Source organism: Varanus komodoensis, unplaced genomic scaffold (assembly GCF_004798865.1).
Source record: "Varanus komodoensis strain SLA01 unplaced genomic scaffold, ASM479886v1 scaffold20_1, whole genome shotgun sequence".
NCBI lineage: Eukaryota > Metazoa > Chordata > Lepidosauria > Squamata > Varanidae > Varanus > Varanus komodoensis.
The window spans coordinates 13278580-13388395 of record NW_025335587.1 but is presented as its reverse complement, the minus strand read 5'-3'; the positions used below and the strand labels follow the sequence as shown (position 1 = coordinate 13388395).

Here is a 109816-nt window from a genome sequence, read left to right as displayed (position 1 = left end):
GCTGGACATGCACATGGTGGGCATGTCGAGCCTATCCTTGAACACCCGCACCGATGGGGCCTCAACGACCTCCCAGGGAAGCCCATTCCACACCCTCGGGGTCCTGACTGTCAGAAAGTGCTTCCTGGCATCCAAATGGAACCTTGGCTCCCTGAGCTTTGCTCCGTTGCAGCGCGTCCTGCCTTCCTCTGCAGGGGAGAACAGGTCTCTGCCCACCTCCACGTGACATCTCCTCACATACCTGTATGTCGCCAACATATCCCCTCTGAGTCTCCTCTTCTCCAGGCTGAAGAGACCCAGTTCCCTCAGTCTCGCCTCATATGGCATCCCCTGCAAACCAGCCACCAACCTTGTGGCCCTGCGCTGCACTGACTCCAACCTGGCTATATCCTTCCTGTAATGGGGGCCCAAAACTGAGCACAATACTCCAGTTGCGGGCGCACCAGAGTCGTACAGAGTGGAAGTAACACCTCTCTCAATCTGGAAGCCACACTTCTGGCTATGGAACCAAGGGTGGCGTTTGCCCTCTCGGCCACCGCATCACACGGCTGACTCATGTTCAGCCTGCAGTCAACCAGCACCCCGAGGTCCCTTTCACAAGTGCTGCTCTCCAGCCACTTGTCACCTAACCTGTACTTATGACAGCTATTCCTATGTCCCAAGTGCAAGACCTGGCACTTATCCACATTGAACGCCATCCTGTTGTCTCCTGCCCACTTCCATAGTCTGTCCAGATCCTTTTGGATCTGGAGTACCTGCTCCTCAGTTGTGGCCACTGCTCCAGTTTTAGTGTCGTCTGCAAATTTGATCAGCCGACTGTTCACCCCTTCTTCCATGTCATTTATGAAAAGATTAAACAGGATCGGCCCCAGGACAGAGCAAAGCGATAAACCCCAGCTATTTTCATGGAATCATGTTCCATTCGTTTTTTGAAACCCTGACACTGCACAGAAATTCCTATGATGCTGTATTTTTGGAAATGTCACTTCACAGTGTGTCCTTGTAGGCTAGAGAAGTTTCACCTGAGTGTCCTGCTAGCTTTTTCCAGGCTTGGCTCCCTAATTTTATTTTTTTTTTACGTTTTTATTATTTTCTACCAATAATACAATAGTCATTCTAAAGACATAGGACTTATTGGGTTATTATCTTATTCTCTTTACAATCGATGTATATTTCAGCCCTAAGTATACTTCTACCTCTCTAGCCATTGATAGAAAAAGTCCCAGATTTGATAATAGTATGTGTCTTCAGAGACAAATTCAGTCTGTCTATTTCTGCACAGTCCAGCATCTTCTTTAAAATCAATTCTTCAGTCGATATTTCTTCGTTCCTCCAGTGATGTGCAAAGACAGTCCTCGCCTCTGTGATTACGTGTATTTCAAATATATGCTTTGTTTCTCAAAGTCATCAGGGAGAATGCTTAACAAAAATACTTAAATATTATATGTCTTTGCAACAAGACATCTATGTATTTTAACCCAGTGTTGTTGTTTTTTTCTTATCACAAGTCCACCACATATGATAGAAAGCACCAGGCTTTTGTTTACATTGCCAAAATCTATTTGACATATTTGAGAACATTTCTGTTAATCTATTTGGCGACAAATACCATCTATAGAACATTTTATACAGATTTTCTTTATATGAAGTTGCCAAGGTTATCTTAATATTTCTTTCCCATAGCTTTTGCCATTTCTGCAGTTCGATATTATATCCAAAATTTTGTGCCCATGATGTCATAGTTTCCTTTACTCGGTCATCTTCCATTTGGCTCCCTAAGTGTGGATGGACCCGCTCTTCCCCTTGGTATACACCTGAATTGTGGGCGATGAAGCAGGTTGGGAGACGTCTAGAGCGTAGGTGGAGGAAATCACGGGATGACTCTGACCAAACCCACTAGAGAGCTCATTATTGAGCCTATGCTGTGGCAGTGAGGGTGGTGAAAAAGAAATTCTTCCCCGCTTCCATTGCCTCCTCACAATGCCATCCGGCGGAGCTTTTTCGGGTGGTACAAGGGCTGGTTCATCCTGGCCCCAAGAAAGATCCAGTACCGCCCTCGACGGCCCACTGTGATGACTTTTCCAAGCATTTTAAGGAGAAAATCACTCAGATTCATCACGAGCTGGACTCCACTAGTGACTCAGAGCCTTCAGGGGAGGAACCAATATTGCCGTCTTGTCCTAATTTATTGGATGAGTTTCAGTTGTTGTGGCCTGATGATGTGGACAAGGTGCTTGGACAAGTACGTCCCACCACCTGCTTACTGGACCCTTGCCCATCTTGGCTACTCAAGAAAGCCAAGGATGCGATTGGGACCTGGATCCTGGAGGTTGTCAACACCTCTCTGAGTTATGGCCGGGTACCTGCCCCTTTAAAGGAGGCGGTAGTCCAACCAGTCCTAAAGAAGGCATCCCTGGATCCAGAGATGGCCACCAATTATAGACTGGTGGCCAACATCCCGTTCTTGGGCAAAGTGTTGGAGCGGGTGGTAGTGGGACAACTTCAAGCTCTCTTGGATGAAGTTGATTATCTGGACCCATTTCAGTCCGGCTTCAGACCCGAGTATGGTACTAAATCTGCCTTGGTCGCCCTGTATGATGACCTGTGCAGGGAGAGAGACAGAGGGAGTGTGTCCCTGTTGGTCCTCCTTGACCTCTCAGCAGCTTTCGATACCATCGACCATGGACTGGCTAGTGGGATTGGGAGTAGGGGACACTGCTTTGCAGTGGTTCTGCTCCTATCTCAATGGCCGATTCCAGAAGGTGGTGCTGGGGGACTTTGGCTCTGCGCCGTGGCAGCTATGCCACGGAGTTCCTCAAGGGTCCATTTTGTCCCCCTTGCTATTCAACATCTACATGAAACCGCTGGGAGAGATCATTAGGAGGTGCGGGCTGCGGAATCATCAGTACGCTGATGATACCCAGCTCTACTTCTCGTTTTCTACCAATCCAGGTGAGGCAGTGGCTGTACTGAACCGGTGCCTGGCCGAGGTAATGGGCTGGATGAGGGCCAATAAACTGAAGCTCAATCCAGACAAGATGGAGATCTTGTTGGTAGGCGGCTGGGGCTTTGGGGAAGGGGACCTTGATCTTGTCCTGAATGGGGTTGCGCTCCCTCTTAGGGACAGGGTCCGCAGCTTGGGAGTGCTCCTCAATCCAGAGCTTTCACTGGAAGCTCAGGTAACAGCAGTGGCGAGGAGCGCTTTCCTTCAGCTTTGGCTGATTTACCAGCTGTGTCCCTACCTGGAGAACAACATCTGGAGAACGATTAGACTTCTGTAATGCGCTCTATGTGGGACTGCCCTTGAAGACGGTCCAGATACTTCAATTGGTGCAAAACAGAGCTGCCAGGTTGCTGATGGGAACTGGGCATTGTTCTCACATAACTCCAGTCCTCCGTCAGCTTCACTGGCTCACCATTGAAGTCCGGGCCCAATTCAAGGTGTTGGTTTTCACCTATAAAGCCTTTAACGGCTTGGGTCCTGATTACCTAAAGTAGCGCTTATGTCCATACGTGCCCTCCCGCCCCTTGAGTTCGGCGGCAGAGGCCCTTCTCCGGGAACCCTCCATGAAGGACATTAGGAGCATGAGCACCCAGAGGAGGGCTTTCTCTGCGGTGGCGCCCAATCTATGGAACGCGCTCCCCAGAGAGGTCCGCCTGGCACCGTCGTTATTTGCTTTTTGGTGCCAGGCCAAGACCTTTTTATTTAAACATCATTTTAATTGTTGATTTTATTTATTGATTTTAACAACTTTGGCCACGATGTCTCCAACTGTATTTTATTGTATTAATGATATTTATTTATTTGTAAGCCAGCCCGAGGCTTAGGCGAATGGGGTGGCATATAAGTCTGCTAAATAAGTTAAATAAATAAATAATTGAATACATCATTTAATAAAAAAAATTTAAATATTAAAAAGATTAGCTAAGTAGTCCCCCAAGCACAGCCCACACTGGGTGCAGCCTCACTGGAGTATGATAGGAACCCTGTAAACTCCATATTTACCACGTTCTGCTCTGCTCTGCTTTTTCAGAGTAAAATTGTCAGAGGCATTATGGGTAATGAGGAGAAGGGAAGGACCTACAAGGCAATAGCAGGACGCTGCCTATGCGGAGATTTCTCCAGCCTAAATTATCCTAGGACACCCCTTTAACAAGGCAAGGCAGCCCCCGAAATCTTAGCCCTGTGTGTACTGCTGGTTTGGGCTGGTTTTTAATTCCCGGATTAAGCACGGGTGCTGCAGCTTTAATTTCTACATGCATTGCAAAATGGAGCTACATCGCAACAGGATCCAAGAGAAGCGATGGTGGAGGAGTCCAGCGGGATTCTGAACGGCCCATCACCCCATCTTTCCCCCAGTGCAAGACCGAGCTGCAGATTTGCAGAAAGCTCCAAAGTATTTAGATGTAATCTGCGGACTAACGGGAAATTAGTTCGTCACCGAAGGCTTAGCATGGATGTTGGCAGAAAGAAAAAAGTTTCCAGAAACACATGGTCTTCAGAACAACAAAACAAGCCGCGTTTTGCAGAAATGGGATGCCTTTGCTCGCATGCGGAACCTTCTTCGTGCAGTTGGAGTCACGGGGTACTGCAGACTAAGGCCAGGGTGAACTCTTGGCTTGCTGTTGGACTGGGCCCTTCGGCTGCAGAAAGCTGGTTCCAGACAGCGAGGCAAGGCAAGCTGTGGACTTTAGACCGCTCCCGAAGAGCCCCTGTTGCAGGACAGCGTTTTAGTCCAGCTGGAAGTTTGCATGCCCCCAGCCAAAGAAGCAAAACCTTTAGAAAGGCGTCTGAGTTCTGCTAGACACAGCATTGCCTGGAAAGTAGAGAGCCATTTTATTATTATTATTATTATTATTATTATTATTATTATTATTATTATTACATTTCTATGCTGCCCCTTGCCGAAGCCTTTTGGCTAAAGGGACAGGATAGAATTCTAATAAATAAATAAATGCATGTAGAACTGGACTGGCAAAACACTGGGTGAGAATTTAGCTCACTTCTTCTTTGATAAGAACATTTTGCTCGTTTTTTTCATACCCGAGATCAAAAGAACTTGAGAATTGAAGAACTGGAATGTTTTCCGCCTTGTCCTCTACTTTCGATCATTGCATTACTACAGCTAGACTTTACTTTGGCTTTTATTTCTGCTTTCTACTGTAATTTAAAACTTTGGATTTTTTTCTGGTGTTTTATGCTTTATTTGATGGCTTCAATTGTTGTGAGCTGCCCAGAGTACTCCAGCGACTGGAAAGAAAGGATGGAACTGTGAGACCAAGTCCATCAAGGCAAACGCTTCACTTTTAAAAGTCCAGTTTTGAATCTGTGTATTCAGCCATGCTTATAAAGCTGAGTTGGATTAGCCATAACTCTCTCTCCCTCTCTCCTGAATTGCCCTCCATTTTAACAGCTACATAGCAAACTGATTCTTTGCGGACCTGTCCATCGGGACCAGTGCCGCTCCGTTTACTGAATCTGCCCGATTCAGGGGAATAGGAACTTCCACTGGTTCCCTTTTGAGAAGAATGTAACACAATCTGCAAAGTTACTCACGAACGGGGTGTGGGAAAATGGAGATCTAAAGCATCTGAATCTGGGAAAAACCCTAACGGGCAGAATTATTCATGCCTCCAACTTGATTTCCTCTGGCATTAATGGCAGCGGATTCCGTGCTGCTTTTATTTGCTTTCTTTACCCATTCTGTGGTGCTTCCTTGCCAGCGCACTGCAGATGCTTGCACTTCAAAACAATAGCATGCCATTGAGTGGGCACAATACAAAAGATGTGAGGGGATTAAGGAGGAAGGAGGCAGAAAACAAGAAAATGTAGGCACGCTGGCCGTAAAACAGCCCGTTGGCACCTTTTCCCTTCAGAGGTGGCCTGGTGGAACCGTGAAGGTGTCCTCCAGTGTGGTGTCATGGGTGAGGGGGACTCAGGTTCTACTCCCAGGTTCTAGTCTAGCCAGCTATGGAGCCAACTGGGTGACTTTGGGCCAGCCACAGACTCTCAGCCCAGCCTACCTCACAGGGTTGTTGTTGTGGGGATATGAGTAGGAGGGGGAGGGGGAGGAGAATGATGTAAGCTGCTCTGAGTTCTTTCAAAAAGAAAACGCTGGGCTATAAATCTAATAAATAAATTATTTTTATACCTCCTTGGCCTTGGATCTTAGGATTCTGGAAATTAACTAATGGGAATTGGAGTCCTATTAAATTATTCCTCGCAGGAGGTGGTGGTTGTAGCTTGGAAAAGCTCCAATATCTTCTGTGTCACGGTAGTGAGAGGACCAGGCATCGGTGACTTTCCAAGGCTCTGCCTCGTTGATTCTGAAGGGGGCACTGGGGAAGAGGGGCTGGGGGGCAGGAGGACCAAGGGGGCAGGAGCCTTCAAAGCCCCATCAGGGTCTCTGCCCGCAGTTTCCCAGGCCGAGCGTGAGAGCAGGTCCATCTGCTTCCAGGACCTGCCTTTCCACACCTCGGCTCCTGCGCTAAGCCCCCTGCGGAGCATCCCTGGCCGGGACAAGGCGGGAAGTGCAGGGCTCCCTTCTCTGCAAACACGGGCAGGGTTGTGACCCTAAGAAGAGGCCCCGTCCGTGTCCGGGTGGCCATTTTCTAGACCATCTGGGGTCTGCACCGCCTCCAAGGGCAGCCCCGCACCAAGCGCTTTGCAGCAATCAATCTGGGTTCGCTGACACCGCCCAGGGAGGTGGCAGAGATTGTGAGGATGCAAACCCCCAGAGTGAAGAGACCCATTGCAGGGCACTCCCCCCCCCCCCCACTTCTAAAGGTCATCAGATGCTGAGGAGGAGGAGGCGATGGGAGGGCAGGGGGACCAAGGGGGCAGGAGCCTTTGAGGCCCCATCAGGCCCTCTCCCAGGCCGAACGTGAGAGCCGGCCTGCTTTGGCAGAGGCGGAGGGGCTGGGGGGGGGGGTGGAGCCGCTGCCCTGCCCGGTCCCTGGCCCACGACGAGGTATCGGGGGAGCCAGCCGCCCAGGTAGGGCCTTGCGTGGGTCCCGCCGGCGGGCTGAGGGTGGAGCCTGCAGCGTGACTCAAAGGGAAGGACCGGGGAGAAGGTCCCAGTTTGGGCTCAGCGTTCTTTCCATGAGCAGAGGCTTTTCATTCAGTTTGCTAGAAGGCTCTTAGACCTGCATTGTCCTGTGAGCTGCAATATGCTACTAAAAATCTGGATGGCAAAGGACCATGTGGTGTTTTGGGGCCTGGGACAAGAAGAGAAGAGTCAGGATCAGCACAGTGGTCAGGTGATCGGTTATCAGAAATGCTTCTTTGGCATCAGAAGTTTAATAAGAGACCTTCCCTTTCTAAAAGCTGTTTTTATCCTTTTTTAAAAAAATCTCCTTCAGCTTAGTAAACATGATTATGTATTATTTTCTTGAAAGAAATTATCATAAGCACATCTCCTCCCTTTTCTCTTTCCAGCAGATCTAAACAGAAGGAAAACGGCCCTCTAATTTGAGCTAGACGTGGTTCCGGTGATGCAAGATGCTTCATAAAGAACATTTTCCTCAAGACACATCCATCAGAGTCAAGTTCCCTCCAGCTTGTGGGAGCAGCTCCGGCCCACATGAAGAGGTGGTTTCAAACTGAGGCCCCTCGCCTCTCGTCCTTTCCCAAAAGGGTCTGGATCCACCCTCAGAGAGGTTTGTGGGCCAGATAGAAGGAGCACTGGACATTTCTTAATTGGGATGTTCACTGGGCTAATTAATCTACTGCCCTCTTAATCTCCCCACAAACAGGCTGACCAAACTGATCCCTCAGCCTTGACATTCCAACCCATCTCTGTCTCTGTCTAGTTCACATTCCAAGGCTGAGCTTTCTAGCTAGGAAAGCTGTGTTTGGAGAGAGGTGAGCCCATCTCTACAGGAACACTGCTCAATCTGTGCAGAGTAACAGTTCTAATGACACACAAGTTTGTGTAGCATAATTGAAATGACAAAGAACTGAGTTCATTACAACAAATAATATCTTTCCATTGCTCAGGGCGTCAGACTTGGTCTGGATATGGAGTGGAATGCAGTTGTGGTAAATATATATATAAATCATGGATGTCAATCCAAAATGTACATGGTATCTAATTTTAAATGGAAGCTGCTGTCATGTGCTGCTATAGAAGGATCTGGAACATAAGTAGGGCTTTCCAAACATTCTGCTCACCATGCACATCTTGGGTGATACGCCATAAATCAACATATCATTCGCTTGACCCAGCCAAGGGATCCACTTGAGATCTGAGGATACTTCGGAAGAAATGAAACCAGCTCTATCAAAGATGATACAGGCATTCCCTGAGTTACGAACGTCCAAGTTAAGAACAACCCGTAGTTACGAACAAACTGCCATAAAGCTATTAATGTTTTTAAAAATTACTGTGGAAAATTGCCATCACAATAGAGAGAAAGTGAAAGGAGAGGGAGGGAGGCCTCCAAAGCATTACCATAGAGAGACAGAGCACGAAGGGGGAGAGAGGGAGGCCTCCAAAGCATGCCGTCCTGCCCTGCCCATCCAGAGAGAAATCTCTCCAGCATTTCCTTCTTGCAAAGAGGGGGCACTGGTGAAATTGGGCAGGGTGAGCTAGAGATATTTGGGGGTTTTCCAAATGCTTTCACAGGGGTCCTGTGCCCCTGAGAATGTGGAGGGCCAACTACATGTGATGTGATTTGGATACAGATTTGACCTATATGAGATGAATTTGGCATCCTGGGCTTTGGACTCTGAAAAAGTTCACTACACTACCCGTTCTTCCAGGAGAGCCCTCAAGTAAAATCAAAAAGCATCTCGGATGTGGCCTTCCCGTCACCTTGACATCAATACTGCTGAAAAGAAGAAAGCCTGGGGAAACCAGTGGTGGATTTGTGTCTGGACAAACTAAGTACGGGACAGTATAGAAAAAATTTAAATAAACAAACAAACAATGAGCTCCATTCTGTTCTGGTACTCAGAACCCACCTCAGCATCTTTTAATTTATGGTGTTGACTTTTGCACCAAGCAACAGTTGTTACTCTTGGGAATCCACACAAAAGACAACGTAGACCCCACAAGACTGAAATCTGCCCACTCCGGCTACAGACATCAGCCAGATCTTCAACAAAAAAGAAGGGATCAATTGTTGTACGGCTGTTAGCATTGTTCTTTTATACGGCACCATCAATATATCAATGTCATCATATTTATTTGCATCAGCTGCAGGCCATAGAAATTAATACACCACACATAAAAAAATGTATCACGCAAAAAACTGTAAAGATGCTTGCATGGTCATAAAATACGTCAGATGTAAAATACTCCCAAGCACATAAAACTGCCGCACTAAAACCCCAGAGGACGAATCAGGAAGGGGTCTTTTAAACTGTGGGGCCCAACTCAGTGCAGGAACCCAGTCCAAAGCATCCAGAACGGACGGCTGCCTGGCCCATGCCCGAAGGAAGGTTTTCTTGGTGCTCAGCCAAAATCTGCATTCCTGCCATTTAAGCCTTATTTCATGCCCTCCATTCTTGGATGATGAAAACAAAAGCATGTAGCCATCCCGCTTCTGTAGGACAACCCAGTTTAGGACCTGAATCACATCCGGCGCCACCATTTGTCATCTCAAGACTAAGTCGATCAGGCGCCTTCCATCTTTCCTTGCAGGACTCCATTTCTAGCCCCAGGATCATCTCCGAACTCATTCCAATTTATCTGGATCATTCTTACAGTGAGGTGCCAAAAACTGGACCTGGTAGTCCAGCTGTGATCTGTCCAGCTGAGAGTAGAACCCGATTATCCCGTTCCATGATCCTGAAACTTCACTTTTACTGACAGATCCTAATCGTGCACTTACCTTTTCTTGTAGACATGAATTGATTCACTAGAACCCCAAGAGACATTTTACACCCTCCTCTTATTCCTCTGAGAGCTATTTTTTCTTAAGAACTCTGCACTTGTCTGCAATGAATTCCATTCTTTTACCCTGTCCCCAGTCTTCTAGGTCTAGGAGATCAAGTTCATTCTGTTTTCTAAGGTGTTTGCTATGATTATTTGCTATGATATTTGGACATGCACGTGGTGGGCATGTCGCGAGCGGAGCCGGCTAGAGCCGGGGGTCAGACTAGATGGCCCGGGAGACCCCTTCTGCCTCGCTCTGTTTCTGTGTTTCTATATAGCACTGAATGTAGAAACATAGAAACACAGAAAACAGCGCGAGTCAGAAGGAGCCTCCTGGGAGTCAGAAGGGTTGGCTTGGTGTCCCAACTCGGCCTGTTTTTTCCCAGCTGTGAGTCTGAACTCCTGCCAAATGTGCCCAGCCTGATTGTGGAATCAAGTGCAAGACAAATTCTTGTCCCTCTTCGGTGTCATATGCAGCAGGCTTTCATTTTTATTTTTATTATTTTTATTTCTTGTGCTGTTGCATGTGACATGAACAAAGATTGCTGGCTGAGTGGGTTTCATTCCATGGGTGTTTGCAGGCTTTTACTTAGCTTGTGCTCAGTGTTCTGAATTTATTAAAATCAGCTTCCTTGAAATCCAAGGAGCTTTATGAAGACATAAATCATGTGCTTCAAGGGCCACATGATTTCTTGGTCGATTCACAAGTGATGTTGAAAAGAGAATCCTTTTGCATTTCTTGCAAGCGCCTTCCAGTGCAATCAGAAAGTTTTGACACAGCCGCAAGCTCCAAATTCTTCTGCTGCAGAGACGGTGTCAAAGGTTTAGGATATCCCAGTACTTTTCTCGTTATTTCATTAAGAAAGGGGAAGGAGAGGCTATTGAATTGATTGAGCAATCAAATGGCTCAGGATTAAATGAGTAAAAAGATCGCACAGATTGTTTTGAGTATGGAAAGAAGGAGTGTTTCATCCAAATGTATAACCATAACTGAATCCAAGTGTCCAATCCAACCAGCACGTGTGTTCAGGAGCTCTCCTTGAGATCTTGAGCAATCTTCCTCTTCTTTAAAAAAAAAATATAGATGTACACATGTTTGGGTAAGACATAACTGTCCTCCGCCTCGGCTCTAGACACCTGCAGTTCACATGGAAATTCTGCTTAGATGCAGATGCCCCTCACATCCCAAAAGAGGATGCTATCATCCTTACATGAGCCTTAAAATCTGAGAAACTCCCTTCCCTGAGAGATCTACTCCACATCCCCTTAAAGAGCTTCCACCATCTTGGATAACTCCTTTGCTTCAGCAGTACTTTCTAAATTTAGCTAGCTGGTTTGTTCTTCTATTTCGCCACCTCTGTCAGCTTTTGCTTGCTTTGTTGCAATTTTAATCTCGTGATGTGATTTAGAGTCATCTTTGTGAACAGCCTGGAGCATCACTGGATGGAAAGGCAGGAAACAAAACCATGAAAAAAGCAGAAAATAAGAGAGGCTGTGCTGGGAGATTGGTGAGGACCATCACACAAATAGTGCAGAAAAGAGAGTTGAACCTAGACTTTTTTCACACTGTGTGCATCTGAACATGTGCAGAGTTCTGCCATGGCTTACTAAATGTCCTTGCCTACCAATATGAGAACTATCAAATGCAGAAGCTCAGCAGGGGGCAGAGTATCATGTGCAACAAGTTTTCAAACTCTTCTTGGGGCAAATAAGAAAGCAGTGACTTTTGACCTGACGTAACTCACAGACTGCTTGGAGAAAGAAATATTCACATAATAATTATGCAGTATTAGACACTGCATATGCTAGGATCAAATATTATCATCTGATAATATCATGCCATTGTCATTTTCTTTAAGCATTCAGAGTATGTACAGCAACATTCAGTTTTGCAGATGAGAAATTTCAAAGGGTGCTTTTTGCTGTTGTTTTGTCTGAGTGGAGATCGGAGAGGGAATTCACTGCATTGCAATTTTTTTAAAAGTACCAATCCACCGTGCCACACATTTGACACATTCACCGCTTTGAAAAACCAAAACTCCCACCGTGCAACCTGCAATTGTTCTAATAAACTTGTGTGTGACAAATTAGCCAGATACACACATCCCGTGTTTTTGTAAAGGACTTTTGTGTACAAAGATCTTTCTGAGTCTTTTAGCCAGCCAAGCGAAGGACAAACACAAAGCTTTGTTCAAAAAGGCCGGGGACAATGAAGTGGGCGGGCTGCAGAGTAATTTGGTGAAAGCATTTTTGGCCCTGGGTTGCTGCCAGGCGCTCCAGCTTGCTCTGGAAATTTCATCTGTGCTGAGATAGACACGTTCCTCAAACGCCTCATGTTGGAAGGGAAAGATCCTTCCACAGTCAACATCACAAATATTCCTGTAACAGAGAAAGCGGTGAAGTTGGCCAGCATCTCTGCTAGGTTTAAGATCAGGGAAAACTTCTGGAGGCCTTTAGGCACCAACCAGGATACCGGCACCTCCTTCCCTATGTGCCGGCGTGCCCCTGATATCGGAGGCAGAGGTCCTTCTCCAGGAGCCCTCCTTGAAGGAAATTAGGAAGGTAGCTACCCAGAGAAGGGCCTTTTCGGCGGTGGTGCCCCGACTGCGGAGCACGCTCCCCCGGGAGGTTTCCCTGGCGCTGGCTGTTTCTTCTTTTCGGCGTCAGGCAGAGAGCCTTTTATTTTAACAGTTGATTAATTTTATCTTTGATTTTATCATCATTTATCAGATGCATTTTGCGCTGTTTGTTGTAGGTGGTTGTTTTGTTTTTTGTAAGCCATTCAGAGACTTTAGTATTGGACAGCATACACAAACTTCAAATAACTCAGTAAATAAAGCCAGCCACTGAATGGGGTGTGATGGGTACTGTAGTGGAAGTTTTAAAAAAGCACAGGCCGTTGGTTGTGGCTAACGTGGCTAATACAAAACAGGGCATGTCCCACTGCCGGACACGACCGGACTAGCCTGGAGCCCCCTGATCAGGTTTCGGGGCATTTCCTCGCCTCCCCTCCTACTCCAGACAAAGTGAAACAAAAGGAGAACCACAGCACTATGCTTCATTGATCGACTGACTGATTGATTGATTGATTGATTGATTGATAGATATAAAAGCCATGCATTTGCATCAGCATGGAGAAGTGGGGGTGGGGTCGTGCCCTGACTCCCCTCCCCGGCCGACGGGAATCCTGAGAGCCGATTCTGGGCCAGCAGCAGACGCGGCAGATGTTCTGTGCCATCCAGCCATCCAACTTCCGGCAACCTGATGAATCAGAGCCCTCCAAAGCTATCTGGTCTGACAGCCCTGCTCAGCTCTTGCCCGCGCGACTGCAGCTTCCTTGATGCAGCCGATCCGTCTCCCGGGGGCCTTCCTGGTCTTCTGCTTTCAGCTGCCCTTGCATTATTGTCTTCGCCCATGAGTGCCAGGTTTGCTTTCTGCTACATGCTACTGGCTCCTCATCTCTCATTTCTGTGCCTCAGAAACATCCCGCTCTTCAGCTTTTGTGAAAGCAGGCCGTGCCTCGTGTGACGAGACAGCCGCTCTCCCTGCGGTCCTCCTCTTCTGCTCTGGCCTTCCCTGGCATGGCTGCCTTCTCCAGGGCATCTGGTCTTCTCATGATGTGTCCAAAGTGGGACAGTCTCCGTTTTGCCATTTCGGCGTCTAGGGAATCTTCTGGTTTGATTTCCCCTGGGATCCCCTTGCCCATCTTTCTGCCCACCGAGGGCTTTGCAAAGCCCCCCTCCAGCGCCGTGTTTTGGATGCATCCCGTTTCTTCCAGCAGCTTCCTTCATGACCCAGCTGCAGTTCACCCTCCACACCTCAGCTTTGGCTGGTGGGAGTTGTCCTTCAGACGTCCGTCCGGCACACCAGAAGAGGCCCAGATGTGGCACCAGCAACCGAGACTCCTGCTTGTGTGAGCCGCCTACACTGCCGTCCTTTACACACTTACTTGGGAGTAAATCCCATGGAACACCGAGGAGGATGGATGGCTTCTCCACAAGAATTGTCCCATAACCACTCTGTCAGGAGGATTCTGCAGCTCTTGCGCTTTTGACAAACCGCTGGCATGGAAAATACATCTAAAGCATTGCAAAAACAAAATTCCAGTAAAGTATTTTTCTAAAACTCCAGAAACCCCCTTGCGAGCCCTACGTCAGGGAAGGGAACCCTTCCCAGTCCTGCAGAAATCCTGCAAAATCCAGCCTCTCTCTCTCTCTCTCTCTCCTGTCCTCCGCTTCTGCAAATCGCTTGGAGCCCTTGTGGCCCCCCTCCTTCAGCTCAAGGAGCCCCTCCGGCCGCCCCGCCCCCTGGACTACATCTCCCAGGACGCCCTGCTCCCGCGCGCAGGCCCAGGGTAGCTCGCTTTGAGTGGCAAGTTGTTTGTTCGCTTGTGGAACAGTAGCAGCTCCTCTGCCAACTCTCCTCTCTGCTTCTGCCCCTTCGCTGCTGCGCCGCCCCCGCCCCCCCGGCTTCCCCTGCACTTCGCCCCGTCCTCGCCCCCCTCTGCCTTGCGCCCTCTCCCTCCCCGCCCCCCAGCCCATCTTTCAGCCCCTTCCCAAAGTCATTTCTTTCCCGCCCCCCCCCCTCCCCTGCCTGCGCTGGAGACGTAAAAGGAAGAGGGTGGAAAAATACCCCGTTGACAAAGAAGACGGACACACAACAAACCAGAGAATACAAACAGATGCGCTCCAGATGACAAAAAGGAAAAAATGGAATTGCACATTTTAGAGCACCGGTTGAAAGTAGCCAGTGTGTCCAGAGAGCGGATCCAGCACTTCACCTACGGACTCATCAAATTGGCGTTCCTCTCCTCCAAGACCAGGTAGGGGGCCCTTGGCAGCCACAACAATGAGAACGGCGATGTGTTGCAAAGGGATGGGGGGGGGGCAGAAGTGGAGGGGCTGTGGCGCCCCCCACACGCGCGCGCGCGCACGCTCACTTTTCCCGGTTTGCTCACCTAGTCCTTAAGGGATTGCACCGCCCCGGTGGGGTCTTCAATGGGGGTCGATCGCGCTACCTATATATAGCCAGAAAGATAGAAAGAGAGCTTGAGTTTTTGCACAAACACGCCCCCTTCTTCCCCTCCCCCGTCTAGTCATCTTATTTGCTTTAAAAGATGTACATGGATGAAAAGGGCTGCGAGGAGCTTCTCCCCCTCCCGCCCCCACCCTGGTGCATTGCTAAGTTTAGCTTTTCAGAGGAATGGGAAGGGTTAAGTTGCCGGGGGGGGGGGTTCAAAAAGAGAACTAGGAAAGCATCCGTTCAGGACAACAAAGAGAATCGGCAAGGCAGGGAGGGGGGCGCAGGAGGGCTCTGTGTGTGTGTGTGCGTGTGTGTGTGTTGCACATATTTGTGTCCCCGGCCCTTAAATTCATGCAGCGCTTCTTTGCAAGGTATGTTGATTGCTCAAGAGGCTGGAGGGGATCCCTCCCGCCCCGGCAGCGTCCTCGGCTTTCTCCTCGGTTCCTCTGGATACGGTCTGGAAAAGCCTTCTTTGCAGGACGAGCCGATGCGATCCAACATTTTGGTGAGCTCCCGGGCTTTTCACATCCACAACAACAACAACAGGGCAACAACGCAATTGGTCCGTGGAGTGAAATGAATGGACCCCCCCCCACCCCCTTTTGACCATGGCCTCTGAGCTGAAAATAATTTGACTTTTGTACGCATAGTAAATACGGACTGCCTGCTCTGCACCCAAGTAGAAAAACTCCGGTTTATTTCATGCAGTCAGAGCAGGAGGAGAGATGGAGAAAAACATCGTTTTCTCTCTCTTTGTGTTGGCTTAACCTTCATAATCAAGTCTGGTTGCAGTGCTGCTTCCAAAAGGACCATTTTGAGGCCCCGGGCACCCCAGCCGGCCCTGAGCGGGGCTTGCTTGGGTATTGTGCGCACGTTTCCAAACTGGGTGGCAGGTTGGCAGGGCAAGGTGAGGTTCAGGGTGCTTTCTGCCTGGATCCGAGGACGGAATGAATGGGCCCCCAGTCGAGAGCTAAACTTCGGTGCCATTGAAATGCCTCTCTTCTTCCCAGCCTGGCAGCTGACCCCGTCTGATACACTTTGCTCTGCTACCTTGTTTACAGCCTGTCTTGAATAACTCAACAGGGTGTTCCGCCTAAAATACAACGCGATTATTTTTTAAACATGCAGTTCCTTTCCAATGGTGGACAGTGACCGTTTCCCTTCCTTGCGTTCCTTCATCTCCCACTTTTGGGGAAGGGCTGGGGAATGCCAACAGCTTTTAAAAAATCACCAGTTGCTTCTAAAGTCTTCTTGGCCTAAAATCCAGGCTTCGGGGATGCCACACACTGTTTTGGTGAACCCCAGTTGTGGAAATCATGAATATCTAAGCACTTTCCCGTAAGGGGCCCAGCAAAAGTTTTAACAGGTCCCCTCCTAGAAGCAGTTTGCTAGTATCTCTCACTTTCTGCAAAATGGTTGTGTAAGAAACCCGCTTTGCAGGGTCCTTCTGAAGGAATGGCAATTGTTAGTCCACACACCACTGTGGCAATCTTGGAATGGCCAGGAAATACAACAAGCAAACTGAAATGGAAAACCGATCCTAGGATTATGTCGCTTCCGAGAAACGCTTCATGTTTATATGTTCCCAGATGAAGATGCCCATAGAAAAGCAGAATGCCTGGAGGAGATGAGACTGGACATTCTTCCTTCGGTGTGAACACATTTCTGCCACTGAAGCACAGGCTCTCAGTCTGTCCTACCTCATAGGGTTGTTGTTGTGAGAATAAAAGGTAGGACTGTCAAAAGGTGCTTTGTTCCAGCAGAGCTGTGCGCAAGCAATGTTCCTCTGAGGGGGTCCCCCTGCCTCTCTGCCTCCCCTCCTGCTTTCTGACCCCTGGCTTATCTCAGGTGGCTTCCTGTGAGCCTTTTGGGCTGACACCAGGCCGCCTTCCCCCTGCCGCCTTCCCTCCATTTGTATGGCCAGCTCGGAGGGGTGCTGCATCCGCCACTCACCTTTGTTCTCTGGGGGGGGGGGTCACACCCCCAAGACTGCGGGGGTTAATCCCTGGAATATGCTGGGGGGACAGCCTTGGTATCTAGAAGAAGCATTTTTGAAACTTCTACACAGTTATCACAGCTTAAACCCTTGAGAAGCAAACAAAGACACGAGTGACAAGGAAATTCTGTACTTTTGTGGTGTGGGTAGGTGAGATGCTGGAGTGTTGGGTGGAAAGAACTCTGTGCGTGTTTTGGGCCACTGGAGTGGAGAAGAGCCCTGGCATCAAAGACACCCCCCAGAGTCTGGATCCCTTCCCTTACGGATGGACTGCACTGGAAGATCCTGTCAGAGTCACAAACTCTTGGCCAGGCCTACCTCACAGGGTTGTTGTGGAGTGGAGAAGGATGCAACTGTCTTGCATTCCTTGATAGGAAGAAAGGTGGGATACAAATAGAATGAATAAATAACTAGGGAGGCAAGAAACTTTCTCACCTTTAACAGGAGCTTGCTGGCAATGTGCCACCCCCAGGATCAGAGGCAGGAGGCCCATGTTCCTCAGCTTCTGGGGAACATGGGCAGGAGCATGTTGCTCCACGTCGGCCCTGTTCGGTTCCCGTCAAGAGCTGGCTTTCCACTGCAGCGTGCCAGTCCCGGGGTTATTCTCCCGTTCTCTGGGGAGGCCACAGCTTTGACCTGAGCAAAGGGCCCTGTGCCCAGTTCCCTTCCTAGGTCTGTGTCCCGGTGGCCATCAGGAGAGTGTGCTTCTTATTCTCAGCATGGTGGGTTTATTTATGATTCGCAAGCGGCATGGCACGTAGCCACGGGGAGGCCTGGCCCTCTCGCGCCCATCGGGCTAGTCCAAGCCATCGGCCACTGCTCATTCCTTTGTCTGCTTTTCAAAACCCTCCCGACAGCCAATGCTCACCGGGCCGATCACGGCCAGCTGAAAGGCTAAAATGCCACATTAAGAGCTGAAAAACTAAAATGCAGTGCAGATGTTTAAAACAGCTGGGAGATGACCGTCCTGCGATCGTTTTTCTCGTGGAAGAGTCCTTGCTGTGCCCCTTGGCAAGGAGACCCATAAACGGATACTTTTTGGGACAGAGTGGTACTTCCTCTTTGGTTTGTTCTGCCAGTCGAAGGGGTGACTCGTGACCCCGTTTTCCTTCGGCACACCAGCTCGTGAACTCAGAGGTTCCAGGTGCTTTCCCGGTTGCTCATTTCCTATATTTTTATCCCACAGCTGGCACTGCAGCCTTCCCAGAATGCTTTGCCTTGCCCTGCCTTACAAACGAAAAGGCAAAACATGCGAGGGGAGGGGGCAGTTTGGCCTTGGTTCCACCCGAGTGAATGGTCTTTCCATGGGGCAGCTGCTTCTCTGGGCGATGGATGGGGTCGTGCCAGTTGTGCATCGGCCTTGCCATTATTCCTGGGGTGGGGCCAGGAGGCGGCCCCCAGTGGCCTCCGATCCCCTGGTTGTTGGCAAAAGGCAAAATACATTGCCTTTCCTGCCGGCAACATCTCTGGATCCTGCCCCCCATCCTCAGTGACTTTTAAGCCACGGGGGCGGAGCTTCAGGCCCCTTCCCTGATTCCACTGCACACAAAGGCAGATCCACACATGACGTAAGAAACCTCCTCCATCCCAGGGACAGGCGGATCGTGTCCCAGGTCGTCTTTATTGCCTTGCATTGACTCTTTTCCCAGCCCTCTTGCCCACGGTTCTAACTTGTACGCCCAAGAGATGACTTTGGAAATGTGAGCAGCACTGCATCCCATAATTTCACCCCAGGGACAACTGAAGACATGACGTAAGCCTGAAGGACTCCCCTGCACAAGAGCGCAAGGGCTTTCTCCCTGATGCTCCCGAGCACCGGACTAGATTTGAAGGATTTAAGTTGCAGGACGAGAGTTTTTGCTCAGCCTCTTGAGGGCGAGCGGAATGGACCCGGCAGCCCCCCAGTGGAGCATGGGACCTGGAGGCCTTCCTGCAGTTGCCGGACATCCACCTGTTGCCAAAGTTCAGGCTCTGCTGGAGCCCAGCAGGGGTGGCTATAAAGTACCCCAAAAGTCTCCCCTCCACACCCAACGTGTCCTCCTCTTGCTTTTTTCGGAGTCACCTGCTTCAGGGCAGCAGGACCTCGTTCTCCTTGAGGTACACCCTTTGCAGGATGTGCCGCTGTGTTTGGGAGCCCGCGAGAGACTGTCCCTCCACAGAGGCAAGCGAACTGTTCCATCCCGCAGGAAGCCAATGCATCAGAAAGAAAATGTCTCCTTGAGGAGGTTTTGTGATGTGCTGTCATGCCATCTCCAGCTGGTGGTGACCCCACGAGCCCTCCAGAGGGTCCTGTCCACGGCAGCCCTGCTCATCTCTTGTCAGTCCAAGGCCACAGCTTCCTAGATGGCGTCTGTCCAGCTCACCTTTGGCGTCTTTCCCGCTTCTCTTACGGTCTCACAGATACAACCCATGCAGTACTTTCTGCGCCATCTTGAAGGGCTCCACGCTTGGACCTCATCTCCAAGCTTGGGTCTGAACGAGGAAGAGCCCTGCAGCCTCTCTGATGCCGCCATAAGATTGGCGTGCAGAGGACTTCCTCCTTTGTCACGTGCCTTCAGGTCTTCTTGGACTTATGGTGGCCCTATGAGCTGAAAGCCCCCCAAATTGTCCTGCCTTTAACGACCCTGCTCAGGCCTTCTAAATCAAGTCCGCAGCTTCCTTGATGGTGTCCAACCATCTTCTGTTTGGTCTTCCTTTTCTTCTTCTGCCTTTGACTTTCCCTGCAATTATCTTGTCCGGGGAGCACTACCTTCTCCTCTGTGCAGGAAATCTTGTGGTGAGGAGATGCTGTCAGTACAAAGAAACCACACATCATGCGCTATCTCTATGTAACTGAAGAATCCAACCCACTTGTGTCCCACAGACTGCCGCGCACGTTGCCAACTTAAGTCAAGAGATGTGCCAAACCCTAATGCTGCCCCTGCCCATCTTCCTGGGTATGGCTCCAGCCCAGGGCTGAGCTAAAAGCAGAACTCCCGATGCCTCGAACTTCAACTCCCAGCATTCCTGACCATTGGTCCTGTTGGCAAGAGCTTCTGGGAGATGGAGTCGAACACTTCTAGGGACCTACCTTCTGCCCAACTCCACAGCTTGGGAAGTGAGACTTGCATCATCCGCTGCCCCTTCCAAAACTCCTTGCCCTTCTGAGCTTAGCTGCAGCAAAGAGGAAGGTAGGAAAAAAAACACACACACACATACACCTTCCAAGGAACAAGGCTTAACTGGCTTAAGTTCACAGTTAAACTCAGGAAAATATTTGACTCAGTACCCGGATCTCCCAGCCCAGCATCCCCAAAAGCAAGGCAGGAAGTCTTGCCTTCATTGTGTGCATCTCGGGTTTCCACTTGCCAAAGCTGCTTTTATACAACCACCTTGATCGCATGGGTGAAGGCAGTCCTCCAGATCGTGGACGGGCGACAAGAAAGTCCCCCAAAGTTTTGGACTTCAGCTGCCAGCATTTCTGGCCATCAACTGCGCCAACCAACGCACTTAGCTCCTTCAAACCATGGCCGATGTCACGGAGAAAAGGAAAGTAGAGGAAAGGACAACCAGGCGTCTTCTGCCACCTTAACAGGGTCGTTGTGGTCTACGCTTGTATGGACGAGAGTCTAAGGTATCCCAGGGGTTCTTTCCTTCCTGGTAAGACAACAGTGCAACTTGCAAATTATGCATTTTTCAAATTATGCAATTTAAAGTCTTCTGAACTTCAGCCCTTGGTGGCTAATGAGCTGGCTGCCGCATGGGGATGCACGGGTGGTGGGCCTGATGGAATATCAGAATATTCCGAAATGGACACATCACCCTAGTGTGGTTAAGTGAAGACGACTGCATCAAGGCCTTTAAAGAAATAGGAAGAGAGATGAAGATATGAAAACTGAGACCTGCTTTATACAGAAGCTGCGCTTGCCCCACAACTCAGCTCATTTTTGGCTCTGAAGTTGGCAAGGAGTTATTTCCTACCACAGTCGTCTGTTCTCTGGGATGTACTTGGCAACGGAAGTTTTCCCAAAATTCTGCATTTGAAAAATTTCCAGTCCAGCTAACACAGGGTCCTTCACATAGGAGAAATCCCCACTTACACCAGGTCACCTCTAGATACTGCCAAGAGATCTAATTTTGAAAACAACAGCTAAACACACTGCCTGGTGTTGATTGTTTGGCCCTGTACATCAAAGTACTCAACTTGCAACATTTCGAGGGGGAAGTTGTGATTTCAGTGAAATTCTGTGTTGAATTTTTGTTGCAACACTTCACTGCTACTTGTAAAACAATGGTAAGACAACACTGAGTATTTCCCTTACATTGTTTAAATTGCAGAAAAATAAAAACACTGAAAATGATTCACACTAAGTATCAGTTGCATCTCATTTAGTATTATCAAGACAGATGTATAAAGGATATATGAAAGATATCGTCCTATTTCAGTGATTTCTCTGTATTCTTTCACATACTTTGCTAAGGAGACACATTCTGAAACTCTGACGCTCTGAGAAGGAACAGCAGGGGAGATGCATTCATTTTGACAGACGAACGTAGGAAAGTTTTCTGCTGGAAAATAAAGCACCAGACCATTTTCTGCTCCAGAACTTTGTGTGGACAGACCTTTGCATGTGCCCTGGGGATAGATACAACTCCACAGGTGTAAGACATGCACCATGGGACGTGAAACTGCATGGGGGCATGGATCAGGGCCTGAAGAAGGGCTGGGTTGGTTCAGCAGTAAATGTGTTCCCCCGGGACCATGGAAGAACCTGGGCTGAAATCTGTCCTTGGTGACCTTGGGCATTTATTCCCTCTTGGCCTAGCCTACCTCACAGGGTTGTTGTGCCAGGAGTGAAACAATGCACCACTTTGAGACCCTTGGACAAAAGGCAGGATGTGATTCCACAAGCAAGAGAAAATACGCCAATGCAGCAACAGGTCTTCAGTGTCTCAGGCACAAGGATATTTGTCAAGGCAATGCTCGGGATCCACCGGGGAGAAGGTGCTGCGGACTGAATCCTGGGCAAAGCAAGGAAGGGCTCTTGGAAACCGACCGGGGGCTTGCAGCCATTCGACAGTCCAGGAAATCTCACCATAAACCTGCCAAACCTGGCCATGCCGTCTCGTAAAATCAAAGTTTCCTACCAATCAGTTTTTCCACTGGAGAAAACAGCTTGGTGCCACTGAACAAGGTGCTTTTGCTGCTTGAAAGTCCAGCACCGTATGTTTCTCTGGCTCAAGTCACCTAGTCAAAGAAATCAGCCAAGTAGGATTGTGATTTTATGCTTTAGGTGTTGATGGAGGTGAGCCAAGCAAGGCCGAGGAGTTACGAGAGAGCAGGCTGCATCTTCTCAACACTTAAAAACCATAAAAATGTATGAAAATTGACATAAATTGGATTTGTGTCCTGCGCAGTCACTAGCAAAGCTTGGTTTGACCTGTCTTTATTTATTTATTTAAAACTTTTTCATACCGTCTACTATCAAATCATCTTGGGACAGCATGCGAGATTTTAATTTTGTTTGCTGCTTTGTCATTTGTGCAGGAAAGGGTTAACCAAGGCAGAATGAGACAGAAAGGTGCCACACTGGAAGGTAGCACCGAAACCAGATTGCCCATCGATGCCTCTTCCTGTATCTTCCTGATACAGCTGCAATCCTGGGCATAAATCCCATTGAACTCAATGGAAATTAGTTTGGAGTTCATTTACATAGGGTCATGCCGTCGGCCTCCAACTCTAAAGGGGTGAGAAAGACTGTATGGAAATGTTCTAACGTCGCTCCTTCATTGGGTTGTCACGGAAAACACACAAACTATATAGAGCCAGTGTAGTGAGAGCTTGGGACTGGGACACGGGCTCAGTCCCAACCCAGCCATGAACTCGCTGGGTGACCTCGGGCCGGTCACAGACTCTCAGCCCAACCTACCTGACAGGGTTGTTGTGCAGGTGACATGGAGAACCTTGCAAGCTGTCTTGGGTTCCTTGCAAGAGGAAGAAAGACAGATCATAAATGCAATGCAATGGTAACAACAGAAAAGCAAAACCTGTTTGTAAGGATGAAAACACCCAGCTATTATACAACTCTGTTATCAAGTCATATGGCTTTGGGGTCAGATTGCATCGTTCTCCAGGCAGCATGCAGCAAATGTTCAGTGGGAAACCCTTTCAACCAGTGATTGAGATGGGCTCGATTTAAAGCGATCCACCCTTTCGGAGTCCCACCCTGACTTAAAGCCCAAATTTCCTTTTAAGACTTGCAGTGATTTTAATAAGTTTGGCAACTAGCTCAGGCAAAACCAGTTAATAGTGCTGTGTGTGTGTTCTGCCAAGCATAGCCGTTGCCACAACTGGAGAGTTTGCGGTTACGGGTCCCCCTTTCCCCCTCTTTTAAGCCGGGAACTCTAGATGCTTCTGCGTTCACTGGCATCCCATCACACCTTGTGGAGCGCGGCATATGCTTCAGTTGTATCTTGTATTGTTTGGGTCCTTTCGGGCTGGGGGAGTACATCTACCAGTGATCCGTGGCACAAGCCCGCTATTTACCTCCTTCCAAGGAACGTGCTTCCCGGTCCCCTGTCCACAGGCAGCTGTACAGAGGCAGAGCAACCTCGGATGCCCCACCCGGACCATTTTGGCTGTTGGCAGCTCCTCTCTTGGGATCCTTCTCCATGGAGGTGCCAGAGATGGAGTCTGAAGCCGTCTGCACACAAAGCAAGCCCCCCGTCCCCCGCCCATTGAATGCCGGATTTCCTTCTTGCCCAGAGTCCCCTGGAACCAATTTTCCCCCACTGTGTCACCTGATCTTTGCTTCAGGGAGGGGTACTAGCCAGAAACCTGCCCGTTCCAAAGATTGGAACCGTGGAAGAATCTTGGAGAACCTGGCCTCCTCTCACAACTGAGTGAGAATCGCAGAGCAGGGAACCGCAGAGTGCAGCCGAATGCCAGAACGAGCCCCCCGCCTCTCCAGGCCGCTGGTTCCACTGCCTGCGTATGGCTCTGATAGTTAGGAAGCTTCTCCTGATGTCCAGCCTGAATCTGGGTTGTCGCAACTTGAATGGATCATTCCGTGTCCTGCACTCCGGCATCAGCAAGAAGAGATCTTGACCTTCCTCTTTGCGACAGCCTTCGAGGTACTTCTAGAGTGATACCATGTCCCAACTCAGCCTTCTCTTCTCAAGCCTGATCATGCCCAGTTCTCCCAGTCTCTCCTCCCAGGGCAGTGTTTCCAAACCCTGGAAGACCTACGCTGTCTTCTGTCACTTGCCACTTTCTGCCTCCGTACAGTGTACTCTGCACAGGTATTCTATTATTCCCCTAAGGTGTGAGATCTTAGGAAAGAGGTCAGACAAAGGGTCTTTGTTGGAAAAGCCATTAAATAAATCAAATGGATCCTCCAGAGTCATTTGCACGATGTTTTTGATACAAAACTGGGAGGCGTTACGTGTTCCGTTGTTGGAATTCCGCACAGCAGGTCTGATTAGGAGAAATGAGTGCCGAGAGAGGGATTTTGGGGTGTCTGTGGTCAGCCAGCCCTTAATAGGATGCTCCAGTGGCTCGGTTCTCATTGGCTCGCTTTTGACCTTTTCTGGCTTCCCTGTTTGTGCACACACACACACACACTGCCTAGGATTTCCGCATAGCAGAAAAGCTGGCAAATATGGGTTGTGTTGGGTGGAGCAGCCTGTCCCAGGAATCCCAGCGGGGTCTGCATCTCCTGCCAGCAGTCACAGCTTTCCGTCTCGCAACGCCTTGGCATGGAGCTTGGGCACGGCAGCTTCCCTCCAGGATACAAAGCCCAGAAAGCAAAGTGTGTTTTCGACCACCTCAGCACTCTCTGTGTGTCCCCACACTTCCACCCCATGTCACAGTCACTCTCTCGCATCCCCCTTACCTGTCCCTGAGCACTCCGTTCGCCCAAGCCGTCATACATATTGACCTCAGACACGGTGCCATAAATAAGTTTATTCTGGACTCGTAGGCAAAAGAAGAGACAAATACCATATTGCACAGCCTGTTTGTCGCTTCCTGCTGGGAAAACAAAGCGATTAAGAAAGAGGCAAAGGGTCAGGCCTTTGACTGGAATGCGGGGTGGGTTTGTGCAGAGGGGGTATCCAATGTCTGGATCAGCACCAAACTGGGTAGGAATGGAATGGGCAAAGAAACTTGCCAGTACTACGTGTGCCATTTAAAAGAAGTCAGGATGCTGTTTAAAAACATATTTGGTGAAATGTGGGCAGCTGTTTGACTGGATGCTAGGAGAGGTCATCCCCAGCGTCTGCTCCCACTGGTGTGACTGGTGTTTCCCGAAAAGGCAAACGAAGTAAGACATGCTGGAAGTGTGCAAGATTGTGCATGGTGTGGAGGAGATGAATGACGAGAAGCTTCTGTCTCCTTGGCTCCACATGCAAGAACCAACGGCCTAATCTAGCAGGGCTTCTCCCGTGTTTGTATGCTCATGCAGTTATGCTAAGCATGGACCCATTCTCAAGATCACTAGCTGGAAAATAGGGAAGGATTCTTCTGAGATCAGCGTTGAGAGTCTTCCCGTGTGAATCGCTTGCCAGTTTTCCTGGGCATGTTTCTAAGAAGTGCAGAAGTGGTCAGGTTTGGGGCTGAGGCTCTCCTCGCTGTGGTCCCCCACACACAAAGCCTTCTAAGCTCAGAAGGGCAAGAGTTCTGGAAGGGGCAGCGGATGATGCAAGTCTCACTTCCCAAGCTGTGGAGTTGGGCAGGAGGTAGGTCCCTAGAAGTGTTCGACTCCATCTCCCAGAAGCTCTTGCCAACAGGACCAATGGTCAGGAATGCTGGGAGTGAAGTTCGAGGCATCGGGAGTTCTGCTTTCGGCTCAGCCCTGGGCTGGAGCCATACCCAGGAAGATGGGCAGGGGTAGCATTGGGGTTTGGCACAGCCTCTGGAATTATCTGCACAAGAAGCATGGGAAGAGGATTCCTCTGGGTCGTACATCTGGAGAAGTGAAAGATGTGCCAGCACATTTCTAACCTCGAGTCTGTGCCCTACAAGCATTGAGCTTCAGCTTGGTTATTGGGTTCCGGCCCAGCAGTCTCATAAAGGCACTGCATTCTGGGAAGAAAGCCTCTGCTCTTGGACAATGTAAACATGAAACAAGTAAGACAAGCCAGAGAGATCCCATGTGCCCGAGCATCTGGATTCGGGAGGATTCTGGAAGGCAGAGCAGGTTGAGAAATCCAGACGGCTGGCTGGCTGGCTTCCCCTGCAAGTTGCCATGCAGGGCGTGAGCAGAACCACAGGTCCAGCTGCGCCAAGGCAGAGCACTGGAGCGGCACTGGTCGCACACGTGCGCCTCTGCGCCTGCCAGGCCAGCTTTCTGGTGCCCCGAGGAACTTTGAGGAATGCTGGAAAGGCAAGCTGACGAAAGACACTGTGCAGCGCCCACCAAGAGGTTTCAGAATTTCTTGCTGGCTGGGAGTACCATTATTCTGTACCTCTCATTTTCATTCCTTTCTTTTGCTATAAAAGTACCTCTCCAAAGCAATTCGCAGCCGTTCAGGCACGCAACTGCAGAACTATTGAAATGCACAAAATCACACACGTTCCAGTTGCACCAAGCTTCACACAGAAAGCAGAGCGGAAGCAAAAGACTCCTGTTCAAAGTCTTGCCTCTTGTCTTCCTTGATGACTTTCCGGGGCAGCATAGGGCTGAAGTGTTAACAGAAGGATGACTTCCAAATCACGAGGAGGAGGCGTTCCCCTATACTCCTCACTAGTCAGACCTCACCTGGAGTTCCATGTCCAGTTCTGGGCACCAAGATTTAAGAAAGATGCAGGCAAATTAGAAAGGGTCCAGCAGAGGGCAACAAAAATGATCCAGGGTTTGGAAACACTGCCCTGCGAGGAGAGACTGAGAGGACTGGGCATGTTCAGCCTTGAGAAGAGAAGATGAGGAAGGACATGGTATCTCTCTATAAGTACCTGAGAGGCTGTCACAAAGAGGAAGGCCAAGATCTCTTCTTGCTGATGCCAGAGTGCGGGACACGGAATAATCAAGTCAAGTTGCAGCAACCCAGATTCAGGCTGGACATCAGGAGAAGCTTCCTCGCTGTCAGAGCAATAGGACAGTGGAACCAGCTGCCTGGAGAGGTGGGCGGCTCTCCCACACTGGAGGCATTCAGGGTGAAAACGGACAGCCTTCTGAGTGGGATGGTGTAAACTGGTGTCCTGCAACAGCAGGGGGCTGGACTCGATGGCCTTCTTGGCCCCTTCCAGCTCTTCTAACCTGTGATTCTGTGATTGTGGGTGTCCACTGCCTAGTTTTTCTTTCTTGAAGATCTGGGTTGTGCTTGGCTTGCAAGGTGGCTAATAAGATTATGTGAGTGGAACCACAACACGATGTGGCAGCAGCCGGTCTTCATGGGCAGGATAACCTCCAGTTTGCTGTGCCCTCTTCCTGGATACTCCATTACATTCCTTCTCCCTGCTGCTTAATCAGCGCCCTCCCACACAGCTGCACCATAATTGATCACGGGGATGTTTTGGGGAGGGGGGATCCCTTTACAGCTTTTTCCAGAGAGCCCCACCCACCCGTGCAAACCTGCATGTCCTCCGAAGTCGGCCAGTTCTCCCTTTTTGGCGTGGCTGGTACCATTTTAGCTGCATAACCTGGAGAGTAAGTTTGCAATTTGTATTTTACATGTTCGCCCTTGTAAGGGGAAATCACCTTGCTTATTCTCCTGCTAATTTTAATGTTTTTTAAATGCTCCAAGTGTTTCATTCTCATTTATTCTCTGATTGTCTGCTACTCACTTTCTTATTCTGATCATAGAGTTAGGAGGTGCCTCCAACTATTATCCTTATATATTTATTTTTTAAATTTATAAACCACACCAGTAGTCCTACACAGGACTCTCGGGGTAGTGAGCAAGTAATAAATATTTATAAAATAAAATAAAAAACAACAAAAATAATATAATGTTGACCACTGTATAGATGATTATTTTAAGCAAGTATAGTAGACTAAAACCGTCAATAAAATGCATGCAAAATTTAAAATCAATTCAACACTATTTAATTACTAAAGTGTCTGGAAAATAGAACTGTCTAGTTCTAAAATAGGAAGTAATCTTGCCTTCCCCCTCCTGTCGCCTTGAATCCAGGAAATCTAATCTCTGCCTAGAACCTTCTAGCCAACAATTTAAGTCATTTTTCTTTGCTCAAGCCACCTGGATCTGTTTGGATAAGATGCAATTGATACAGATGTACAAAAGAAATGTTAAGTCACCGAAGGCCAGAGGGTCTTCAGCAGAGACTGCCCCCCACCTCCCGGTTGCAGCCCAACCCATCTCCAAAACAAGAGCACGGGGCATTGTGTGTCCAAGGACCATCTTCAATTCCAACCCTGTCTTACTGTGGAAGAAGGCAGCCACTCAAGTATCTAGTCCTCAGGGTGTTTACCAGCCCCTTGAATTGTGCTCAGAGAAACACGTCCCTCCGAAGAGAGGCGAAGAGACTGGCAATCCATCCCACTTTGCAGAAGGGGTTCGAAGAGTCCTCTCTGTGAAGTGACTTCCAAAATAAAAGGAATTGGTGCAGGGGCTGGGAAGAGGGGCAGCACGACAGAGCCCCCAGACTGAGCACCGAGCACACGGGGGTCTGACCACAGGATTCCCCGGTGCACCTCACCTTGCATTTGCATTTCAGTTGCACTCATCATTTCTGCATTTCTGTGTTCTACATGCACATTTTTGCTCATTGCATGTTACATTTGTGTCCCCGTCTGTCCTGTACTGGTGATGTATTTTTCTTTGGGGTGCTGCAGCGTTCGGGCCCCACATTTCATGTGGGGTAGCTTCCATGTAGCCTGAAGTGCCTGATCCTGCCTAATCTTGGAAGCTAAGCAGGGTCAGGCCTGGACACAAGTGGGATGGGTGACTTGAGTGTATGATTCTATGATTATTGCTGTCAACTGCCCAGAGAGCTTTGGCTATGGGCAGTATAAAATGTAGTAGTAGTAGTAATAATAATAATAATAATAACAACAACAACAACAACAACAACAACAACAACAACTTCTTGGACCCTGCCTGTTGCATGATGTCTTGACACAGCAACTCTTTTTGCCCTTGGTTTAAAAGGGTCTGATGTTGTTTGCTGTTGAGGTTAAAGATATATTGGAAAAGATCGTGGGTCTGAAGGGATCCGCAGTTCAGAAGGGGTTTCAGTGGCTGCAAGGTGTGAAACAGCAGGCTATAGAGTGCTCTTCCAGACTGTGGCTGCACCGTTCAGCTCCCGGGCTGCATGAGAGGCAGTGTGGAGTAGTGGTTAGAGTGTTGGACAGGGACTTGGGAGATCTGGGTTCTAGGGCCCACTCAGCTCCCTGGATGATTTTGAGCCAGCTATTGAACCACAGCCTAGCCTCCCTCACAGGGTTGTCGTTGTGAGATAAAATGGAGAAGGGGAAGGCCTTCTAAGCAGCTTGGGTTCCTTGCAAGAGGGAGAAAGATGGCACATAAACATAATGCAATGATGATAATAAGAGGAATGCTTCACTGGTGCAGCTGGAGCAACGTCTTCCATGGAGGGGCAAGCCCTCCGTGCGGATGGCGACCAGCCTCGACAGCTTGCCGAGATTAGACCAATGCAAGGAAGACGCTTACTTGGTCAATGGCGTTGAACAGGGAGGGCTAAATTCTGGCCCTTCATCCAGAGACAGCCTTGCTCTTGCCCCACACAGCTCCTTCAGGTTCATGAGCAGGACTTGACGTGTCACGTGCTCCCACTCGGAGATTTAGCATCAACCCTTGGAGCAGACTGCAATTCCAGCAGCGCATGCCAGCAACAGGATCAGAAGGGGCTCCTCAGAAGGAAGCCTAGAGGTGGTGATTTACCCAAGGAAGTTATCAGGAAAATAACCGCTACTCCCAGTTAGACCTATGGGCTGTCAAAACCTCCTCTTCAGACAGTTTTAAAATCTGGTATGCCCGTCCACACTCCACAGTGCATCTGCCCCAAAGACCTCCTCTGATGGGACAACTGACATCTTCAGGAGCCAGGGTTAGGTGGAGTACATACCCGAGCACTGCTTTGCTTGAATTCCCAGGTCTCCACATCACAACAACCCAGAGTATGGGTTCTTCTGGAATTGTGGGTTATTGTTATATGTGAACCCTGCACTGTGGTTTAATCATGGCTTGCTAACTCAGAAAGAGAAGCCATGGATTGTTGCTGGGTTGTGAAACCTGGGTTGTTTCAACATAGTTTAGGGTTCGCATGTAACACCCACCCACAATTCAACAACAAGCCATGGCCTGGTTTGTCATTATATGAAAACGAGCATATTTACAGGAGTGGGAAAGAAAGAAATTAAAGACTAAAGAAATTAAAAACAGCATCAAAACGCTTTTTCTGCCTGCTTGGTTATTCGCTGATTGTATTTTTCTCAGTTGTCTCCCGCCAGATAGTCGAGGGATAAGAAAAGGCTCATTAAAGATAATTCTGAAATGCTCATTAAACAAACTGTCCAAAGAGAAGCATCACTGCTAGAACTAAGGGTTTGATCTGCAAAGTCTTAGAAAGGATTAGCCCGTAAGAAGGCAGAGACTGGAAACAGGAGCCCGAGTGGCCCCGAGTAACAGCAATTTGGCTGGATATTGGAACGTGGACTGGGACGCTTCCCTGCATGCAGCCCGCAGATGCTCTGTTGTTCCATGGCATTGTGGGTAAGTGAAGCACCTTAATACATAGCAACCTTCACAGAGAGTTTTTCTCGTCTGTGTGTGTTTGCGGACAACAGAACTGCAAATGCAACTCACCAAGGTTGTACTGTCCTTCGACGAATCCATGGTGTGGCCACACCTCGAGTCCTATGGGATGTTCTGGTCACTGCAGCTAAGAAAGGATATGGTGGAGTTGGGAAAGCGATGACGAAGGCATTGGAGCAGATCCCCTGTGAGGCAAGGTTGTGGCAGCTCAGGAAAACAACGCACAGGGAGTTACATGATCCAATGTACAAAATCAAGTCTGGTGTGAAGAAAGTGGATAGCGAGACGTTCCCCCCCCCCCGCCCCTTCTCTCTCTCGTAGCATTGGATTGTCAAATCATGGAATTCACTTCCACATGTAGTCCTGGCCACCAATTTGGGTTCTGTCCTGAAAAGGATTGGGCAGAATCGTAGAGGAGAAATTGAACAATAGTTACTAGTCCTCATGACCACAGGCCATCTTTCCATATCAGAGGCAGGGTGCTTCTGTTTACCGGTTGCTGGGGAACACGGGCAGGTCCTGTTTCCAAGATCCTGGGGAAAACTGGTTGAGCACTGGGTGAGCAGAAAGGTGGGCCGGCTGTACCCTGGGGCTGATCCGGAGAGGCTCTTTGATGGGTGCAGTTCCCTTCCTGCCCCAGTGGGGGTGTTCACGGGGCCATCTGGTGGACCTAGGTTGAAAGCTTGTTGCTGTGTTGCCTGTTCTTGTCTAAGGTGATAAAACCATGGATGGGAAGATCTCTTAGTAGAACTTCAAGTAACATTTCAGCAGATCCGCAAGGATCTCTGACCACAGCAATTTAAACTTCTTTTAAAAATAACAACAGTGCAATATTTCTGTCTGTATTTTATTGCAATTTTATTTTTAACATGTGAATTGGTTTGTACTGTTTTTATCTTGTAATTGTGAGCATGCAAAGTTTTAAATAGATAAATATTCCCTCAAATTACAGTGCTGAATTAAAGAAAGCTGAATTGGAAGTCCACAAGCAGTGGGTTTTTGTGTGGAAGGGCTCGCTCTCAAAGCAAGTTCCTGGACATAAAATCCTTAATTTTAAGCAAACGTCTTTTGCACCTGACTCCAAGCGGTAGCTGTTGGGAATTCCAGTGAAGAAACATGAGGTCTTCAGACCTCTAGTCTGCTGGTTCATGGTAGTTTTCCAGAAGGTCCAATTTTTCAAAATGGTTCTGTGCACTGTCTCCCATGCTCTTCGTGGCATGTAAAATTCATTGCGTGTAACCTTGATTGATCTGGTTGCTACATTCGCTCTCTCAGCTGAGCAGCTCAAAGCTTTGATATGAAATATTTCACTGCCAGCCTTCTTGTGGAGCTGAGCAAAGGGGCTGGATGGAGACCCTTCTCCGTTAAGCACCTTTTAAAACTGCAAACGATCTTTTTGAAGGCAAGGCGTGATCTGCACTGATCCCACAAGAGAGAAATGCTCCTGGATAGTGCAGGAATGAGGCATTTCTTGGAATCCTGTATCGAAAAAGAAATTTCTGTAAAACGCTCCCTCTGGGGGCATGCTTTTCCATCGAAAACCACCCCGTAAGCCAGAATCTGTGTTTCAAAGCAGGTTGCAAACCAGGGTTTAGTGTGCCATCTGGATCGAGCACTGGGGCCAGGGTTGTGGCTTCCCACCCCGGCGTTTGGGCAGGTCACACACTGTGATTGGAGGTTCAGGTCTCCCACCAAATTCTAGCTGAGCTTCTTAGAAGCGCAGTGGCACCCTGATCCAGGGGCTGGACCCAGGAACGTGGCCACCCTTTTGAGACCATGGCCCAAGTCACAGTTTGGGGCTCAACGGTGGTGGACTGCTCTTCTCGAAGCAACTCAGCTGGGGTCTTGGATAGTTTCTCCGTGGTCAGCAAATTCCTGTTTTTCCAAATAACTCTTAGCACTCCAGTTTATCTGTGCTGCCGTCTGCTCTTTGCATCTTTTTTTATCTGCAAGCCACCTTGAAATGTGTATGTGTGTCATTTATCTAGGTTACTCAAGGGTAGCATAGATACTATTAAAAGAAAAGAATTGGGGGGGGGGGTTGGTTTCCTTGCATTCCCCACCCCCGTGATGTTGCAATGGCATGGAGCAAGACCAGGTCTGCTTCCTTTGGCCCAGTCCCTTCGTCTGCCTCTCCTACACACACAAACACACACACACACACAATCTAGGCATGGTCCGGAATGTTCATTAAATGGACCCTGTTCTGTGTACGCAGCCTGTTCTGGTCACAATGAGGACTAGCGTCCCTATGAATGCTTCCCTGAGAATGTAAGCAGCAGGAGATGCAATAGCATGGGTTGGATCAGTGATCGATTGATCGATCGATCGATCGACAATATTCCTCATTCCACATCCAAACAGATTCCAGAGCGGTGAGCTGGGTGAAGCTCAATCGAATAAAATAACAAAAGCGATGCACTGAAAACGTTTTAAAACAAAGTAACGTGAAGACCGTCTCTGGCCAGCTAGAAAAGGCTTCCTGAAATAATGTCTTCCTTGGCAGCACACGGTTGGGCCCCACCTGGCCTACCGAAGTGCAGGAATGGGGCCACCACATCGAAGGCCCTTCCCCTGGAGGACCCCGGTCAGGCCGTGGGTTTGGGTGGAACCACTGGCAGCCACCCGGGTCCCAATCCCAAGGACGCTCGCAAGGGGGCCCGCCCCACCGGCAGCAGCTCCCTGCGTTGGCCTTCTGACAGAGCAGCTTCAGGAGCTTGGTGTTCAGCCAGGAGCTGAGGTCTTTTTCCTTCCTCCTTGTTTCCAGGTGCAAGTTCTTCAGCCTGACGGAAACCCCCGAGGACTACACCATCATCGTGGACGAAGAAGGCTTCCTAGGTGAGCAAGTGCGGCATCGCGCCCCCGTTTCACAATCACCTCAAAGGCTGTAAAGCCATTTGTCTCCTTCCGCTTCCCTCCACTGCTGCCCTGCAGCTGCCTTGAACTACAAGCCCCATCAGTCTGGCCAGGGTAGCCTGTGATTAGAGATGGTGGGGATGGTAGTCCAAATCCCCTGGTGGGCACGCAGGAAAGGGTCTTGAGGCCTTCCTTTATGGTGGAAAATTAAAATTGCTGAGAACAGGGAAATAGAATTGCAACAAAGAGGACCGAGAGACAGATTAGCATGTGTTAATGTATGTGGATATCTGTGGATTTGTCAAAAAACCAGAATGGAAGCACAGTGCTTCACACTAGAATGGAAGAAACCCGGGTCCCCTGAGGGCCAGATCCATCTGCTGCCCAGGACCCGTCTATGGACAGACAACTTTGAGGCTGCCTCCCTGTGTACAGTTCTTGATCTTTTACGTTGGACTTAGGCAGCCCTTCCAGTGAGGACTGTCCTGCATAAAGTAGGACACCTACCCACCCCAGAGGTCTTTCAAAGCTTATAGGGGAGAATAGTTTTCCTGCTTTGCCTTTCAACAAATTCAGGTCTTGGGAAAAGTCCCAAAAGGATGGTAAGCAGGAAGCCTCAGGAAAGGGGACCTTGAGCAGAGGAAGATCAGAAGACACTTTTGTCCAACATGGACAAAAATCAATTCTTCAGCAATGAGGGCTAGAAACTTGATCTTCTGCACACACAGAGAACAAGCTCCTCCAGCTTTCTCTTCTTACAGTGGCCAGCTGTGAGTTTGGGTATCAACCTCTGGAGCTCTGGAGTTGGAACCACTGCAGTTAGAAAAACAGCCAAGGTGTATGTTGATATTTTTAAAAAGCCCTTCCACTTATAAATGTCAGGGATAAATCGTGTGGAAAATTCTGTAAACTAATGGTCTGAGAAATATCCTGCAAAAGCTATTTTCTACCCTCTGTTCTAATTGCATCTTAAACATTAATAGCCTCGGCAACCAGAGAATCACACACACACGAATGTCACAGTTCACCTGGAGCAATTTGTTTCATAAGATGATGAACTATATCAGGAGAAGTTGCGGGTGGGAGGGAGGGGCAGGTGGAGATCACCCCACTCTCTCGGACGAAGGTGGTCAACCGCGGCTGGCATGGGGGTTTAGAAAAGATGCTCGCCTCCAGCTTCAGATTTGGGTTTTCAGAACCACACCTGCGTGCTCGCCCCGCATCCCGGTTGTCCGGCCTTTTTCAGGAGCATCCACTGTGTTTATAATGCTGGCCTAAAGTCTCTGTGCCTGAGTGCAAAAGCTGGACAGTGCAGAAAACGAATGTTCCAGCCTGGTGCCGGAGGAGCTTTGCACCCCCCGGACCAACAGAAGGACCACCAGGGGTCCTGGATTGAATCCAGGCAGGACTTTCCCCAGGAGCAAGAACGGCAACAGTGAGCCGGTCCTACTTTGGCTAAGAAGGCTTGAATCGCTGGAGAAGACCGTCATGCTGGGAAAGGTCGAAGGCAGACGAAGAGGAGGGCCGCACATGGGATGGATGGAGCCTGAGACTTCCGAGAGACGAGCACAGCTGTCTTGAATAGTACATTCTGGATGGCTTCCGTTCATCGGCCGGAGAGGACTGACGGCCCGTAACGATGACGTTCTCAAACGAGGCTCTTCAGCCACATTGAAAGAGGGCACGATCCAGACAAGATATGCACCAGAGCCCTCTCCTTTTGCTGTCTGGAGACGAGGGCCGCACATCGGTGCTTCCGTGGATCTCGTTTCAACAAGCACCCACTTAGCTTTTCTAGCAAAACCCAAGAGGCGGCCACGCTGAGGTGGAGCACCACGGCCAACTGGGGGAAAAAGCCCTTGCAGCTTCGCGTTGTTCCTGAGATTTCTCGGCAAACACAAGTGGCCACCAAGCCACCATTTCGTTTTGCAGCTTCAGCCTGAGAGTAGCCACCCCCTTGGGAGGAGTTCCCATGCAGCGAGGGCCCCCTCCCCTTTTCCCATCATGTCAGCACATCATCAAAGCGGAGGACCAAGGTGCAGTTGCAACGAATTTGCGTACAATACTTTGAAAGCGGAGATGTGGGAAAACTGCACCTCTCTGCCTTTGCGTGGAGGAGTAGCTGCTCCCACACAGAACGCTGCTTTTGAGCTTCTAAGGGTAACCCCGGAACAGAGCAGAAGGCTCATTTCCACAGAAGCCATTCTAAGGCGAGGTGTGAGCTCTACTCACCTGTGGACTGAAGCGCTTTTTCTGATTTCGGGTTGTTTTTAGAAGCACAAGAGCTTCTCGGTGGCTCCAGGAGCTCCCACAGAATACAGTTCTGCCCAGTTGTTGTTATTCACACAGAAATGCGTTACGTCTAAAGATGTGGTTGATGCCCATTGTTTTTATGCCCATTGCTGATGATCAACTGCTAAGGCAGCCTGGTAGTCACCCACCTTCTGCTCTTTCATCTTTCCTTAAGTCTTCAAACAGAGGACTGTCAACTAGGAAACATGGCCACCCTACCAAAGAGGCTATCATCCCGGACCTGGCCAGACCACATGCCGGGAACGGCGTTCTCTGATATTTCCACATAGGCCACCAAAAGTATAAAATTCCCTTGCCTCCATGGCTGGAAATCCATGCACAGTCAAACTCTGTCGGGACAATTTTGGGAGACCGGGAGGGACGGTTGGTGCCATCTTTAAAAATGCGTTTTCTTCCCTCTCACCGGGAGCCGGTAGTTAATCATTCAGAAATTCCATGGCTCTTGAAATGCCCGGTTGATTAATCACATGACTTTTTGGTTCTGGGACCTGCAAGTATGATCTTTTTTTACTTTTTTAAAGTGTGTTTTCTCATCAAATGCCTATTTTAACTAGTGTGACACCATGAAATTCTGCTAAGAAATGCACCCAGAGCGATGAAATTGGACCAGGAGTCCTTCATCTGTAACAGCCCCACAGTATTTACACATTCCAGTATGGAAAACAAAACTAATGGAGAGAAGCAAAGCGATTGGCCCAAGTCCTCAGGGTTTTGACGTGGTGACCTCAAAATATCTACATACAGGGGTACCTTGGCTCACAGACTTAATCCTTTCCACGACTCTGGTCAAGACCCAAATTGGTTGTGAGCCAAGTCAAATTTCCCCATAAGGTTCAATGTAAATAAGGTTAATCTGTTCTGTAACTATTTTTTTAATCACAAAAATTTGAAGCAAAGTGACAAAGAACAACAAAGATCGCAGCCCTCTCCCCCACCCGATGCGGAGCGCGATCGTCACCCGATGTGGAGTTCGTGACCGAAGGTGAAATTTTTCTGAAATCTCTGTTCACGACCCAATTTGGTCATGAACAGAGGCATTCGTGAGCCGAGGTGCCACCATATTTTGAACTGTGACCCCTTTGAAATGGTGCAACGGAGCCCTGATTTGACTTTCAGCCAGCCCAGGGGTCTCAAACTCGCGGCCCGTGGGCCAATGGCCGGGACGGACGGGACACGGGGGGGGGGGCCTGCGGCCTTCAAAGCGCCGGCAGCGCCCGGGCCGGCCATGGGATGAGCGGCCCCCCACCACCGCAGTGGGGGAATCCTTGCTGCGGCCCAGCCTCGCCCCGACTCTACTTCCAGCGGCCCCCAGGGAAGTTGAGTTGGAGACCCCTGAGCCAGCCACTGACTCTCCAGCTAGCCTACCTCACAGGGCTGTGGTTGCATCACAGTCATCCAAGTCCAGCAGCATCTCGTTCAGTCCCTTGGAGAATGTGATGCAAGGGCTGCACATGTTCAGCCGAGAGAATCCGAGCACAAGAGAAACATCTCGCTTCCTCCCCCCCCACCCTTGTTTCTCTTCTCCGGCTGCTATTCAGGGCTGGTGACCTTCAAGTTTCCCCTGATGTCAAGAAATTACATTTGGCATGGATTCTATTTATTTCTCTCTCTTGCTTTCTCTCTCTCATTTGGTCTTCTCTTTAAATCGACCCCTCCGTCCCCAGGGAACTGGCCTGGGGTGGGTGAAACCAAGCCCCTTCCCACACCTCGCAGGGTTTATCTGCAGAAAAACTTGTTTGCTTTACTGGTAGTTGCAGAGAGAAGCATTGCCTCTGTCTCGTATTTTTATTTTGGTCGATGGCAAAAGCAGCGGTTCAGCTGTTGGCCTCTGAAATGACTCACGGCGTTCTGCACTGGCCGCACTGATCCTGGGGATGGGGTGCCTGCCGCTCCGGTCGGCCGGAAGCGTTTGGGGCTCTTCTGCAATCAGAGGGTATTCGTTAGCTTCTTTAATTAAGTACAGGCAGGCCAGACCATCTCACAGCACCCTTAAAATACCGGCTCGTGGCTAAGTCTGACTGTTAGGACCACGCTGTCAAACCAATTCCAGTTCAAGCCACAAGGAAGGATAAGAGGCTTGTTCAGCCTTTCAGCTCGGTCTCTCCATGACTCCAAAAGCCCTTCTGGAGGTGAATTTATGATTGGTTTATTCGTAGCCCACGTTTTTCTGTTCAAGAACTCAAAGGAGCGTCCATCATTCTCATCCATCTTGTCCCCGCAACAACAGCCCTGCAAGGTAGGCTGGGCTGAGAGGCTGTGCCTGGCCCAAAGTCACCCGGCTGGGCTCCATGGCCGAGCGGGGACTTGAACCCAGATCATCAGGCCCAGCCTCACACTCTTCACGAGCACCCCACACGGTCTGCAGTGTGGAACTGGAAGCAGGCGATCCTTGGAGAGCCTCCTCTGGACTGGCTGGATTTCCAAACCGCATGGTCCTCCTCCCCCTCTTTGCGATCGCCATGCAGAGAAGGAAGGAAGGGGGGGGGTCATGTGCTGCTGGCGCTTGTGGGAGATGGCAGGGGGCTTTTTTGGGAGGGGGGGAGGGAGGGCTGTCTCTTCAGGAGAGAGAAGGCCTTGTGCACGGGCAGCCAAGAGACTCCTCCTTCCCCCTGCCTTCCCGGCTTCTCGCTTGCAAACGGCACCTGGGTCAGAAATAGAACCGACCCACAAAAAAAAGACAAGACTCTGTACTTGGCTGTGAAGGTGGCATAACAAACACTTATCAGCAGCCACGGTGGTGCGACGCGGGATGCCGTCAGCAAGTCCTGAAGTGGGGGAATAAATTTATTTCTTTTTAAAAGCTGTACCCACAGCCAGATTCCAATGTGGAGAAGGGTGAAAGCTCAGTGGCCTGTTCTTTGTCTGCAGATGTGTCTGTGTTCAATCCCAGACATCTGGATAGATCAAAGGCCTGGCATGGTAGAAGGCTGCTTTCTGTTTCCCTGTGTTAGCCCTTTGTTCAGGACCATGAGGACTAGAATCTCGCGTGATATGGAGAGGAAGGGCTGCTGTGGAGTCGCAGAGCCAATGCTCTGTGTGCAAAAGACCCCAGGGTCCATCTTCCCGGTCTTACCCCAAAATTGCCGATCACTGCAGGCCATACTGAGCTGGGCTGGCCAGTTCTCTCTGTCCCTTGGTCCATGTTCCTGGCCACATCTGGAGCTGCTTTGGTGAAGGGCCAAGCGGAAGTCCTTCCTGGGGTAGGAAACGAAACCAACTTTTATTCTGCTGCCAGTCCTCGAGACCCCCGAGAAGTGCCGGAGACGCCACCTGGAAGCGGAGCGTTCCCAGCGTTCCAGCCCGCCCAGGCCTCCAAGCACCTCCTCACCATTTGGGGCAGCACCTGGCTTAGTTTCTGGGGACAAGAAGTAGCAGGTTCGGGCCTGGTGTCAGCTAGCCCAGCCTCAGGATTACCCAGTCCTGGTGGATGGCCGTCTGAATTCCCCAGCAGCCCTCCTGGGATACAGAGGGAAATTAAAATGGAGCCAACAGCAAGGAGACCCCCCGTTAGGAGAGAGCCCGCTGAAGAGGCTTCCCAAGAACCTGCTATACCCTGCAGTAATCTCCATATCTCTAGCCACATTTCTCTGCTACCTGCCGGATGCAGCAGTGTCTGTGTCGTTTATTCACTGCCATTTTCCCCTTCCAAGGAACTTCAAGGTGTCTTCCACAATTCTCCTCTCAATCTTATCCTCACAGCAAGAGCCCTGTGAGGTACGCACGTTGGGCCAAGATTTGGGACTGACCGGCAGCTACTCACTGTATTTCATGAGGACTAGAAACCAGAACCCCGCATCCCCATTCTAGCTTTCTCACTAGCACACACGAGCTGCTTTTCCTCAGTTGCCAGACCTGCTTTAACATTCTGTGTTAAGATTTACCATCAGAGAGCCAGCGTGGTGTAGCGATTAAGAGCGTGGGACTGGGACTCAGGTGACCCGGGTTCGAGTCCCCACGTGGCCATGGAGCCAGCTGGGTGACTCTGGGCTGGTCACAGGCTCTCGGCCCAGCCTGCCTCACAGGGTTGTCGTTGTGGGCATAAGATTGAGAGCAGGAGGAGAATAGTGTAAGCTGCTTTGAGTTCATAAGAAAAAAGCAGGATATACATCTAATGAAGCATAATACACTTTCTTCATTCAGCCACTCGGGCGGCTGTTCACAGGCTCTCAGTTTCACCTGCCTGGCAGGACTGTTGTAAGGAGGGCGTGGTACAGTCAGCCAAGAAAGGTGCTTCCTTCTTCTGGGAGAGAAGTCCAGCATCCTGCAATCAAGAACATCTTTGCCCAAATGTTCTAGCCATCCCCAGAGTCATAGCCTGTTCACTCAAGTCCTTCTAGAGCATTACCTGCCTAAAAGCAGTCTCAAAAGCAGACGATACAGAGCCGAACAATAAATAAACTGCATTTTTAAAGAAGGATTTCTGGGCCAATTTACCCCAAATTTTTAAAAAGCCCTCCTGCCTCAGACCTGGGCAGACACTGCCAGCCAGAGCCTGATGCAATGGGTTGGATGGATCGCAGGTCTGGCTAGTGCTTCCAGTCGCGTGGGGCGGAGAGACCTGACTCCTTTAAACAAATCAGGCCCTGCCAGAATTTCTATTCCTGGCCTGGCTTAATTCCCTTTTTCTAGGGGGGAAATAAGGTTGTGAGTAGCGCGCACACACACACACGCACACACACAATTTGGTCATCTGAGAAAGATTTCCCCATTTTATTGGGCTGAGTATGATTCTGTCTAACATGCCACAAGTAGATAATCAGATATTCCCTTTTTCAAAAAAAGGCTTTCCAGAGAGAGATTCTGTGGCTGCAATGCTCTAAGTGAACCAAACAAAATGCCTGTAATTCTAGGGTTTGTTATATAATGGGGCTTACATAATCCAGTGGCGACTAAAAATATACGCTGGTTTAACTTCTAATGCAGTGAAGCAGGAATTAATGATTCTGCTTTGAAAGTGAAGGGGCATCTCTTGCTCTCTGCTGGTCTTTGTGGATCTAGGGGCACAATCCATGGCTAACGAAGGCTTGCTTATTACTGCATGCCCCGAACCCAGGGTCAGGGCTGCCAGGTTTCGGGACATGAGGAGCCCTTCCAAGATTTTGGGTGGAGATATTTGCTCAGACGCATGTCTGTCTTTCTGTCTGCACCACTCCATCAATAAGGCTTTCTACGCGGAGTGGAGAGAACTGATTTCCCTTTCCCACTCATTGTGCTGCCCCAAGGCATTCTGGGAAATTTAAATGGTACCCCGGTTCTCATGGCTTTGATTCAGCATAGAAGCACTACAGTGGTACGGAATAAAACAGAATAAATAAAAACTAAGTTGAAAAGTTAAGTTGTTGAAATATTGGGGGAATAAAACGGTCATCACTGATGCTGGAAAAGACCCGGAGCACCTCTTTGGGGAGCTCATTCCAAAATGGGGGTGCCACTCTGGTAGCTGCCCGTCTCACTTCCTTTGGAGGGGCTCCCAGAGAAGGATCCCCAAAATGACTTGGGTGTCTAGGTAGGTACATGCGGGACAAGGAATTCTTTCGGAGAACCCTGTCCCAGGGTATTTAAGGGCCCGAACATTAGTCCGAACGCTTCGAATCAGCCTAGACTTCAACCAGCGGCCGGGGCAGCTGGAAGCGGGGCTGGCAAGAGGCGTTCTCGTGAGCCAGTCCCCATTAACGGTCTTGCCATCCCCTCTTGCATCCGCCGACGTTTCCAGACCATCTTCAAAGGGATCCATGCGAGAGGTTGCCAGAAAACGGAGAACCGTAGCCAGACTCTCTCTGTCCAGGTAGGGCTGTGGTTGGTCCCTCACCTTGAGCTTACAGGAATGTGTAAATACTGCAGGGCTGTTACAGATGAAGGACTCCTGGTCCAATTTCATAGAATCACAGAATCATGGAATAGCAGAGTTGGAAGGGGCCATGAAGGCCATCGGGTCCAGCCCCCTGCTGTTGCAGGACACCAGTTTACACCATCCCACTCAGGTGGCTGCCCAGTTCCTTTTTGGATGCCTCCAGTGCAGGAGACCCCCCACCACTCCAGGTAGCTGGTTCCACTGTCATATTGCTCTGACCGTGAGGAAGCTTCTCCTGATGTCCAGCCAAAATCTGGGTGTGTTTCCTAGTAGAATTTCATGGTGTTGCACTAGTTAAAATAGGCATTTGATGAGAGAACACGCTTAAAAGAATGTGCTTGCAGGTCCCAGACTCACTTGATGCTCTCTGGGTCCCCAGCGGCCAATTTCCCTCATCCCACCAGGTTCTGCCGATCTGGCCCTCCTGTCCTGTCGCTGACCTCCTGCCCTTTTGGCTGAGGCCAATGTTCAAAAGTACCACTTGGCCAGCAAGGCTACTAGCCCCTGGGAGCATCCTGTGCCACGACTCAGTCCAGTCCCTTTGTAAAACTGCCGGACTGGTTGCCATCTCCACTTCCTGTGGGAGCAGATTCCACTGTCTGCCCGGCACTGTGTGCAGAAGGGCATCCTTGTGGTTAAACTCGGCTCTGGAGGGGAATCGGGCAAGAAGGGGGCTGAAAACAAAACCGAGGAAGAGTGGAGAAAACGGATCCAGTGTGTATTCACAGCCGGGCGACAGCATCTCTCTTCCCTAATCGTTGGCTGCAAGGCTGAACCACCCAAGGCAAGGGTCTGGTGCAGCCCCCCCAGGTTCTCTCTCATTCAGCATCTTTGCAGATGTCCCCATTTAGTGGCCCAGAGGGACAGATCCTGTAGTCATTCGCTGGCACACTCCAAAATGCTCCACCAGCAGACGCATCTGATCTGCAAATACAGATATTTCCTATGCATGTCCCTCTGTGCCTGTTTGAAATGCATGAACGGAGCATTTGATGGTATAGCCTGCCTAGACAGGAAGCTTTTTAAAAATCTGTGCCCCCCCCCCCCGTGTCTTATTAGTGCGTTAAATTGGCCGCAGTGCCTAAGGGCCAAAGCTGCAAACATAGAGGACTAATAAGCTGAAATCTGGATGCAAGAGTCAAGATGAGTCAGACAGTCTTTAATATTCTGGGTCCTTTTGTTTCTTGTTCTTACTTTGCATTTATATCTTGCCTTTTTTCTCATGTGAGAAATACATGGAGGCTTATGTGGCTCCATTTTTTCCTCACAACAACAACCCTGTGAGGTAGGCTAGGCTGGGAGGAGGTGACTCTCCCAGTCACCAGAGAGCTTCATGGCCGAGTGGGGACTGGAACATGGATTGCCAAGTCCCCAGTCCAACACTCAAACTATCACACCGGCTCTCAGCTACAAGTTCTTTTCACTAGCTGGTACATTACACAGTACCCAAAATTTATGGAATCCACATCACAAAGATGTGCTTATATAGCCAAATATCAGGCTGCAAATGCATGTTTCCTGAGCATTCTGGGGGATTTTTGGAAATGCATATTCCTCTCTTTCCTCAATGCAATTAGGTCTTGCTGACGTCATGATCTCATGAAGCTTCTAGACGAAGATAACTTAAATTGGAACCCTTTTTTCCTGAGCTCTTCATCCAAACGTGTGTCATTCCTTCAATATCAGATTATGCAAACATCTGTTTATTACATTTTGCCGTTCCTTTCCTGCTTTCTGTGTATTTGCTCCTTCGTTAATAGCTCCCCAGAGGATGTTTCCCCCTGAAACACAGCGGGCCTGGAATAAATTTCTTTGCTAACAGAGTGGTTTCCTTCTCTTTTCGCACCCCTCCATGTCCACGCTCTGCCCACCCAGTCCTTATTGTTCGGCCACACAGGTCCCCGGGGACCCCATCCGATTAGCAAGGCTTCAAAACGCAAGGGAATTTTGCGCTTGGCTCATGTCCGACTGACCGAGCGGCTTCTGAATTTGATGTAAACACATTCCTGAAGAGAGGGATGTCAACACAGGCCGGAGACGAGATGTCTCTTGTCCTAATTATAGAAACGCTCCAACCTGCTGAGCGGGTTTGTGTTTTGTGGTTGCTTCATCCTGACATATTTTGGGCATCCTGTCCTAAGACGTGCTCAAGGAATTCTGGCTCCCACCCTGGCCTGAGCCTTCTGTGACCTCCAGTGCCAAACGCGAGTCGCCACTTACCACACATTCGAAGCACGTCCGGCCTTTCTCCTGGTCTCCAAAGTGAAGGCAACTGAAAAATGGGTCTCGTCGTCAGGATGGCCAAGTGGAGCAGACCTGGTTTACCTGCTCTGCAGATCAGTCTCTAGAAGAAGCTGAAACCACTCAGTGTCACGACCGCCCTCCAAGAATGCTGGGATGGGTAGTTGTGGTGAGGTTCCCAAGGCCCCCCTTCACCGTACCTGGCACTCCCGCCTGGCTTTGCCAAATGGAGAGCATCTTGCAATAAGCAGCTCTTCTGGTGGACACAAGAGTTGTCCAACACGCTTGAAAGTCACCGGTTTGGAGAAGCCTGCTAGGATGTGGTAGCTGTCCGTGCCCTCCCAGGAAAGCTTGGCAGATTCAGTGTTATGGCTTGTGACCCGTCACGCCATCCCTGGGGTTGCTAAAACATCGTCCATGCAACAGGTCTTGCCAGCAACTTACGACACATTTTCTGCCCAAGCATTTTCTAAGCACTAGCATTGTCAGCTCCCGCTAATTATTTTAATTAGATTTTATTGATTGGTTTCGTGCTATTTTATCGCGTTTTTAATCTTGTGGATCGCTTTGGGATTTGGTTAAAATTAAAAGTAGTAAAAAAAAATATCTGAAACAAATAGAAGGGTTTTCACTGCATTGGCTTCATTTCCTAAATATAACAATTTAAGGGAAGTTCATGTTGCTAACTTAAATTTTTTATTAGTATTTCAATAAAATCTATGTAATACAGCATTTAAATTGCTCTGTATTACACTTAAATTATGCTTAATTTTCCCTTTTCAGTCATACCAGCTTGAAAAACTGGTGTACTCGGACATGAAAATAAAATGGGATAGATTTTTATCTTCGTTTATTGACTGCAAGTAAAGTAAAAATGATATTCAATCACGCTCTGAGGCATCAGCTGATTTTCTAATACCAGCTGAATTGTTTCTGGAGCAATCTGCAAATTAGAACATTTTCATTTTCTGGAAATCCACAGCAGTGATCACTCCTCTTTGATCAGATTTTTTATTTTATTCCCCCACAGTGGATCTGCAAATCATGAGAGTTTAGGCAGGTTGCTTAATCAACTTTCCCCTTCCACAAAACTAGGCACTTAATTCATATTCCAGAGGCATTTTCGCCAAGTTTCGAGCCCCTACTTCAGAACACAAACACCTGCTTTAGAATGAATCGAAAGACAAATTTGTGGACATTCACAAGATCTCCTCCTGTTGTTCTTGCCACGAAACTAGCTTCAACTGTTACCTTCTTAAAGGTTTTTCTTTAACGCTATTTATTCTCAGCCACAAAGACTTCAGGGCTGCTCCCCGGAAGCTTGAAAAGAGGGGGAAAGAAGTGGCAGTTGCTGGCATTTTTCCGTTGATGGCGTCTTCTACCTGTGCATGCCAGTTTTTAGGATGAGAACAGGCAGCAGTGTCCCAGTAGTAGTCGCCAACGCATTACAGAATTTGGCCTTGACTTCGGCTCTTGATGGGAAGCAGTGCCCGATAGCTTTTTCCGGGACATTTTCGTGGAACGTCCTTGCCCAAGGGAACAGTCAAGTGTTGGCAGCTCAAAAAACGACCAAGGTTTTTTTTAATCATCAGAAATTCCCTGAGTCCCCCTAGAGAACTTTCCCTTTGGAGGGAAGACCCTGGACTGTAAGTGGAGCACCTCCAAGGGGCTGGAAGAGTGCAGACTCACATCGTCCACATCTGTTTCATGCGTGGACGGAAGCCCCCCTGTCGCAGAGCTTGGAGCGGGTTGTTCGGGCCACCATTGAGCCCAGTGTCCGGCTCAGTGGGGGAATCCAGTTCCCAGCATCCCCCGCAGAATCACATGCTTTGCACAAACACAGAAACAGCGAGTCAGAAGGGGTCTCCCGGGCCATCTAGTCTGACCCCTGGCTCCAGCGGCTCTGCTCATGACATGCCCACCATGTGCATGTCCAGCCTGTCCTTGAACACCCGCACCGATGGGGCCTCAACCACCTCCCGTGGAAGCCCATTCCACACCCTCGGGGTCCTAACCATCAGGAAGCGCTTCCAGGCATCCAAATTGAGCCTTCGTTCCCTGAGCTTTGCTCCATTGGAATGCATTTCCCCCTCCATCGCAGGGGGGAAAAGGTCATGACCCACCTCTGCAAAGAAGACACACATGTTCCCAAGCATTCATGGACTTACTCTCCATTCAGCTTGCCTCCTGGCCAGGGCTAAACATGGGAAGAAAGTCTGGTGGGTGGAAGAGAGGCAAATTCCTGCCAGATTGCCACACCCTTCGCTAGCACATGGCCAGATCAAGCAGCTGCTTCAAAGCGGGGAGACACCAGGTGTTCGTGCCGTGCACATGTGTAAGGAGATGTCGCAGGAAGGCCGCAGAGCACACATCCAGAACTTCCCAGTTCGGGTCCCTTCCAGGTGATAGGGAAGACCCACCTGAGAAGTCCCACAGCCAGCGTAGACAATGAAGCTGCGTGGACTAAAGGCCTCGCGTAATCTCCTTGATCTCCATTTCCTGCGAGCTGGCATTTAGGTTGTTGCAGGAAAATTCCAGCAGTGATTCAGTTTCCTAGCTCATTTTTGCAATTCCAGGATTCTTTGTACGTTTCACAGCTCCCTGGGCTAGGGAACTGTCTCGCACGTCTATTTAGGATGAGTTTTCTTAATCACTTCTTGCCCCTTCCGAACTTGTGTTTCATTACAAGCCTGCCTCGTGTTTTCCCATCTATCTGCCTCCCAGGAATGGAGTCCAGGAGTTGCAGTTTAGTTCCTTTCCAAAAACAGTTGCTTCTTCTCGTAATGCAGTTGACTTATTTTTGAAAGTCAGGTTGCTCAAGCGAACAAGATGACGACACGGGATTTTGGAGACTTTGTCTGCTGACCCAGTGAAGCAGACACAAACGCACACCTGCAAAGGCACGTTTGGGCACATGTATGTGAAATACCGTTACTGCAGTTACCGGTTCAGATGAGGGCACTGGGCTGCTTTTGGACTGAGGGGAAACGTTGATTGCATGCAGAAGGAAACAAATAAGTCTAACTTCCCACAAACTTTTGGTCGAGTATTACTTTGGTTTCGCGTGTTAGCTGCGATACTTAGAAAACCGTATCACACATATCCGTGCAAGCTAATGACAGATAAAAAAAGATGCTAGTGGCAAAGTTTAACCAGGCATAAAAATAATGTTTTGCATGTATTTATTTACTAGCCAGCTGCATTTATATATTTCCTTGATGCAGGTGAAAAAGCTGTTGACGTTTTTCCCTAATTGCAGGCATTTCTCTGTTCCAGCAGTGAGCAGACTTCAGGCTTGTGGGAGGTGCTTTGGGTTTTGTGGTTGTTGATGGTTTTGGTGTCGTTTCTCCTGCTGCCTTCCCTCGTTTTGCACCACAGAGCCTCCAAATTCACTAAGCCCAAGCCTGCCGAAAAATGCGTATTTAAAGAATATGTCCTGAGTTCCAGAACTGAAGGAAGCACACAGTTCCTTTGCAGAAGAAACTGCTTTTAGTTGCTCTTCCCATCCTTTCTTCAGCTTTTGAAATTTTATTTAAAATTTCATGGCAACCTTAGGCAACCAAGAATTCCATGCAAGCCAGTGAGTTTCCTTGGATTTTGTGCTAGCTGCAGAGGCAGAATTATTTTTCTGCAATCAGCACAGAGTTGGGGCTTCTGAACTTTGGGGAACCCTCTTTGACAAATTTTGACTCAAGCTGACCTGATGATCTTTTCATTGCAGGTTTCCTACCTCTGGGGTAAGTCAAATCTACCTGTGACAAGGGCTCTAGAGCACAAGCGGAATATGAGCCAGCAATGTGAGGTGGCTGCAAAGAGGGCAAATGCTATTTTGGGCTGCATTATAAAAGAATCACTTCCACATTCTGTGAAGTCCTAGAGAAGTCCTTCACTCAGTCCTAGTTCCCCTTCCCTGGTTAGGCCACATCTCAAGTACTCTGTCCAGGTCTGGGCAGCACAGTTTAAGAAAGGTGCAGACCAGCTGGAAAGGGGCAGAGGAGGGCAGCGAGGATGATCCAGGGATGGGAGACAAGGCCCACTTGAGGAGAGATCAAAAGAACTGGTCATGTTGAGCCTTGAGAAGAGAAGACTGAGAGGAGATAGAATAGCACTCGGAAGGCCAGGACCTCTTCTCCATCATCCCAGAGTGCAGGACACGGAATTACAAGTTCCAGGAAGCCAGATCCCAGCTAGAGATCAGGAAAAGATCCTGACCGTTAGAGCAGTTTGACAATAAAACCCAAGCCCTAGGGAGGTGGGGGGCTCTCCCACCTGGAGGCATTCAAGATGCAGCTGGATAGCCATCTCAGAGAGAAGGTTCAACTTGGAGTCCTGCCCTGAGCAGGGGGTTGGAGCCGATGGCCCTCTGGTCCCTTCCAACTTTATGATTCTATGATACCAAAGTTTCTGCCCCAATAAATTCATTAGACGTGTAGCATCTTAAAGACCAACAATGATATTCCTTATTGATGGCTTCGCTTTGCACCCAGTCTTGCTCCCAAGCAATGGGACTCAAGGAAACTCCCAGGCACAATTAAAATTGATTAAAAGGGGGAAATGCAGTAAAAGCATAACAGAATAAAAAATAAAGCCACCCCAGTCCAACAGAGCCACTAACAAGCCAAAGGTTTTCGTGAACAAAGAGGCTCTTGTCTGAGGCTTTGTGGACTGCATCAAATCTGGCTGGCAGATTATTCGCATTTATCTTGTGTTGTTCGCTGCAAGCCACTGACCTGTGACTTCCACCCTGTGGAAGGTGCTGTTATCACATCTCGCCCTGCAAACCGGATGCTAAGACAAGCTGCTGCTTGTGGGGTAGGCGGACGCCACCGCGCACTCCGGCCTGAGCAGTCTCTTGGTCGTGCTCATTGATTCGCCTCCAGAACTACTGCTCGGCTCTTGACAGGACGCAGGGCATTCGCCCGATCGGCGCTGCTAACCGCTGTGTTTCCCCTTTGGTCTCAGAGCTCCCCTCGTCTGAACACTTCAGCGTGGCCGACGCAACATGGCTGGCCCTCAACGTGGTGTCCGGAGGGGGCAGTTTCTCTAGTTCCCAGCCCATTGGCGTGACCAAGATCGCCAAGTCTGTGATAGCCCCGCTGGCCGAACAGAACATCTCCGTGTTCATGCTGTCCACCTATCAAACAGACTTCATCCTGGTAAGGAAACACTGTGCCAGCCAGCCGTGCAAAGGGCCCTGTTCCCTCTTTTCCAGCCATTTCAACCATTTAGAAGAGGGGGAAATGGCACAAAAGCTGGGAAACTACAGAATGGTGGGTGTTTGGGGGCTAGGAAGGGGAAACCCTGGCAGGCCAGATTTGTCTTCTGGGCTGAGACTGCACCCGAAATTTTAGCAAATGTGGCTGCCCCCATGAGCCACCAGAAACTAATAAACTAACAAAAATAGCCTGATGTACCTGGTGCTGCCTAATCTTGGAAGCTAAGCAGGGTCTGGCTGGGCTGAAACCTGGATGGGTGACTTGAGTCCTGTACTGACCAGGTGGTTGGACCCAATCGCCTGGTAGGGCCCTTCCAACTGCACGCTTCTATGAGAGTATTTTTTTCTCACGAGTAGGGCTTTCCCCCTCCATACTCAGGTACGTGAGCGAGACCTGCCCTTCGTGATGCATACTTTGGCTTCCGAGTTCACCATCCTGCGGGTCGTGAATGGGGAGACGGTGGCAGCCGACAGCCTGGGGATCGCCAACGGGTTTATGAAACCAAAACTGGGTAGGCCTGGCCCAATTTTACCCATATCTGAGCTCCTTTTCTGGTTCCCGCACATAAAGAATTGTTGTCCCTACTCCAGGGGTCTCAAACTTGCGGCCCACGGGCCAATGGTCGGGACGGGGGGGCACGGGGGAGGGCCCTGCAGCCTTCAAAGCGCCGGGGATGAGCGGCCCCCCACCACCGCGGTGGGAGAATCCTTGATGCGGCCCAGCCTCACCCAGACTCTACTTCCAGCGGGCCCCAGGGAAGTTGAGTTGGAGACCCCTGCCCTACTCTGTCTCAGCTTGGAGTTGAAAATCTGACCGGTGGGAGGACAGCTGTGTCCGTGTGCCGGGAGTTATCCCCTGGCGGCTACGTCCCCTCTGAGCAGGGAATGGATCCAACCCGCATGTAGCGCAATTGGTGCTAACAGTGTGTTCCTTTGGGAGGGGAAATTATGCAGGAATTCCAGGACTCCACCAGCCTGGGAGCATCTCAAGGGAACGGGAGGGCTTTCCGGCACTCCCTTCCCCACTCTGGCCCCAACAGCCCTCTGCCCCCAGACGCCTCCTCTCTGCCGTCCCCGCCACTGGGGGCCCGTTCACATGCCTGAACACCAAAGCGCAGAGAAGGCCGTCCGTGGGACCACGCCGTGGCCCTTGATGAGAGGAAAGCCATTTTGCCTGTGCACGGAAGTGCCTCCTCTTTCCCTGTGCAATGCTGGAGGCGAGTTCTCTTTCGCTCCCAGCCTTGGCTGGCGCATCACCAGGCAACCCTCCTCGGGCCCTCTTGATTCCGTTGCAAGTTTAGCACAACCAGAGGTCCACTGCCATCCTGTGGAGTCGGACAGCGAGGCTCCGTGCAGGCCAAGCCCTTGTCCGTGGGTAAACGGCCTCGGGCGGTGCCAGCAGGGCAAAGGTTTTGCAGCTCCCTGCACACGGAACACTAGCCCTTCAGGGAAAAGGGTTCCAAGAAACCTTCTCCCTGACATGCTACCTTTCCATGTGGAGGAGATGTTTTAGTTTGGGGTTGAATGGAGACACATTCAGCCATGTGAAGTGGAGCAGCCCAGCTGCCAATCTCAGCATGTCAGGAAAAGCAAAGCCTCACTCTTCTCTCTCTGTGTCTCTCCCCCTCTTTCAGTTCAGAGGCCGGTCATCCATCCTCTTTCTAGTCCAAGCAACATGTTCTGCGTCACCAGCTTGGACCCCGATACCCTTCCCTCCGTTGCTACACTCCTTATGGACGTCATGTTTTACTCCAATGGGTATGTTCAGACAGGGGAAGTGTAAAAGGAAATACCTTGGTCTACTCGCACTGTTAACCCACATCCCCTCACAAGGTTTGGCCTTCCTTCTGATCGTTTTAAGCTCCGCTTTTCAGCAGGACTCTGACATCGTCCTTGCTGCGCCTGAAGCCGGTCCTTGATACGCTTCCTTCCAAAACGCTTCCTGTTTTAATATCTCTGCATGCATCCATTAGATCCTTTGAAAAGCATTTTCGATCTCTCACATTTCTAAAGCGAGGGAATTGTCCTGAAAGATTCAATTTGCAAATGGTAAACTGTATGAACCGGATGCGGACCGTTTGCAGGCCTGCTCTTTGGAAACCCCACTCTGACCGTGGGGCATGAGGACGGTCCGTTCCTGGCGACCCGTGGCATCAATCCCAGCTCAGAGGGCGTCAGGATTTTGAGACGGTGGCTTGGTTCCCTCTGTGCAGCCAAGCCAGAGAGGAGGACGGATCCAGAGTGCAGAGGGGCTGCTGGAGGACCCGGAGCATGCGCAGGGCCGTCTCCTGGCTGGTTTGAGGCGCCCTCCGCAAAGGGGCTTCCAGCAGCCCTTCTGTGCATCCGTGCGCACTTGCATCCTGCAGGAGCCACCACTGAAATGTGCGAGAATTCAGCCAAGCTGGTCTCATGCCCAGGATGCACTGAGGAATTCAAACAGTCGCCTGCGGGCGCAGCTGCACTGCCTGAGCACCGGGTTGGGGGGGGGGCCTTTAAGGGGAGCCCAGACAGATTCTGAATGGAATTTTTGGGTCTGGTGCAAGAAATACAGAGGGCTTCTGCAGGGGGTGTCCATCTTTTGCTTGAAGTTGTCCAGGTGTATTCATCCCTCCATGAGAACTAGTGTGTTACATTAAGGTTTTAAAAAACCTGAGCGTCAAGCAAGACAACCAGGAGACAAATCTTTGCCAGGAATTCATCCGCTGGTGTGAGGCGTGGATTGCCATCTCAGCCTCCCCCATCTCTAAGGGAGTATATAACCTGGGACTACCTTATAGGGTTGTTGTAAAGCTTGCATGTTAATACAGGCAGTCATTTCAGCATGCTGCAGGCACGATCTAAATGCCCATTAGCAAGCCTGACGATAATACGTGCTATTCCTCTGCAAAGAGGAAGAGGCAGCGATGCCCATGGGGTGTGGGACGAGGCATTCCAGGTGGGGAAGTGTGCTTGTCTCTCGCATTTCCTGAGAACAAAGTCTTCGTAATGCCAGCAGCTCCACCTTTGCTCCTGAGACCGCCAAAGTGACACTGCCATGTGCCTTTCCTGACTGTTCTTTTATTTCTTAAGATGTTTGTTTCGCCAAAAAAGCCAGTGGGTTTTGCTGGAGAAGCTGAGGGCTGCAGAAAATCCATCTTTATTTGGATTCCAAAGCCTGTTTGTGCATTGCAGAACAGATTCTGGCAAAGCTATTAGGCAAAATTGCATGTTTCTTAGGAGAAATGAGCTTGCATTTTGGGTGGGCTTTAAAAATAAAAACACTTTTTAAAAAACCCGGTGGAGGAACAGGACAGAGCAAACTTCAGACAGGAAAAAGGAGAAACCAAAATAGAGATTTTCACCTATAAGTGCTGCTTGTTTATAAACATGCATACAAAGCATATTTCCACAAGAGTTTATGTAGCAATAAAATAAGCTCAAAGACAAGCCGATCTCTTTCAAAGAGCAGCAGAAATGGCTTTCCTCTATTTGGAAGGAGGCTGCGCAAAACCTTATTTATACCTCTGACCTTGCCTGGCACAGTGCTGGGATTGCCCGAATCGCTTCCGCAGCGCTAACCACTCTGGCCCTCTCTCGTCCCCAGAGTAAAAGAACCAGCGGCCGGCCATGAAAGCGCCGGGCACATTCACTTCTTCTCCTTTTCTCTCATCGAGGGTTATATTTCCTTAGTGATGGATGTTCAGACACAGAAAAGGTGAGGTCCCGCTCCGGCTTGATAAATGTCATGCAGTTGTGTGCATTCAGTGAGCAAGTCGATCAAAGGTTGGCGTCCCAGAAGCTTTAAGGCTTCTCATGTCCTCCTCAGAACAACCCGACAGCTTGTTCCTTTGTACTATCAAGGCGTCCCCAGCTTAGGCAGAACCTGCTCCAGATTCTCCTATCCATGACAGCCCTGGTCAGCTCTGGCAAATTCACGACTGTGGATGGGTGGATTGGGGCCCATCCACCTCATACTTGGCCTTCCTCTTCTTCTGCCGTTGACTGTCCCTAGCAGGATGGTCTTCTGAAACGAATTTGGCCTTCAGATGGCCTTCAATGTGGATAAGTGCAAGGTCTTGCGCTTGGGGCACAGGAATGGGTGTCGTAAGTACAGGTTAGGGGACAAGTGGCTGGAGAGCAGCACTTGGGGTGCTGGTTGACTGCAGGCTGAACATGATGCGGTGGTCAAGAGGGCCAACGCCACCCTTGGTTGCATAGCCAGAAGTGTGGCTTCTAGATCAAGAGAGGTATTACTACCACTCTACACGACTCTGGTGCGCCCACAACTGGAGTATTGTGCTCAGTTTTGGGCCCCTCATTACAGGAAGGATATAGCCAGGTTGGAGTCAGTGCAGCGCAGGGCCACAAGGTTGGTGGCCGGTTTGCAGGGGATGCCGTATGAGGCGAGACTGAGGGAACTGGGTCTCTTCAGTCTGGAGAAGAGGAGACTCAGAGAGGATCTGTTGGCAACATACAGGTATGTGAGGGGATGCCACACGGAGGTGGGTAGAGACCTGTTCTCCCCTGCAGGGGAAGGCAGGACGCGCTCCAAGGGAGCAAAGCTCAGGGAGCCAAGGTTCAATTTGGATGCCAGGAAGCACTTCCTGACAGTCAGGACCCCGAGGGTGTGGAATGGGCTTCCCCGGGAGGTCATTGAGGCCCCATCACCGAGGGTGTTCAAAGATAGGCTGGACATGCACGTGGTGGGCATGTCGTGAGCGGAGCCAGCTGGAGCCGGGGGTCAAACTAGATGGCCCGGGAGGTCCCTTCTGTCTGTGTTCTGCGTTTCTCTATGCCCTTAGTCTGCCAGCTTCAGAAACTTAAACTGTTTGACAAACTTATATGAGCCATGTGGAGCTAATCCAAAATGGCACTCGGGTGACAGCATCTTTCTTTGCCCAGAGTTATTGATTCAGGGCAAAACTTGTGAATCCAAAGACACTTGGATAAAACAGCCTCCTATTTTGTTCTTCCCTCGGTGCTCTCTTTCTTTCAGGTTCCCCAACAATTTGTTGTTTACAAGCGCGTCGGGAGAACTCTGGAAGATGGTTCGCATCGGAGGGCAGCCCCTCGGCTTTGGTATGTCACGTCGTAATGCTCAGCCGATGGGATCTTCCAAACCAAACCCTGGTCCTTCCATCGCAGAAGCCTTGTTATCATGGCAGGAATTGCCTGCCTTCCTTTTGCATGGAACCCAGGGTTGCTTCCAAGGGTCTGTTCAGCTCTGTTTCATTCTCACAACAACTCTACAAGGTAGGTTAGGCTGAGAGTGAGTGGCTGACCCAGAATCCTTTGTGGCAGACAGAACTACCGCCCCGTTCTTGCAGGTGTCCAACGCTCATACCACGAACCTTTCAGTTTCCCTTTCTGTTTATTCCCGTCTGTGATTGCTGGAAGCTTACCCTTTGTCTCTGTAATGTGTCCCTAAACCACTGCCTCTAAACAGTGCTTAAAGCTACAGCCAGTTCCAATTTCTGCTGCTGTTCTAGGGAGCTTAGGAGTCAGAATGTGCCAGCCCATTCTTACCCTATTCCGACTGTTGGCTTTTTTGAAAGCCTGATTCAAGGTGTCACGCACGAGGGAGGGCCGGTTCGTCTCACGCAGCCTTCTCTGCCCACAGTGTCTGACGAGCTGCCCACACAAAACCCATCAGCAGGATGCGAGCGCAAGAGCACCCCTGCCCATGCTCCCCAGCAACAGGTGCACATGGGCACACTGCCCCATTACTGGTGCAGCACAAAACCATGAGGACTAGGAGCCATCACTGCTGTTAGTTATTCTCTTTAAGACCCTAAAACCACTAATCCTCCAAAAGAGCAATCCCTCTCCATGCACACCATTCTGGCCGCCTTTCATAATCACTGTTTTGAATCCCTCCACCACCTATGCCTACCCTCGTGCCAGCTGGCAGGATCGTCTTGGTGGTGGCCCCCAGACTTCTGGACTGTGGGCCCAGTTCGCACCTCCATCGTCCATTTTTGTTTGCTTTGTTTAAGAAAGTTGGTGGGGGCTCTATAAGGAACCCCAGGGGAGCCGTTGAGTCGCTTCAGGGACAGGATTTGTCTCCGGAGCATCTGATTTAGCACTTTAGCAGTGAAATTCCCGTGTGGATGCAACCTGTTTGTTTTGTGAAGCATTCTGGGCGAGCTCTCGTCCCTCTGCCAGCCAGGTGCAATCAAACCAGAACATGCGCCCTTGCTCCCTTTCCTTCAGGGCCGCCGGTCTCCTCCTGTCAGCCAGAAATGCTCTGAACAGTGCAGCGGTCCAGGTGGCCTCTGGTCCAAAGAGGATTCTTTCCCATGCGTCCCACATCTTTAAGTCCAGCGGCTTCCCTTTGTGCCACACTCTCCGTGCAACAAAGATGATATACTCCGTGGGCTGCGTGATCACTGAGGGCCCATTTAACCATCCTCATGTACATTCACCAAGACCCTGAGCAAAAGCAAACACCAAGGAGAGAGAGAGAGAGAGAGAGAGAGAGAGAGAGAGAGAGAGAGAGAGAGAGAGAGAGAGCGAGCGCAACTGACAGCAATAAACAGGCGAGCTTTTGCAAGCCTCCGTTTTCCAGAGAGCGAGGGGGAAACAGTGTCGATTCGCCCCATCTTTCTGCATACTCCTGCCCCTGCAGGAGGGTTAAAGTCCAGCTTTCAGGGGACAAGATCCTGGTTTTACGCTCTGGGTACAAGGTGCTCCTGATGCCGGGGAGTCCGAGTTCTGGACTGATCTCCTTTTTCAAAGTGGGAGCGATGATAACGGCTGCCCGAGCGCAGGGTGGGACTTGGCTTGGTCGACCCCAGGATCTGGGCCCATTTCCCCCTGTAGCCTGTCTCTTCGCTGGGGGTGGAGGTACCCCCTCTAGGAAAGGAGATCAATGCCTGCTTTGCACAAAAATGACCCACAAGAAGTTTGGGTCATCCTGGCTGGACTCCTCTTAGCAGCAAAAGCAGCTTCTGTAACCAGGGCACCAGCAGGAGAAGAAAAATCATGATTCCCGACATGTTTGAGAGTGCAAAGCCAGGCATCTGATCTGGAAGCAGTGCCAGAGTGTCTGTTGATAACCAAAAGGCGGGCTTTTTTTAACCTTCCAGTTTTATGGTCACACAAGTAGAGATTTTCAAAGGAGGTGGCAATTGTGTGTGTGTGGCGGCGGGGTAGGATAGTCACCTGCCTGTCCCCAACTCCAGGCAACCCTCTGTTCCTGCTCCACCCCATGCGTTCTGCGTGACAATTCAGCTCTCATGCTCAGCTCTCTTTCTCCCAGGGACTTTTCGTCCCCAAACCTGTTTTCCTTCCTCTTCGCCTTCCTCCCTTTTCCTTTCTTTGTTGCCTGCTTTCATCTCTCTCCTCAGTCTCACAGCCAGCCTATCATCCACAACGCATTTTGAGGCACCCTAGCTGTGCATCTCTTGATTTTATTTCAAATTCAATGTATGGAGGCAAAGATGGAGAAATTGTGGTAACAGACTGCTGACATTTTGCAGCGGAATCTGGCTGGGGACTGGGAAATTAATTTGGGGTGAGCACCATATTCACCTGTGCCTTGCTTTTGGATCAGCACTCCTGTCAAAGTTTGCAAGCATCTTCTGCTGTAAAACATGCCATGTTTTAGGTGTGCGAGTGAAAGGACTCATTAAAAAAACGACCAGCCGTTCCCTTTTGCATTTCTTCCAAGCAATTGCAAACGAATTGCAGTGCAACAGGAACAGCGCATTTGACTGATCAGCAGTGGGGTGGAAAAAATATCTGAGCTTGGTTGGGTGAGAAATGAACTGCCATTTCTTACTTTCTAAATTTGCATGGAAAGTTTTATATGGTTTGCAAATTTTATACGGTTGTTCTGTTCTGGCTACCTAGCAATTCTGTGCCAAGGGGCTTTCGTGCCTGCTTTTCCACCACCAGGAATCCAACAAAACCCAAGTAAAATAGGCCTTACGCTAAGGCCTTTACTCCCAAAGGTGAAGCGTGAAATCTATCAGGACTGGTTTGCTTAAGTCAAAATTCATGTTGAACCAAAGTTCCTGTTCCAAAACTCTTTAACAGAAAGCCCCTACCAGGGCGTTTTATTTTATGTTTGCATTTATGCGTTTACTGTAAGCAATTAACTGTCAGCTGAGTGTAGATCGCTTGGCCATGGCCCACAAACACAGGGCCAGAACAAAAGATTTTGCAGTCCCGAAAGTTAAATCCTTCTTAGAGTCGCTTAGTAAAAGACCATCATCTTTCCATCCAGCTCAGCAGGGGAAGGATATATAGTTTCCTAATTTCAGAATAAATGTGGCATTCTAAAATAAAACCAGTTATGTCTTCCAGGTCTAAAGAGATACAAAAACAAACTCTGCCTCTCTTGGGAATTCCCTGAACTGCCAAAGGAAGTACATTTAGCCCAGGCAAAAGCAGTTCTCATTTTAGTTGTAGGTAAATCAACCAAATATGGTGGGAAGGGACTGAATGAGTGGAAATTTTACTTGCTAGGCAACTGGAAATGCCGCTCTTTGTGACTGCGTTTCAGCCTCTTCAAGGCCTTGCCGCAGAACTAGCTTTGCTCTGTCATAGCCCAGCAAGAGTAAAAGGATGTCGAAAACCCCAAACTCTCTTTCTTCCACTGCAGATATCACAAATTCAAACATTTGCTTAAATATCACCTTTAGCTCCCCCAAAAGAGGACTAATTTAAGGGTTTCTACTTTTATAGACAGCAGTCCCAGCGCAGCACAAACTGTTGCCAGTTCAGTGGAAACCAGGACAAAGAGAAGTTCATGCATTTCAAAAAGGGAAAGGAAAAAGTCTAGCAGTTTCTCTTCAAAAGAGGCATGATGAGAGAAATTCGCAGTATCCCAGGGATAAAACACTTACATCCAACTGTTTCTAAGTGCCTACCTTGATTCTGAGACGTATTTTTATCTTATCAGAGCCGTGGGCAGAATCCACTGTTCCTTGTCCATTATTGCTTAAGGTCTTAAGGGTTTCCTGTGTGCCTCAGGAGTGCCAAAATTGCAATTGGATGCTAAGAATACAGTAAGAAGGCATATTTGATGGTATGGTGGGCTTCCCGACTCTTTGCTTTCCCACAGACTAAAATACATGGCAAAGTGAGCCGGTTCTGACCTCTGGTTTTGTAAGTTAGGTGCACGTGTGCTAAGGAAATCAAACCCACCTGAATTCTTGGTATTCGTTAAGACGTGCCAATTGATTCCATCCATTTGTGGATTTCTGATACAACCAATGCAGGGCCCTGGTTAAGAGACTCGCATCCGTATGTGGAACCAGCTCCATTTCTTTGTAGGCGGCCCTTCATAGAGAGCATTGCAGGAATCTCACCTGAAGTTGCCCAGGCACGAAGCACTGGGACTAGACCACATTCTCCTTTAGTAACTTGGGTTTGTCACGAGCTGCATTTTCTCTTCTCTTCCTCCTAGATGAGTGTGGGATTGTGGCACGGATCTCTGAACCTCTGGCTGCAGCTGATATCCCAGCCTATTACATCAGTACTTTTAAATTCGATCATGCACTGGTAAGCCCGAGGAAGTTCTCTTCTGCACTTTGCTTCTGCAGGATTAGTGGCAGAGGACTTTCCCCGAAGGGTGGACTAGCCTGCCAGGAGATGCATCACATAGGTTGCCTTCTTCTAGAGGGCATTAAAATGTGCCACTTGCAACAGGTCTTCCCAGACTAGCTCTATTTAATATGCCTGCTTTTGGTTTAAATTTGATTTTTGGTCTGTAAGCCTATGGGAATGGGATGGTACAAAAAAAAAAATCACATTTGAATAAAAAAATTAAAAAGGGAAGCAGGAAACAACCTGTGACTTTTGGCAGGGAATCTCCTGGAATGCCACTCTTTCCTTGAGGGCCTTAAAGCAGTGGCTGAAGGAAGCTCTCCAGATGTTTTGGAATTCTACTCCCAGGAGACCCTGCCACGTGGCCCATGGTGGACCTTGGGAGATGAGGCCTGAAACATCTCAGGATCTTTGTTCAAGTGCTGCTTAAGCATCTTCCCTTCAGAAGGAAGGTCTAAGCATTCAGCCCGTGCAGTCCAATTCAACAGCCGCATACATTTCTGGGCAGCTGCTGGAGAAAAACCAGCAATGTGTTTTCCTTGTTGGAAAAAAGTCCTTTTGGATTTTGTACCTCAAGGTCCCAAAGCTCAGACCAGGCAAGCAGACCCAACCTGGTTATACCAGGTGTTCGCATGCCATTTCTGAAGTTTGCATCCTCCTTCTGGTGTCACAAGTTTGTCTAATGTCTGGTCTTGCCTGGATGAGTTATGTGTATTTTCCACCCCAACAAAACTCCATCCAATTGCCGCAATTGTATGCATTACCTTCCCCATTAAAATGCATTAAGCCCCTTTTGACATCTTGACCTTTTAACCCATTAAAAGCTCGAGCAGCAAAACCAAGCTGCCTTCCCTTCTTCGCTTCGGTCTTTTTTTCTCTCTATTCCAGCCTGGACACTCTAAAGTGTACACAGAGCAAAAAAGTCAACATGATCTCAGATAGTGAAGGTCAAACGGCGAGGTCCATTTAGCTTGTTTTCTTGAACATTAACCACACTGATAAGTGTCTCAACACCTGTCTTAAAGCTAACACACTGGCCTATTTCTCACTGGTGTGATCAAGAGTGTCTGGCCGGAAGGTCTGTATCACGAGCTCCAGCACCTGAGATTATCTGCGTAGGAAAGCAGTGAGTCAGGAAGATCCAGACCCAAATGCGCTTTCCTGATAATGTTTTACTTTAGCGGCACATGTTTTTATTTGCTAAGAACCTTTCTCATGCTGTGATCCAAAAGTGCCTCTTAAAAGATGCAGAGAAGAAAACGGGTGGGAACTGGTGGAAGTCGCAGGACGGGTGAGAGAAGTTGTAGCTTAGACTGTATAATTATCTGTCTGGTGGCAGATTTCCGGCTTCCCACACTGCTGTACTTTCCACATTATGTGGGAGAGGAGAAGGATCCGAGGTTGGATCCGAAACCCTGAAAAATCCCAGGGGCCCTAGGATTGCTCTGTTGCTCTGTCAGGGTGTAATCAGTTGAACAGGTTTCTATTTTTCCAACTGTTCCTTTGAAAACTAAAATAAAGGGCTTCTAGAATAAGGGGAGAAAGCAGCAGCTGGCACAGAACAGGGATTCTACCTTTTTCACACAAGGAAGGAAGGCCTCTTTTGAGAGAACACTTCTGCAACACAGGAAAAAGCAGCAGCATTTTTCCTCTAGATGTTTCTCCCAGCCCATGTCGCTACCCTGCGTCACGTGAGGGGCCGCTTTCATGAGTCAAAAGGGGGGGGGGGTCTCAGTAAAGCTGGAAAAGAAGAAGGACGGAGCACTTGATTTCCTCTTAGACAACCTGTTGCTTTTGTATGGCTTTGTGACCAACCCGAAAGTGGAGTAAACCGGCAGGAAGAACGAACACGGTGTACCGAGCTGTTCGCTCCCCACCCGGAATAATTCCTGGCTCTTTGGGGAGGCCAAAGGAGTGTCTCTGCTTGCTTTGTTCAAGGACAGAGTTGGTCCGTTGTCTCAAACGCAGGCGCTGCGTCATCTGAAAATAATGGCTTGGCTCCAGACGTCGTCAGGCGCGCAGTGCGCCTGTTGAAATCCATGGGGTATGAGCCCTGTTGGCCTGACCCAACTCAATCTGGTTGCAACCCAGTTCCTTTGTTTTGTCCAAACTATTTTGTTCCGGTGCAGAAGCAGCCCGTGCTGCGTATTGGCTTATGTAGAAGAAAGGCCTGGGACGCCCCGCCTTTGCCAGACTCCAGTGCTTTTTTCTAAGCAGATGCGAAATTGCACACCGAGGGGACCCGACACTGTAGGTCTCCTGAAACCTCAGAGCTGGGGCGCCGACGGCTGGGCCACAGGGCTGCAAGGCCCATGCTGCTGGTCATCCCGGGTGACACTGGGGCTCAGCAGGGGAGAGGGGGTGCTTGGGAACAGCGGCCAGGTAGGGCAGCTGCTGTTGGCTTTCCCACCTCTAGATGGCTGAAAATGGCTGTCGATCCGTGCCAGGAAAAATGCTAGGCATGGAGCTGTGGCAGCAATGGCAGCGCCAAGTCCCCGGAGTTCAAATACTCGCTTGCAACAAAGACTCCACCAGTCCTTTATCCCAACCCTTGACTTGGAGACCTTCACTCCATTTCCCCGCTAATCTGGACGGCTTCAGCAGCCAGTCGACTCGCATGTTTTACCTGCAGATTTGTAGGTTTCCATCTTAATTTACCATTTTGTTCCTTGCAGGTACCAGAAGAAAATATCAACAGCGTTATCAATGCACTCCAAGTCAGTCAAGCCGAAAAACACTAGGAAGCGTTTGAAGGAGGCCCTGGGAGCATTTGACGACAAGGATTTCTTCTCAGTATTTTCGGGATGGGGGTGGGATTTGATTTTTTATTATTATTCCAAAGAGAGCATGGGAGAAAAATTGCCGTGCCATGAAGAAAATGAGAAACGAAAGACTGCTGAATAGGCAAATAACTTCCAGTAGCTTTTAAGAAAATTATTTTTAAAAAATTATCTTCAAGAGGAGGGAAGTGAAGGAGGATTTTTTGGCATTAAAAAACTGTGAAGGTTTCCCGATGTTCAGCTCCGAAGCAAAATTTAACCACATTGTTTCCCCCACCCACCCTTTTGCTGCCATGCCAGGAAGGCAAGGGGTTCCAAAACACATTGCAGTTCTGGCTTACCAGGAAGGAGGCCCCTGCCCTGGTGCTCCCAGCTGCCGAGCAGGAGAGCTAGAGCAGCTAGCGATGGTAGGCCAGCCAAGCATGAAGCGCTGCAGCCCAGCCTGGCCTTCTGCCTGGTCCCTCCTCTAAGACATCGGGGCTTGAACTTGACTGGTGGATCCAGGTTTGCCAGAGGGATGGCCAGCCGGGGTCCAGACGCAGCACAACCTGCTTCCGCCCTGGTATGTTTCTGGTCCTTTTAGCTGCTCCAGCGGCAAAGGGAGCCACTTGCAGAACCCGCATGAGATCCAGCCTCCGATCCCCGTTTTGCACAAGCACAGGCAGTACTTGTGGGGTTCAAGATGTAGCGAGCCCCTTGGGAGGGGAAAGAACCACCCTAGACGTGCGCAGAGCACTCTGGGATACACGGCAGCACGGATCGCCATTGCTGCCCGTTTCCAGGGAGGGCTTGCCAACCTGTTCAGTCTGGGCCAGGTGTTGAATCTTTGCCAGGCCGGGCAAAAGGGGCAGCGGCAGTACTGGTAGGAAGGCATTAACTGTTGAAGAATGGTGGGCACGGCCAACTGATGGCGGCCTTTGCCTGGAAAAGCCGAATGGTGTGCCAACGGCCACGTCTGGGCAAGCTGGGCAAGTGGGAGCCGGGCAGGACCACCGCTGGACCATGTTGGAGAACTTCCCAGCAGCCCGTGCCCTTGGCGTTAGCAACAGCCTCCTCACATGCCGTTTTCGTACCACAGCGTCAGAGAAAAGTGAGGGCGTCTCTTTTGCTGGTGGAGTCAATGCTGAGGACTGGGAGGCCAGGAGACGGGTGCAAAACCTTCTCTGTGTCACTGCAACCGTGTGCTGCTGATGGAGCTTTCTGCGTCTCCAATACATCTTTGCTGCAAAGTCTAACTTAGTCCTCCTGGCTGGCAAGGGGGTCGGGGTGCAAGATGGGTGGCAGCAAGTGGCTGTGGAAAAGCCCCCGTTTTCCACACGTGCATGCAATCTCTAGGGGAAAATACGACCCGGCAAACCCTCGCTCTGAGCCCCATCGCAGCACGCATTTGTGCGTTGCCCACGCTCAAGGGTTCGGAAGGCTTCCCCTGCGTCACCGTCTTCCAAATGCCGCCGGGTGGATGAGTGGCTCTTTTTTGCCACGTTCCAGATGGAGAAAGCGAGGCTAGGCGGGAATGGCACGCTTAAGGCCATCAGCTGCATTCCTGGACGAGGGGAGAATGAAACCAGCACCCCTGCATTGTAGCTGTTTCTTAGACACCCTCATTCCCCACCCTCTGCGACCATGAGCCACGCTTCTGGCTTGCCGCTGAACTTTAGCCCCTCGTTAAGCAATTGTTCTGAAGATTATTGGAACAATGTTTATTGACCAACGGTGTTAGAAATTAGTTTACTCCCCTCAACCAAAGATACAAGCAGCCAGTTTTGCCCAAAGGTGGATGATAAAATACAGTTCATTAAATACTGCAGAGTTCCTCTCTTCCGCTCGGGGCCACGTCGAGAGAGGGAGGAGGGGACGACCAGGCTTGTCCATGTAACGCTCGGCCACAGGTGTGCACAAGGAAACGTGCGCGCAGGTCTGTAAAGTAAAGGTGGCTGTGCAGCATCCGGGGACTACAAAGCCCCCCGGCAATGCTTCCATGAACCCAGGGAGACAAGGGTGTTCTTGGAGAGCTCTCTGCATCGCAGGGATGGGCTGCTGCCTTTTCCCCTCTCCTGCATGGATTAGTGGAGGAAGGCACTCGCTGGGGGAATCCGTGTCTTACCCAAGAACTGGTGTCAGACTTCCCGAAACAGTCCTAGTGAGCAGCTTGGAGCAATAACAAACTGAATGCCAGAAAGCCTCCTGCATTTTCTCAGAGCAGCTTCCTTCCAGCAGGACTGCCTGTCCCAAGAGTATTTAGCAACCTGATTTGCCCCACTGAACGTTGGGGTCTGTTTCCAGGCCGCTACAAGTCCTCAGAGATACCCCAAAAGTAAATGCGCCTCCCCCCCCCCCCGAAATGGGACTACTTGGCTTTGGAGACGGTGAGGGGCTCCCTCTGGCAATGAAGGGAATCCGGCTGCTCCTCGCGGGCGCGGTGCTGCCACACTCTCTCCTCCAGCTGCTGGGACCGCCCGGCATCACCACCGAGGGGCTGCCGACGCTGCAGGCTTGGCCCGTTGTCCGGTATGGTCAGGCACGATGGCTAAACAAAGGATTTCACCAGGCAGACCATGTGGTCGACCCCACAGGCTACATCCACCACCTCGCCGGGCAGCGTCACCTACACAAGGGGAAACAAACCCCTGACATAAATATTTCCTTTCTCGAGGTAAAAGCAAGAGCTTCTAGATCAGTAAGGCACGCATGGACCGGACTGTCCACATGGAGTCATCGTGGCAACGGTGCCTGGGGCTCGGCATCCCGTCCGTCCCAGGACCACCGCCATGCAGACGGGCCTGAGATCGTGCGGCTCCACCCAGGCGCCCGGGTCTGGTTTTGTCCTCTCAGGGCCAGGAGGTGGAGAGGTGGGAGTAAAATGGAGAGTCTGCCACGGGCAGAAGCTGCTGTGCACCTTGGCCCATGGATGCAGCAACCCCACACCTGTTAGCCCCAACAGGGCATTCCTTGAGCAGACAGGTACATTAGCTCTTGACCCGGTAGGCAAGTCAGCACTGCAATGCCCTGACTCGCCCGGAGTGACTCCTGTGGCTAAGAAAACGAGACGATTTGCTCTCCGAGAACTTGGAATCCTCAGCTCCTGCTTACGATATAAGAGTTCCCCCTTCTGCCTCTGCCCTTCTCTCTCCCCGCCGCTAAGAGAAAATTCCGCTTCCTTGGCAAGTGTTGGGCCGATGGCCCCTGGTGCCCCCCAGCTGAGCAGGTGACTTTGACCTCCTGGTCCGAGTCTTGAATGGAGGAGGGCGACCTCTGCCACGACGGGGACTCCAACCTGGCCCAGCAGGGCCTGCAGCAAGAGCAGAGAACCGATGGCCCTCTGGACGCTGGGCATGAGCTCCGCATGTGTAAGGATCTAGGAAGTTTCCCCCGGACCTGCTGCATCATCTCCCCCCTCCCCCGCTTCACATGGGCAGCCCAGGGATGCAGCCCTGGACTCCTGCTGTGCACACAAACACACTCTCCCTCCAAGCGCCTTTCTTTCCACGCCAGCTGGCGGCATCCCACACAAGAGCACGGGGGAAAGGGGGCGCTGCTTGTGTAAAAGCAAATTTGGAAAAGGACCTCTCTTACAGCTCCCCTTTCAGGGAGGCGGCCGAGAGTCGCGGCCCAAATGATGCTTGGCTTGACTTGGCAGCTTCCTGACCTATTTCTTGGCTCCCCTGCCGAGGCCAGAGGTGAAAAACGCCCGTCAGGAGGAGCCCGCTGTCTCTCTCCATCTGTCACTCCCATTCGGAACTAGGCCAAGTCCACGGGATCTTGCCCTCCCTTAGCAAGGGCCCTGTGGATTTTCCAAGCATCCGCTCTGGTGGCAGGCAGCATTCCCGCGGAAATGAGACGGGGCTGCTGGGTGCTGAATCCAAGGCCCCATCCACGCCATGCCTCCTGTTCAGGGCTTAACTGGAAAACCCCACTAAGTAGCATTCCTGCCAAAAATAGGCATCCACTGGTGAAAAGCGGTGATCTTCAATGTTATTTGCGGGTGGGGGAGGGGGAGCTCATAGCTCAGTGATATCCAATTGGCTGCTGGACCCCCCAAAACAGTCACATGAAGCCCAACTACCTGCGGAATCCTGGCCGGCAAAGGTAGCCCGACTTTGGAGCCGAGCTAAGAGCCCTGCTAGGTTAGGCTGAAGGTCTAACGAACTCGGCATCTGTTTCTTCGAGCGGCCCAGCCCTGGAAGGCCTGCCAAAAGGGCAGGAGAGAGACGGTCGTCCTTCTCAGTGGTTCCCGGCACCCGGTTTTCAAAGGCACGTTGATTCCTGCCCGGGAGCTGCCTCTGGACATCATGACTGGTGGAACCCGCCTCCTCGGCACGTCTAACACCTTTGTAAAGTCATTCGCACGTCTTTGGGCAGGCAACTCCCAATGTTAACAACCTGGCTCTTTTCCTTTTCACCACCCTTTCTGTATCACCCCTTTGCCAGAGCTCTCTGGGCAGTCTGCGATACAAAAATATCAAAGCCCTTACTAAGAGGTGCAATGAAGGTGTGAAACAGAGTTCTTTGGGAAGCGGTTTCAGAATATTTCACGGGGAAGGGACCTCCAAGGTGTTGACTTGCAACATGGCCATGAATATTCCTTCCTGAGGATTCCGTGTGAACTGTGATGCTCCCAGAATCATATAAGGCCCCCACGTTACAATCCTGGAGCTGGCGAAATCCTTGCCCACGGTTGCTAGATGCGGATGTCACACTAAACTGTGGTTTGGCATGGCGGGGCATTCCACCCTGTCTCTTTCTTTGATGCCAGTGCCAGGTGGAGTGTGAAAGTAACCATATTTAAGATCAAACACAGGTCAGGGAGAGGATTTCAAAGAGGGTCACTTCCAAGTGGGCTTGCTTGGGTCTGGACAAAGTTAAGAGACACAGCGGGATGACAGGACAGGCTGTGATTAATGCAAAGCAGAAGGGCAGCTCCCGCCCGTGACAGAGGAGGAGGAGGAGGCAGGGAACAGAAGTGTGGACGCGCGGAGGAAGGCTCAGCTCATTCACCCCTGGCTAACCCACCCGCAGTGTGACGTCCGGTTGCAGGCGAGGTACTCCGATCGTCGAGGCTAGTGGCGCCGCCCAGCTGGGGGCCACGGGGACTACTCACCCTCCACGGGAAGTATTGATCTTCCATTCGGCCGATTCCCAAGCACCCCCGCACATTCTTGCCCCACGCGAAGAGCTCTCCTCTGTCTGCAAACGGGCAAGAGGCATCACACCGTCACTCAGGGCACCTCCTGCAGGCAACGCTGGGCACAGGGTAAATTCTAAATCCGTTCGTTCTGCTGCTTCGAGGTGCCCTCTACTAAACCCCGACCCCAGCCCCTTCCGCCCTGCACAGAACCTTCTTGCCTGTCTGTCCCCTCCGCCTGCTGTCCGCTCAGATCTTAGCCACTGACCGGCTTTCCTGGGAAACAGAGCCAAAGAACATTCACCACAATGCTAACAGACGTGTTGTTCTTTTGTTTTAAGCTTGTAAAAGCTTGTCTGTACCATTAAGGGAAGAGAGAAGCGACACACCAAAGTTCCCACTTCCTGCTGCTTTGCTGCCCCCTGCAGGGAGTCCCTGGGTATCCGGCTTGCTGGAGGCAGCATGCACCACATTTGTCCTGCCCGTGAAAGCGTTCCGAGCCCTCCTCTTCCGCTTTCCACTTTACAGAGTCCGGCTTGGCTCATCAAAGCCATACCTCACTGCACCAGATTCTTGGGCTACTCCCATCCTTCCCTCGGCCTCCTCGGCACACACCAGCGCTTCTTTCCAGCCTCCCCTTGCCCCTGCACATGCACAGCATGAACCCCACCGTGATGCAGTTGGACTACAACTCCCATCAGCCTTAGCCAATATGCATGGGAGTCGCGGCCCCCCAGATGTGGTTCATTTGCACGTTCCCCATCTCCACTCAAGAGCCTTTGCTCACTGGCACGCTGGGTGCCTGCACAGTTAAATGTTGGTGAGGATTCCAAGTGCTCAGGCCTCACAGACCAACCCCCAGTTTTCGGCCAGCCAGGCTGAGACACGAGAGGAGGCCGACATGAGGTTCTGAGCAAACGGCTTCCATTCCGGCCACTGCCAGAAGGCGGTGCTAACAAAGAGCAATTGGGACCCACAGAGAGCTGCCACAAATACGACGGCGGGATTAGAGAGGGATCTTCCATCGTAGGAAACACGGAACCCGGCGCTGGGAAGCTTCTGCCTCGTCCTCAGACTTTGGAACAAGGCAGGGAGAAAAGTTCCCATAGGGTGGTAAGACGGCAGCTGCAATTCTATACCGGCTTCCTTGCGAGTCTCCTGGACCCCAGAGGGACCTAAAACCGCCAGGCACTTACTAGTGATAGCAGCAAACTGGCTGAGCCCACAGCGGATCCGAACCACGTGGACATCCGGGCTGAGGTCGGACAAGCCAAAGAGGGTGGGCGGGATCATCTCGGGGGTGGCCGTTTCCATCAGCTTTGGGCCTTTTCCGAGGATGCCGTAGCCCCACACAAACACGTGGCCCTCCTCTGGAACGGATGAAAAAGGTGGCTTTAGCAAGGACACGTCCCGTCCTTCGCACACGTGCAGCCAGCAAGACCTCACAGCTGAACATTTTATCTGTCAGAGGCAAGTACCCCCCACTTAGCCTCGTCCCCTGTCCGCTGGAAAGGAGAGAATTCAGCTGCCACCACAAGTAAAACTTTGCCAGCTGGACATTACGGTTGCTGAAACCCCCCCCCCCCCCAGCCTTTTGACTAGAGGGGCAACAATCCCATCATTCCTGCCAGCAGGAATGGGGTGACGGGAACCGCAGCCGGCCACACTTGGGAAGGCTAGATTAAGATGTGTAAAAAGAGAAAGGGGCGGCCCCTTCCGGCCCATCCCAGACAGCCACTGGCGGGCAGAAACAGCGCCCTGTCTTCCCCATGGTGGTTAGCCTGTGTCTTGCTTTATTTATGCTATTTTTAGATGTTTTGCAGGAGCACTCAGACGAGAGCAAGGTCAGCAACAGGCCGTAACAGCCAGCAAGCTTAGAGGAGATCAAGAATCTGCCTGGGACTCACAAGTCAACTGCACAGTATTTACATGGCTTTTAAGCACTGACGCTTTTAGGGGAGAGGCACCGGTCCATGGGAAGGGAACTTCACAGGGCTTGGGATGACCACCAAGCCCTCATGCACGTCAAACCTGAGACAGACCCTGCAGCAGATCTCGTGTGTGGCCAAAGCAATATGGGAGAAGGTCGTTCTTCAAGCAGATGGGTCCCAAGCAAGACCAGAAACACTCAAAGTTCCCGCAAACGAAAAAGGAAGACTTCCCCAGTGTGCTATTTTTCTAGAGAGGGATTTTATTTTGCGGGTCTAGGAAAAACGCTGGAATAGGTAAGCCCTCATGCAGGAAAACAAGGAAGACTAGAGTGTCAGGGAGAGATTTCTAACCGAACTTTCTTCCTGACTGCTTATTTTCCACATACAAGGGGGGTTTGGCATAAAACTGACAAAATATTTTGGCATAGGTCTGGCAGGAACATGGCAAAGTTGACACACAAAATCCAAGGCCATCTCTAGAATGCAGCACAGGAGTACAGGGTCTGCGACACAAAACCAGCCCAGAACCCCGGCAAAGGGTCTGGGGGGCACGCCAGGTTTGCGAGGCTGCAGCCAACACTCCTCCCTGCTTGGGTAGTGGAAGCCCCCTCGGGCTGACTCGCCACGTGCACTGAAATGACCTCTCGACCAACCGTCCCAATACTGGCTTCATCGGTCTGTGTCCATACAGGCACCACCACCATTTGCCCCCACCCATTTGCAAATCAAGACAGAACCCAAACTTGGGAGAAGCTGGGCTAGAAATGGCTCACCATTTACGACAGCGCTGATGGTGCCTCCACAGGCCGCTTCCTTCACTTTCCCAACCTGAAAGGGCAGGTGTCGTGGCACATTGACCTGCCGAAGACAGAAATTTGGGAGGTGGCCAACACACCATTTCCTTTCAGACGTTCAAGAGGACAAGTTCCACATTTGAGTCTGAAGCAGCAAAAACAAAGGAGCATAACAATTCAGAGCTTGACTTAAAAAATTCAAACCCTCAATCTTGACGGCCATGCCAGGGAAGCGGTTTGCAGAATCCAACAAAGCGATCACCTCCACTTGCATGGATTCTTTGTCCTTTTTTGTTTGAAGTGCAGGGGTCATGGCTGACGGCGCTACCAAGATCCCTGGTCAACAGGCCCCGCCAGTCACTCGGGGGTCTCACTCTCTGCACTGCTGTTCCAACAGCACGTCTTCCAGCTCCTATCCTGGCTGGCCTTTCCTTCAGCCAGCACCGAAGAGCCATTCCCCGTCCACCAAGCCTTCAAGCTCAGCCTTCCACCTCCTAAGGCGCAGGCCGAGCAGCTTCTCTCAGTTGTGGCTTGGTTGCTGCTGGATTCCTTTCCATGCCTCTGGCCAGGGTGATCCTTGGGGGCTGCTCTGACATTTTTGTTTTGTTTTGTTTGTTTGTTTGGAACATTTATATGCCGTCCCATTTGCAAAAAGCCTCGGGACGGCTTCCAAAACAAATAAACAATCATACAATTACCTTAAAAATCTAGAAACATCTCGGCCCAGATATAAAATCAATAAATACAATCAACAATTAAAATAACATTTAAATAAAAAGGTCTTGGCCTGGCGTCGAAAAATAAATAACGACGGTGCCAGGCGGACCTCTCTAGGGAGCGCATTCCATAGGTGGGGCGCCACCAAACAAAGGCCCTCCTCCAGGTACTCACCCTTCTAATATCTTTCGCGGAGGGTTCCCGGAGAAGGGCCTCTGCTGCCGATCTCAGGGGGCGGGAGGGCATATATGGACGCAAGCACTCCTTTAGATAACCAGGTCCCAAGTTGTTAAGAGCTTTATAGGTGATAACCAACACCTTGAATTGGGCCCGGACTTCAATGGGGAGCCAGTGAAGCTGATGGAGGACTGGAGTTATGTGAGCACAACGCCCAGTCCCTGTCAGCAACCTGGCAGCTGTTTTGCACCATCTGAAGTATCCGGACCATCTTCAAGGGCAGCCCCACATAGAGCGCATTACAGAAGTCTAATCGGGAAGTGACCAATGCGTGTGTTACTGTTGCCAGGCAGTCGTTCTCCAGGTAGGGATGCAGCTGATGGATCAGCCGAAGCTGAAGGAAAGCGCTCCTCGCCACCTGAGCTTCTAACGAGAGCTCTGGGTTGAGGAGCACTCCCAAGCTGCAGACCCTGTCCCTAAGAGGGAGTGCATCCCCATTCAGGACAAGGTCCAGGTCCCCTACCCCAAAGCCCGACCCACCTACCAACAGGACCTCTGTCTTGTCTGGATTGAGCTTCAGTTTATTGGCCCTCATCCAGCCCATTACCTCGGCCAGGCACCAGTTCAGTACAGCCACTGCCTCACCTGGATTGGTGGAAAACGAGAGGTAGAGCTGGGTATCATCAGCGTACTGATGATTCCACAGCCCACACTTCCTAATGACCTCTCCCAGCGCTTTCATGTAGATATTGAATAGCAAGGGGGGACAAAATGGACCCCTGCGGAACTCCCTGACATAGCAGAACTCCCCAGCACCACCTTCTGGAATCGGCCATTGAGATAGGAGCGGAACCACTGCAAAGCAGTGTCCCCTACTCCCAATCCCACTAGTCTATCCAGAAGGATACCATGGTCGATGGTATCGAAAGCCGCTGAGAGGTCAAGGAGGACCAACAGGGACGCACTCCCCTGTCTCTCTCCCTGCACAGGTCGACCAAGGCAGATTCAGTACCGTACTCGGGTCTGAAGCTGGACTGAAATGGGTCCAGATAATCAGCTTCATCCAAGAGAGCTTGAAGTTGTCCCACCACCACCTGCTCTAACACCTTGCCCAGAAACGGGATGTTGGCCACAGGTCTATAATTGGTGGCCATCTCTGGATCCAGGGATGCCTTCTTTAGGACTGGCCGGACTACCGCCTCCTTTAAAGGGGCAGGTACCTGGCCATCCCTCAGAGAGGCGTTGACAACCTCCAGGATCCAGGTCCCAATCGCGTCCTTGGCTTTCTTGAGTAGCCAAGATGGGCATGGGTCTAGTAAGCAGGTGGTAGGGCGTACTTGTCTAAGCACCTTGTCCACATCATCAGGCCGCAACAACTGAAACTCATCCATCAATTTTGGACCAGACGGCAACATTGGCACCTCCTCAGGAGGTTCTGAGTCACTAGTGGAGTCCAGCTCGTGACAAATCTGAGCGATTTTCTCCCTGAAATGCTTGGCAAAGTCATCACAGTGGGCCGTCAAGGGTGGTACAGAGTCTTTCTTGGGGCCCGGATGAACCAGCCCTTGTACCACCCGAAAAAGCTCCGCCGGACGGCATTGTGAGGAGGCAATGGAAGCGGAGAAGAATTTCTTTTTCACCACCCTCACCGCCACAGCATAGGCTCAATAATGAGCTCTCTAGTGGGTTCGGTCAGAGTCATCCCGTGATTTCCTCCACCTACGCTCTAGACGTCTCCCAACCCGCTTCATCGCCCATAGTTCAGGTGTATACCAGGGGGATGAATGGGCTCTGCCAGGTGGGAGAGGACACTTAGGAGCGATCGTGTCAATAGCCCTAGTCATTTCCCCATTCCACAATTCGACCAAGGCATCGACAGAAGCACCAGCCTTATCAACTGGGAATTCCCCCAAGGCCTTCAGGAATCCATCCGGATCCATCCGGCTCTGGGTGCGGACCAGCACAATCAGGTTCGCACCTTTACAGAGGAAAAGGCCGCTTTCAAGCTCAAACCTCATAAGGAAGTGATCTGACCATGACAGGGGTGTCTGATATAAATTCCTCATCCTCAGATCCCCCTCTTCCTGCCCCGTCAAGAAAACCAGGTCCAGAATGTGTCCACATTCATGGGTCAGGCCAGTGACATGTTGATACAGCCCCATGCCTGTCATGGAAGCCAAGAACCATCAGAACCATCTCGGCGTGGAGATTGAAGTCCCCCAGGACCATCATCCTGGGAGTCCTCAACACCAGATCCAAGATGATCTCCATCAGCTCAGGCAGGGAGTGTGTTGCGCAGAAGGGTGCATGGTACACCAACAGAATCCTCAATCTGTCTCGGTCGCCCAACACCAAGTGGGGGCATTCTAGACCTGGCCTCGAGAGAACAGGAAGCCCCGTGAGGAAAACAGAGGCTCAGTAAACCAAAGCGACCCCCCCCCCCGCCTCCAGGCGTGGTCGGTGCTCGACCAGACACCCAGGCGGGCACAGTTGAGAGAGGGAGACATCCCCCACCCACCCACCCAGGTCTCTGTGATGCAAGCCAGGTCGGCCCCCTCATCCATGATCAAATCGTGGATGAGTGATGATTTATTATGGACCGACCTGGCATTAAGCAACAGCACCGAGAGGCCCGGGGGGTGGTTGACAAGCCTACCTGGACATCTGGCCCCTGCCGGGGTGCAGTTCTTTTTCGAACCACTTGGATGACATCAAGCCCAAGGCCCCGAGCCTTGACAGGAACGGGACTTAAATGGGTCAGGAGTAAGTCCCAGCCTTCTCAATGTGCCACCCTAAACTGACTTCATCTGGACCCCTCACTTAATCCTCCCGGTTACGAGAGTCTCACAGGCAAGCGAGATCCCACCAGCCGAAGCTGCAAGGCCAGCCCAAGGCAAGTCATTTGGGTACCCAAAGCAGAAAGTCCCCCAACCCCCTTTGCTGGCCCGACACTAAAACTAATAACGAATGGAAGAGCCTCGTTCCGCTCTCTCGGGACAGGCAGAGGCAGCCCCCTGCGCTGCACGGGATGCTCACGTGTTGCGGAGACATGAATCCCACCCTAGCTGTCCTAACCTGGGTCGACTCCGTGACCGAAGCCAGCTGCAGGTATTCCGAGTTCCCCCAGCCAAAGAGGTCCCCGTCCTCAGACACGGCGAGGCAGCAATCCCCGCAGCTGGTCACCTGGCTGAGGCGGACGCCGGCAATGTCGCCGCCCACTCTTGTGGGGGTGCAGGAGATCTCGTAATGGCCCAGGCCTGGTTTCGAAAGGGAGCAAAACACACCTTCACATATCTCGACAGTGAAGCAGAGACGGCTGCAGATAAGGATCACTGCTGAACGTCCTCTGGGGACTCGGGAGGGCAGGGCGGTGTAGTGGCTACAGCACAGACCTGGACCTCAAGGCGCCTCTCCCAAGCCCCCACTCGCATGAAGCACGTTCCCAGTGACTTGGGGCCAGTCCCTCACCGAGCTGCTGCAAGCACCGAACAGGAGCAGAAGGGCTGTGGACACGGCCTCGAACTCCGTGGAGAAGTCGCAAATGAGCACCTCTCAAGAGTTGTGCAGCAGTATTAAGTGTCGACCTTTCGGGAAGGAGAAAGACTGCAGCTTCCTGTCCACCCAGCCACTCCCCTCGGCCGCCAGCCCCACAAAGCCATTAATTGTTTAGTACGTACACACACACACACACTTCATAAGGTGTGCCGAGAACTCATCTGAAGGGTGCTTACAACTCGAGAAACCAACAGTATTTGGCAGGCTTTTTCTCCGCCAGCCAGGAGTGAATGTTCTTAAGCGGAGACAGCACCCTGGGACGCTGTAGCCCAAGATGACCCCATGCTCCTGGGAAGGGGACTTGGGCCCCTTTACGGTCCCCAGATGCTTTTCGCAGGGAGGAGCCATATCCCTTTGTTCTTCTCATCCTTCCATCGCATGCGTAACAAGATGCCGGACAGAAGTGGCCGGGCGGTTGCCGATAGAAGAGCTGGGTGTGACCAGAGGCCTCACTGCTCTAATTCCCCACATGGGTGGGGGGTGGGAACCAGGTGGCAAGCTGGGAGCCCGCAGGATGGACCCTCCTGCCTCCTGCTGCAGGTGTACGGAGGCAACCGGCCATTGGGACTCACAGTCAGCGATCACCCTGGTGTCTCACACTCCTCCGGGGGAGGGGGGCTGAGTCCTTTGGGATCTCCTATTATGGGAGAGGGAGGCTGACCTCCCACTATCTAGTTGGCCATATACCTTGGCAGCCCTCTCCCACGCCCCTGCTGAGGCATTTGCCAAAGAAAACCACCACACACACCTTCCTTCCATCTCCTCACTGCCTGCTAGAGATGGAGAGTCATGGAAAAAACCCATGGGGGGTGAGGGAGAGATGCTTCTGCAGCACCCCTAGTTTCTGTGACAAAGAACCAGGGCCCCCCCACTCTCAACCCCCTGGGATCCGCCTACCTGTCTGGCCATCAGCTCCCCACCCGCAAGAGTAGAGCTCTCCTCTCTCAGTCCTAAAAAGGCTGTGATCCTGCCCACAGGCAACCTACGGGGGAAAAAGGCAAGCAGGAGCGGGATATCATGAAACGATCCCCTGAGGACACTGGCCAGCTGGGCAGCAAATCAATCGAGACACAACCCGTCCTGAAAAGCCGAGCCTTCTCCCGGCTTGAGTTACTCCTGCGCTCCTTGCACACGGACGTTTCCACATGTGAAAGCCTCATGCCCTTCAGATGTGTCGACAACTGTCCCCTCCAGGGCCAGTCAGTGGTCAGGAATGACAGGGGTTGTTGTCCACCACTCTTGCAGGACACTAGGGTAGGGAGTTCGGAATGAGACCAGGAACGCGTGGGATCAGCTCGCCTCCTCGGCTGGGAAGCTCCCTGGTCAGCCTCCCTCTCAGCCTGAACGACCCCAAAGGGTTGCTGTGAGGAAAACCGTCTGGCAAGGGTGGGGGGTTAGCTCATCCGTTCCCCCGTTACAGCTCTAGGACTATGGGCTGCAGTAGCTTCAATGCTGCACGCAGCTCAAGCGGCTTGGCCCCAAAAGACGTGCTGCCGGTTCTTTAGACCCCACAAGACCCTCTGAACGAATTGCCTTTGGCAAGGCAGGGGCGCCTTCCTGGAAAGCCATTTTGTATCACTGGTTTGGGACGCTGCAGAGCTCAGCGTGAGCAGCCGCCGTTCATGTAAGAAGTCCCAATTCCAGAAAGCTCCAGACAGGGCTGGAAAAGGCTCAGCCTGAGAGCCCAGCCTGACATGATCTAAGACCGCTCCCAATTTGAAGGTTCACCTGAAAATCGATCCGACGCGGCCAGAAGCAGCACACCAGGAATCATAGGAATTCAAGAGGAGTTACTCACCTGGACAACTCGGTCTTCAAAACCTTGCAACCTGTTAATTAGCTGGCTCTCACTGCATTTTGCCCGGAAAAGAACATAACAAGAAAGCAGAATAAGTCAGCAGGAACGTGCTCCCACTGGCTCTCCTCCACCCTCACCAAGGAAAAGAACTGAGAGGTGCCAAACTCAATTCTGACAGCATTTTAAAAAGTTTTACCCCCTACATTTTACACACCACCTTTCTGCATTACATTCTGGCATTTTAAATATTGGCTTATCACTAGGCCAGTGATGGCGAACCTTTTAGAGACTTGGGTGCCCAAACTGCAACCCAGAACCCACGTATTTATCGCAAAGTGCCAACACTGCAATAAAACCTGAAAATATCCAGTCCAAGAACATATATATATATATATATATATGTATGTATGTATGTATGTATGTAACTGGCAGCACACTGACAAGCCATGCGAAAGCTCGGACGAGTCGGGGCTAATGAGTTGCAGCTCATAACGTCATTGCCTGGTACCGCTACTCCTTTCCGAGCATGCGCATGGCCCCTATGTGCACTGTTATCCAATGCTCGGCTGCTGGGGAGATGCTGGGGCGACTGGGCTCGCGTGCCGATAGAGAGGGCTCTTCGCCACCACTGGCCTAAGCCTACCCTGGTGCACTCCCCTAACCCTAATATAGGGCTAAAATACCATTGAAAAGAGTGCGATTTTGAAAAAGGCTTCCTTGAGTAGCTTGTTCGGCACAGCTCAACATTTCTGCCCATTCTAAACACATTCAAACCATCCAAATCCTGCCAGGACACCTCAGTTGTCTAACCCTAACCCTACCCTGGTGCACACCCCACACCCTAATACAGGGCTCAAGTTCCACTGAGAAGAGGGCGATTTTGTGGCATGCGTGCCACAGGTTCACCACTCCTGCACTAGGCTCTTGCGAGGTCAAGGAACTGGTAGCTGGTGGCTTGGTTGACCAGAAGAGGTTTGAGAGCACCTCCTGCAAGCAAATGTGGTGGAAGTAGTAAATGTCAAGGCAAAGGAACCAGATTAGCCCTGCTTTTCCCCACTAAACATCTGAATGGCGTGGAAGCTACCTAAGCCAGGCACAGCCACCCTGTGACTCCTTTCAAGTTTGGCAAACCTGCTCTGGAGGTACATTAGAGGAAACTAAAGATGGACTCACCTGTAAATTTCACCTTCGATCACTTTTCGGCCACACTGCCCGTAGGAGTTGTTGCCCATGCTGAAGACTGAAACAAAGGCAAGGGATGCCATCAGACAAGCACCAAGCACCTCCCGGGCCACGTGGTTCAGGGTAAGAGGCTCCTCCTTTGGACATCCACCACCTGACCACCTCCCCCCATTTGCCCATAATGCAAACACGGAAGAGAACGTGTTGCTGGTTGAAAAGACGGGATTGCACAGCAGCAGGCAAGCATCTCTAACAGCAATGTGCGGAGTCAATTCATGGGGCCGGCCGTGTGGGAAAAGCAAGAGCAGGCCTAAAAACGCATGCACACAGAAACTCCAGCTGCCCAAAAGTCAGTACTGCAAAGCAGCTTTCCTGAAGCTGAAGACAGAATCAGAGCGAGTCAGAAGGGGCCTCCTGGGCCATCTAGTCTGACCCCCGGCTCCAGCCGGCTCCGCTCATGACATGCCTACTCCGTGCGTGTCAATACAGGGCTACTGCCATTACCTCCTTCGGCATCCGTCAGCACCAAGGAATGTGCTCTCCCACAGGATACCTGCAAAACCCGAGTCTGCTGAGGCCTGTCCAGGGGCAGTGGGACAGGGCTGGGCTCCAAGACATAGTGGTAGCCTTTAGCTTTGTTGTACATGTAACAAAAGAGAAACACATTGCGTAAGAATATATCCATGAGTCCTTTACACAGTACACACAGAGTACAGTCAATCACCGTGGTGGGACTCCCAGAATGCTGGGAGTGCCTGGAACCCAAAGAACGGTCTTTGTCTGACACCAGGTGATCCCCACCCCTGCCCACCGTTTTAGCTGCAATTTTAAATCTGTGGACACTTTTCCTCCCCTTCCAGGAGCTGTTTTCATTTATATGTACGTTTTCAGAGTTAGTCTTTTTTGTACACCAATATGACCAAAAGCCATTTAAGCATACCAATAAAAGAAGCTTACTCCTGTTTAAAATAAAATAACAATACAATACAATACAATAAGCCTGGGTTTAAAAGAAACAGTGTTGCAAAAGGTACAAGCCTCAGCAACCCTTTGCATACATACTCCGGTCTTTCCTGCTCTGGTGATATCCGATTTGGGAATCGGTGTTCAGGCCCGTGCCCCAGACCTTGGTGAGATCAGTCTTTCTGGAGGACAGGAGTGTGAATCCGTAGCCGCAGGCAACAGATGAGATCTTTCAAAGCAAGACAGAAGCAGATATTGGCTCTGGTGAAGCACTGATGAAAGGGGGGAGAGGGAGAGATGAGGAGGAGCACAAAGAGCGCTTGCAACCTGGGGAGGAACGGAAAAGGTGAACCAGTCTTGGGAGCCACGTCCAACTGGGCCCCTTGCAGCCGAGTGACTAGACATGTGGAGGAAGAGGGAGGGGAGACGGTGGCCCTGCCTCCACACAGTCCAGCTGCATGCCAGCTGCAGAGGGAGGGAGGCTCATTCTCCATCACCATCACAAGCACGCGGGGCACGGGTGAAGAGAGGGACAAACTCCACCAGTCGGCTTGGCAGACTTTCTCACGGCATAGTACAACCGCCAGCAATCGGACAGTTTGAAGCCCAACGCATCTGGAGACGGTTGCACAGGGAGAGCTTTGACACAGTGCTTCCTGTGCCTCATCTTTCCTAAGAAGAGACCAGTTCACTCCCGAATTACCATCTACTAAGATCTGCCTCAGCTCAGACATCACTGTACATTTCACATAAGATGAACAGCAGCAGATGTAGAAAATTTAAAATCAAACCACATCTGCTTTCGAAAGATATATAGGTAAGATGCAGGAGTGGCACAGTTATGAATCAAGACAGCGTTCCATGGAAGGGCCACGAGGGGTGGGGGAGGGGGTTTCACTAGCAAGTTTTCACTGAAGGATTGATTACAGCCAGGCAGGGAATAAGTACCATTTTAGGTGACAATAGAAAGACTCCATATTGCACAGAATGGAAGGAATTACTCCTACAATGTTCTCCCCATATTCATCAGTATTAAAATATATGAATGTAGCACTCGGCCAAACCAGCGTTGTCTGCTCTGACTGGCTGCATCTTCCCTGAGCCGGGAGCAAGACGCTCTCTTCCAGCCCTTCTCTGAAGAGTCTAAGGACTGAACCCACAGCCTTCTGCCTTCCTTGCCAGAGGAGCTTCTTGCCTTGCACGCAATTCTTCCTCTCGCTCTCCACCGCCCTGCCAGTGCCGCTGCCACTGCCTCTCATGCAAATGCACAATATTCCCAACCATTCTGCAATCCAGCCTTTCATTTATGCATTGCCTGGTGACCACAAGCGATCAAGAGCTTCTTGCAGGTGAGTGAGGCTGAAAGAGAAGTGGGGTGCTCCACCTACGCTCCACCAGCCCTCCTCAGGTCTGACCTGTCAACACTAACCTGCTCTTGGCCTTCTCCAAAGCTAGCAGCAAGCTGCCCCAGCCCTTGGGTGTTTTCCGAGTACCAGGCAGACCTTTTCAGCTTGCCCAGTCCGCACACCCTCTACCAGGGCCCTATAAGGCCCTGTCCACCATGCAAACGAGCTGCACACTTCCCAGGGTAACACAAGTCCATCTAAACCAGTCCTGAGTGCATGAAAATGCAGAAAAAGAGCATAAAAGCATTTTTCCCCTTAAAAAGCAAATATTTGGCTACCAGGTCATTACGCTTCTGTCCTGCCCTTCCTCCAAAGTGCTATGGGCAGGAATTGTCTCTCTACTTTCATGCCCAAATGAGGATTTGAACAGGGGTCTCCACAATCCTAACCCCCCCTTAACTGTTTCATCCGGCTGCCCCAAACCAATGCTTTCTAGGCAGTGGGCCCCTTTAATTTGCAAACTGTATTACAGAGCAGTTTAAGAAAATGATGGGGTGGGTACAGGGCAGCTGCTGCTATACAGGATTCCTTCTTTCCTGTAGCTTTCCATTTCCCCTCAAAGCTCAGCCCACTTCTGTGCTCACACTGCACATGTTCAGTGCCTATTTCAGGATATCCATACACAGAGCTGTCCTGGGGCACAATCCAATGCCTCTGCACTCTCAGTGTAAGCTCCAAGGCTCACATACACGCAATACATGGAGCGGAGCAGGACGGCAGCATTCTCCACCCTGCCCCATGTATTTATTCTAGGCAGCTACTTGCAGCCATCCCGACTTAGCACCAAAGAGGAGGAGGGACCGAGCCTGTGGCACCAAGAGGAACCAGTAAGCATCCTCATCCTGGGATGCCCCTATTTGGCCGCTCCAAGTTCCAGCTCACAGATTCTCGGGGCCAGGGCTCTGAAGGGCCCAGACTACGTTGGGAGGCCACAGCACAGTGGTCCTAGGCTGCTCCCCACCTCCCAAAAAACCCCAAAACCAACCGCTTTCTGTATTTCCCCGCTCTTTGGGTTCTCCCGGTCCACTGCCGCTTCCCTCTTGTAGATGGTGTTGCTGCCGCGGCTACAGTAGAGCCTACACACGAACATCAGGCAGACGGCAAGCACGTCCTTTGCCCCTCACCTTCTCCTCCAGTTCCAGGCGGTACGGCGTGGCCTGGACCCTCCTCCGCTTCTTCCAGGCAGCATCCGGGACAACGAAGCTGGGGATGCCCAGCGCCCCCGAGTAAGAGAAGCCCCAGACAAACACACGGTCCTTTCTCTTGGCCTGCGCGCCCACGTACTGGACGATGGGGGCGGCCTCGTCGGCTTCCCGGATGGCCCTGGCCGTGCTCTTCCCGGCTGCCTCGGCCAGGCCTCTGGACGGCGCCTCCAAAAGAAGCCTCCGCGGGGCGCTCGGGGAGGCCCGGCGAGGGTCCCCCGGCGAGCCGCGGCAGGGAAGCAGACGCAGGGCGCCTTCCAGCAGCCCGCTCGGGCGGAGCGAGAGCGCCCCCACGGCCGGCCTCGCCAGCAACGGCCCCACCCGCCCCATGACGCCGCGGCCGGCCACCTCACCACGGCGCCCCTCGCCTCCCGGCCGGCGCCATCTTGCCCCCCCTTTCCCCTTCCGAACTTCCGCTTCCTGCACGCAGGCGCAGGCGCAGTCCGACTGCCCCCGGCACCGTGACCCCTACCCATTCGGCGTAACGCGGCCGGCTGCTGTGCGCAGGCGCACAGGCGACCTGCCCGCGGCGGCCATGACTCGATAGGCAAGAGCCGGGCGCCTCCGTCCCTCTGCCCGCTTCTCATTCGCTAGTGGCATGTCACGTGGGCTGGGCTGGACCCCGGAGGCACGTGCTGGAGGCATTTTGCTAGCGATGCTGCGGGAGGTAAGACGCTGCAAAATTATGCCCGTTTTCCTGGGAGTAAGCTCCATGTTGCGCAACGGGATTTACATATGAGTAGACATGTGCAGAACTGCATTGCTGAACGAACACTTTTTGAAGAAATAAAAACGGAACAATTCTTATAATTAAACACGAAACAGTTATTATAATTAACACAATGATGCGCTATCAGATTAATATCGAATTGATATCACAGACTCCTTACAGACTTCCCCGCCAATATAGCCCCGATAAAGTAATAAGTATATGCCCGTTGCATAGACCAAGCCCCTCGTGGAATATGATGGAGTAGCGCTGTAGGCTGATTTTCCTCTCGTTCTTCGCATTGCAAGTTGCCAGACCCCAAGAGGAATCCTGGCCCTGCTAGGATGATATATGCGTTATTTTAAAAACAGATTTTCCTCTCCTACCTGGTTGCCAGCCCTTTTGGAAGCTCATAGCTCTTTAGAGAGAAAGGGATGTTTTGGTAACGAAAGAAGTGACTTTGGGAGAGTGGCAGGAAAGATGCTCAGACTTTCAGAAGGTGGCCCCAGGTTCTAGGAGCTTCAAAACGGGATGAGACAGATCATGAGAGAGGATGCATCTAGCAAGAACTATGGCACAGAGCACTGGGACAGTGGAGGTCCAGGTTCTAGTCCTCACTGAGCTTGCTGGATGACTTTGGACTAGCCACTGAATCTCAGCTTGACCTGCCTCACAGGGCTCTTGTGAGGATAAAATAAGAGCGGAGGTGGATTGTGTAAGCTGCTTTGGATTCCTTGAAGGAAAAAAGGTGGGATATAATACGAATGAATGAATGGCTATTATTGCTTGCTTAAGAAGATAGATTTGGATGCATTTTGGGTCCCTGGGTGATTTAGAGTAGATCTGCAAGGAATCCAAACATTTGATAGTCACTGGAAGAACATGAGCTGGCAGCTACGTAGCTGAACAGAAGGACGTCACTCAGTTCTAACTGCTCCAAACAAGTTTCTGGGCTTGGCATTCTTTAATCCAAAAGTGTCTCCTTTTCTGACTGGGCTGCCATGGCCGGATCTCCCTGGAGTCCAAGGCAAAGTCGGTTCTGAGGGCTGAAGTCTCCCACCGTTCGTACCAAGAAGCTCTCTGGGACTGCAGCTCACTCGAGGCAGCCACGACTCTCAGCCGAGCCCACCTCACGGGGCTGCTACGAGGGTGACATGGAGAGGAACAGACCCTTGCGAACTACACCGCGCTCCTTGCAAGAGGAGGAAAGGTGGGGTGTAAATGAAATGATCTGCAGCGCAATAATTCAGCATCGAAGGAAAGCTGTCGGGCTTGCAATCAAATCCTCAGGCCCACGAGGCCCATCATCCCCATCATTGCCCCTGATGGCTGTGGCTGATGGGACCTGTAGGCCTGACCTCTGGAGGATCACGACCTGTAATGGTGCTATCAAAGGGTACTTGGCGTGGAACCTGCCACCAACCGCAGAATGGGCCTTTCCCGGGAGAGAGCATTTGCATCTTAGGATGGGCAGCTAAAAATTGCCCTCTGACTCAGCGCAAATTCAGTAGCTTGGAAATTCCAGCCTGCCGTACGACCAATGAGAATCACACGGAGAAATGGAAGTCACAAAAATAGGCTTCAGGGTCTTGGGATGTGGAGCGGGAAGATCCCTCCGTAACCACAATTCCCTCTTCTTCAGGGCACACATCCTGTGGTGTCTCTGCTCTCCAGTTCCCCCGGCACGTGGTTTTACTCTTTTGCATTTCTGACATTCTGCAAAGCGTCGCGTCTCGGTCATCACCCCTTTTGGTCGAATGCGGTTGCCCAAACCGCCCAGGTCTCCTCTTGCTCCAGCACTCCTTCAGTCCCAGACCTGGCCTCCTGCCAGGCTGCCCCCAGATCAAGCGCTTTCCTTGCTCTGCCCCTTTCCTCCAAAGACCCCCATAGCTCGCCCCCCACCCCATCCCACACCTGCCCCTCCGCTGTTGGATTCTGTGTGGTACAGCCTCACCTGGGATCTCCACTTCCATGCAAATGCAGAGGGTGCCAAAAAATTTTAAGACAGGAAAACTGTTGAAATTGCAAATATATATGCTGATAACAAAAGATGAATACAAGACAATTTGACTTCTGCAATTACAAGAGGTGCCAAAGTGGTTCCCAGCAGCATCCAGGCACTTCTGATTATGGCGAACTTCTGCCTGAGCACCGCCGACCAACGTGTCTGCTTGTATCGCTATGTGTGCCATCTCAGCTTCTTCCTGAAGTACCGCCACCTTTTGAGCAAACGTCACACTACACATTGCTACCGTAATTCAATTCAGCTTCGAAAAGTGATACATAGCTAACATCTCTTAAACTGTGCATACATTTTTTGGCACCCCCGGTATCTTCTTGTCCTTCCGAAGGCTGCACCACCTGCCTGCCAGGACACCTGTGTGTCGTCGCCTGGAAGCCTCTCTTCAAAAAGCCGCAAAGCCGTTGGCACAAGCTCTTAAACCATGTTTCCTGTTGCAACACGAGGAAGTTGCAAGAAGGAAACTGGTTCAAGAGAAGGGCGTTCCTGCTGCAATGTGTTATTGTCTCTGACTTTTGGTAGCCCTCTGACGGAAAGCCCTCCAAAAGGCCCTGTCCTTGAAGCTCAGTGCTTGCAACCTCCGGGATATGGCTTGATGGAGTCAGTCCATCTCCTAGCTGGTCTTCTCCATCTGTTCCTCCTCCTCCATCTATTCCTTCTCCTTCTCCTGCCTTCCACTTTCCTGGGCACGCTGGTTTTCTCCAGAGAATCTCGCCTTCTCATGATGAGCCCAAAGCAGGACACATCCAGTCTCTTCCACTTTGCTTCCAGGGCAAGTTCTGGCTTGATTTGCTGTTGGACCCACTCGCTCCTCTGCCTTTTGACCCAGGACTTTTGCAAAGCAAATTTCAAACACATGCCTTCTCTCCCTCTCGGATTTCCTCCCTGCCCAGCTTTCACACCCAGATGTGCGGATGATTTTGGCCTTGCTCTCCACTGAAACGGTGCAACACAAGAATTCCAAGCCAGGCCCGCAAATTGCATCCCCATAATCTCTAGGAAAGATGTGGCTGGGAGGGGCTCCTGTTCAAAAACGCTGGAGAGTCGCTGTGTCTACGCTGACCTAGGTGGAATCGCAGGCTGGAACAGAGCCCAGGCAGTGCCAGCTCTGCTTTGCACGAAGAAAGATCTGGCTTCATTCTTGGCACAGCCGGGTAAAAGAATTCGGGAGCAGGAGATGGGGAAAGGAATGTCCCAGAGCAAATGGGGCAACCCACTGAGCATGCAGACAGCGCCAGCTTTCTGGGCCAGGTCATCGTTTAGCCCTGTTGCAGCCGTGAGAAGGTGGTGGTGTCCTGAGCTGGACTGGGACACTGCTGGGGGCTGAAGCAGTGGCGCCCATGTGCTTCTGAAGGGGCCCACCTGAGTCCCACAGAGGCACACCTGAGTGAAATCCTCAGACCAGGCTGCCTGAACGCTTCATCCATCAGACACAGTCACGTGTTTAAAGAGACCCAGAGATGGGTCTGGCATTTTGGAATTCAGTCCACTGAAATGTCAATACACTGCAATTGGAAATATTGTCATCCTGTTGTATGTTCTGCTGATCTTCCGTATTTGTTCGGTATATGATGACCTCAGATCTGCATTGCAATGTCTGTATCTGTCATTAACCGCTCTGTACCTGTGCATGTGCACGTGACTAGGAGATTATACAATGCTCTGTACCTGTCTTAAAAACGTGTAGTTGGGTTTGCCTCTACCCGATGCAGGTGACTGCAGGTCCTGGGGCACCGGTCAATAAAGCAGCAGTGGCTCGAATGTTTGCTCTTTCCCATGAACCCGAGTTTTTATTTCCTCCCCACAAATTGGAAGCCAAGCTTCTGTCACATTCAGGGCCGTGCAGATTCCAGCTCTGTCCGTTCCTGCCTCCACCTTCCTGCCCACTTTTCCCGCTGACGTGGCATGTCACTGTTTGGATTGCAGCCCCCACGGGGCAGGGACATTATCTTGCACAGCTAAATAAGGAGAAGAGCAAGGTGGGAGGAAGTGAACAGATTTTTTTCATAAATGGTTACAGGACTTTTTGGGGTGTGTGACGTTAATCCAAAGATGAACTGTAAATTCAGGGAGAGCATGCGAAGAGAAACCGAACCAGTGAGAGAAATAAGAGGTTTCTCTGCATTCTTGGGAAACCCGCAGATTTGCAGAAGTGGAAACGTTTATGTCTTCACTTATGGATGTTCAAGTCCTGGAAAAGAGGATAGGGCAGATGGAATGTGGAATCCCACTGGAGGAAACCTATGTGTATCAGTGGGTGGAAATACACAGCAACAGTTTGCTGCCCTTCGCAGTGCTTGCAAACTTTTCTCCAGCAATGGTTGCGATAGACACTCCGAATCCCTCCCTTTCTGTCAAGAGCCTTATGCAAGCTCTCTTGGAGGCAAAACTGCAAGCTAAGAATTACACTGCATTTCCCCTATGTCAACACAGTTGGCATTTACCAAGAATTGCCCATGTAAAAATTCTTGCTTAAAAGATGATTGCAAATGCTATTTTCACACCAACTTCTTTATTTTCCAAATAGATTCACACTTGTGTAGCCATATAAGTTAAACACAGACCAGGAATCTATTTACCCAAGTGCACTGACAAAAATATATAAAACATAAATGTAACAAGCATTCATATGATCTTAGCTTCATTTCTGCACTAATCCCATGGATTTCTGAACGCTTGCATCTTCCACGGACGACCACGCCTCAGTCACTGTAGGTGCCCTGTAGGTCTTTGCCAGAGCCGAAAGTGTTACTAGTCCATAAGGTTTTCAATGCTGGAGAACTCACACAACGCATTCATTCCAACCCATCAAGTCTTGTACAGATTGAGAACTTATCATGAGCATGTGCATTGGTAGAAGCTCAGAAGGAGGAACAGCTATATTCTGGAATAAATGCAGAAGTAAAGAACCTCACGAGATTCATATTCTGAGTGGCAAGTCCCTTTGGGATGATGTACAGAGATCAACCATCTCATCTCTCTCACTTGATTTTGCTTTTTGTGCTCTCTGAGCAGTGGATCAGAATTAAATCCTTACTGGGTCTCGGAGGAATAGCAGGCTGAGCCTTGGGTTCATCCGCCTCAACTGCAAAATAAAGAGAAAAACCAGGTTTGCTTTTATGTAGTACTTGGACATGGAAAAGTACAACAAATTCGATGTTGTAAGCCGCCCCGAGGCCTTGGCAAGGGGCAGCATAGAAATGTTTTAATAAATAAAATAAAATAAAAAGCCAGCATTGCAAACTTTCCTTCCTGACCCATCTGCCCTGTGCATCCTTGAGACTAGGCAAAAGGCTAGTTCTCATTGAGGAGTTCAACTGGTACCTGTGCAGTGCTGCTTCTGAAGGGCATACAGTTGACAATAACCCTGTTGGGCTACTCAGCAACATATAAATTTGCACTCCCCCTAAAAGATGGGGTGTGCAGTTTGGGGGGCTCCTCTCCCCAGAGCTGTCCCTGGAGTCTCAGGTGGCAGCGGGGGCGAGGAGTGCTTTCCTTCAGCTTCGGCTGGTCCATCAGCTGCGCCCTTAGCTGGATGAGCACTGCCTGGCGACGGTGACACATGCTCTGGTAACCTCCTGTTTGGACTGTTGGAATGCGCGCTCCACGTGGGGCTGCCCTTGGAGACGGTCTGGATACTTCAATTGGTTCAGAACGGAGCTGCCAGGAAGTTAACGGGACTGGCAGCTACTCGCATATCACGCCGGTCCTCCACCGCTTACACTGGCTGACCAGTGAAGTCCGGGCCCAGTTTAAGGTGCCGGTGATGACCTATGAGGCCCTAAACGGCTTGGGTCCGGGATACCTGAAGGACGCCTCCTTCCCTGTGTGCCCCCCGCCCCTTGGGATCTGAGGCAGAGGCCCTGCTCCGGGAGCCCTCCTTGAAGGAGATCAGGAGGGTAGCTACTCGGAGAAGGGCCTTCTCAGTGGTGGCGCCCCGACTGTGGAACATGCTTCCCAGGGAGGTTCGCCTGGCGCTGTTGCTCTATTCTTTTTGGCGTCGGGCGAAGACCTTTTTTATTTTCCCGCTATTTAGATGCTTAATTGATTTTAACTGGGGCTTTAGTATGTTAATGGTCAGATGCTGAGGGGTTTGTTTTATTCTGCTTATTTATTGTAAGCTGTCCCGAGACGTCCGTAGGGGATGGAATAGAAAAGCTTTTAATAAATAAATAAAATTCTAACATCATAAATAACTTGGGGAAACCGATCAATCAACCAATAGTTCAGCCTCTGCCTGCATCGCCCTGGCTGAGATGTCCAACAAGAGAGAGCTCTGGAGGCAGCCAGCTGGCTCCCTTCTCTTGGAAGAAGCTGCCTCGCCCAGGGAGACGTCGGCATGGTTGGAACTTACTGATGGTGCTGGCTTTGCCCAGAAGGTTGCTCTTCAGCTTCCTGAGGTTCTGGACATATTTCATGCTGTTCCGCCTGTACGTCTCCTGGCTGATCTGCTTCCGGCTTTGGTTGTGGATGCTCTTGCTGTTTCGGATGCTGGACCTGCCGCATTGGAAGGAGAAAAGGAAAGGGTCTGTTGGGGCGTGGGGGTTTCACTCCTCACGGCATTAGAACAACTGGCTGTGCCTTTATTTATTTATTTATTTATTTATTTATTTATTTATTTATTTATTTATTTAAACATTTTTATGCCACCCCATTCGCCGAAGCCTCGGGGCGGCTTACAACAAAAAATTAAAATAACATTTTAAAATATATACAATAAAATACAAATATTTTATATTAGGGCGGGATTCCGGGGCACGTGCCTGGGCCCGCTCTGAAGAAGGAGCAAGGGGGCCACAATCAAAGCTGTTATGCATTTCTATTAAGCCCTGACTCATTACAGCCTAGAAACGGCTTCCCAACATGGCACGTGGCGCCGAAATCTCACAGTTCTGCAAAAACCGCAGCCTGCAAAGCCAGCCGTTTCCAGACCTTTTGGGGACCTTTCTCCAGACATTTTTCTCCCGCAGAACCCTAATCCAACCCTGATGTTTACTAAGCATGGCGAACCCCTAATTTTTTTCCTTCTTTCATCCATTCCAATTGCCTGAGTGCTTTGTATAACTTAGGAGGTTTGGAAATAAAGAGAAAACATTTTAGATAGAGCAAATGAATAAAGCAATTATATGGTAATACCCCAAAGGAATTCTTTCAATTATTCCCAGCACCATTGAGTCCTCAGAACCAAATGAGGTGATGCATTCCCTTGCTGGCTGCGTGGACGCCAACTAACAAGGGAAGAGTTGGCCTTGTGCGGTTCCATTTTAAAAACAGTTTTAAATTTGATTTTCGAGAGTTTTTGTGAGGGTTCCACAGAGCACAGTCTGGGAACTGCCATGCTAAGCCAAAAGCAGGCAGAAGGTCCACCTCCCCGTGTTTTAGACTTCATTTCCCAGAAACCCCTGGCAGCATGGAGGGTGGCCAGGAATGCTGGGAGACATCTGCAGAACTGCTTTCTCTCCAGCCCTGTGCAAAACTATAAAAAAGGCCCTTCTTGGCATCCCAGCGAAGTTCGCAGAGATTCCAGGAAATGCAACGAAATCCCGGCTCAGGCCACTTGCTCTCCCAAGCACTCGCCATTCGTCCTTCAAGTTCCTCTTAACTTTATCCTGGGAAAAGATCATCAGCTTTCAGAATTACACTGAGGAAAGATTTTCTCATTCTCTGGTTGCCCCAATTTTCATTATTAACTAGTACATTGTTTTGCCTTTGAATTTGTAATTATTATTCATGGGTTTTTTTAAATTTTGATTTATTTGACTGAGATCGGGGTATTTAAAGGGTGCTGGATTTTCATGGGGTATCCTAACCCCACAACAAAACCACTCGTGTTTTAAGCCTCTGATATAATTCAGACATGTTCGTCCTTACTAAGGGAAGCCTCGTTGATTTCAGCGGGACTAAAACATGACTCATTTTGGATCCAGCCTATAATGTAAACAATGCACTTTGCGCTGTTACAGACACTGAAGCCATAATAAAGTTGTTTTTAAAATGGCTAGCCTTGAACATGTGCTACAAACATTTTACTCCTTGATTGCCGACAGCAGTTCCCGGGGTTCAGAAGTCCCAGGGAAGTGAAACTAGTTTTAAAGAGGGCAGAATCTACCTTCTCTTCCTGAAACAAGGAACAGGGGCGGGAAGGGGGGAAGTTGGTGCAACTCTGAAGCTTGCCACAGCTCGTCCCCATCATACAAACTCTGGTTTTAGCATTAAACTGGATCACCCACTCCTACTCGCCGCAGTTAAAATTTGCATCCCTCCAAGATCGCAGCCTTTAGAAGAGGCTGAGAGCCCCGGAGTGGCCCAGTCCCAGGTTTGTCACCTTTGCGCTCTGCAAGAAAATTCTGGAAATGCTTGCAGATCCCTCGCCCCTCGAACAGAACCATGAGTTCAGGCTGCCCCGGGCAGAGGGCATGGCGAAAAAGCCACCGCGCGTGGGTTGAGGTATGTTTTTAAATCCCTCCCTCACCAAAGGCTGGTCTGGCCAGCCATGGAAACGATGCAGGTTACTGTCCAGGTTGGGGAAGCCTAATGACCCGCCCTCAACACACACTCTCTCTCACACACACACACACACACACACACACACACACACACACTACCTTCGAGGTGGGGCGGATTTGTTCCTCAGCTGAACGTTTCCTGTGGGGTTTTCTTCCCCTGCTTTCTGCAGATACATGGATGGGTAATAGCCGGTGATTTCATCCTTCCTGGAGTTCAAGAAACAACAGCACTTTATTTACACCTAAGGCAAAGGAGTAGGAGAAGCTGAGCTTGCCACGCATAACCCTGCAAGTTCGTTGTAAGAACTTTGAAACCTGCACACCTAATTGAAGTTGCTATTATTATTACATTATATTTACATATAACAAATGGAGAAGACAACCATGCTAGGAAGAGTGGAAGACAGAAGACGACGACAAGGACTAAGAGAGGAGTAGACTCCATCAAGCCTGCCAAAGCCTAGAGGACGATTTGATGGCACAGAACAACAGCAACACTCACACCCCGCCGTTCTTCCTCTTGCAAGGAATGCAAGGCAGCATGCAGGGTTCTCCTCTCCATTTGATCCTCGCCACGACAACCCTGCGAGGTAGGTTGGGCTGAGAGTCTGCAACCGGCCCAGTCGCCGAGTGAACTCCACGGCTGAGCAGGGACTCGAACCCAGATCGCCTGAGTCCCAGTCCCGTGCTCTAAACAATGCACCACACTGATTGGGCTGAACCCCAAAGGATCTCTTGCTGGCCAAGCTGAATGGACTGTGCACCTTCGAAATGCCCCCCTGGCTCGCCTCTGAATGGTTTCCTTTATCTTGCACTGGGGCTTGAGCATCCCGGTTCAGACGTTGTGGTTTCACCCCTTCTCTTTTTAATTCTTTTTTGGTGCCCCTATGATCTTTGAAGACTGGAGCATTACCCAGTCGTAGCCATTATATTATCCATGTCATATGAGATATATATATACTGCCTACACAGCGCACAGAGGAGGAGATGGCACCAGAATGCCCTGGTTTGTGGCTTTGAGCATGAGCTTGCACACGGGTGTTTCTCATGGTGCGGAGGTTGTTTCCCTTCTCAGATACCGGGCCGAACGCACAAACGAAGGGCACAGGCTACACAATGCAGAGAGCGCAAGGTGCGGCCACGCAGCCCCTCCAGTGCCCTGAATAGAATCAACCACATGGGTTTCTGAAGCCGCCTTCCAAGTCAAACCTTGGGTCTACATGAGGGACAGACACCCTGGTGCCTCCCGGGTGTGTTGGGCGGGTAAGCCCCTGCCAACTTCCATAAGCCGCAGCCAACATGGCAGATGGCCAGGGACTCTGAGAGCAGTCGCCCAAAACACTGGCAGACTACCAGGATGCGTCCCCTGGTCTACATCAGTCTTGCACAGGCCTTTGCATGACTCTGCTGGAAAATGTCGGGGAATCTGAGCAGGGGATCTTGTGCAAGCAAAGGATGTGCTCTATCACAGAGCTATGGCTCTTTCTGTAAACAATAAACTAAGATTCCAGTCCTCATGGTCCTGAATAGAAGAGAAATTCGAATAGGAACAGACAAAAGCTCTTAAGACGAGACAGGCCTATCCGTGGCTATGCAACCTCCATGTAGGGAGGGAAGGGACCTCCAAGTACCAAAAACTGGAGGTCAGCAGCAACAGCTGGCTCTCTTCACCACTCCTTCGTGCTGAGCATCCCTGGGACCTTACCTGACCACCCACCATCCATCAAGCAGTTTATGGATAACTTCAATGGTTTCGCCTTCCTTCAATGTGATCTCATCGTCCTGGGCAGCAGTGTAGCCTTTTCGGACAACGTAGAGCTCACCTAAGCAGGAAAATTCAAGAATTACGTGAGACTCAGAGCTAGCGCAGACCTTAAGATGCCCTAGAATCCCTCTGCTGCTGTTCGTTTCGTTTCCTTCTTGAAAACACGGACAACCAGCAAAAGGGCTTGATGGCCGTCGCGCTTTGCTGTTCTCCCCATTTGACAGATGCAGAAATTAAGACGGAAAGTATCTTCGATATCTTATGATGTCTTTATGTCAGAAATGATGCAAGAACAACTTTCGGTGAACAGAAGAGTCCCAAGCAAATCCTTTGATGCACATTTTCTTTCAGAAGTTAGAATGCACGTAGTTCAAATTAGAATCCCATACAAAATTTACCAGTGATAGAAGTTACGAGTGAGGCTTAGTGGGCAACTGCATAAAGGAACTTGTAATGTTAACCCTTAATATCTTTGGAGTGGGGATATAATATTAAGCTTTAAGAGAATTGTAAAAAGTCAAAGAGACAGTGGAGAACATTTATGGAATTGTTTATATGGAAAAATTAGGATGCTGGAGTTCATATAAACATGAACTGGAGGCATTTACAGGAGTTGAGTTCTGGTTTGTAATCCACATAGATAAACCAGATTCACAAAGCACAACAACTTCCAAATGTATTTCTTTACGTTCCTTGATCACTATTTTTTATCATCCTCTTTACTATTATTTAGCTGATATATTTCTTCCATTCCCCCTCAGGATAAAAGTTTGTTCTTAGATCAATTTTGTTTTGTAAACTCTGAAATTTACTGACTGGGGTTTTTTCTCTCTCTTTTAAAATGCTGCTTCTTATTGCTTCTTTGTGTTGGACAGAACACAGGAACCGTGCTTTGTTCTGTTTGAACAGCTCTACTGTCTTTTTAGAGGGGGTTTTTTAAAGAGTTTGAACAGCTCTGCTGTCTTTTGCTTATTTGCCAAAAATATTATTTGCTAAAACTATAAGAAATAAAAACAAGCCATTTAGTAGGTTGGGCAATATCAAAAGGCCAAGTTTGAATACTTCGTTTTTGTTTCTATTTTATTTCATTTCACTTTATTTGGCATTCTGGCCCAGCTGTTCTGCAGCTGAGCTGGGGCACCGCCTCTGTTGCATTTGAGCTGATGCTGACCTGAACGCCGGACATCGCTGGCCCCATGGAAAGAGCAGCTTACCTGCGTAATTGGGTTCTTGTTCCTCTGTCTCATCCGGGCCGTCCATGGGTTCTAGATATGCAGCGGGCACCCAGCCTCTCTTGTTCTTTTGCTGACAGAACCACCAGCCTGTGGCGAGGAAAGAAAAGTGTCTTAAAATGCGAAAATTCACACGGGAACTGCCTACCCTGACTGAGGGACAAGGTTTGGGGCTGCCTGCACCGATGGGGGAAGCCTGCATTCCACAGCAGAGCCCTGTCCTTGCATGCGGAAAGTCCTGCGACTCGGTTTCTAACATCTCCTGGCACAATGGCTTTCCCAGCCTGCACATTCTTCTGATTCATCTGGACCATTCTTGTCCTTTCCATCATGCTTCCCTGCTTCCCGTGTATCTTCCTTTGTGATGCATTTTTCCCAGCGTCATACCAACTTTTTGATGCCATCAACAAAAAATATATCAAATATATTGATAAAATAGAAAAGTGCGGAAACTTTTGGAAGGCTCCTCATGCACAAGGCCTGCTGGGTATCTCACCTGTGGTCAGCGCAAAGGTGCGTGTGTATTGCTGCAACAGTTGGGACCCCTTGGAGACCCCCTTATGGGATCCCCAGTCTACCTGCTCCCAGTCCTAAGAAAACCCGGTTTTGCCTCCTTATGCAAGGCAGCACCCGCCTGGTGAGCCCAGTCCTCCTTTCCTTACTGCCTGTCCTAGAACCCCGTTCAAGGGCTTCCTCTCGGCTGCTGCAGTCAATGCACAACTGGCTCTGGCATAACCGTAAGGCCGCCGTCCTGCCAAAGCTGCTCTTTTTACCACTTTCGCTTTTCTCCACGACGTCCACCAGGTCGTCTGTCTTCACACTCATCTCGGTTTTGGAGTTCTTCTCGTAGTCAGCGAGAGCTCGATAGGTCTGCAGGATGATTGGCCCTGTGATATCTGTAAGAAGAGGAGCCACCGTGATCAGGAGATTCCCATGAGCTGAAAGCGATTCCCTAGCGCTGGGCTCCAAAGGCCTCTCTAGTGTGGCGCAGATCAGTCCCAATCTGGAAACTTTAATGCATTGCCTTTCATCACACACACTCAGAATATCCCTGGGATAAAGATATCTGGGATAAAAAGTAGTGCTGAAACTTAAAATGTGCACTTGAGCTCTGTGCTCCTCCCTTTTCAGAGTCCTAGTGGCACTTCATCTTTAAAGAAAAGGTGTGTTTCTAGTCCTCATGGGAAGCTAAATGAACAAATAAATCTTTGTTTTAAAAAATTCCTGACAATTGTATGAGACTAAGAAATGCTGTGCTGACGGATCAGACCAAAGGACCACCTGGTTCAGCATTCGTCTTCCAAGCAGGTATTGCTGTTATGTGCCATCGAGTCATCCACGTCTTATGGCTACCCTATGAATGAGAGCTCTCCAAAAGGTCCTGTCCGTAACAGCCTAGCTCAGCTCCTGCAAATGCAAGGCTGTGGCTTCCTTGAACGAGTCCACCCAGCTCCGCTTCGGTCTCCCTTTTCTTCTTCTGCTTTTTCTAGGGGTGCTGCCCGCAGATGCCCCCATGCAAAAACCCCAAGCAAAGAGGGAGGACAGCTCAAGTCTCACTGCAGATCTCCAGAGACTTGTGTTCAGGTGGACTGCCTCTGAACCCCCCGTGGCCACCCTAGGAAACAGATCTTAGAGCTGCGAGACGAGATGGAAAGATTTGGCGACTCCTGCTCCCTTACCTGCAGCAATCTTCCTGGAATCCTGTGGCATCAGAAAGGCTTCTGGTTTCTTGATGCTGGAAGAACCCAAGAAGAAAACCATGAAGATATCAAGTATCATGTCTTAGCCACGGAGTCTAAGGGGTCTGCAAGCAAGCCCTTTCTTCTGAAAGCTCACCTGCTAGCTAACAGAAGCAGCCTAGGTTTGTGGAAAGGTTTGCAGAGACAAAATACGCTCTCTCTCTTTGAAATGCAAGATGCAAACGGCAAGATTAACTCCGTTGCCTCACACCCATGCCCTTTGCGCACCGGTCGATGTGCTCGATCATATTCTGGGCAGGGTGAAGAGGGAGGGTTACAAGGGGCGAAGCAGCGGCAGGCTCTCCGGCAGCCAGCAAGCCAGCGGGCCTTCTAGACCCCACGGAGACTTACTGGCTCAGCGTCGGAGGGTTCAGGTCATCCGGTCTCACTTTGAAGAAGTCCAGCACATGGCCGCATCGGGAGATCTTGCGAGGCAGGTTGATCAAGGTGGAGCAGTACTCGGTCAGTGTGTTCTGCCGGTTCTCAGTGGACCGCTGGCTATCGAACCACCTTGGCGCTAGATTGGATGGAACACAGAAAGGCTGAATGAGTTGCTGATTTGCTTTGGAGGAGCTTGCGGTGGCTGCCAGTAGCTCTCTGGGGGCCACTGGAGATGCCAGCAATGGAACCGAGAACCCATTGTGTGGGAGGCACCCACAATCGAACCTCAGACCTTCTCTGCATGACGGTTTCACAACTGAACCCAGTGTGGCGTAGCGGTGAAGAGCGTGGGACTGGGACTCAGACGATCTGGGTTCGAGTCCCCGCTCAGCCATGGAGCCAACTGGGTGACTTTGGGCCAGTCACAGACTCTCAGCCCAACCTACCTCACAGGGTTGTTGTTGTGAGGATAAGATGGAGGAGATGTAAGCTGCCTTGAGCCCTTTGTAGGAAAAAGGCAGGATATAAATAGAAAAAAAAAAACTCGCTGAGTATGGCATTCCTGTAATTGAACCTAGAACCTTCTGGGTGAGGCATGCCCACAGGTGAACCTAGAACCTTCTGGGTATGGGATCCCTACAATTGAACCTAGAACCTTCTGGGTTTGGCATTCCAACAATGGCTTCGGCAAGGGGCGGCATAGAAATGTTAATAATAATAATAATAATAATAATAATAATAATAATAATAATAATGAGCATAGAACCTTCCGGGTGTGGTATTCCTCCAACTGTAGGAGGCTTGTAGTTGGTGGTGAGAGCCACTCCCCGGGAGCGTGCTGTCCTAAGTCACTGCAGGGGGCCTGGGTGATCTTTCCATAAAACTGCTCGGGGTCAAGGCAAAAGGGGTCTTTACGGTTATCTTGTTGTGCCTGCCATCGAGGCTTCCGGAAATACACAACCAGAGTGTGTGGGAGTGCTTTCCAAGGCCGATGGGGCGCATCACACTCTCTGGCACATCTGCAGGACCTGATGTCCAGAGGAAGCATTGCCCCGTCATCACCCCGTCATTTCAATTTTTATTGTATTAAGTGTTATTTATATGTTTTTAATTATGTTGTGAGCTGCCCCGAGGCTTTGTTGCGATGGGGGCGGCATAGAAATGTTTTAAATAAATAAATAAATCACTCTTGGCCACATCTGTCTGTCTGGTGAACCATCTGGAACAGAGCAGTCCTTTCAGTTCCTCAAATACACCATGCAGCATTTCCAGGGGCCTGATTCTGACAAACCAAGGTTCCAAATAGATCTTTGTTTTATCATGTAGGAAGTGAACATCTCACCCCAACACACTGCGGAAACTCACCTAGCAGCCGAGTCATGTATTTCTCACAGCTTTCCCACAGCTTGCTTTCCCACATCCTCAGGGTATGGCCAGGAAATTCCCACATGCCACAACTGGGCTAGGAATCATATGAACTAATATGGTTGGAGAGGGATAAGGGAAAGCAAGACTTCCTTCGAGCATCTGAAGATTGCCTGGACTCCACTGCAATGAAGCCCCAAAGGCCTGGAACTTGGAGGAAGACATGGGCTTAAGCCAGAGTTCGCCACAGTCTAATTTGAGAGTATTCATAATAATTATTTAAGGAAATGTGGCTGAGACTGATAATATGAAGGCGTCTAGTAACGGTTCACCGTTTTCACCAGGTGGGTGCTGCCTTGCATAAAGGAGGCAAAACCGGGTTTTCTTAGGACTGGGAGCAGGTAGACTGGGGATCCCATAAGGGGGTCTCCAAGGGGTCCCAACTTTTGCAGCAATACACACGCACCTTTGCGCTGACCACAGGTGAGATATCCAGCAGGCCCTGTGCATGAGGAGCCTTCCAAAAGTTTCCGCACTTTTCTATTTTATCAATCTATTTGATATATTTTTTGTTGATGGCATCAAAAAGTTGGTACGATGCTGGGAAAAACGCATCACAAAGGAAGATACATGTGGGAAATGATGTAATTTGTTGTTTGCGATTCTTAATAAATAGCGTTTTTAAAAGTGCAGACACTTTCGGAAGAACCATGGTAATATGCGGAAGCAAAGCTTGGTACAACATGGGTTCTCCATTCACAAGGATGGAAGCTTCACCTGGAGCACAAACGGGGCAGAGACTCCTGGCTCACACTCTCAGCATCATAGACACCTGTGGTAGCTAAGAACACGGGTACAAATTGATGGCCTCACAGTGGAGCCGCTTACCTGGCATATGGGGAATGATCCTATTCTCCACATTAATATCTCCCGATTCGATTGGAAACATTTCCTTCAACGCTTTCTAGTGGGAGACAGGAAAGGAAAGCCACCTTGAATTCGGCTGACAAAAATAATTCACCTCTTGCGTTCTGCGTTACTATGAAGAAAGTTAGCAACGGCCCTCTCTCGCTCTCAGCCCAACCTGTCTCGCAGGGTTGTTGTGCGGCTCCTCAAACCACCTTTGGCTCCGCCCAAGAAGCAACACGTTGGGGTAGAAATGGAATGGAATAATCATGTCAAGACTTTATGGTTACATTATTGGTTAATTTTATATTGTGATTTGATGAGTGAATTGCATTAATTGTTGTTCAGTGCTTGAGCCTATGGCTGACGTGGCAGCAAACAAGTCAAATGAATAATAAACTGTAATAATAGATCATGTAAAACCAGCAACTTGGGTACACCCAGCACCTCCCTGCAGGCCACACCAGTAAATTAAGCCCTAGTGGGGAAGCCTGACATGCAGATGAGCTTGAGAGAAAAGCACTCTGCATGTGCTTCAGGGTAGTCCTCTCCCACCAGCAGTAACTTTGCAAGTCCATCCATTTCACAAGTGCCCGTTTCTGAAACAGAAATGGCTGGAAAGCCAGGGTCAAAAGAAACAGTTTAAACACCAGGAACTCGAACTGGTTGGTTGGTTTGTTTGTTTGTTTGTTTGTTTTGAATGCACAAGATCCTGACAGCATAGCCACATTGTGCTTCCCAAAACACGAACCAAAACAAAGGCAGCATTATTAGAAAAATCAAGCAACGCACTTCTCTTTTGCTGTTTGCTGAGCTTTCGCAAAAGCGAGTGAGTTTCTTGCAACATTTGATTTCCTAATACTTCTCAATCCATGTCAAGTGGTTTGAAAATTCCCACTGCTTAATCCTTCCTCTTCTGACCGTTTTGGCCACCCTCCCAGTGGTGGGAATTTCTGCAAGGATATTTTTATCCTTGCCGCAAGAAAATTGCCTTGCTTCTTTTAAAAATATTGCCCAAGTGCCCAAAGCTACCATCTGTGCCCTTGAAGAAGAACCGGAGATGCAGTCAGTGCTCTTAGTCTGGGCTCAAGCCTTCAAGCCCCAGCAAATTTATTTATTGCCAAGCCTCCGAAAGCATCCCTTGAAAAATGTGTCTTCCAAGGACTGGGCAAATGCAGCAGAAATGCACAACCGTTGTTACGCTCTTATGTGCACACCTGTTTTACACAAGAGGCTGGTCTGGAGAAGAAATGGGCCTTCAACCCTTTGTCCCGCCAGGGTTCCAACCGAACTTCCCCCCACGACAGACTATCCATGTGGAAGGAGAGTTCCCATTTCTTTAACGGAACCCCAGGGCGAATCCTGCTGCACAAGCCCCAGGCCTAGACTCAGCTGCCAAGAAATGTAACCAAGGAGATCCATGAAGATGAGAACTGTGGGCTCTGTTTGGACTTGGGGGCGAACGGCTAGCATGAAAGAACGAGGCAGGTGCTGAATCTAGAGCTAAAGTTGCCCCGTTGTCCTTCTGCAAGGCTACTGTGTCACGAGAATCGGTTCCAAATCCAGCATTGTTTTCCAAATCGAGTGAGCACCAGACAGACCTGAAAATCAGTGCCTTAACTGCAAGGGCACAGTCTTGATGCTGGAACATGGAGTTCTGCGCTGAGCAGAGAGTAGGACCCAATGGCATATTGGTCCCTTCCGAGCCCACAATTCTATGATTCTGTGCAGGTTTAGCCAAAAAAGTCCAAATACGCATAGGATTGCGCTTAAGCTGATCCTTTAAAAATGGATGGACCAAAAAGTGGGACTCCTTCCTTTCCCTCACCTCATTTATATATTATGTTGAACAGGAGTATTCACAAAAATTTGCAGAGGCGAGTGCTTAAAAGCAAAAGCACCACGCCAAAATGATGCAAACTCATGTGCCTCATTTGAAAGCAAGGTCTTTTTTTTCTTTGTAGCTATTTCCCCTGCCCCAAATGCAAGCTCTGTCCAGATTTAATGCCCTTCTGTTTGCAACTGCGGGGCCGTGCATCCGGTGCCGGGCCAGCTCAAGTAATCACCACTTTTTCATGGGACTTCTTCCCACAGACGAGTCCTAGACCAACTTATTAGAAGTGCAACCCAGGGGAGTTCTTCTCCCGGGTCTGTGTGTTCAGGACCCCAGCCTGAAACTCACACTCCACAAACAATCCAGATCTGAACTTACATGAAACTCATATATCTCTGTGAACTTGCGATACACGACTTTTTCTGTGAGATCTTGCCATTTCACCAGGAACATGTAAACCTGATCAGGAAAGGAAATGAACACCGTCAAGGTACTTTGCATGCTGGGACTCTTCCCAACCACCTTACTCAAAACTGAAACCTCCTCCTCACACCAACATTCCTTTCCCAGTACACTAGACCAGGATAGATCTCCAGATATTTGGGACTTGATCTCCCAGGCCAGGAATACAAAACGCTGAAGTTCAAACCATCTGAAGATCTTCTTTCTGCCCAACCCTGCACTAGACCATCAGATCCGTGCCCCATAGGAACCTAAACCGGGCTGGATCAGGCACACATGAATGCATTCAATGCAAAGGTTTTCATTTCCAGGTACTTACATAGTGTTGGCTTGGGAAAAACCTCTTCTCGTAGCCCAGTAGTTCAATATGCCTGATGTAGGAGCCCAGGTCCCCCATCGTTGTTGCGTGATCTTCACAGCCTAGATCCTTTCTGGCTTCTGCTAGAGATGGTCACAACTGCACCCTTCTCTCTCCCGCTCTCTCTTTTATCTCAGAAAAAGGGGAAGCCCAATTTCCCCAGCATGTTTACTCACAGTGTGGGGGTTTTCTAACTCTTCTCTTCCTTTCACTGCATGTTTGCTATCTTTTTTTCAGTCACAGAGCCAAACGCCCAACCCACCAAAACTTTGCTTCCTCCTCACTGCTGGTGATTCAGTCAACCGTTCTCAGTCGAGAAGACTCAGCCAGCCAAGCCCTCCTGAGATTAGGTCTACAGAGCTGCCCTCCTGGACGCCACGTGCTGGGAGACAAGGGCTCCGTTCACACAGCGTAGGGTTCCATGGAGGGCTTCTCGCCATGACGGGTTGTCACCTCATCTTCTGAACTGATCCCCACAGAATGGCTTGTGTGAGGGCAATAAGTCACGCTGACAACCCCTGAGTTGTTCCAGGGGTGTCACACCCACCGTAGGTTGTCATCCCAGCCAGACCTGAGGGACGGACCCCACGGCTGCTACCAACAATCATGTACAGAGCTGCGTGGCAGGAGTGGCAAGCTCTCTGGCCGCTCTGGACACACGTCTCCGGGGGCCACCACGGCCGGCCAACCCAAAAGGCCCCAAACAACACGCAGGGGCAGCTGCCAATGGCCTCTCTAACCACAGTCATGAGTCATTTCAAGTACACTGCAGCTTTTCCCTTTTCAGCTTTTCATCTGCAGATCATGGAAGCCAGCTGTCACGAAGGTCTCCAGATCATCTCTTCCGCCATCCCCGTTTGCCAATTATAGCAGCACCTTCCGAATGCCCCAGTGGCACCTTGCAAGGGCTGCCTGCAGTTGCCAACCCGCTCTTTATCCTGGCTTCTCTCTCTCACCCCCCGCCCCCAATGTTTGTAAGTAATTGCAAAACACCTTTCTTTCACATCACCTGCCCTTGTGCACCTGTGGAGGCTTGCAGTGGTGAGAGTGCCCCCTGAAATAGCTGCAGCGAGACCGAGGGGGAAGGAGAGGAAAGGAGGAGGTGAGCAACCCTTGACTTGGGCCTTGCCCTGGACGGGGTGCCCTCCCTCTGAGGGACAGTCTGCAGCCTGGGAGGGCCCCTAGGCCCGGAGCTGTCCCTGGAGGCCCAGGTGACCGCGGGGGCCAGGAGCACAGTCCTCCAGCTTCGGCTGGTCCATCAGCTGCGCCCCCACCTGGAGGACACAGGCTAAGGCCTTTTTATTTCAACAATATTTTAATAACTTTCAACATCAGCTTATAGGTTTTCTTCTGCAGCCAGGGTGGATCTGGATGTTATTTGGATTATTTGGATTATGTTTTATTTTATTCTTCTTATTTATGTAAGCCGTCCTGAGGCTATGCGAAAGGACGGCATACAAATACTCTAAATAAATAAAGAATAAACAAATAATCCCACGGTGAGGTGCACCGTCAGTTACCTGCCATCACCCGCTAGGTGCACCCTGGGTTGTTCACGGGCGGGCTGGCATAATGTTCCAACACAGCCAAGGCGGCTAGAAGGACAAGCCAGGTCCACATCTCCGTCCAGGAAGTCTGTCCGGTGCTCGTGGCTCCAGAACGTTCAGCCCGCCTTCCCCCACCGAGGTGGCTTTGAATCCTTCCGCACATGCGAGACCTTTCCCTGCCCTGAAGTGAAGCCATGGCCTGGGGCAAAGGGCAGTGAGAGCAAGGCCCGCCGGTTCCACATTTCTGCAAATACGTGGTCTCAGTCTTACGAAGGAAGGCCTGGAACTCACTGCCTCCTGCCTTCTCCCAGGTATTGTTTAGTCGAACTAAAGACGAGGCATTGCATGACGGGCGCCCATGCTGTTCAGCTCTGCCTCCCACCTTCCACGGCGGAAAGAGGAACCTGGGCACGGTGATGTCATGTCCCTAGTCCTTACAAACTCAACCATTGCCGTAGAGATGAAGGGAGGGGATCAGCCAGCCAAGTCTCCCATGCGCTGCAACAGCTTGTTGGAAGCCTCTTGGCCCCACTCCGCAAATCCCCACAATTCACTCAGAAGACGTGGGATGCTTCCTTACAGAGCCCCCTTTGGTCCCACAAAGACCCTGGGAGATACCAGAGGAACAGCAAAGCGGTCCAGGACTGACTCCAGATCTTCCAGGAAGTTTTGTGCCTAATTTGAGATCCAGACATGAATCTCTGGAGATTAAATTATCTGTACATTAACTGTGAAGTCAGAGAGATCCGGAACAGATTCAAATTACTTCAGCTTTCTAGCAACCCCACCTGCATAGTTCTCCAGTGTTCGGAAGTTCCCCTGATGGTTTCCAGGTCATATGAATCCCACACTTTTGTTGTTGTTGTTGTTGTTGTTTCCACCAGGTTGTGGGGAAGGTAGCTTGCGCCCACTGGCTCTGCCCAATCCTTGTTTGCGCAAGTGGTCATTAATGCTGATGAATTTGTTCAAGGAGCAAGACAAAGGCTGGAAAAGTAGAGGTCCTCCTGGCACCGTCTTTACTGGTTTTTCGGCGCCAGGTAAAGACCTTTTTATTTAAACATCATTTTAATTGTTAAAACATATGATCTGGCCAGGGCAACTTCTTCTTCCTTCTCTTTCTCCTCCTATATTTTTATTTACTTAATTTATACTGATAATTTTAATCTTATATTTGTAAATCAATGTATTTTTTGAATTTTTGTATTTAATGGTAATTTATTATGTGCTATTGTATGTCAATGTATTTTATCGTGTTGTAAGCCACCCCGAGGTTTCGGCAAGGGGCAGCATAGAAATGTAATAATAATAATAATAATAATAATAATAATAATAATAATAATAATAGCTATTCCATCAAGGAAGTCACAGCCTTGAGTTGACAATGGCTGAGCAAGGCCATCAAGACATTTTGGAGGACTACCATTCATGGTGTCAACCAGAAATTGGAGAGGACTCGATGGCTTGTCGCAACAACAGAAGCCAGTTCTGGTTAAGATAATCCAGTTCCATCCATGACTGGTCTGCAGAACGAACGACTCTTATGGGCAACATGGAGAAGTTTAGAGTGGTCCCGTTTTCAGACCACACGAACTGCATCTTAGGACTTCGAAATCTCCACTTCTGCTCTCTGCTAAACAGGTCAGCAGGACCACTGAGCTGCGAACGCCCTGGCCGGGGTCACTGAACATCCAAAACCTCTGGCCAAACACACAAAAAGGGAACTCGCAAACCACTGAAGGAGCTTTCAGTGCAAATCACACGCTAAATTGCTCAGCCACTCAGGTAATGAGGAAACTCGAAGCAACCATCTCAGATCCAAGAATGGGTATTATCAAACAGGTGCAAAGAAGGGATCCTTCTGGAACGTCTATCCTAGTAGGACCCATATTCCCCTGCAAAAGGGAATCTGAGGTTCTTCTCTCAGAGTTGGCAAGAGTAACCCTCCCCAGGAAGGAACGAACGAATTGCACCAGAAGGCACACGCCCAGTGAAATCTTTTCTTCAGTGCAGAAGTGGTGCAGATCAGTCAGAAAAGGATGGGGGAAGCACGCAGATTGCAACAAGAAGTCCACAGATTTTCTAAGCATTTGTTACGCACCTTAGCACAGGGCTGTGAAGAGCTACGTTGTGTTTTTCCATTCGCTTGCCCTATGCTGCTGAATTTCTGCTTCAAGCCACCTGTCACCTCGCACTATGGAGCCAAGCTCAGGGAACGAAGGTTTAGGGTGGATGCCAGGAAGTACTTCTAGATGGTTAGGGCCCCAAGGGCATGGAATGGGCTTCCATGGAGGTGGTTGAGGCCCCATCGGTGAGGGTGTTCAAGGACAGGCTGGACATGCACATGGGGGGCATGTCATGAGCGGAACCGGCTGGAGCCAGGGGTCAGACTAGATGGCCCGGGAGGTCCCTTCTGACTCACTCTGTCTCTATGTTTCTAACTTACCAAGTTTTTTGCCACCACAAAGATGTGATCCAGAAAACACAGAAGGAACTGTTGCACAGAATCCAAAGTCTTTGTTCGAACGTGCAATGATTATCTAGCAACCCAGAAGTTCCCTGTGAGGGTCAGGGGGAACTCCTTCCACATGGGAACTGAGCCTGCTGGAGACAGGACTGGGATGGCTTGTCCCTTGCTCACTTGTTGCATTCAGGGCAACCAGAAGCCAGCAACAAGAAACGCTGGTTTACAAAGCTGCCTTGTCGAGACAGCAGCGTTTTCAGCTGGCTGGTTTAGTTAAAGTTTCTTGGTTTTGTTAAGAGAAGTGGGAGGCGTTTCTGGGTCAGGAAGAAAGGAGAAATGCCTGGAAGCGGAAGGCTGCAGCAAGGGATGGCGGAACGAGGTATTATGAAACAGAAGCAAGATGCACAGAAGGGACGAGCCATGAGAAATTTGTTGTGAGAGTCAAAGACCTCTGCCTAAGCCAAAAAACCAATGCAGTGCGACACAGCAAGTGTGTTGGACTGGGGACACACTTGGCCGTGACGCTCACTGGTGACTTTGGGACAACCTAGCCCACCCCGAAGGATTGTTGTGAGGATACAATGGAGTGAAGGACCATTTCTTCCCCATCTATTTGCCAGGAAGTGATAGGACCAGATGCCATGATCTTAGTTTTCTTAATGCCGAGTTTCAAGTCATGGAGTTACTGTGGATCAACACAATCGATCCACTCACAGCGAGCCCCCAACCAGCTCCAGAACAGAACAAAGAGAAATATGCATTTGGTGTCTCAAATTCGTATTTCTGGCCACGGGGTTTCTGTCCTGACCTGGAGAAAGTAGAAGCTATTCAGGACTGTTCAACCCCAGATCAGTCATAGAACTCTACCCATTTCTCAGATGGGTAAATTTTCCTTATGTTTCTGGTGCATCTTGTGTGAACTGAAGGCACTGCTGAAATCAGACAGTGAGAGCCCAAATGATGATGACATTCCTCCCCGTCTCTTTGTCCCGAGGACACTTCTGTAGGGAAACGGTGTGCCCAGTTGGAGAAACAGGCACCTGGGCATGGGGAGGGCTCCTAGGTTTCTAACTGGACTATGTTCCATGATCTCAAAGGGCCCATAAAGCACTGCCCCCATGCCCTTTTCACTGACAAATGATTGGGTGATCTCATACTTTTTTGGAAAGTGGTGATCCATCCAGCATTACTCACTCCCAAGGGTTGCTAAGGTCCTTTCTGGCTTGTCATTGGCAGGATGCGGAAATGGAGTTCTAGAATAGGAACTTGTTTTATTTACTGATTTAAATCCTTCCTTCTTCCCTTTCACAGAATTCAAGGCAGCTGACAGCATTCTCCTGCTTGTCTCAAACTTATCCTCACAACAACAACCCTGCAAGGTAGGTTGGTCTTTCAGTAGAGAGGACCATCTTACGTTGGCACTGAAAAGCTGGCAAATTCCCTACATGGGTGAGGGGGCAAAAAAAGCCCCTCTCCTTGTTAGCCTCCTCTTCACTTCCCCTGGAGCCGGAGGTGGACAGCAGAGGCTGGGCGTAGGATCCAGGTACGGCACGGCTGGGGGCGGCTCTTAATGGTCCTGGGCAGCGAGGGGAGAAATATTCCTGGTCCAAAGGGAAAGAGGACGAGCCGAGCGGAAATAGGCCCAAGCTGAACAAACCTGGGCGAAATTGCATCGCACTGACAATTCGCCCATCACCAAGTTGAAGAAGCACTTGCTCCGAGTCACCCAAAGGTTTGGCTGCAACAGCCCAGAATGACCATCCTCTTGGACCCCGAATCTGTCACCAGGTGGAGGGAAAGATGTGTGTAGTCACCAATCCACCAACCCACATTTCTACCCCCCCCCCCCCGACATTTAAGTATTTAATTATTAGTTGTGTCATTTCTGTTAATTATTTAGTTCTTTTCTGTACCCCAGTTGAAGCTCTCCGGGGGTTTCTCAGCCATTTATATGCCACTTACCATGTTTGAGGATGAATCTGAGCGGTTTACAAAACTAAACATGAAATTATGGCCTCACACATACAACAGTTAGAGTTTTAAATGTTTCAGTCAGTGCTGAAAGTGCATCCATGATATGCTTGCACTTTTCCACACCCACTATTGCAAACACCACCCTGCACTTGGAAACAGAGATCTAGGAATTAGATCTGTTGAGATCTAGGAATTACTGGGGCCTGAGAGAGCCATTGTGATGTGCTTGCGAGAGATCAGGGTCCCCACGAAGCCCGCTGGGTGACTCTTGCCCAGGTGTGCAATTTCAGCCTCGCCTACCTCACAGGGCTGTTGTTGAGAGGATAAGACAGGGAGGATGAGAACCTTCCAATCAGCTTGAGTGCCCTGCAAGAGGAGCAAAGCAGGGTATAAACGCAAAGTAATAATAAATTCATCAATTAGCTGGGACCTAAGAGAAAGGGACAATGTGTGCACCCCTCATTCGGCTGCAGGGTCCCTACAGTTGTGCAGGTGACAGAGGCCACATGCTGTGGCAGTCTACGCAGGGGGTAGCTCCCGGCTTAGCTGTCCTCACTGCTGGGGACAAACCGCTGGGATGCACGCCCTTGGACTCAGCCCTGAACCTGGGATCCAGGCCTGGCAAGGGATGCCGCATGTGATTCACAGCCAGATCCAGCACCCCAAATGCACCTAAGCCGAGAGATGCCATTTCTCCTGGCCAGCTGCACACGCCTCCGCGGTGTCCCCTTCGGACGCCTGCAATGCACTGAAGAGGGAGCTGCCTTCACAGCGCTGGGGACTTCAGGTGCGCCTGAACGGGCACCATAGATGGTTGCAGAAGCTCACAACTCCGGTTACAGCAGCTTCATCAGAATTCCGAATGCTGATTCAGACGCAGAGACAAATCCCTACGGGGCTTGAGATTGTAAGCCCACCTTCTTCCGCAGAAACCTGCCCAGTTCCTTCAGTTCCTGGAGCATCTTTTCTTTCATGACCATCATCTTCAGTGATGGGTTTGGGAATGCACAAGAAAGGGCCTTTTTGGTGGCGACTCCCACTACGGAAGCCCCCCTCGAGAGGGGCTCATTTTTGCCCCCTCTCTGCAGGGAAACATCGCTTTATTCTGGGCAACCTTCAGTGGGGTGGGTGCTGTTCTTTGTTAGAGCATTTTCTCACGTGCATTTATTGTATTTAATGCATTTGGTCCTTTGTCAGTGGTTCTTTGTAGCTCAATGAAGCTCTGAGCTGTGCCGTGCAGGGCCACCCAAGATGGACAGGTCGTGGCAGAGAGCTCTGACAAAACGTGACCCACTGGAGAAGGAAATGGCAACCCACTCCAGTGTCTTTGCCACGAAAACCCCATGGACAGTACCAAAAGGCAAAAAGATACGACGCTGGAAGATGAGTCCCTCAGGCCGAAAGGTGTCCAATATGCTACTGGGGAAGAGCAGAGGGCTAGTACTAGTAGCGCCAGAAAGAATGAAGCAACTGGGTCAAAGCCGAAAGGACATTCAGATGTAAATGGTGGTGAAAGGAAAGCCCAATGCTGCAAAGATCTATACTCCATAGGAACCTGGAATGTAAGATCCATGAATCAAGGCAGGCTGGATGTGGTCAAACAAGAGATGACAAGACTGAACATGGACATCTTAGGAATCAGCGAACTAAAATGGACAGGAATGGGTAGATTTAGATCAGATGACCATCAGGTATACTACTGCGGGCAAGAATCCCTCAGAAGAAATGGAGTAGCCTTCATAGTCAATAAAAGAGTAGGAAAAGCAGTACTGTGATACAACCTCCAAAATGACAGAGTGATCTCAGTTTGAATCCAAGGAAAACCATTCAACATCACAGTAGTCCAAGTCTATGCCCCAACCACTGGTGCTGAAGCGGCTGAAGCTGACCGGTCCTATGAAGGCCTACAACACCTACTAAAATTAACACCCAAAAATGATGTCCTTATCATCATGGGGGATTGGAATGCTAAAGTAGGAAGCCAAAAGATAACCGGAATAACAGGCAAGTTTGGCCTTGGAGTACAAAATGAAGCAGGACACAGGCTGGTATAATTTTGTCAAGAGAATATGATGGTCATAGCAAACACTCTTTTCCAACAACCCAAGAGACGACTCTACACATGGACATCACCAGATGGTCAACACAGAAATCAGATTGACTATGTGCTCTGCAGCCAAAGATGGAGAAGCTCTATACAGTCAGTAAAAACTAGACCAGGAGCTGACCGTGGCTCAGATCATGAGCTTCTTGTTGCAAAATTTAGGCTTACATTGAAGAAAGTAGGGAAAAGCACTAGACCACTCAGGTATGACCTAAATCATATCCCTGATGAATATACAGTAGAGGTGACAAATAGATTTAAGGAATTAGATCTGATGGACAGAGAGCCTGAAGAACTATGGACGGAGATTCACAACATTGTACAAGAAGTAGCAACTAAAACCATCCCAAAGAAAAAGAAATTCAAGAAAGCAAAATGGCGGTCTGAGGAAGCATTACAAATAGCTGAGGAAAGAAGGGAAGTGAAAGGCAAGGGAGAAAAGGAAAGATATACCCAATTGAATGCAAAATTCCAGAGAATAGCTAGAAGAGATAAGAATGCCTTCTTAAATGAACAGTGCAAAGAAATAGAAGAAAACAATAGAATAGGGAGGACCAGAGATCTCTTCAAGAAAATTGGAGATCTGAAGGGAACATTTCATGCAAAGATGGGCATGATAAAGGACCAAAATGGCAGAGATCTAACAGAGGCAGAAGAGATTAAGAAGAGGTGGCAAGATTACACAGTGGAACTATACAAGAAAGAGCCTAGCATTTCTGATAACCACGATGAGGTGGTCACTGACTCGAGCCAGACATCCTGGAATGTGAAGTCAAATGAGCCTTAGGAAGTCTGAGCAACAACAAAGCTAGTGGAGGCAACAGTATTCCAGCTGAGTTATTCAAAATCTTAAAAGACAATGCAGTGAAAGTGCTACACTCAATATGCCAGCAAATTTGGAAAACTCAGCAGTGGCCACAGGATTGGAAAAGGCCATTTTCCGATCCCAAAGAAGGGCAATGCCAAAGAATGTTCAAACTACCGCACCATTGCACTCATTTCACATGCTAGCAAAGTTATGCTCAAAACCCTACAAGCAAGTCTTCAGCAGTATGTAGACCAAGAACTACCAGAAGTACAGGCAGGATTTCGAAGAAGCAGAGGAACTAGAGATCAAATTGCCAACATACGCTGGATCATGGAGAAAGCTAGGGAGTTTCAGGAAAACAACTACCTTTGCTTCATTGACAATGTAAAGCCTTTGATTGTGTGGATCACAACAAATTGTGGCAAGTTCTTCAAGAGATGGGAGTACCAGGCCATCTTATTTGTCTCTTGAGAAACCTATATGCGGGTCAAGAAGCAACAGTGAGAACTGGACATGGAACCATTGATCGGTTCAAAATTGAGAAAGGAGTTTGGCAAGGCTGTATACTGTCACCCTGCCTATATAACTTATATGCTGAACACATCATGAGAAAGGTGGGGCTAGATGAATCACAAGTCAGAATTAAGATTGACAGAAGAAATATCAATAACCACAGATATGCAGATGATACCACTCTGATGGCAGAAAGTGAAGAGGAACTAAAGAGCCTCTTGATGGGGGTGAAAGAGGAGAGTGCAAAAGTTGGCTTGAAACTCAACAGTAAGAAAACTAAGATCATGGCATCTGGTCCTCTCACTTCCTCGCAAATAGATGGGGAAGAAATGGAGGTAGTGACAGATTTTATTTTCCTGGGCTCCAAGATCACCACAGACTGGTGATCTTGGAGCCCAGGGACTGCAGCCAAGAAATTAAAAGATGCTTGTTCCTTGGGAGGAAAGCTATGGCAAATCTAGACAGTGTACTAAAAAGCAGAGACATCACCCTGCCGACAAAAGTGCGTATAGTCAAGGCAATGGTTTTCCCAGTTGCAATGTATGGCTGTGAAAGCTGGACCATAAGGAAGGCTGAGCGCTGAAGGATTGAGGCCTTTGAATTTGGTGCTGGAGGAGACTCCTGCGAGTCCCTTGGACTGCAAGGCGATCAAACTGGTCAGTCCTAGAGGAGATCAACCCTGACTGCTCTTTAGAAGGCCAGATCCTGAAGATGAAACTCAAATGCTTTGGCCACCTAATGAGAAGGAAGGACTTCCTGGAGAAGAGCCTGATGCTGGAAACAATTGATGATAAAAGGAGAAGGGGGTGGCAGAGGGTGAGGTGGCTGGCTGGAGTCACTGGGGCAGTGGGTGTGGGCTTGGGTGGACTCTGGGGGA

At 50.1% G+C, this 109816-nt stretch overlaps 3 protein-coding genes across 5 annotated transcripts; 1 reads left to right on the top strand and 2 right to left on the bottom strand.

Moving 5' to 3' along the window:
- Positions 1-14428: 14428 nt before the first annotated feature.
- CASTOR2 (cytosolic arginine sensor for mTORC1 subunit 2) lies at positions 14429-62643 on the top strand. Of its 2 annotated transcripts, XM_044430065.1 has the most exons (10): positions 14429-14703; positions 33386-33456; positions 47601-47615; positions 48842-49035; positions 49474-49606; positions 50729-50852; positions 52678-52788; positions 54070-54152; positions 58489-58583; positions 61304-62643. In XM_044430065.1, exons 1-10 carry the CDS (start codon positions 14591-14593, stop codon positions 61367-61369), a joined length of 1005 nt encoding a protein of 334 aa, XP_044286000.1. In that variant the 5' UTR covers positions 14429-14590; the 3' UTR covers positions 61370-62643. The 2 variants fall into 2 exon arrangements, with proteins under 2 accessions (XP_044286000.1, XP_044286001.1); XM_044430066.1 differs by lacking the exon at positions 47601-47615 and having other exon boundaries at positions 14431-14703.
- Positions 62644-63093: 450 nt separating this feature from the next.
- RCC1L (RCC1 like) lies at positions 63094-80593 on the bottom strand. 2 transcript variants are annotated; one of them, XM_044430064.1, is made up of 12 exons: positions 80178-80593; positions 77747-77876; positions 77189-77317; positions 76676-76742; positions 75503-75554; positions 74602-74686; positions 73225-73406; positions 69235-69319; positions 67727-67900; positions 66507-66592; positions 63922-64013; positions 63094-63879 (listed from the first exon to the last, which is right to left on the bottom strand). In XM_044430064.1, the coding sequence occupies exons 1-11, from the start codon at positions 80583-80585 to the stop codon at positions 63936-63938; spliced, it is 1476 nt and encodes a 491-aa protein (XP_044285999.1). In that variant the 5' UTR covers positions 80586-80593; the 3' UTR covers positions 63094-63879; positions 63922-63935. The 2 variants fall into 2 exon arrangements, with proteins under 2 accessions (XP_044285999.1, XP_044285998.1); XM_044430063.1 differs by having other exon boundaries at positions 63094-64013.
- Positions 80594-85479: 4886 nt separating this feature from the next.
- NCF1 (neutrophil cytosolic factor 1) lies at positions 85480-99641 on the bottom strand. Its single transcript, XM_044430467.1, has 11 exons — positions 99494-99641; positions 99091-99171; positions 96861-96936; positions 94578-94743; positions 94167-94222; positions 93261-93383; positions 92470-92577; positions 91196-91313; positions 89590-89697; positions 87339-87481; positions 85480-86069 (listed from the first exon to the last, which is right to left on the bottom strand). The coding sequence occupies exons 1-11, from the start codon at positions 99569-99571 to the stop codon at positions 85966-85968; spliced, it is 1161 nt and encodes a 386-aa protein (XP_044286402.1). The 5' UTR covers positions 99572-99641; the 3' UTR covers positions 85480-85965.
- Positions 99642-109816: the final 10175 nt, after the last annotated feature.

Coding starts and splice junctions, on each gene's coding strand:
- CASTOR2 (XM_044430065.1), top strand. CDS start 14,591: ATGGAATTGCACATTTTAGAGCACCGGTTGAAAGTAGCCAGTGTGTCC. Junction 14,704..33,385: donor TTCCTCTCCTCCAAGACCAG/GTAGGGGGCCCT, acceptor CCTTGTTTCCAG/GTGCAAGTTCTTCAGCCTGA. Junction 49,607..50,728: donor GTTTATGAAACCAAAACTGG/GTAGGCCTGGCC, acceptor CCCCTCTTTCAG/TTCAGAGGCCGGTCATCCAT.
- RCC1L (XM_044430063.1), bottom strand. CDS start 80,585: ATGGGGCGGGTGGGGCCGTTGCTGGCGAGGCCGGCCGTGGGGGCGCTC. Junction 69,320..73,224: donor CGGTCACGGAGTCGACCCAG/GTTAGGACAGCT, acceptor TGTCTTCGGCAG/GTCAATGTGCCACGACACCT. Junction 66,593..67,726: donor CCAGTTTGCTGCTATCACTA/GTAAGTGCCTGG, acceptor GCCCGTTTGCAG/ACAGAGGAGAGCTCTTCGCG.
- NCF1 (XM_044430467.1), bottom strand. CDS start 99,571: ATGGGGGACCTGGGCTCCTACATCAGGCATATTGAACTACTGGGCTAC. Junction 96,937..99,090: donor CAGAGATATATGAGTTTCAT/GTAAGTTCAGAT, acceptor GTCTCCCACTAG/AAAGCGTTGAAGGAAATGTT. Junction 86,070..87,338: donor GGGCAAAGCCAGCACCATCA/GTAAGTTCCAAC, acceptor TTTATTTTGCAG/TTGAGGCGGATGAACCCAAG.